This window comes from Canis lupus, chromosome 35 (assembly GCF_048164855.1).
Source record: "Canis lupus baileyi chromosome 35, mCanLup2.hap1, whole genome shotgun sequence".
In the NCBI taxonomy this organism is placed as follows: Eukaryota; Metazoa; Chordata; class Mammalia; order Carnivora; family Canidae; genus Canis; species Canis lupus.
In genome coordinates, this window is record NC_132872.1 from 14,236,909 (window position 1) to 14,373,488 (window position 136,580).

The 136,580-nt window shown below is 39.2% G+C and overlaps 3 protein-coding genes across 10 annotated transcripts; 2 read left to right on the plus strand and 1 right to left on the minus strand.

Annotated features, from left to right (window-relative positions):
• Positions 1 to 2,420: 2,420 nt before the first annotated feature.
• On the plus strand, positions 2,421 to 38,862 carry CCDC80 (coiled-coil domain containing 80). Its single transcript, XM_072811654.1, has 8 exons — positions 2,421 to 3,514; positions 3,933 to 5,752; positions 13,610 to 13,766; positions 26,034 to 26,170; positions 28,003 to 28,151; positions 34,625 to 34,728; positions 37,247 to 37,327; positions 38,359 to 38,862. The coding sequence occupies exons 2-8, from the start codon at positions 3,944 to 3,946 to the stop codon at positions 38,703 to 38,705; spliced, it is 2,784 nt and encodes a 927-aa protein (XP_072667755.1). The 5' UTR covers positions 2,421 to 3,514; positions 3,933 to 3,943; the 3' UTR covers positions 38,706 to 38,862.
• On the minus strand, positions 34,585 to 70,367 carry SLC35A5 (solute carrier family 35 member A5). Of its 8 annotated transcripts, none has more exons than XR_012024206.1 (9): positions 70,102 to 70,366; positions 68,930 to 69,078; positions 64,674 to 64,772; positions 63,260 to 63,393; positions 60,651 to 60,718; positions 52,509 to 53,289; positions 50,754 to 51,055; positions 43,386 to 43,492; positions 34,585 to 34,785 (listed from the first exon to the last, which is right to left on the minus strand). XR_012024206.1 is itself a non-coding variant. In XM_072811656.1 (7 exons), the coding sequence occupies exons 2-7, from the start codon at positions 69,057 to 69,059 to the stop codon at positions 50,987 to 50,989; spliced, it is 1,278 nt and encodes a 425-aa protein (XP_072667757.1). In that variant the 5' UTR covers positions 69,060 to 69,078; positions 70,102 to 70,367; the 3' UTR covers positions 49,593 to 50,986. The 8 variants fall into 8 exon arrangements, 4 of the variants coding, with proteins under 4 accessions (XP_072667757.1, XP_072667756.1, XP_072667758.1 ...); XR_012024205.1 differs by lacking the exon at positions 34,585 to 34,785 and adding an exon at positions 40,234 to 41,402; XR_012024207.1 differs by lacking the exon at positions 34,585 to 34,785 and adding an exon at positions 49,188 to 49,283 and having other exon boundaries at positions 43,149 to 43,492.
• Positions 70,368 to 70,781: 414 nt separating this feature from the next.
• ATG3 (autophagy related 3) lies at positions 70,782 to 97,022 on the plus strand. The gene is made up of 12 exons (XM_072811659.1): positions 70,782 to 70,902; positions 74,501 to 74,542; positions 78,449 to 78,498; positions 81,390 to 81,460; positions 82,762 to 82,869; positions 86,414 to 86,463; positions 88,696 to 88,777; positions 92,195 to 92,229; positions 92,478 to 92,633; positions 93,412 to 93,539; positions 95,066 to 95,134; positions 96,752 to 97,022. The coding sequence occupies exons 1-12, from the start codon at positions 70,831 to 70,833 to the stop codon at positions 96,831 to 96,833; spliced, it is 945 nt and encodes a 314-aa protein (XP_072667760.1). The 5' UTR covers positions 70,782 to 70,830; the 3' UTR covers positions 96,834 to 97,022.
• Positions 97,023 to 136,580: the final 39,558 nt, after the last annotated feature.

A 136,580-nucleotide genomic window follows, 5' to 3' on the forward strand; every position in this document is an offset into this window, starting at 1 on the left:
AATGTGCAATTCGATGTCTCTGCCACAAAGGTGTGATGAAATGGCTCTGTTATTTTCCAGAGTCTTCATCCCAGGGTGCCGAGCCTTAGGCCAGTGTGTGACTGACCAGTTAGCACACCTCCTTCTGGATGCCTCTTTACATTTATTCCAACCACCAAATAATTACTGCTACCTTCATGTCGCTAAAGCCATTCTGTTTCACACACTCATTTCCTTTCCTTCCTCTAAATTACTGTGCAACCGGTGTCAGGCAGTTTCAACACAGTGAAATTCCCAAACTAGCATTTCTAAAATCTACTTTCAAATTTGATTCCTTTTACCTTTGTCTGACTCAACAGTCATCTCTTTGAAATCTCTTTTCTCAGCTAATGGGTTAATGTTTCTTTTTTAGGTTGAAGAAAAAAATGGAAAGATCTAAGTGGGAGGGTTTTTTTTTTTTTTAATACAGAGCTCTTAAAAGTCTTGGACTAGAGCTTGAGAATCTTTAGAAACCACATATCATGATAGGATTCTCCAGAAAGGAATGGATGCTAACCTGCTTCCTAGTTACTTTTATTAAGTATGTGCTCCCTGGACTTCTGAGGTCTCAGGGAAGATTTTAGGTATTGAGGTGGAAAAATCCTGAACAGGTAGAGAAACCCCACATTGCCAGTCTGCCTGTGAGGGGGATGGGGACCTCTGGGGAGACGTGGAAGTGGTCTAGTCAGTCCCCTCCCACCTGTGTGTTTAGCGCGCCATCTAGTGAAGCTCGCAGAAGGGAGAAAGCCTGAGGGCCGCAGGAAGACACACTCAGCTCAAGGTTGGGCTGTCTTCCCCTCTGGGTCAAATCCTTTGGCAAAACTGTGTTTCAACTCTGCCAGTGCACAGGTGATGAATGTTGTATGCATCGTTAGAAGGTTGGTGAAAGTCATGGGATACTTAAGAAGAAGGATAAAAGATATTAAGGACTTATTAAGAAAGGCAAAAAGTACTGCTATACAGTCATCCCAGAAAGTAGCACTCGAAAATTATAAGTACTCTGGCTAAGCAAACAAATAATACTTCTGTATGAATATGAGAAACACAAAAAAGGAATTGAAGGAAGGGAAAAAAGAGAAGGCATGGGGAGAAAATGAGAGAGGCATGATGCTTTCTAGGTAGTTCTAAACCTGGGTTCAAATTTCAGAGCTACCATTTGCCATTTGTGTGATGGTAGGCAATTTACTTAAACTTACTAAGCTTCAATACATTCATCTGTAAGGTGGGCATCATCCCACCTATCTTGTAGGGATGCTGTGAGGGATAGATAAAGGAAGGTATGAAAGCACCAAGCCCAGAGACCCAGGTGAAAATGCTCAACAAATGGTAGTGCTACTAAAGGGGAAAAGACAAAAGGAAAAGAGAAGAAAAGAGGTCTCAGCAAAGGATAGTGTGGAACACAGTATGATCTGAGAAAGGAAATAACATCTGGGACTGTCCAACTTTGCAGAAGGCATTGATTTGGTCAACTTAACAGGTGAATCCCATGAAAGGGGATGTCGTCTCTGACTCCAGTGGACAGAAGGCCTCCGTCTGAGGTCCACCTTTGTTACTGCTCACAAGGGTCAGAAAGGGCTCCACAGGAGAGCCCTTCTTGTCACATCTCGTCTCGGTGAGGTGAGAAGACTACACTCAACACCCTACAGGTCTTTAGCTCAGTGCTGGGAGCTTATGTGAAGGAAAGGTGAATGTGACCAGTCAGAGATGGGGCCGATCAAGGGGTAGCAATTAGGAATCAGTATTTAGCCGGTAAGGGTAGCCACTTACATGGCCTAGCTTGAAGAAGCCTTCTGAGAATCCTGGGTTGCCACTGTCTGTGCCAGTTAATACCAACTGAATGATGCTCTTTGAGACTGGAAGAAGTATCTGTGTGCCCTGAGAATATTGAGATCATCACCAGATGAGAGATCAGATCTCTCATCACCAAAAGCTGAATGCCCTTGGCAGAGCCAGGAGGTGGATACACAGAGCTGCCTCAGTCTCTCTTTTGGAACCTGATCTGGTGACTTCAAAGGATGGCCTAAAATCCTCCAGACTCCTGAAACCTCTGGAGAGCACAATCAATCCTGTGCTACACTCCCACAGCAGCCTCCCTCCCCAGTCCCATCCTCCGAGGAAGCTCCTAGCCTAGCATCTCTAGCCAGAGCCCAGAACTGGAGATCATAATGCCCTTCCCTTGATGTAATGCCAACCACAAGCTCAGGGGAACAGCAGCCATTGCCTGCCATTTCTAACCTTTTCCCAGCTTCCTTCCATGCCAAGGAGAAAACGAGGAACAAGAACTCAGTAATATGATCCCCAATTAACATAAAATAAAAACAACCCAGTCATGTTTTCCATGGGCTTTTCCAATCTCAAACTAAACACATAAAAGGAGGAGAAAGAGATAAAAATACACACATGGAACTATAAATATATATGCTGTCCGCGGATGTACAGCCAAGCACCCTGACCCAAATGAGTATCTGTCTCTAGGAAAACTGAGCAGCCAGATGCAGAAATCTGAGAATTTTCCGTTTCCAAAGTGCAGTGTGATTCCAGACAGGAAGGGAAAGTATCCTGATTCCTTGGCATGGAAGGGGTTAAGTCCTCAGCCATCCTATCCTAAAGTGATTTATGATGATGTGTAGCGTTTCAAAACTTTCCCCCACCCCAAAGCACAGCCCTCTCCTTCCCCACGGAGTCCACTCTCAACGTGCTGAAGTGGGAAGGAGGTGGTGTTTTGCTGATCTGTTAAATTCTTAGCGAAGTTTCCTTGATTTCCAGCGGCTGCTGTTGTTGGGAGTTTGGTTTGGATCAAAACTGAGGTTGTCCTGGCATTTCTGGGACCGAGTCCAGGCAAGAGGAAGAAGAAAAAGAAGGAGAAGGAAAAGAAGAGGAAAGAAAGAAAGAAAAAAAAAAGGTGGAGAGACGTAAAGGAGGGGACAAGCGCAGGAAAAGAAAAAAAAGTCCTTTTTCAACATCACATTCCTGTGTTTTCCCTCAGCCTGGAAAACATATTAATCCCAGTGCTTTCACGCTCGGAAACAAAGGGACTCAGCCAGACTGTGGGGGAAAGGGTGATAAGAAGGATCCTGGAACTCTAAAGAGAGAGAGAGCAAGATTGAGGAGTAGCTGGGACTCCACTCTCAGGGGCCCCTGCGTCGCCGGCACAGGGGACTGGCACACACAGCCACTCGGACGAGCAGAAACTACAGACAAATGGAGATGCAAAGCCTCGCAAGGACAGCTCCTTTCCCCTCATCCTACTTGTCAAGAAGGTGAAAAGACAGCCAGGGGAAAGAGGAAAGCAGCTCGGCCGGGGTCAGGACAGGCGGTGGCCGGTGGCGCCTTTGGGAGCCGGAGCTGCCCGCACCCCCCTTTGTGCTGCTGAGCCTGAGCCGGGCTGCGGAGAAGGAGGCTTGGGAGGAAGAGGATCTCATGTAGGAGACCGTCCTGGGACCACGCTTGGGATTGCCTTTTAAACCCTCTGCATTCCATCTCCATGAGCCACAACGTAAGTGTGCAATCCCTTCTGTCCTTGGTGTGCTTGCTTGTGTCTTTGTCGCTCATTTGAAGGCACGAACTAGGAGTGTTGTAATTCGTGTGCCCAGTGTGCCTTTGCCCTGGAGCATCCGAGCGCCGGTCCTGCCCGGCTGGCCTTCCTGCTTCCTGCGACTGTCCCTGTGGAGCGCTAACAGATTACCTGGGTTTGAAAGCAACAGGCTGTCACCCTTCTTGCCAGCGCCTGACCTCCCTGCCTCGCCTCTCACCGCCCCTTCCCCCCACCCCCCACCCCTTGGCCAAGACAGAGAAAGAGAAAATGCCCAGTTCTGTTTGCAATTAAATGATTTTTCTTTTTCTTCTCTCTCTCTCTCTTTTTCTCTCCATTCTCCCTCTTCCTCCCCGCCTTCCGACCCTGCTGCCTTTCAAAGCGGATTGCACAATGACATGGACAACGGCACTCAGCTTTGCCATGCTGGTGGCAGTGTGGCTGGTGTGCGGCTCCGAACCCCACCTCCCTGCCGCGAAGAGGGGGAGCCACGGGGCGCGGGGAGCACCCCTGGTGTCCCCAGCCCCCAGAAGGCCGGCCCGGCTTCTGAGGCACGCGGGGAGGTCCCGGGGGATCGGGAGAGGCGCCCTGGAGGAGCCGAGCCTCCCGCCCCCCCTAAGGAGGAGGGGTGTGCCGGTGCCCAGGGCGGCGCCCCCCGCGCCCCCCGCGCCGCCGCGCATCAGCGGGGCCCCCGCGAGGCCTAAGCAGAGACCAGGGGCCCCCAGGTCTCCCCGGGACATGATCCGAGACGAGGGGACCTCGGCTCGCTCGAGGCCCTTGCGTTGGCCCGCGGGGTCCGGCTCGCCCAACGTCCTGGCCAGCTTTGCGGGCAAGAGCAGGGTGTGGGTCATCTCGGCCCCTCACGCCTCCGAGGGCTACTACCGGCTCATGATGAGCCTGCTGAAGGACGACGTGTACTGCGAGCTGGCGGAGAGGCACATCCAGCAGATCGTGCTGTTCCACCGCGCGGGCGACGAGGGGGGCAAGGTGCGCAGGATCGGCAGCGACGGCCGCGTGCGGGAGCAGCGCCTGGAGCCGGGCCTCGTGCCCAAGCTGATGAGCTTCCTGCAGCTGGAGCACGGCAAGTTCGGCATGGTGCTGCTGCGCAAGACGCTGCAGGTGGAGGAGCGCTACCCGTACCCCGTCCGGCTGGAGGCCCTGTACGAGCTCATCGACCAGGGCCCCGTCCGCAGGCTGGAGAAGATCCGGCAGAAGGGCTTCGTGCAGAAATGCAAGGCCTCCGGGGTCGAGGGCCAGGTGCTGCAGGAGGACGGCAGCGACGGCGGCGGCGGAGCGGGCAAGCAGGGCCGCGCGCCGGGGCCGCCCTCCAGGGCCGGCCGGCCCACCGCGCCCCCCGCCCCCGCCCCGACCCCGACCCCGACCCCGACCCCCAGGGCCGCCACCCCGCCTCCCGCCGCAGCCCCCGGCCGCCCGGCGAGCCCCACGGCCCCGCCCGCCACGCAGAGGCCCGGGAGCCCCAGGGCGCCCCCGTCCTCCGCCGCCCCGCACGGCCTCTCCCCGCAGCCGCGGAGGGAGAGGCCGCAGGGCGCCCGCAGGCCCGGCAAGGCGGGCGGCTCGGAGAGCCTGGCCGCGCCCCCCCCCACGGCGCCCGGGCAGGGGCAGGGGCAGGGGCAGGAGCACGGGCAGGGGCACGGGCAGGGGCACGGGCAGGGGCAGGGGCAGGCCGCGCGCGCCCGGGACAACCGCACCGACCGGCGGGAGCACGGCCCCCGGGGCCCCGAGGGCGGGCCCGCGCACCCCAAGCCCGCCAAGGGCAAGGCCGCCCCGAAGAAAGGCCAGGACAGAACCGGGAGCAACGAGTACGAGAGTAAGTATGACCCCGGCAGGCCCGGCGCCTCTCAGCGGGACCCCGAGCTGCGGGGGGGCGACGGCCGCGCTCCCAAGGCCAAGGCCAGGGAGGCCAAAAAGCACGAGAAGCTCGAGAAGCTCGAGAAGCTCGAGAAGCCCGAGAAGGAGAAGAGGAAGAAGCTGAAAAGCGAGAAGGCAGACAAGTTGCTCAAGGCGAAGAAGGAAAAGGCTGAGAAAAAGAGCCGGCAGGAGAAGGAGAAGAGCAAGAAGAAAAAGGCAGGTAAAACGGAGCAGGAGGGCTACCTGACGCCCACGGCGCAGCACGTGGCGCACAGTCCCGGGAAGTCGGTGACCCACCTGCTGGGGTCCTTTGAAGGCAAGCGGAGGCTGCTCGTAAGTAATCTTCTCCCCAGCTTTGTTCTGTGGGCTGACGCAGGGCAGGGGCGTATGGGTGCTTTATTTATTTATTTATTTAAAAAAAATTTTTTTTTTTTCTAAAATCATGTTGCTGGATGGCAGACTGTGGCTGAACCTGTGCCACGTCAGGGAGATCCGGAGGCTTGTCTTGAAAGGGCTGCCAGGCCAGAAGCACCTCTTGGTTTGGTGCTCTGTGGCCCCAAGGTTGCAGACTCAGTGGCCACGGGCCCTTAGACCTAAGCGTAAGGAAGCACCTCTGCTGGGGTCCTTCCAAACCCGTCCTTACCCATCCCCCATCCTGAGCTCTCTCTTCCAACGGAGAGTTCTTATTTTATTTTATTTTATTTTATTTTATTTTATTTTATTTATGCATGAGAGACATAGAGAGAGAGAGGGAGAGAAGCAGAGACCCAGGCAGAGGGAGAAGCAGGCTCCATGCAGGGAGCCCCACGTGGGACTTGATCCCAGGTCTCCAGGATCAGGCCCTGGGCTGAAGGCGGGGCTAAACCGCTGAGCCACCCGGGCTGCCCCCCAACGGGGAGTTCTGAGTATAGCCTCCCTTTTACCAAGTTCAAAGAATAAAAGAAGAACAAAGGAGTTCCTAAAAGGGCAAGCGTTGACTAAGGTCACAACTTGGGCAAAGGATTTATCTCTTCGTGAGCTTTGGAACTAGAAGCATGCGCATGGGGAACTGGTCAAGGTTTTTCCTTTTTCTCCTGGTTAGGTCTATATGAGAGTGGAAGCCTCAAAGAGGAAAGTAAGGCAGCTTGGGTGGAGAGTGGGCATGTATGACTGGGAGCCGGGAAGGGCCCTTGTCGGTGTGACCCTCCCAGATACTTTAAAACCAGCTGGTTGAAGTCTTCTCCCCTCCAAGACTGCCTCTCCCATCACTGTCCAAGTAAGAGGCCAAAAAGACAGAATGGGGAACTGGGTTACTTGTCCAATCTCCAGTACGCTAGAGACAGAGGTCAGTTTGTCCTGTGTCTCTGTCAAATGAGTGTGTATGTGTGTGTGCGTGCGTGTGCACGTGCGTGCTTGCATGCAGGTGAAAGGAGATAAGCAAGTCTTGCTTTCACTTTGCCTTTCAGTGTTCCTGAAGCCACTGATACTGAGCAAGCCATAGGTCCATCTCAAGAGCTCTCTCTCTTTGGGTCATTACTTGCCTCCATCCAAAGAATGATAAAAGAATCTAGTCAAGCCCTGGGAAGCCTTTGGAAAGAAATCAATCCCATCCTAAATGTAAGGGCAGTTCTCATCAGCCACGTGAGAGTGGCTCCTTCTCCTCTCCATGTCTCCTTGTCCCCTCTTTTAGTGCCCTTCCAAGATCTTTATCCCTTCTTAATGCTGTCATTTTACTTACTCCAGGCTGTCAAGGGGGAGAAGGTGCAGTACAATCATTGCAGAGAAAAGGATCAGTAAATTAATGTCACGCAGTGTGGGTCAGGAACGATTTTTTTCCGATACATGGGTGGGAAGGAGACATCTCATGCCACTGAGGACAGCATTTGTCCTACTAAAGGCACAAGGTGACCGCAGCCTGCATTATCCCCATCCAAAGAAATAGACACTCTTCTCTCAAGGCATCTCTCAAAGGGGCTTTTACTTTTTCCAGTCTGGTCTAAATTTGGATTAATGATCTGAGCAGAAAGGCGCTGGTGTCCATTGATCGTTAGTGGTCTCAAAAAATTTAAATTTGCATTTGAAATGTTACTCAGAGCAGAATCCCCGGTGGTGTTTATCATGGGTGGGGTATGTCCCAAAATTCTCTTATCAGGTCCACAATGATGTACCTGTGTATTAGAAAAAAACTCAAGTTTTCATTGATTCTACAGGTTTGTGTGTGTGTCTGCTGTTATGTATTTTTTTTTTGTATATTTTACCCATTTTTAAACAGAGCTTTAAAGTATATAACGTAACTAGCAGAGGATAGGCTGTATGCTAGAGCAGTTTGACAGCTACTTGGTTATTTTCAGAGTACATAAATTTAAATGAGAATATTTTAGTCAGAGCCAAAGGAATCATTCATTTCAGAGGAGCATTCTATCCGGTACTTAAATGTTTGTTACAGAACCCCAGGGAGCCAACTGCTCTCTTTGTGGTGTGGGCAAACCTTACTAGTGTGCTGCTCCTGAGGACCTAGGACTTTGTCCAGGAGGCTAAAGCACATCACCCAAGCCTGGCCATTCAGGCAACGGGGCAGGTGAAGTGTTCCTCTGGGCAGCTTTTAAGCAGGGGGAAAATAATCATGGGTAAAATATCAGGATTGTAATTGTGCACCCATCTGGCAAATACTTCCATTGCCCCTGGTTTGTGAGTCAAAAGAAAGAGGTTTTCATACTCTTTCCCCGATATTAGTCATGCCTTTCTTTTCTCCCCTTTTGCTCTACTCCCTTAGTCAGGGATTTGAAAGCCCAGCTGGGTATTTTCTGCTTTAAGCAGTAACCCTGATCATAAATTTCTAGCAAATGAAATTCAAGCGACAGCCTCTGCTGATGTCATGTGAGGCAAAACAGAACCCAGCTGGGATTGCTCATTGCCATGAGCAAAGAGTGTTGCTCTTTGGGGCTGGCAAGAGAACCGGGTTTGTTATTAGGAAGAAAGTACCAATAGGAGGCAGTTCAGTCTTACCATCCCACATGTGCCCAGCTCATGATCATATCAGAAATGTGTTTTCTGGAAAGCTTATATCTAAAATGCGAATGGATTAGAAAAGACAAGATGAAATAAAAAAATGATACGATCTCAAAAGACGGAGAGAAAAGAAATCTATTTCACCAGGCAGAGAAGAGACTTGGGTTTCTGGGTGAAAATGCTGGTTGGTGCCATGTATCTTTTTTCCACTCATTTTCCCCATGAAACATGCTGATGTTATTCAGGAAGTTTGGTGATTCAATTAATATTCACTAAGGCTTAACACTCTGCGAGCTGTAAAAAGACCCTGACAACATGTACCTCCAACTGGCCTCGGCCTACTCCGTGTGCTCAAACCGAAATGAGGTTAGATGCCAAGAAATCATGCAGGACTTTTAGCTCATCTTCCCAGTTTTTCAGTAACCTGATGCCCAAACTACAATATATCATACACTCCTAGGGCTTTACATTTATTTATATCATTCTTTGGATGTGAAAATATCGTGTAGCTGCTCCTTACCCCCTTTTTAGAGAAACAATGGCCACAGTGGTGAACAGCATCCGAGGGGCCTTTCAAGGAGCTGCAGGTAGAACCAGGTGTTCTATTCTGAGGCCAGAGGTCAGTCCTTCAAACCCTCTGCCTCTCAGTCTATAAATCAGAAAAGGGCACATCCCGCAAGGTGCTTTGCCGAAGCTGTGAGGTTTAACTGTCACAACAACCCTATGAGGAAGGACTTATTAACTCCACTGTACAATCAAGAAAAAAAGCTTAGAGAGTTTGAGAAGTTTCCCAAGGTGTGTAGCTAATACCTGGCAAAGTCAGAATTAGAACTCAGGTCTGTTTAATTTTAGTTCATACTCCAGCCACTCTCCTCATTCTGCCTTCCTATGGGTGTGAGCCTCCATGGTCATATGCCATAAAGTGGAGGGGAAACTGAGATACTATCCTGTTAGTTAATCAATGCAAATGTTTTAGAATTCACTTTTAACCTTAAATTACTCAGATAAATGGGAAGGTCTATCAATTGTCAACATTTTGTGCTAAGCAACAGTGTAGAGACTCTGTCCTTAATACCCAGCTGGTTCTCTTCACCTGAGCTCTCTGGCTTGTCTGGGGGTCAGTCGAGAACGACAGAATGAATCCCAGTTAACCCGACCCCTCAGACTGGTTGGTGCCAGTTCGGGGTTGACAACGGTACGGATATAGAAGAGGCATTTATCACTAAAACATTGGACTACGTGGAGTAGAGCTGAAAAGCCATCAGCTTATGCCCTGAGATGTACCCACTTGTCATGAGCAAGAGGCCTCATAATGCAGAATTACAGACTCAATTTCAACTTTAAGCACACTGGAGACTGAATCTCCTGTAATTCAGTTGGGTTCATACATTTAAACTTACCTCAGAAATTTGGGTACTGGGAGAATAATCAACTTATGTGGTTTAATTTTAGAAAGGGGTATTAAGCTCTGCTTTACTAAGGCGTACTACTAGCTTGAATGATACTTTCAGAGTCCTGTAAAGATCTAGTGCTTTGAGCCTAACACAGTGCTTAGAATAAGCTGAGACCTAAAATACCTTCCCTCTCGCATCTCCCCATTCTGGTTTGCTCCTTTCACTTATGCAGACTGGCTTCATTATATTCTGAGGCTCCTTGTGCCAACGCACCAGTTGGAACAGAAACGTAAAAAAGAACCACAACGCAGTTCTGAATTCATGATACGTGCCCTGATTTATCACCACCAAACTGGAAAGAGGCCAAGTGTCAGACAATAATGTTTAGTGAGAAGTGCGAGGATGCTCTTTTTACGAAGAGGGGACTGGACACGGTTACCATTTCAAACACCATTTGAAAGACTGCCAAACTCAACAATGAATGGGACGGAGGTGTCAGTACACAAGGAAAGAGTGGCTGAAATATGTTCCCTTGGTCAGCCTCTTCTACTGTCCCTGAGGCAAGCTAGAGAGTAGATTAAATGCAAAAGAGGGGTGGGTCCTTCAGCAGCTGGTTTGCAGGCGGCATCTGGCATCTAGACATTTCTAAGCAGGGGACCACCCCTCCTCTCCTCTGTCTGGAGTGATCTATGGAACCTGAGGAACAGAGGCCAGCATTTGAACAGCAATTGAAAGGAGCAAGTGGCCATTGTGGGCTAGGAAAGATGTTAAGGAGGATGCTGCATTTGAAGACTGCCTGTGTGCCATTAAGGTGGAGGGGAGGGGAGAGCGTCCTGGGTGGAAGAGGTAGGCGCCAAGGCAGAGGAAGGAATGAGAGTCAGCTCCTCAGAGGCAACACACACCTAGGGTGCTTGTGTGCACACAGCCTGTATATATTTCTCTTCTTTCTTTCTTTCTTTCTTCTCTCTCTCTCTCTCTCTCTTTCTTTCTTTCTTTCTTTCTTTCTTTCTTTCTTTCTTTCTTTCTTTCTTTCTTTCTTTCTTTCTTTCTTTCTTTCTTCTTGATTCTCACTACTATTATCAGGGAAGTTGTTTCATCGTAAAGATGCAAAGGCCAAGCTTCATAAGGCTAAGTGGCCTGGTGGAGGCTAAAGGTAGCCAGCGTTGAACAAGGAACAAGTGCAGACCCTGCCACTTTGACTACAGTCCCCCTTTCTCTGTGCCACTCTGCCCAGATTCCTTTCATTTCATAACTGAGACCAATCTGGCCATGGAGTGAAGAGGTCACGTAAGGGAGGAACAGGAGGAAAGGCTAGCAAGAGGGAGCCTGGGGCCAGGTTGTGGAGGGAGGAAATGAGTCATGCAAAATAAATGTCACCTCATGGGTAGGTTAAGGCATCCCTCAGCACAGGTCCTGAGGTGAAAATAAACATCAGGGCTCTTTATTTATTTATGTCGCTTCCCACTGGGTACCCAGTGGCCTCAGGCTACTGTGTTCAGAGGTTCTAAGAGAAGCTGCCAGGCGGGGTGGGGGGAAGGTCCTGTATTATTCTATGCTGTCTGAAATTCCCAGTTGTGCACAAGAGGGAGAAACAGACCAGAGGGAGCTTTGAGGAATCTTGTAATCCCGTCCTATCATGATCTGGCCACGGGCTGTAAAGGTCCATGGCAAAGTATGACAAGAATGAAATGGAATCTATGTATGGCTTTGAAGTTACAAAGGCAGGTGATTATCAGTCATCTAGCACGTGGGCAGCTGTGCCCTACAGACTCCTCTAAATATATTCTAAATACAGGTATATCCTTCGCTTAGAGAAGCGAGTCCAAAATCATTACTAGTAAATCTTACCTTTGTTTCTATTTTGTGTTTTCACTTAAACATTCATTTATTTCAAAATAGTGCATTTGTGAGCAAAGAAAGGCCAGAAGGAAAAACCTAAAACCAACCGAAAAGAAAGTTCCATCAAAACCTGGAAAAATATGTTCAAATGTCATAAAACCAATTAAACTGACAAAGAAAGCAAAAATACCATCACCATATCTTTTTATAGCCACTTCAAATCTCTCTTAAGGCTAAGTATGAATCCATGAATACATTTAGCGAAATATTATTTTTCCTCTTGGGAAATTGCATTTCTAAAATAAGCATGTTCTACCCACCTTGGTCCTCTGAACTGGCATGTAAACACAAACTCAAAAATAAACAAAATCATGGCTACTTAAATAAATAACAACCTGAGGGAAAAAAATAACTTCATCCCAGAAGAATCTTTGTTAATGTTCCATTCAAAAGTTATTGAACACATGATTTCCACGAGGGGTAGTATTTTGTCAAGCACACGGAATTTTTAAAAGAGAAAGCCTGCAGGCAACAATAAACACATCTCTGACAGAGAAGGATAAATAGCAGTATCAAGCTGGCAGCAGATTTACTAACCATTTTGATAAAGTCTTTGGAAGAGGTTAACAAAATGGCACCCCCCCCACCCCCCCGAAAAATGCCAAGCTAATAGCCACAAACTTCAGAAATATTTTGTAAGGTTTGATGGGTAAGTAGAAAAGTGGCTGATAAATTTGAATGTGGTCAGGTTTGAGAAAGTGTATAGAGAGGCTGGTCTCGAAGCCAAGTGATGAGTTAGCAGACAGTGAATCGACAGTGTTCATGCAGACAACAGCCTAGTGAACTATTTGGAGTCAGAGAGCTCAACAAAGACCTGGTGATCATCAGAATGAAATTTCACGTCCTTCCATCTCCAGGGTGAAGAGCACCATGCCCGCTCACTCGTGGCGTGTGGTACATAGTTATGGTTTCCGCCCATGAAAAACCTGGTAAAATTGGAGAAGGCTCATTAAAAGTCTACAAAAATAACCAAGGAAGTAGAAAAGCTTTTATATCCAGTTAGATGGAAACATTGAGACATTCTTAGGGCATTCAACAGGAGCCCTAAAAATGGAGGGTATCCTCCTTTTTATCCAAAATTACAAAATATGCTTTCCCAGATGGCTCTGGTAACTGCAGCATCTCTTTCTTTTGCTCTGTCTTTCCTCTTTTTCCCCCAGAAGTCAGGGATTCAAAGTGAGCATGAAAGACACACAGGGGCTAGTTGATAAATGCCAGGTCTGAGTTATATATAGAAGGCTGAACTGAAAGAGTAAAATCCATCCTGTTAGGGGTCTCTAGCATCAAAGAGGTCTGCCACAAGCTCTGTACAGGCCCAGTGTGACAAAACATAGGACATAAAGCCATCCCAAAAATTTTCTGCAAGGTTGCCTAGAAAACACTCTTAAGTCGTTGAATGTTCCATAGTGCCCGAGGCCTGGCTAGGAAGCTCTGTCAACCCCGTGAGACATGAAACAAAAGAGTAGTAACCATTGAATTCACAAATGTCTGAGCACCCAGTTAGGGTAATAAAGACCAAAGGAAGGTAGGGGGTTAGCACTTATGGAACAATGATTACATGTCAAGTACTCTGTAACGTTCACAACAGCCTTGCAAAATAAGTATTCCTGTGCCAAGTTCACAAATGAAAAAACTAGGATGGCTGAAGACTAGCAATAAAGATAACTAGTGGGAATAGATAACTCTAAGGTATCTGGAGCCATTTAAAAAAAAAAAAAAAAGAAGGGGACCTTTCCACATGGCCTGTCTTGGCCCTCATTATGCTAACTGCCCAGTAGAACACCTTGGTTTAGTTGACTTTAGTGTCAGTCACTACCCAGCCCCCTATTCCAAATCATCCCTTTGGATTTTGCCTCTGCGGGCAACTATCATTGTGAACTAATGTTTGCTTGCCTCCACCCACCTCTAGCTGATCACGGCTCCGAAGGCTGAGAACAACATGTATGTGCAGCAGCGAGATGAGTATCTGGAAAGTTTCTGCAAGATGGCCACCAGGAAGATCTCTGTGATCACCATCTTCGGCCCTTTCAACAACAGCACCATGAAAATCGACCACTTCCAGCTAGGTTCTCTTAAATATTTTAATTGCATTATTGTTTTTCTCCTATTTAAGGTAGGGCAAACTTTATGGGAGAGGTCAGCGGGGAATGAAGAGGAAAATTCAGATATTCAGAGGGTTCTTTCCTTGTGGTAACAAAGGTCAGTTTACCTCCTATTTATGTAACTATTCTGGATGGTTTTGGTGTAAGATTTTTGGCACTTTAAAATGAAAAAACATGCAAGCATTCTATGATTTGAAAGTCAATAATGTGGAGAAAAATCAGAGAAGCAATACAGTTGGTGGGAGAGCCGGTAGGGTACGTAGACAGTTTCTTCTGGATGCGGAATCTTCTTGCCTGTGAATAATACCATCTGATCTTCCTGCTGCCTTCATGCTGCAGGTGACTCACTCACAGATGGGGACCTGCCAGACCCTTGGAAGCACTTGACTCTGGCAAGCCTGGGGAGGGCTGAGAAAGGCTATTTAGCTAAATGAAAAGTCACTGAAAATATGGACTATCCTGCACCCAAGTCTTTTGGAGAGCCAAAGAATTTGGCTCAATGTAGAGTTTTCACAATTTTTCATATTAATGGTGCGTGTGAGGCTCATGAGGCGTACAGCTCAGCACTGGGCAGCTAACTCCTTGCAGTTCTCATGGGAATGTTGCAAGAATTAACTGTGAGTAGTTTGATCGCAGAGTCAGAAGCCGCAGATCTGACCCACCCAATTTCTTTTACAATCATTACATCTCTGGGGCTTTATGTTTAAAAAAAAAACCAAAAAAACAAAAAAACACAACTTTTTCCCTTCATGCATTCTCTACTTTTTAAACTTTTTATTTTAACTACAACGAAAGTCCTTCATACTTTACCAGTTGCATATCCTGCATATTTTTCATAAAGTACATCTCCTCTGAAAGAATATAAAACATATTTTCCCTATTAGTTAACATTTAACTTCAATATATATGACACATTATCTCACAGATTTTTCTGTCATGTGATCTTGATGTAATAGAATGCATAGCAGTCATAATTATGTCATGACAATGCCAATTTGATTTGAATATTGTCTGGCTTCTAAATAATATTTAAAAAAACCTTTTTTTTTATATTTTAAAAATTGTACCTAAGGGGCGTCTGGGTGGCTCAGATGGCTAAGCATCTGACTCTTGGTCTCAGCTCTGGTCTTATTCTCAGGGACATGAGTTCAGGCCTCATGTTGGGCTCCACATGGGGCATGGAGCCTACTTAAAAAAATTGTGGTTAAAACACATGATCCAACCTTTTCTTTCTTTCTTTCTTTCTTTCTTTCTTTCTTTCTTTCTTTCTTTCTTTCTTTCTTTCTTTCTTTCTTTCTCTTTCTTTCTTTCTTTCTTTCTTTCTTTCTTTCTTTCTTTCTTTCTTTTTTCTTTCTTTCTTTCTTTCTTTCTTTCTTTCTTTCTTTCTTTTTTCTTTCTTCTTTCTTTCTTTCTTTCTTTCTTTCTTTCTTTCTTTCTTTCTTTCTTCTTTCTTTCTTTCTTTCTTTCTTTCTTTCTTTCTTCTTTCTTTCTTTCTTTTTTTGAGGGAGAGAGACAGAGAGACAGGGAGAGATAGGGAGGGTCAGAGGGAGAAGGAGAGAGAGAGAGAGAGAGAAGCCTAAGTAGGCTCCATGCCCAGTACAGAGCCTGACACGGGGCTGGATCTCACAGCCTGGAGATCATGACCTGAGCTGAAATCAAGAGCTGGATGCCCAACCAACTGAGCCACCGAGGTGCCCTGAGCCTGACCTTCTTTTTTTTTTTTTTTTTTTTTTTTTTTATTTTTTTTGAGCCTGACCTTCTTAACTGATTTTTAAGTGTACGATACAGTATTGGTAACGATAGGCACAATATTGAACAGCAGGTCTCTAGGTACATTACGACTCTGGGTCAGATTCAGATATGAAGTTTCAGTTATGCATTCTCTATTTTTATTAGCTCACTTTCCCCTGAGTTAGCTCCAAAGGAAAATAAATACCATCCTTTCCAATGCCCCATCATAAAACACTGCAAATCAGTGATTGGTTTGTGGACATTAATCCCTGTGCTGCATGTATGTTTGGGAGGGAAAGCAACAACAACAATGAAGCCCTTAACCATGACAACAATAATCATACAAACAGAAGACACAAAAGAAGTTCTAAAGTCAAACAGACTTTAGAAACAAATAATTCAAATCCACAGTCTCCACTTACTTGTTGTGTGACTTTGGGCAAGTTGCTTCCTAAGCCTCAGCCTAGAAGATAATTACATATATTTCATGGGCTACGGTAAGGATTTCGTAAGATAACACCTATGAATATCTGTCATATAAAAAATACTATTGTGTGGTCATCATCATCATCACCATTTTTTCTGGCAGGCTTCTGGAGATCAATGAGCTGTCACAGGGACTAGAACACCTATAGTTAAAAAGTACTTGCAGTTGCTTTCTGCTAATTACAGAATGTTGACGGGGAACCCCCACAACTGCCCTTCCAGGTGACAAGGTACATTACTACTCCGGGTCATAAAACCAAAGCCCAAAAAAGACTAATACTACAAAGACACATATTTAGTGTTTAACTGAGACTCAACCATTTGCTTCTGGATTTTCAAATAACAGCAAGAGCCAGTGAGCTTAATTGCAATCCAGATGACTAGAGAGGAAGTAGGTTTCCAATCCAGTGCAGAAACTGGTGCTGGCTGGCGATGAAAGGCCTCCTCCGCCAGGCGTTCCCGGTGTCAAATGTGTTGCCCACCAACCCTTACGCAAAGAATCCTCATTCCTTATTTCAGAGAAGTTTGGAAAAATCATTATATGTTCTACTTCAGCCTCTATGTGGTCCCAACTGTTATAAGCATCTGGTGCTGCCTTGGCAAATTTTTAGCATTAAACCTGCTGTTTGTTAGACATCTGGATTGAATATGAGCTGTAGAGGCACTGAGGGGATTTTTCCTGCCCTATTGGAAGTCAGGTATTGTGCGTTGGGTGTTTGCCTCTCCCTGGATGGCAGCTCGGACATGATCTGAGGGGACTTCTATTTTGTTCCTCATTTAATTCCTGGAAGGCCTTTTTTTCCTTGTGTTATGTCCCAGCTTACCCTCCTTATGGGAAAGGCCATAGTACTTTTCAGCCAAGACTGGGAGCCAGCCATGGGAAAACAGGAATTGGCGTGCAGCGCGGACTCAGTGAACCAAACTCTAGCCTTGACCGATTTTCAGCTGGAAATCTATCAGATGGCCTTACTTTCCTTAAAAATAAATCAAGCACTCTCTACTCTTCCAGACTTTTACTGGGCCTTAAAAACAGAAACCCACATCCAACTACACTGTGGGCTGTACTCACCAGCTGGTCCGTCCTGCTAAATGTATTTGAACTATAGATGATGGGCTTACAAATACCAGGAAATTTACCTTAAGATTTCGGTCATTAGCTTAATGAAAGTCACTCATACCTGAGCAAATTGCAACCCAGAATAAGCCCATCTGGTTTTGCCATCCAAGATACCATTATATGTGAGAATTTAGAAAGACACAGCACATAACAGCATTCCCAATTGTTAGTGGTATTTAAAATATCAATTGGATAGAAAAAAAAATGGTGTGTAGGTAAAGAGGATGGATTATAGACAAAGTTTGCCAGGTAGGACAAAGTAGTTGGCTAAGGGCACTTTACTGGAAAATCTCAAAAGAGAAATGAGGGGAAAACATTGTGAGCATGTTTCTCTCTTAGCAAAACAGAGGGATAAAAAAATATTAGACACGGATATTCAATCATCAGCTTTTAAGGGCTAGAATATACAGGACATTTTTATGGGGCAAACGGAAGTCCTTTGATAGCTTCCTTTAAAGGAAGAAGAGTTTGAGAGTAATTGATGAAAAAAGGAGGTGGAAAGTTGATGGGGATGTGGCTAGACTGTAACAACAGGAGAGAAAGTGATTCCATAGTCATATGAATAAGGAATTCATGAGTAAATTTCTAAAATACCTTTTATAGGTGAGAACGATAGACTCCATTTCACCCTAATATTCTCTTTCTGTCTTTGATCTTGTTGAAGAGAATTGTTCTTTATGGACAAACCGCACTGGCTCCATACCAATGCAGAAATGTCACTTTCCCTCAGGAGCACTGGAAAATTTGACCCTTTGCCCCAGCTCCTCCTTTTATCAGTGGTGACAATGTCTGGCAGCTGCCTTCTCTGGACTCTGTGCCCTTGTGCTGGGAGGGGAGGCTGGGTGAGTGATCAGATTTCCAGACACTGGCTGGGTGTCCCTCTCTGTTTATTCAGTCTCTGATTATCAATCACTGTGGCCCTGGAGGCTGGGGAGCCTGCCCCCAGCTTGTTCAGTCATCCCATTTCACTGCCCTCCTGCCTATCAAGAGTATCAGTGTCAAGATCAACCTCTGATGATCAGAGAATGTGGAAAGCACCTAATAAGTCAACCATACAAAACAAGTGCTTGAAGAATGTGGTGGAGGGAGATAGGCTCTTCCAATTGATTGCAGTCATTAGAGAAGATGTAAGTATCAGAAAATGTTGAAAAGTGGGTTGATTTATTGGAGGGGCCTTGAAAATGGAGAATTTTTTTGATAGTGACGACTCTATCAAAGTACTTTTTGTTTTTATTTTATTTCTTAAAGAGATGATGCATTTTTTTGTATCCCAAAGTCAAAACTACATAGAGAGGTACAAATAGACAAGCATTATGCCCATTCCTGACCCCAGGCCCTATTAATTTCTGCCCCATAGGTAGTTTATGATTCCTTATTGATAAACTTAGTGCTCCTTTATGCAAATATAAATACATATAAGCAGCTATATCCCCCCTCTTAGTACAAAATATAGTATTTATAATACTATGAACTTTGCTTTTTTTTTTTTTTACCTAAAAAACATTTCCTGAAGACCTTTCCTTATGAACTATAGAAATTGTCAGATTCTACAACAGTTTATTTAAGCAGTCCTCTTGTTAATGGACACTCAGATTGTTTTCAATATTTTATTATAAACAATTTCACAGTTATTTACTGGGCCAAATGAAAAATGTATTTAGTTTTGTTAGATATCACCAGATTTCTCTCAACACAAGGTATATCATACTGCCATCCCACCAGCAGTGTGTAAGAGTGTCTATTTCCCCAAACCTCTCCAAAGGAGTGTATAACCAAACTTGTGAATGTTTTTAGCCAATGCGATATTTGAAAAATGATATCTTAGTGCAGTATGTTGTTGGGTTGTATTTTTCTTTTTATGAGTATGATTGAACATCTTTTCACATGTTTAGGAGGAATTTATATTTTATTTTTAGTGTCCTTTGCCTATTTTTCTACTGGCTTGCTCTTAAAAAAAAAAAAAAAAAGATTATTTACTTGAAAGAGCATGAGTGGGAGGGGCGGAGGGAGAGAAAGAATCTCAAGCCGACTCCATGTCTAGTGAGGAACTCGATGCAGATCTCGATCTCACAACCTGAGATCATGACCTGAGCCAAACCAAGAGTTGGATGCTTAACCAACTGTGCCACCCAGGCACCCCAGGATTGTTCTTTTTAATCCCAATTTATAGGTACTCTTTATAAATTAGAATGAAAGTTCAGATTCTGGCCCTCTTCCCCATTCCAAGATACTGAGCCACTTTGGGGATAAGGTCCAGGAATTTATATTTTTAAAACGTTGCTCAAGTGGTTCTGATTTGTAGCTAGGTTAAGTGTAGAACAGAGGGAAAAAGAGGTTGGTACCAGATTTTAGAGGATTTCAAATACCAGGCCAGAGAATTCAAACTTTATTTGGTAAATCATGTGAAGTCATTAAAGATTTCTAAATGTATTTTTCAAATACATTTTTAAAAAAATTTAAGTTTTGGTAGAGTGAGTCTGTGGGACAGACAAGAACCTGGCAGGAGACTTTGTTCATAGATGAGTCAAGTTGCTCTTTCTAAGATCAAGTGAAAGCAGCAACTTTGTGATCAGGAATGGCCAGGCTAGTCCCATCTATAGATTTAATCCAGACATTCCTCTCACAAAGGGCTGGTAGGCAGGCAACCAACCCACTCAAATAGTAAAAGAGGAGCAGGGGAATCAACTATGAAGTCATTTAAATTGATCTGTTTCCAATCAAAAGAAAGTAAATCCCATCATTGGAGGCCAGGGTTATCCTAACTGAGATTAGTCTACTACAGATGCCTCAGCAATCCCAGAAATATTCTTCAGATCAAAGCAATTCAGCTTCTTCTGGAGTCTTTGCTTTCAGATTTATCCACAGCTTTGGCCTGTGCTGAATTCTTGAATAGGATAGTTCTATTTTAAATACCATATAACCATATAAACACATTTTATCTATGTTGTATGTGACCCCAGACAGGGTTTATTAAGGTATGGTGGTAAATGGGCATCACAGTGAATGACACCCAAAATACCAGAATGCCACAGAAAAATAGAATATGTTGCTCATGGGCCTCAGACAGGAAATGGCAGCATACCTCCCGGGGCCACAAGAGGTCAAGGTTGGGTCAGAAAACAGAAGCAAGAGCAGAGGGGAGATCTTAGGTCACTGCCTTTCCTGGGGTTTCCAAGAAAAAGACAAGAGGGGACAGGATGAACAGTTTCTGATTGGCTAGTTTGAGTGATTTCAACAGGCTTTGGGTTATAGGGGTGGACTCTAGTTGCTTGGTACCTGAACTGAGGATAATTAAAGCAGAGGAATACTGTTTCCTGGGGTGCATGTGCCAGATTGAGGAGGTAGGGCATTCAGTTGAATGGCTTACATTTCAGAAAGCTACTATCGGCTGGACCTTTTGCTGTCTCTAAGAATTGAGTAGTCTTGGGAAGAGCAGTCTCTCTCCAGTCAGAAAGGGTTTTTAAGATCTCAAAGGATCATAATATATAGAAAATAAAAAAATATGATTGATACAATTATAAGACTTCATAAGTGAAAACCCAAATTGAGAAAATAAATCTATATGATGAGTTTTTTCAAATTACACTTAGACTGGCTGTGTTGTTGTAGGCTCATCAGATAAAGGAAGTGTAAGGGTTTGATGATGGTTCTTTATAGAAACCCAGAATTTCTCATCTTATTTATTCTATCCTTCACTACTATCTTTTTTTTTTTTTTTTGTACATGACATCTTTCTTAGGGGAGAGATTTATGATTACCAAATCTGTACCTACTGTTTATGTGTGCCAGGCTACAGGGATTTAGAAGATGATCAAACATCTGTCCCTATTGATGAATTGCTCATATCTGGTGGGAAGATAGATGTGTAAACAACTGGTGGAAATGTAGGTGATAAGCATTATTGCAGAAGTGTGTGTGTAAAAGTGTTGTGAGTGCCCAGATGAGATAAAGACAGGTTGACAGGTAGTTAGTTCCCATATGGACAAGGGTAGGGGTAGCATTCCAGAAAGAGAAAGCATATTTCTAGAAACTGAAAATAGAGGCTGGAGCACAATATCTGGAAGAGTTAAGGAATCAGCTAACTAAGATGGACTGAGTCCAGGACAGAAATGGCCTTGGTTGCTCTGCCCAGGATTTGGATTTTATGCTGTCCTTGTTCTCTGTTCTTAGACAGCATAACAGTCACCTAGAAAACCTGCTAAAACGCAGATTCCTGGGATGCCTGGGTGACACAGTTTGTTAAGCTTCCGACTCTCATTTTCAACTGGAGTTGTGTGCTCAGCGTCATGATCTCAGGTTTGTGAGACTGAGCCCTGAGTCAGGATCTTTGCTCAGTGTGGAATCTGCTTGACATTTTCCTTCTCCTGCTGCACCTCCTGCTCATTCTCTCTCTCTCTCTCCCTAAAATAAGTAAATAACTCTTTAAAAGAAATGTAGATTCCTGGGCCTCACCACTAGCAACTCTTTTTTTTTTTTTAATTTTTATTTATTTATGATAGTAACAGAGAGAGAGAGAGAGAGAGAGGCAGAGACACAGGCAGAGAGAGAAGCAGGCTCCATGCACCGGGAGCCCGACGTGGGATTCGATCTCGGGTCTCCAGGATCACGCCCTGGGCCAAAGGCAGGTGCCAAACCACTGCGCCACCCAGGGATCCCTAGCAACTCTTATCTAATCGGTCTGGATCCAAGGATTGTGATTTTAGCAAGTGTCCTAGGTGATTTTGATGAAGGTAGACCGTGGATTGTGCTTTGAAAAAATCGCTGGAGGAGGTAAGAAACTCCTGAAGCAGTGGGAGACATGGTTCAGGGACACTGATGGAATGCCTAAAAGTCAGGTAGGACAGGGTGGGAGGGGTAAATATACCATGGATATCACAGAGAAGAAGCCATCACTGATGGAAGCTTCCAACGTAATGCCTGGCACATGGTTGATGATTACTAAGTTGTGGCTGAAGCTGAATTTTTCTGCAGTGTCATTGCTGTCTGTAGTCAGACACGGAAGAACAGATACATGAACGAACCTACTTATTACCTGAAATTGGCCACTGACTTTTGTAATCGAGGTCCTTCAAGGTTGGAACCCCTGGCTAATGCCCCCACTTGCAGAACAGGTCCTTGCCAGTATGTAACAGAGTTCACACCCCCTTCTGTCCCTCCTCAGTCATTTTAGGTCAGGGACAAGCTGTGTGGAATAGCCAAATCCCACCAGATGGGTCTGGATCTGTGAATCTGTTTGCTGTATCAAGACCATGTGGACTGTTTATAGGATGTATCCAAAAGAATGTTTGCTTCTAAGCCTTACGAATGAGGAGTAGAGCTTTGGCAAAACTTGGATAAATGTAACAAGAACCTGCCAGATTTATGCTGCATTTCCAGACTGAGGAGCACCTCGTGTTCACCCGGTCCTATCTCAGCCCTGCTGAGACAGAATGCAGAGCATAACAGAAACCTGGGACAGGGGTAGGCAGCCGGAGGTGGGAGTTCATCTAGCACATACCTCGCTCGGAATTGGACCAGAGGGGAACTGCTGTCTTGCAGTAGAGTTGTGCCCATCCTAGAGCCACCGTTGATCAGTGCTTCCATTGTTTTTGTAGGGCAGATTCTCTTCCTCGACACAAATGTTCATTTGGGATGTAAATATCCTATAATCTGGGGGTGTAAAATGTTTTATTTTTAATGCCAGGGCAAAATGTTTCAGAAAATATTTTAGTTGAAAGGTGAAACCAGACCATGAAATTGGTTTCTTGACATATCCCGTTAGAACAAAGTTTGGCTTAAATCTTGGTCCTAGGTCCTCTCTGTCCTTGAATGGGTCTTATTTTGGTAAGCTAGAGAGAACAGTGGAGAAGAGCGAGGTCATATTAAATCTGAGGCTTAACCCTCACTCTGTTACCAGCTAGTAATGTGAACTTGAGCAAGTTGCTTCCTTCCTGGGCTCTATGATAGGTTTATCCTTTGGGAAAAAGACTCTAGACTCTGAGATTTGCATGTGTGACGTTAATTGGGAAGTATTCTCAGGAACAATCCTTGTGAGAGGTGAGGATACTAGAGAACAGAGAGGGAATCTTAATCATAATGCAAGCGACCCTTCAGCGTGGCTCTCTAGGAGACCGGGGCGGTGGGGGGGGGGGCATCTTTTAGATCTACGGCCTCCCTACCTCATCAACCATTGAATGTGGGCTGCCCCCTAGTTATAGTGTGACTTGGGGGAAAGGCAGCTCTTTTCTAGGGAGAATGATTTTCAGAGAGGGAGTCAGCTGCTAACCTGCACAGTGACCTTGCTTCTGAAAGTAGAATCTGGACGGCGCGCCACAGTGTCTGCTTCAGTTCCTGTTTCATATGTTTCCTATATTATTGTTTCTCAATAGCATGACTGGGTTGTGCCAGATAATGTCTGTATCACTTCTCTTGCCCCAATAAGGCTTTGTGATGAAGACTTGCACACTTCAGTGGCGTATAATTATTAAACGGTCAGTCATGGGTCTGTAGGGTTTGGCTCATCTGGACTAGGCTTGGTGAGTCTTGGTAAGGCTGGTCCATGTATTTGCTGTCAGCTACTGGTTGGCTGGGTGGTCCTGCTGATCTTAGTTGGGCTTGAACACTTTAGGGGTCAACTGGTGTTGGCTGATCTGGAGTAGCCCTGTCCAGGCTGAGGACAGGGTTACTTGGTGTAAGTTTTCCTTCAGAAGGCTGGTATGGATGTTTTTCTCATGGCCAAAGTAGAGGCAAGAGCAATCCCAAATGCACAGGTCCAATTCTAGCCTCTGTCTGTGTCACTCATGCCAACATCAGCTAGCATTGGCCAAAGCAAGTTGTGTAGATGGGCTCAGAATCAAGAGGCAGGACAGTTTGCCTCATTCACCTTGACAAGGAGCTGCAATTACTGAGCAAAGGGTGTAGGTATAGAGAGGGGTGATGAATTGGGGCCATCTTTGAAATCTACTACAATCTCCAGCTTCCTTCCATCTCAGCCATTCAGTGGTTTTTGTAACTTTCTCTGTTAGGTAGATATAATGGTCTCATTTTGATTCTAATTAGAAACTTTAACTCTATCCAAGTTGCTGATCTCTGAATCCAGGGCCCAGCATAGACTAAGCACTGACAACAAAATATTTGTTGAATGAACAAAAGTAAAAATGACTGTATGTTGGGAATTAAAAATAGTAATCCCTAGGGTCAAGATAAAATCTGGTTTGTAAAGTATTAGGGTATTTAGCTGCTATAAATATTTTAAATTAATTTTTAATGATTTACATCATTATTATTATTATTATTAATTGTAAAGTATGTTCCTTGTTAAATTTTAAATATGTGTGGAATAAACAGTGAAAATTTCCACCTCACTTTTTCCTTTCCCTAGAGGCAGCCATTGTTACCAGTTCTATGTCCTTCTGGACATTTTCCAATGTCTATTCCTAGGCAGATGTGTTTTCTTTTGTTTGATATCGTTTTAACCAAGAATAACGCCTACTATCCATTCTCTTCAGCAACTTGCTCTTTTTGCTCAATGAGACATATTAAACAAAAACCGACATGAATCTCGAAATTCTTTTAAATTACTTTGTAATTAATTAGGCAGCAAAAATGTAAAAAATGGCAGCAAAAATAGGTCATATTTTATATGAACTTCATATGGATGAAGCGTATCATTTTTCATTTTGCAGACAGTGCTTGGTCCTCACATAACTATCTATCAGCTCCCATGCCTTTGAATCGCCTCCACAAAGAGCTGTCACAGTTTGGGGGAGGAATACAGATTCTTTCTCCTCGAGTTCTGATCTGCTTTGGGGGAAATCAAGTTCCTTGTTTGTATACATTCAATGATCCTAATCACATAAACCAAAGGAATAGTTAAATTGTAATCATCCTTTTTTTAAGAATAAAAGGAAAATGGTCTATGATGCTCAAGCTCTGTAACCTCCGTATCTACAAAACTGTGAAACTGTGGTTGTTTCTGCTGTGGTATTACTCACTGAATAGCAATGTTGATAGTAAGTGATAGACTCTTTTCACTAATAAATCTACTATCAGTTATTTGCTGATATTAATTTTTCACATTTATTATACAGGGGATTATTTTGCAGGGGAAAATTTTAGTGCGGTTGAGGGAAACACTGTGACCTGTCAGGAAAGAAAGTAGCATTTTCATCTCAGAAATGTTAAAAGTATTTCCAGGGACATAGAGTTGCCATGTTCATACCTCCCATCAACCTGGGGACATCTTCAAGAACGTTTCAAATTGTAATAATTTATTCTTAGGGCATGGTTTTAAAAAATACATAATAGTTAAAAACTTCTGTCCATTTAGTAACATTTGGCTTGAAATTGTATTCACTTACAAAATTTGTATTATGAAGAGCCCTACATTTTTGGAGCTAAAGCGAACCTGTGGCCAGGTTTGAACATAGGTTTATTTTTCTCTATAGCAATGACATAGTTCACTCAGTCCCAAAGTGATTCTAAAATAAAAGTGAAGAAGAGATACAGATTTTAGACTCAACTAAATAAATAACTAGAACTAAGATAAATTTAAAAACTCCTTATTGAGGTGGGGTAATGACTCATCCCCAGGGTAAAATTGGCAGTCTTCTTCCAGGGATGACTCAGCTGCCTTCACTCTCACTTTGCTCCTTCTGATTCACTACTACCAGGGTAGGCAGAGATGGGGCTTGATCATCTGTAAAAGACGGACTTTCAAAATTAACTTATTCATTTATTTCTATATTTACTTATTCACTTGTAAAACTTTTGTTTAAACAAAATGTTGGCTAATGTGTGCAATTAATGAAAGCTGTTCTAATTCACTCAGGATGGAGACCCAGAGCCTTCACTCATTCACTTCCCACTTATTTCTGTCTTGTCACACTCATATTTATTCACATTTCATTTGCCTTAAGATAATGAAAAACCCATGCGAGTGGTGGATGATGAGGATTTGGTAGACCAGCATCTCATTGGTGAGCTGAGGAAAGAGTATGGAATGACCTACAATGACTTCTTCATGGTGCTCACAGATGTGGACCTGAGAGTCAAGGTACAAGTTTTCTGTTTGAGATGATACATTTCTACTCCTTAGAATAGCAACTCTGGGAATTTTTTTGTCAATGAACTGATTAAATATATGAATAAACACAAATTACTTTATACGTGGGAAGGCTTTAGAATGGGTCCGATATTCCATGCTGCCCCACAGAATGTGTACCTAGAAATGAAGTCTATGGAAAGAGCTGGGTTGGATGCTCTCCTGTGGCCCAACTGTTTGACTCAGACTAAATTCAGTGCCATGCAGTCATCAGACACCGGTTGAATAGCTATCATGTACCAGGCCCAAGGGATAAAAGGTGAAGAGTATTTGGCTTCTTCCTTCAGGAAAGCCAGATTTAACATAGACCTACTCTTTTGGAAGGCTCTGGAAGTTTATCTCCTGATCCAACATGGACAAGACAGTAGGGTTTTCTACCTACTTTCCTCCCATGCTTAGGGAAAGAAGTTCTGAACCATAAAAAACTGTGCCATGTAATAACACTAATAATAATTATCATAATAATAACAAAATATCTAACTTTATTAAGTGCTTTCCTCATGCTAGGCACTCACCTCAACCCTTTACAATCCATGACTCAAACCTTTGAGATAAATAACAAGTATTATCTATATTTCACAGAAGAACAAAGAGAGTCCCAAGTTCACCCAGTTAGCATTGCACTCCATACCCATACAGGTGGGCTCCAGATTGGATGTCTTAACTCTTCTGGTACACCACTAACATATCATGCTTACCCAGAAATCGTCAGGGAAAAGGTCACCTGGGCTAACAGAACAGCTGATCCAACCTGCAGTATTCTTCTGGATCTGAAGAGAGGTCCTTTTATTAACTCCTTCCTCACTTGTGTTGCCTCACCTCTAATGTGAGGGGCTGGATTAGATGGGCCTGAAGGTCTCTACCAGCTTTCACATTCTGGTTTACTGAACTCCCACTGGGTGCATAGCTCCAAGCCACGTCCAGACTTCTCTCTAGTTTACGCTGCCTGTGCTCAGCCGGCTGCCAAACCCATCTTAGGTTGCTGTTGTAAGTCCAGACGGCTATGACCCAGGAAACGGAATTGGATTATCTTTAAGTTAGATTCCAACTTTTTTCTGAGACTATGTATAGAAACAAGACCTAATTTTAAGTGACGCTCAATAAAACAGACTCCATGAATTACAAAGAGTTTACGTAGATTCCTGATGACCACAGGACAGTCCCCTTTCTGGTGGAAAAAAAAATTTTTTTTTAAGATTTTATTTATTCATGAGAGACACGAAGAGAGAGGCAGAGAGACATAGGTAAAGGGAGAAACAGGCTTCCTTTAGGGAACGCAATGAGGGACTCCATCCCAGGACCCTGGGATCGTGACCTGAGCCAAAGGCAGATGCTCAACCACTGAGCCACCCAGGCACCCCTTCTGGTGGGAAATTACCCTTATTGTTGAGGTCAGATACTTTCACAGCTTATTCCATTTCTGTGTTGGTTATAGCATTTCTTATCTTCTCCCCAGTTGTGTAGTGAAAAGAAACAGTTTAGTCCCAGAGAGAGGGAAGCGAACCTAAGATAGTGTGATGAGGAAGGCACAGACCCTTTCCAATAAAAAAAAAATGCAGTTAAGAAATGCTCATAAAAGGTAAGGGACAGTTGTCTCATGGATTCTAAACCTCAAAACCTCAGCAGAGGTACTTTTGCAGACAAGAATTTATAAATCAATGAACCCTCCAGGTTCTTATTTCCTCCCTGTTCTCCTGAATTCTCCTGGGCCCTCCTAGCCTCTGAACAGAGGGAAGAAATACCCTAATGCATTATATACATACTTTCTATTCTTTCTTAAACAGCAATACTATGAGGTACCTATCTCGATGAAGTCTGTGTTTGATTTGATCGATACATTCCAGTCCCGAATCAAAGACATGGAAAAGCAGAAGAAGGAAGGCATTGTTTGCAAGGAAGACAAGAAGCAGTCATTGGAGAACTTCTTATCCAGGTACCCCACCCTTGGCGTCCCCGAGGAGCCAGATGGGAATGTGTTGTGGGTAAGCTAAAGAAGAGGCCAAGGAAACACAAAGTAGATCTGTGTGTAGACCTTCCCTGGTGAAAGGTCTGTCTGCTTCATAGCCCTCTGGCCACTGGGCTTAGTCTTTTCCTGTTGAAAGGGTTTGGTCACAAGTTTGGGGTCATCTCCAAGCTTGAATGTTGATTTGGTGGCTTTGGATAGATCTTTTCTCTCTTTTCTGCTCCTTTTGGGCACAGAATAAAGAATTCTGACCTGTGAGGCTTCATTTATTCCATCAGTGAATTTAGAGGGCTTTGCATACAGCATTTTTATTTTACATATTTATTTATTAGGCCCCTCTGGTTCCAAGCAGGATTTGGAACATTCTGCGTGATTTTCTGCTTCCTCCTAACTCTGCAGAAGACAACAAAAAGCCCTCTGGGACTTCAAAAGGATAAATCCTCTTGACCCAGCTCCCTGATTCCCTGGGGAATAGGGTTTATCGAAAAGTGTTGTAGGAAAACTTCAGTAAATACACAGAGAAGACTGTTTTTTAAAAAAATTGCTCCACGTTCTCCCTTCTCTGTCCCTTCCCCCATGTTGGATGAAAATTGTACAGGGCCTTTGGGGCCCTGAGAGGTGCAAAGCTGCAGAAATTCCACCCACAACAAATAAATACGGAGAGATCTCAGCATAACATCTCCCCTTCTCACCCCCGACACTAGCAGTACTGTGTGGCCAAGAGGCTTCAGAAACAGAGCAAGCATTTACTTGGGGCTCATTAACTTGGAGGCTGTTAACTTCCTTACTTGTGTCTATAAAGCATCGTCTCCATATGTGAGTTGGAGAATCAAGAAATTCTATGCTTAGTAAGTAGATAGATCATTTGAATTCCTCTAGATTCAGGATGCTTGGGTCTCTTAAAAGAGAACCTCATGATGTGTATGTAACAGGTATAGGACTTGTTCATCCAAGTTTTGGGTCTGCAATTTACTAGCTATGTTGATTTCTCTATGTTTCTCAATTAACCTGCCTTAAAAATCTCACCCATAAGTGAGAATATTAGCAAGTAGCCCTGACCCCATCCCAGGGTTGCTGAGATCACTTTTTTTTTTTTTTTTTTTTTTTTGAGAGAGAGAGTGCACACGAGGGCAGGTCAGGGGGCTTGGAGGTGGGAGTGGGCAGAGGGAAAGGGAGAGAGAGAATCTTAAGCAGCTCCATGCCCAGCATGGAGCCAAATAGGGGGCTCCATCTCATGACCCTGAGATCATGATCTGAGCCAAAACCAAGAGTTAGACACCTAGCTGAGCCATCCTGGTACCCCAAGGGATCATTTTTTGTATGCTCACCTTTAAGCCAAGCACCTCATTTTCCTTCCAGAGTTTAATCTTTACAACAACCTAGGATCTGAATACTGTAACTACTGTTGTGTTGTAAATGGGACAGGTGAGGCTAATGGAGATCAAGTAACTAACTTTCTGTTATCACTGAACTAGTGTCAACTCTAAGACTCAGTGGCCCCAGGAAAATCTGGGTCCCAAAGTCTGCATTCTTATCTAATACTCCTTTTGAAAATATAATGTGAATTATTTTTAGTCTTGGACCCAGAAGGCCACAAAGTGAAGCAAAGGGAGATATCCCTAAAACCACAGGATTTCAGAGTTGAAAGGAACCTGAGGTTCTTCCTTCATTCAAATTTTCAGTGCAGCGGAAGCATCTGGAATGGAGATGGAAGGGACATGTCTTTATAAAGACTTGAGTCTCAACTCAGCCTTCAGGCCACTCTCTTGGCTGAGAAAGGGCTCTAACACACCACTGGGCCAATGGCTCTTTGTCTAATCTTGGGGGCACTGAAAAATCAACTTCTGATCTAAGCTCAATGACTTAGAAGATTGACGATAAAACTTGTTGCCCTTGAGGTGTTTTTCATCCTTTTCCTTCCTTCTCCTGCTCTCCCTCGCCCTCCTCCTTCCCTTTCTTCTCTCCCTTCCTCCCTCCCTTCCTTTCCTTCCTTGTTTCTTTTTTACTTACTTGCCTTCCCCACCTTCCTCCCTCTCTCCCTCTCTCCCTTCCTTTTGGCAGATAAGATTCTTTAGAAGTTCACTTTAAAAAAAAAAAAATTATTTATTTGAGAGAAAGAGAGTGTGAAATAGAAAGAGAAAGTGAGCATCAAGTAGGGGGAGGAGGGGATCCCCGGGTGGCTCAGCGGTTTAGTACCTGCCTTCGGCCCAGGGTGTGATCCTGGAGTCCCTGGATCGAGTCCCACATCAGGCTCCCTGCATAGAGCCTGCTTCTCCCTCTGCCTGTGTCTCTGCCTCTCTCTCTCTCTCTCTCTCTCTCATGAATAAATAAATAAAATCTTAAAAAAAAATAGGGGGGAGGAGAGCAGTGGGAGAGGGAGAAGCAGACTCCCTGCTGAGCAGGGAGCACCAGGTCGCGACCTGAGCCAAAGGTAGACACTTAAGGGACTGAGCCACTCCTAGCAGTTCACTTTTGATTTTCACAATTAGTGTTAAATATATCCAAGTTATAGATTTAAGACCATAGCTCTCTCTTAAACTTTTAAGGTTGGCTTTTAAATTTTATTATTCTATTTATAACCTAACACATTTAAGCTATCACTTTTAAGGGGCTTTGAATAAGGTTTGATCTTGCTTACAAACTCAATAATTGAACAATCTTATTATTTCAAACATCTATTTTACGTTTAATATATATTTTTGAATTGTTCAAAAAAAATGAACAAAACCTTGCTGAGTTATTAAATGATCCATTGATCTCATAAATACAGTGAATCTGAAGTTTTCTCAGATGTCGCAATAACTGCACTCGACTTAAAGCCATACATGTAAGCCAATTACTCAATTATACATTCTAATTTAAAGTTCCAAGGTTGCCATTTTATTAAGCTAAATTTTCTTAAGTTTCACAAGAACATAAATGATATATCTATCTATATCTATATCTATATCTATATCTATATCTATATCATGAAGACCAGGATCCTTCTTAGAAATACATATTATCATTATGATTCTTTGAAAACTTTTTCTTCTTAGTTCTAAATCTTCCAGGACTAAAGCATATCTGCAGAACCAATCTCATAAACTCAGGCTGCCCATCCTTGACAGCAGACAGTTAACCACCCAGTTCACTGTTATTTATAGCCAAGGATTTCAGCCCTGAGACCTGCAGCTACAGACATTCTAAGAGATTTTTCTTACCATCCCCAGGCAGGCTTCTTACAATTACCATGTCATGGGTTTCAAAACTTGACAGAGAAGGCTTGACATTATCTCAATGTTAATCACACACAAAGCTCGCAGCGCTCATTCTGGTTGATTATTGATCCTAATGGCATATCTTTGATTTTTAAGACTTGTATGCACATTTTTCATTTAAAGTCTTTTGTACTGGATAGGGCACTATGATAACGTAAGTGTGTTTTCCTTCTGACGTCAGAGCCTTATGGGCTTTAATATTCAGTACTATTTCAGGAACAGGTATTTGTTGTGGATACTCAGAATAGACATGATTATAATTTGGATGTCCTATAGCTCTGTATGATTTATCGTCACAACTCTTGGAATCACTTTGCTAGTAATTATCATTGACCTTAAAAGTTAAAGTGGAATCCCGTATTACCTAAAGGCATGAGTAAGACAACCCTGAGTTTGATTCCTGATTTCTCCACTTATTAGCTGTGTGACCTTGGGCTGATTATTTAACTTCTCCGGGTTTTAGTTTTCTCATTTGCAAAATGCAGATAATAAGTATATCTATTCCTAAGATTGGTGAAAGGTAAATTCAATACTAAAGGTAATGATGGTGCACAGCCTGGTACAAAGTAAGTAAGCAATGAATGCTGGCTATGAGTAGTACTGGGACCAGTCATTCAGCTCCTAGTTCGAGAACTTTGTCATGAAAGGAGAAGTAGGAGGAGATTTAGTAAACACATCAGGATTGAAACCCAGGCAAAGAGAACTGAAAAAAAAAATTTTTTTTAAATAGCAGTTCTATAAATAAATAAGTATCCAAATGGAAATTTTCCTTCAAATTTGCTGAGTTGTTGGTGAGTCTATACAGCCTGGTTTCAGCTGACCAGACTCTGAAGCCAGTCTGGTCTGTAGTGACACTCATCTGGTTCAGGCTATAATTACGTTCCTCTGAGACAGAAGCCCCAAAGAGTGGGCAAATGCACACTAATTTGGGAATGCCAGTTGAGAGAAGCAAACACACACACAGCTCATAGAATTTTTATTTACTGATAAGTTAAAGTAACAGGAGAACACGGTCTGAAATAAGGATCTGGGCCGCATTGACATCTCTTGTTACATCCTATGGAAGTGATTTCCTTCAGTGTCATGAGCTGGAGCCTTATACTTTAATGTGAAGGTCCATGGGAGAAAGAATCATTACTTAGGGGAAAGGACTTTCGCCTGGTTGTGTCTGCGACGGGGAGTCTCAGATCCTGTCCCTGTCCAATCAGGACAGCGTTCAGTCGTGCACACAGGTAAACAAGTCAAAATATACCTCACCCAAAATAGCTCCTTCGAGGATACCCTACGGCTCTGTGTGAGGCCAGGAAGGCTGGCCTGGTTTGGATGCTGGCTGGGGGGCCAGTGCTGGGCTGGCATGCCTCCTAAGGAAGCAGGGAGGGTACAGGAGACCGTGTTTGTGATCCAACAGCAGTTCCCTTTCCCAGGAGATCTCAGACGGTCTCAGACACTGCTCTCCCCTCCTCCATGCCAAATACATTCATCTCCCTATCTTCAGTGGAGATTTTAGTTTTTCTTTCCCTTTGAAGAGAGACAAGCAGAGGAAGCAAATGTAATGTCACAGCAAGCAGTGCTTGGCGAGCCTTGCTACAGGCATCCATTCAGGGGTTATATTTCATCAGACTATCATTTACTCTCATTCACCCAAACCACTGTTCCCTCAAGAGGCCATTTTCTTTGGGCTTGAAAACTCTCGTGTTCACTGTGAGGCTAGAATGGGCACAGGGAGAGAAGTCACGAATAGAATCAACTGGCTTCTAGCTTAGTGAGTGTAGTAACACTCCACAGTTGTCTGCAGAACTCAGAAAGCAAAACCCTGCCTCTATTGAAAGTGGAATTGGAGAAAACTCCATACTGTTACTCCTTGGATGCATACCCTCTCTCCTTCATATGTCCCGAGGGACCCTGACTGTGTCAGCCACGCCACAGGATCTCTGAGGGTGATAGACTAGGGAAACCATTGACCTGGGAATCAGGGAAACCTGTTGTTTTGGTACCACCTCTTAGATTTACTAGTTAGGCCAATTACCTCTCTTCTCTAAGCCCCACTTTGCCATCTGTAAAATGAAGACAAAAGGCTGCACCTTCATTGACCTCTAATGTTGTCAGTGTAGACAAACTCAGCTATGAAATGATACGAATGTAAGGACTGAGTCACTTACCATATGGCATTATGATAGACAAATGTCCAAGGTCTATTAATAGACAAAGTTCTATATCTAGAAGCCCACAGAACAAGCCACCATCTATATCCATGCTATTCCATGGATGACTTACACTGATGGGTGTATTTTAATTCTTAGTGTTATTATCTCTTTAAAGTAGATGCTCTTTTTGGTTCTAGAGATAAGGAAAAATTGAGAGTTGGATGAATTTAGTGACATGCTCAAGGAGCCCAAAAAGTTAGCAGTGACAAAACACGAACTCAGGTTACAAGACAAAAGCTCTTTCTACTCCCCAACAGTGCTGGAGCAGAAACAAGTTTACCATATATGCTAAATTCCTGGGCTCTGGGTGTAGTCCCATCCCACTTCACAGGAAGACTCTATAATGTTGGTTTTTCCTAATGACAGTAGGCTACATTTTAGAACTTCCATTTGCCTCTGGAAGAACCACTGGCTCTGGAGAAAAATACCCAGGGCTTTGCTTTTCCAGGAATCCTCCTTGACCCTTTGAACCACTTCCCCATTTTCCTTCTTCATGTCACTGTCACTCTGTCACTGTCACCTACTTAAAATTTCACCTGTTTTCTTTTTCTACTCTATTTCCTGTCCATACATTCAATTCTCAATCCTCTCCAAGCCCTAGCAAAGTCTACTAGCACTTGAGTTCTCTTCAGTTACCTTCCTCTTTCCTATTTCTATGGCTACAATAGACCTTGCTATTTTGGCCAGTCTTCATTGCATCTGAGAGCTTCGTGTCTCCCCAAGTGACTTCATCAGGCGTGGTGGCCAGATGCCTGATGTTTCATGCAAATGCCACAGTAGGCAGACCGTGAAGTTATAACAGAAAAGCTCAAGAAATGTGGAAATGCAATTTAATGGTTTTGAGGAGCTATGAGGTATTTCTAAGGGCCAGTGTTTTTTATTCTGGGCACAGGAACACCCGACAGCCAAAGTTACTGTGCCTTCTTACACTAAGCCTCTATTGTTTGAAGCAGTAATAACGGCCTCCTGCTCCTTCCAGGTTCCGATGGAGGAGGCGGTTGCTGGTGATCTCTGCCCCTAATGATGAAGACTGGGCCTATTCACAGCAGCTCTCAGCCCTCAGTGGCCAGGCCTGCAATTTTGGTGAGTGGGAAGCCTCGTCATCACTGTTTTCCCATACCGCTCTCTTCCTGGTCAACTCTAAAATGGAACATAGAAGCTTAGATCATCCAAATATTCCTCAGTCCAGACTGGAGATTCCCAGACACTTACTCAGTTGTATTGAGTATAAAGTTGCTTTCAGACTGGAGCCTTAGTGAACTGGAGGGTTTTTTTGTTTTCCTTTTTTTGTGTTTTTTTTTCTCAATATTCTCCCTTCTTGGGTTCTTCACCGAAATGTTTGAAAATACCTACTGCTTTACTTTCAGTGATCTGTATTATATGCCTTATTGTTTGTTTGCTTTTTTAAAAATTTGTCTCAACACCATAAAACTCGGGTATCATCATTTACTTAGGTAATACTTAGGTCCAAACACTAGGTACTTCTCAGTAGATTAAATGTCGTTGGTAAAACAGGAATGGCTTTGAGAATTAATATATTAATGGAAGCACGCTATACTATATTGCCACTCCCTTAAAAAGGATTTTGATCTATCATTGGGCTCCAAATACAGCAAGACCTGTTAAACAGAATCTTATTTTTAGGACAAATAGGTCAAAGAGAAACATAGTTTATTATTTATTTTCTTGTAGTGAACGGCTCAGTGTTTTGAAGACTAATATTTTCTTTACCTAAATTATTAGTGGCCTTAAGTATCACTTTAAAGATTATTTATTTATTTGGGAGAGAGAGCATGAGAGAGAGAGAGAGAGAGAGAGAACGAGCGCATGAGCAGAGCGAGAAGCAGACTCACCCCTGAGCAGGAAGCTGATCCCGGATTATGACCCCAGCTGAAGACAGACACTCAACCAACTGAGCTACCCAGGTTCCCCGTAAATAAATATGGACACGCAAAAAGGAAAATGCATAGTACATAGGACTTACTACTAAATTCAATGGTGAACCAAGGAGGTAAGGGCAATTTCAAAAGTGGAATTCCATTCCCAACTGGAATACAGATGAGTCAGCATTATTTTGATACTTCTGTTAGGAAGAAGAATCATTTATGAGATAAAACTGTGCTTGATTGATAAAAAGATGAGGTTATAAGTTTTGTAAAGTATTAACAGAGCCTGGGTCCTTACTCTGACCCCATATCTGTAAATTTTAAATACACTTCAGTTTGAAGATGTGAAATAGTAACTCCAAAGCAAGCAGAAAACAAGCTCATAAAAGTAAGAACAACTAGAAAATTCATGATTTTTTTATTAAAGTTAATAAAAGTTAATCATTTAAGACTTTATATCAACATATAAGATTTTTTGTATCTTTAAGTATATTTTAAATCATTTATAACCATCAGTGTTGCTAGGAAAGGCAGAAATTCTTAGAGCAGTTAATGGGCCTTCACAATAAGAATGTAAATAAAATCATGGCTTGTTAATTTTCCACAGACACCTTTGGAACAGTTATTAAGTGGGGTTTCATTTCGTCTCTGCACACAGAGCACAAATCACATTAGTGCAAGCAAATCCTTTTGTAATATACAGGAAATGTAAACAAGTCATATTTTCCAGGAATGATTAAATTCCTGATCTTTCCTCTTGAAAACATGACTCAACAACATGTAGAACAGAATGCTTCACTTCTCTGGGAGAAAAGCAAAGACCACAAACTTTTTTTTTTTTTTTTTGAATAGCCTTTTGCTTGGATTTTAGCTCTTCCGTAAGACAGCCCCTGCCATGGCAACTTTCAGTTCTCCTCCGAACAATAAGCACCATCAATATTCGTATTATTGGTCCCAAGTTATGACCCTGACTAGGTTGGCATTTTGTCTAACGCCATGAAGTCTTGATATGATGAACTGACAGCCCCTTCATCCTCCAATTTTTTTTCTCCGGAATCCCTTCATGTGCACTTCATCCTCAAAAGAATTCCAACAAGCTACCAAGGCATGACCTTCTCTCCTTTCCTGAAACTTTAGCTGAGGGTGGGAAGCACATGGTGCTTGCTTAAGTGCTTCTCCTTTGAATCCTCTGAATAAGTGGTAAGAAAGAACCTGCTCTTTAAGCTGACAAACTTTTGTGCAAGAAAGCCAGAACTATTCCTTTAGCCATCACAGTAGATGGGTTCTGCTGTCTTTTCTCTGAGAGACAGTTGAATTATCTGTGTAAGCTGTTATAACCTCAGGCATGACTCTTTTTCAGCACACTAATCAGCTCAGATCATTCCAGATATTTTAATGTTCCTATGGCTTCAATTTTGTTTTGTTTTCTTTAATAGAACCACAGTTTAAGAGCAAATTCTTGTATTTCCATCTTCAAACAAAAGAAAATTCACATCTGACCCTGTTGTTAATTCTAAATCTGCAAGTGGTCTTTTTCAAGGTTTTAAAAGTATTTAATTACTCTTTTTTTTTTTTTTATGGAAAGAAATGGATTATTTTACCTAACCAGGTTATGTTCTATAATCTTTTTAATGTAGTGATTTCTAATTGTCAGATGTCGGCCTCTGGAGGTAAAAGAGGACTTACTGATTCTGTGGCTTCCTTTTTTCTTTCAGGTCTGCGCCACATAACCATTCTGAAGCTTTTAGGGGTTGGAGAGGAAGTTGGGGGAGTGTTAGAACTATTCCCAATTAATGGTAAAGTGCTATTATTTTAAAATAGTATGAACTACTGGTTAAGTTCAATTAAATTATATTAAACTGCATGCAAGCAGTGGGTGTTACCTGTAAGATGAACACAGTTCACTCAGTCCACCCCACCTTGTGTGTGTGTGTGTGTGTATGTAAACAAGCAGGAAATAAAGTACAATCACTAATACTGTTTTTGATATAAAATCATTCATAAGTGACAGTAAAAATACCCATTTCCTTAAGTAGAATACTGCTTTTTGTCTGCATAGGACTTTATAATTTACATAGATAATTTTTATCTATACCATTTCATTTAATTCCCAGAATAATTTTATGAAGCACATGGGTCATATCTTACTGATTCCCTTTCAATACATGAGGATAAATGCTGAAAAGCTCAGAGAAGCTGAAAGAAAATGAGTAGTGACTCAAGTTTTCAGAAAGCAAACAGTCCTTCCTTCCAAGATCAAGATGTTCACAAGAGATAATGTGCATAAACTCGCTGGCACAGAAAGTGTCAGCACCTTCCCCCTTCCTCTTCTTCTTTTTGCTGACCATAATAGTTTAAATACATTTATCCACATCTTCATAATTGGTATTTCACTCCTTGACAGTGAAATAAGCTTTTTGTTATAATAAAAAGTATCAAAAGGAAAGCCATATTTGCAAAGAAGTAACTAAGCTAATTGGAACTAAACTTAGAAATATAAACAATATAATCTTTGTTTGTGACAAACTTGAAACAAGTTGATCTTGCCAGAACTGAATTAAAGGACTGGTTTTATATTTCATAACATTCCCTATAGAAGAAACATCCTGTCACCTAACATTTGACGCTAATAATGTTGCAGAACATGTGGGATGTTTAATTTGTAGTGGAAAAACTCAGCAACCTTCTTTAATTGGATTTTGAACCAAAGGGAACAGACTCATGGGTCCTCCTCTCTCTATTCTCAGAGTGACTTGTTCTCATTTTGATGTTTGCTTGAGGGCTGACTCTTCAATCCACTAACAACAGCTTTTCTAACCCTTTCTAGGGAGTTCTGTTGTGGAGCGAGAAGACATACCAGCCCATTTGGTGAAAGATATCCGGAACTATTTTCAAGTGAGCCCAGAGTACTTCTCCATGCTTCTAGTTGGAAAAGATGGAAATGTCAAATCCTGGTATCCTTCCCCAATGTGGTCCATGGTGATTGTGTATGACTTAATTGATTCAATGCAACTCCGGAGACAGGAAATGGCCATTCAGCAATCACTGGGGATGCGCTGCCCAGAAGACGAGTACGCAGGCTACGGTTACCATAGCTACCACCAAGGATACCAGGATGGTTACCAGGATGACTACCGTCATCATGAGAGTTACCACCATGGATACCCTTACTGAACAGAAATACGTAACCTTAGCCCCAGCCAGTTTCCCCTGCAGCTGTTAAAGCCACAAGTGGCCAGCTACGTAAAGAAGTTTTTCCACACTGCCTACATTCCTTGCCTTTTTCTTTCCGTGTTCTTCCAAAATTAAATAAATAGCAAACTTTTGCCTATTCGTGAGTTGTTATTGAAGCCTTAAGTCATAAAGATATTTAAAAGAATTGTTCATTTCTCTTATTGGAGGGGATCTGGTGCTGAATGGATATTTTCTTCTTCTTACATGATAGACATTATTTGGAATACAAAATTCTATGGAAAAATATTAATACCTCTCATTTAGTTTTTAAAAGTATTCATTGGTAAGTAAAACCATGATTGTTAAAGAAAATTAAAGATCACAGCACAGATGTTTTCAGGAAATGTCTGAACACATGTAACAGAGGAAACAGCTTCTTAACACTTTTGGAAATGTCAATCTAAAAATGAGTGAGATGCCTCTGCTTTATATTGTGAGTTTCTTTCATAAAGCCTGATACCATGGGAGTCTAATGATATTGGCCACCAAAGCCAGGAAAAGCACCAAACCCAGCTTTGCTATCATAGCCATTTCCTGCCCTGTTTTTCTTATCTTATTGTCTTTTCAGAGATAGATCAGAAGGCCAGGAAGAGGAAGACCTAAGTCTGGCACTGCAGCCAGAGGTGATACTTCCAAGAGTTTTAGCAGGTGCCATGGAATTCCTGCCAGGGAAAACCTTAAACCCCTCACACTTGACCCCTCTGTACTTACTTGTTAATGGACCTATTACCATATTGGCATCTTATATAAGACAATTACAAAGAAGGAGATTACATCCAAGGGTTCTTTTTGTTTTCTGAGGTAAGTGTTACTAAGTTATAAGGGACAGAAGTGTAGCTAGAGGGCAAAATACAATCTTTATCTTTGTAAAAGAGCATTTATTTTTTAGATATGGCAATTCAAACTAAATATGCTCCCTCCTTCCCTTTCTCTTTCCCTTCCTTCTTTCCTACTTTTCTTTTTTTCAACAAATAAATACCAAGTAATGTTACCAACTAATATCTGTGAACTTGCCCTGAGGTAGTCGGATTCCCAGGCATGTAGCATCCTAGGTGCTAGCCTCTATCTATAATGAGGATGTTTATTTTTTTGTCTCTCTTACTGATAACTAATTCTCCAAATCATCTTGGTATTGGTCATTAACTCTAAGGAGCATAGATATTAATAACTGCGTTTAAGCCACCTTTGAATATTAGCTATTAATTTATCTGTGCCTATTTGCACAATCCATCTTATATTATCTGGACTTTGTTATACATAATTATATGGTAAAAGTGGAATTTGTAGCTCAGTAAACTTGAGAAATCACTTGTTTTGCCCTTTATTCTCCATGAAGACCATTCATTCTTACCTGATTAGGGAGCTGAAGTCCATATAGTTCAAGTGACTTTAAAACTTAGTTCTCCTATGTAAATTATGCTTCCACTCCCCTCCCCTCCCATGGTGAATGAAGAGCTTTCTTCCTCTCTCTTTTTAAATTTTTATTTATTCATTTATGATAGTCACACAGAGAGAGAGAGAGGCAGAGACATAGGCAGAGGAAGAAGCAGGCTCCATGCACCGGGAGCCCGATGTGGGATTCGATCTCGGGTCTCCAGGATCGCGCCTTGGGCCAAAGGCAGGCGCTAAACCGCTGCGCCACCCAGGGATCCCCCTCTCTCTTTTTAGAACAGTCTACACCAGCTGCTCAAAGTGTGCAGGTAGGAGGACCAGGATGATGTACTTGCTCTTAAATATTTGCCAAGGTGATGCTTAGCTTAAAATTGCCAATAAAAAATGGATTTATTTACCATTGCTTCTGAAATTATATAGGGACAATTTTTAAGTACGAGGTCTAAATAGTCTCAATTTCAGGAAATACAATAATGAAGGAGTTTCATCTCCCAAGGAAACCAAATGGATAATCATAGACAATTTACTTACAGAATAATATTAGCAAAGTTCTAGTTTCGGCAACCAAAGAAAGACAATACTTTTTCATAATCTGAGATTACTTTTCACTGGCACTGAAATAGCAATGTGTCTGAACTCTCTTTCCTTTCATGGCCAAGAAGCCATGAATCATCATTTGGGTGCTGTAGAATAAGCCATAGCTCAGCAAAGGGACTGAGACACAGGCAGAGGAAAACACTGTTGGGAAGTGTCCTCGATTTCTCTAATCTGGAAAAGCACAAAGTACATTTCAGTAAATGGGAGGATAAGAGAGTTAGATCACCTGAATCTCTGTCTTCTGGGAGTACAGATCAGATCATTTGAAATCTGGGTATTGTTTTGTTTGTTTGTTTTTTAATGAAAGTGTTTCCTTCCAAACAGCAGCAACAAAGAAGATAAAGTTTTTGAGAATTATTATGGAATTACACTATTTAGATTAAAAAGTACCCAGTAGAGTGAGAGAAATCTGGAAGACTCTGAGGAGGACAAAGTTGCTGATTGTCACAATTCACTATCGTGAATTTCCAGGAATTGTTTGTTGCTGGAGAAATCGCAGGGCTCTGAGGTGAACATTCGGCAGAGAGATCCTTCCCCAGATACAGAGGCAGGCAGTCCACACACAGTGGAATCAGTAGAATCCAGCTGGTCTCATTTTCTGGAGTATAGTTAACATTGAAGTTCACATACCTTCTCAACTTGTAGATCCTTGGTGATAAAAAAACAACTCAAGACCAGGGTGAATGATGGCTTTACGGCCCCTAATTGATGATCTCAGTATTCAATAACATAAGGAAATTCCAGAAAAAGAAAAACCTCTTGAAAAGAATCTCTGTTTTTCTGCCACTACTAACTCCCCTTTCCCTGTAGGATTGCTTTCCTTTCCTCCATTCTCCTTGGCTGCTCTGTACTCAATGGTTTGGGGTGTGCAGATAGTGGGGTGTGGTTGATGAGTACTCTTAACTTCATGACAAAATGAAGCACAGTTAAATGCTAACTATTTCTCTTCAGTTCTCTCATAGTTGGTGCAAATCTCCCAATGCCAAACTTTTCTTAGTTTTGGACATGTTATTAAGAACCAAGTTTAGGGCAGTGAGAGGCACAGGGCCAGCTGTCACAGAAGTCAGGAATGTCATAAAATGGCCACCAGACTTGGGAAAATGGTTGGTCCTCACTCTGCCACAGACTGATCTGTGTGACCTGAGGCAAGTCACTTTACTTTTGGGACTCAGTTCCTGATGTACAAAATGAGAGAGTAGTAATAAATATCTAAGTTATCATCTAACTCCATGGTGTTTATGAATCTTTCTTGGCCTTTAGGAGCAGGATCCTAAACTCAGAGGTTTCCTATGGCAGAGCTAATGTTAAATTCTTAGAGAACCCAAACTTCATAGTTCAGATTCTACTTTTAGATGTTTATGGGAATAGGGCAATATATTGAATAACTTCTTTCCAGCATGGTGCATTGGGGCAGCTGGACCCAACAGGTTCATCACCTCTAAACACAGGAAACCTCATCATCTCCATACAGCCAGAATGGAACTTCCAAGGACATTCAAGCTGTCAAGGACTGAGCATCCTGAACATTGATGGAGTCCCTCCAACAAGGCATATGCTTGTTCTCTGACACAATTTCCTAATGTGGCAACCACATGCATCACCTCTCTGATATCCCGAAGTTGAACAAACTGGGCTATCCTTGAACAGACTGCAGAGACCTTAAATATTAGGACTTTCCTTCTAGAAAGCAAAAGAGTGATCTTCATTCCTCCAATCTATCGGTTAATACATGTGGCAAAGATGTTGGGTGAAGGGATGGGATGATTTTAAGTAGCTAAAACTGACCCTGGGCAAAATTTTCTTTGGCTTTCCACCTCCTCCATAAGAATCTTTTTCCTCTCGCTTGGCCCTTTTCCAGGCCACTTTCCCATGATCCATTCCAGCTCAGGCTACAACCGGTAGGCTATAGGTGCCACCCTTTCTAAGAAATCTAAAAGTGCAAAAGGAAATCCTTGAAGCAGAGAGGTAGGGAACAAACCACTTCTGGAAGACTGCCAATCTTTGGAAGCAAGGCTTGCTTCCCTTCCCAAAATGTTAGAGAAAGAATAAATTCCTCCTGTAGACTTCACCATCATTCCATTTGTCTCCTTCAGTCCTCTTTTCTATCTTTAGCTTATTTCCTTGTGATAAACACTCCTTAGAGAGACAAAGTAGGGCAGGGTAGGCAGAGGCCCTCAAATTTGGCAAGTCCTGATCCATAATAGCTGTATGCAAAGAACCATCTGGTCATTCTGGTTCTTAATCCAAGACACTAGCTTGTAGATTAGACTCAAATTATATGATCATTCAAACATTAATTGTATTTATACTATTTCCTGGGTAGTCTGCTAGAAAACACAAGTATAAAACAGAAAAAAAAAAATTCCCTGCACAGAAGCTCGCAGACCAGTAGAGAACAGTCATACACTCAGTTATTTATAAAATGCTGCGTATGGATAATCAATATTGGGTCCTCATGGTGGGTGGGAAGGTTAAGGGCACAGAGGGGAACAAGAAAGATGAGTGGTGATAATCCTTCAGTCTTTTGGAATCTAGAATTATAAACTGTTCTTCCTGCCAAGCTCCACATGATGTGAGCAAGTGCCTCATATTGTCTCCATTGTCACCATGATCCTGTCTTTGGATACTCACAATGCAAGCACCATTTCTTCTGGGAACTTCCCTCTCCCAGATTTAAGAAGTTGTCTACATATCCACGGGAATATGGTGGCATTGATTCATTTGTAAACACCCTTTCCCTGAAATAAACCAAAATGAACAAAAATTAGTGAGTATATAGAAGAAAACTTCATCAACATTGAAACTAGGGGTGATCCCTGGGTGGCTCAGCGGTTTGGCACCTGCCTTCAGCCCAGGGTGTGATCCTGGAGTCCCGGGATTGAGTCCCACATCAGGTTCCCTGAATGGAGTCTGCTTCTTGCTCTGCCTATCCCTCTGTATGTTTCTCATGAATAAATAAAAGTCTTAAAAAAAAAAAAAAAAGATTGAAACTAGGGAATGGCTTTAATCCTACAGCATAAACTTTGAGTAAACTATCTCCAACTTGGGGACACTTGGCAGGAGGAAAGATAAGTAATACATTTGTAGTCCATTGCCCATATAAGGGTCAGCTTAGAGGTCAAAGATAGTGACATGGCTGTGTCCTTATGTTCCCCCTTCTGACTCACCTAGCTTTCTAATTGGAGGAAGGAGGTTTGGAGGTGGGGGTGTCTATATGGAGGACAGAATTGGTTTACAGCTAGGCTTGGAAATGCTTTATCTTTATCTCTGGGGAGATAAAGATGTCTTATTTTTGACTCTTGGCCAAGATTACAGCAGTGGGATTTATGAAGTGCTGTTTAAAGTCTGGAATTACTCTGGTGATCCCTAGGGTCAGTTTCTTCAATGATGGTTTCCAAATGGCCTAGAGATTAAATAAACCCAGTTGATTACATAGCCAGCAAGGCATAAAAATCCTGGAAAATTCTGCTTTGAGCTCTCCCAGAGTCAAGATTCCCCACACAGATCTTTCAGGCAAGAGACAATGGAGACGGTGTGGTCTGTATGAACAGAGGAGAACCCTGTAGAGCTTAGTCATGAGCTCTCTCTCTCTCGGACCTCCAATGTCTATGTTCCCCCTTTCTTGCTGCACTGTATCCATTGCCTCTAAATAAAAGTGAGTGTACTCTGTGGAGTCTGATGAGTTCTTTCAAATATAAGAACTTGGGATATCTTTGCAGGGTGGTGTGTGTATGTATATATATATATGTATGTGTGTGTTCATATATGTATTTATGTATTTGTATACATATATGTGTGTATATATATAATTTGCAAAGTATAAAATACATTTTATATAGCATATTAGATGTATATAATGTATTAAATATAATATATAAAATATTATGATATAGAAATATTCAATATAAAAAATCTAGCAGTAAATTTTACATCAGTAGAGAAAGTTCACGTGCTACTTTCAAAGCACTTTCCTTAACCTGACTTCTTACCAAAGCAGGGCGCTCCATCTAAAACAGAGGAATAAACTAAAACTCAAGTGACACCCCCTCCTCACAGATGGGAGACAGTATTCCCCATCTTTATGGGGCTGGCCCTCAAAGCAGAAGTTTCAATCAGTATAGAAAAAAGCATCATCTGCAAAGTTTCCTCATTGCAACTTCTATGGTCCCTGCTTCCCAGTATCCAGGTAAAGAGCCACTAGGTTAAGGAGATTCTACTTATACCATTTTGTGGTGCATATTTGGCCCCCTTGGAGTATTAAACTTTGTTTAAAGATGAGTACACAGAAACCTTAAAGAAAAGACCCATATAATAGCCAATCACTGTTCTTCTAGGCTTAAAAGACAGCTCCCCCCCCCCCAAACAAAACAGCTCATATATAAAAGGAAAAAAGATACACATACACACATCAATACACAACAAAATAGCAGGGAAACATTTAACGTCTTGTAAAACTAAATGGTAAAAAAGAGATTTCTGATAGTAAAAAAGGGTGACCAAGAAATATTTTCCAGACAAGCCGTTATTTATGTTCAGTGACTACAGACAGTAATAAAAAGAAATGTAAAACCTGCTTGAGCAATGCGACTAGAAAAAGTGCTGTTAGTAAATAATTGCTAGATGCTTAAAAAAAAAAAAAAGAAAAAACAAACCCAAATCTCAGGGAGTGTATTAGCCAAAAGCCCTTGCAGAAGAGAAAAAATCTATTTCACGGCAGCTTCCAGTTGAGAGATAAATTAGCATTAAGAAGTTATGAATGAGGAAATTATGTTATGAACAAATTAAGTTTAATTAGCTGTGATAATTAGAATTAGTATTAATTCTTGAAAGAAAAGGTATATAACAAGGAACAAAAACTGAATGAACTTCCAAATTTCACCATGTCTATGGCAGCATTAATTCCGAAAGGTATCAATCACTATTTTATGTCCTCACTAAGAAAGGACACTCTCAATTAAACATATTTTTTGTGACTTAGAATTTTTACTTTATATTTCTTTAAAGAACTCTTAAAGACATACCTACCATTTTCTGGTTACACAAAAAGGGAAACTGGAAGTTAAATAAATTAATTAAGCTATTTCTAAAACACCTTTCCATTTTGAGCCAAAAATCTTTTGAATAACATTCTGGCGCAGAGCTGCAGATGTCTGAGGTTTCCAGAGTTCTCTGTGCCCTTGAGAGAACTGATCATGATGTAGCATTTCTTAAGTTTCTCTGTCTCCAGGGTTTTTAAAAACTTTCAAGCTATTGACACTCAATTTGTAAAATGTAATGCTGGTATGTTCCTGATCTTACTGGGAGGTCTCATTGCAAGATTTTCAGGCAACAACAGGACTCTTATGCTCTCCTCAAATGGTTTGGGTTTTTTGAGGGGGGCAGGGAGGAGGGTGCAGAGGAAGAGAGAGAATCTTAAATGGGCTCCACACCCAGCACAGACCCTACATGGGGCTCGCTCTCACAACCCTGAGAGTATGATCTGAGCTGAAATCAAGAGTTGATGCTTAACCAACTGAGGCACCCTGGCACCCCTCTCCTCAAATGGTTTTTAAGTGGTTTGTTGACTGAAACGTTGTCCAGTCACACCAAATGCCTGTATGTGCAAGCAAAGACAACTTCATTATTACACCACAAAGCAGCAGTCATTTTAACCTGCCATTGCTAAAGGTATTCCAGTTTCAGAAATGGTAATGTGAAAACATAGGAGTCTTAGAGAAGACAAGATGCAGTATAGCAAACCTGGATAAAATCCTCAAGCTTATTAGAAGAAAACTGAGAGTTGGGAGGAAATATCCTAAGTTCCTCATCTCAGTGAAAGGAGTTGATGACTATATTTTAATTTTTCAAATTGCTAAGTTTATAAATAAGGTTCTAAATTTGCTTTTTTAAATGTAAAAGTAATTACTAGTGATGAAATGGATTAGAAAGAGAAGTAGAATAAATGTCAAATACTACAAGAAACTCTCAGACTGGCTCAAAATAACAAACCAATACCAACTTTCTCAAAAAAAGTTATTGTGTACTGAAGGACCAGCCAAACTACACTTAGTAATTCAATAAAAACATGCAAACAACCATAGAAAGAATACAGATCTCATTTTCTAACTAAATGTATGAAACCAGAAATTAACGAAAGTATGAATAGAAACCTCAACCCCACAATTCTTGACTCAAAACAGACTAGTTTGAAAATAATAATACCATATTTTAAGGTCTGTGGGGGTTGGCCTAATATGCATTTATGCCAGGAAATGTTTCTACTAGTTATAAAAATGCTCATTAACAAACAAGAAAGGAAATAAATGTATTTCAAGTACATAAGATGGAAAAAGAACATAAAACAAATCTTAGAAAAATGGAACACAAACTTCAATAAAATAAAGATTATAAACTGCTTGTTAACTTATTTTAAGAAAATACAGAAGCCATTCACACACAAAATTAAGAATATAGAACTATAGTTACAGAAAATTAAAAGAATTATGAGACTGATTCAAAAATTCCTATGCAAATAAATTTGAAAATCTGGATGATCTTTTAGCAAAATATAAGTGACAAAGTAGACCCAGAAGAGGACAAAGGATAAATAGAAAATGTTGGGGGGGTGGGGGGTGAGTACTCAAAAAATGCCAAGCTGAGGCAATTCTATTGGTGAGTTCTTTCAAAACTTTAGGGAACACATAAAGCTGACGTTTTAAAAATCTTTCCAGGGCACCGAGGCCAATGGGAGTTGGCAGCTTGACCCACACCACATCCGTATGGGATTGTCAGGGACATGGGTTGATAAATCCCGGCAGGATTAAATGCATTACTGGCAATGTCAGCAGGTTTTTATCTTGGCAGAGACAGGATGGTGCTTGAAGCAAGTAAAATAGCAAAAGAGGGCAAATGTTCTGCAGGTTAAAGGGCTTTATTGTGATTTTATTCGAGCAAAACAACCCCTTCTCATTAAACTCATATTTGAATTGGAAGTTTATTGCTTTATAGCTACGTTCCTATTTTAATTTGCAAATTTGTTTTGGTTTTCATATAAACTATGAGCAAAAAAGTTTATACTTCATATTATGTTTGTATGAATTTATATAACAGCAAAGGAGAAAAAGGTCAAAGTTGAGATCTGTGAGAAAAAAAATTTTCTCTTAAAAGAGGAATATACATTACTCAATTTCAGAAAGTCAGCTCTAAGTGTCAGAGAAGGAGAACCACTGTCTTTCCTTTGAGTTTGGCTTTCTCTGCCTCTTCACATTGGAGTGGCAAGAGTTGGTGGGGAAAATCAAGATTTACATATAAGGGAGAAGAGCCAAGGAGGAACCTGGGCTGTCTTGGGTCAAGCCTGTTAGGTCTGTTCAGAAAATTGAAGGGATTCCCTGCAGCTCCAGTCTAATCCAACTCATATGCAATGGGATTTCCACATGGGGATTGAGGCAAGCCTTAAGAGTTGTAAACAAAATAATCTGGCCCTGAGTCTCCTCTGCATGTGGACTCTATGCAGCAGGACACAGCTGGCCAAGGATCTGGGATCCTGGGTCTAGGCCGTCTTTCCCTCTACAAGCAGCATCCACATCCTGCTTCCCCTCAGGATTAGGCACATTGCTGGACCTAAGTTTGGTCCTGGGGCCAGTGAAAGAGCTGGAAGCAGGTCACTGCAGGCCATACCCGTGGCCCAATCAAAGGCTATTTGGAAGCTGTGAAGCAAACAGATTTAGCACATCAGTTATAGAAGTTTTAGATGCTTAACAGAGCATCTAAAAATAAGAAGGGCCTTCAGAAATCACTTAGGCCAACTTCTATACCAATGAAGGAATCTCTTCTAAAACATCCTGATGGTACAGTCTCTCCCTGAAAACTTTAGTAATTGAGAATTCACTACTACTCTCTACCACTCTGCAGGAGGACCTTTTCTACTGTTGAAAAGAATCATTTGTCAGGAGGGTCTCACTTGTAAGGAAAGAGTAACCATCACCCTAAAATTTTCACTACACTTTGGTTCTTTGGAGTAGAAAAAACTACTTTTTCCACATGACAATTGTTCTTCTCCCCAGGTTATACACTGTCTCCAAGAGCACCTGAGGTGATAAACTATGGTTTCAGGACCTCTGACCTTCCAGTTAGTTATTCTCCTTTTTAAAGCACCAGTGCCCGCAAAGTATTGCAGCACACCCACATCAGAACTTTACATTTTACTTCTTTTTATCCTATTAAGTGGTCAATTAACACAAGTAAACCTGTAATTACAGATAAAGTCATTGTAAATAAGAAAATCAAGCTCCACGAAGTAGTAAAATCCATTTTATGTAATGTATTTAGTGTAGGCAATACCTTTGCCAATAATACTGTAATTTTTTCTGTTCCATAAGATAGATTATTTTAGGGATCCCTGGGTGGCGCAGCGGTTTGGTGCCTGCCTTTGGCCCAGGGCGCGATCTTGGATACCTGGGATCGAATCCCACGTCGGGCTCCCGGTTCATGGAGCCTGCTTCTCCCTCTGCCTATGTCTCTGCCTCTCTCTCTCTCTCTCTCTCTGTGTGACTATCATAAATAAATAAAAATTAAAAAAAAAAGATAGATTATTTTACATTTTTCCTAAAAGTGAGGTCTTTCTATACCTGATTTTCTTTCCTTTAATGTGAATTGCCATATTAATGTAATCTCCCTCTTTCACAACATGGAGGGCTATACGTATGATAAGGTGAACAGTTTCTCTATTCTCAGAAGTCAAGATCTACTGAAAAATAAAATTTCAAAAGTTGCTTGGATTTCTTGCTTTGCTCCATTTTTTTTAAATGAAAATGAAAAAGAACTCTGCGTCCCATCTCACATGACAGTGATAACTCAAGATAAAGGTTTAATAATTATTTTATTTATATATTTCCACCAACTTTTGCCTGTCATATTATTCCAGGTATCACAGATGGATTATTTACAGTATTATCACATGCTCATCTGCATGAAAATCAGGGAAAAGAAAAGATATACAGAGTACATGAAGATGACATCTTATAGTTCACATTTACAGTGTAGTGCTTTGTAAACATACAGGTTATAAACTAGGCCTGTCCTATCATAATCCAGCTGCATGACCTTGGGTAAGTCACTTCTGTTTTCTCACTTTTAAATTATCTATCACCTGACTTCTCTACCTCATACTTAATTGGCAGCATGCAAAAATACCTAAAAAAATATCATGCATTGAAGCGTCAATATAATTACTGTACTTTGTTATGTTTCCTCATTTTAGAGTAAGAGTACCCATATTTCAATGAAAGGCATTTGTTTGCAAAGGGATCCTTTTAAGAGAACTCTTAGGCATTAATCTTACTGACAGTCTTAAGCCAATGCCTCAATTCTTAGTAACAGGGTATGATAGTGAGATACACAACAATCTTAAGTTCTAGTTAATAACTAATACAATGAAATGACTCAATAGATCCCTAAAATACTCCAAAAGTAATGAGGTAAAACCCAGGAGAAAAAAAGTCCATCGTGGCTTACTTAAATGATTTAAATCCAAGTGAGAATCGTGGTAATTGGGAACCAACTTTTACCTAAATTGAAGCTTATTTGTGCAGAAAAACATCAAAAGATAATCAGTGAAAATCATATTCTCTATGAATTTCTGAAAATTAAAATTCTAACACTTTTGTTTCTGAAAAATTGCTTCTTTGTCAAAACATCTGGCACAGACTACACTGCCCTCAAATCAATGTTGTAGCCAGATGGTAAAGTCCTTCGGTCAAATTTTTTAGAAAGAGTCACATTGCTTTTTAACTGTAAAGTGAGTATCTCCAGGGTTTCAAAATTCAAGGTACAACCTGGAGGATATTTATAATGATATGTAAGGGAAGACTTTAGCATGCAGAATGGAACTACATAATTATGAATATCTGGCAAACCGATCGCTATTTGTGTATTTATAGGGTAGAGTCAACATGATTATTATGAGTTTTTGGAACCCTGGAGGAGAAGGGAAATAATGTGGGAAGTGTCTTGTCGACTTACCAAGTACCATTAATGCAGTCTCCAGACTATTACTCCCATCAGTTCCTTAGAACATTTTAGCCTTTGCGGACTCTAAGCCTTGGATGGAACTATTCAGGGAGTGGTTAGATATATGCAAACAGTTATTATGCTTGAGAAATGTTCTTGTTTATCAAAGTGAAAAGATAAACATCACACATGCTGAAAATGTGAAAATAAGGGTTTCTGAGAGTTGTCAATCATTTCGGTACCAATTAAAAAGTATCTTCATCTGATTCAATGTCACTTTTCGGTTTGGTAAGTCTCTCCAGTTCTTCTCCATCCTAAAAGAAAGATGAAATCAGTAATTACAACAAACCTAGAAATGTGTAATTTTTAATGATTACTAAGGAGAAACACTGACAAATTTATTTCACTAAACTACAACTATAATCTAGTCAAATGAAATTAAATAACTACTCATGTTCTTAGAAAGTGAATTTTAGACACATAATGAGATTACAAAAAAATCGATATACATCTCAGTACTTGAATTCCAAAGTTAACAGGAATGCAGTAAGGAGCACCCTCTGCTGTTCTTGAAGGGAAATAACTAGTGGTTTGAGAAAGTATAAACTAGGTCATTACCTAAATCTGTATATATATTTTTTTACCTGAAAAGTAGGGCAAGCAGTGTTATCAGACCACTGGAAAAGAATACAGGACTTTTGAAATTATACTCTGGCCAAGATCAGGGTATTTGGGACTCACCCTTTTAATAATTTTTTCATCTTAAGAATCTGCTGTATCACCACTTCAGAGACATCACTGATGGAAAGCTCTACTACGAATAGGCAAGAGATTTTCCCAAAGAGAAATGTTCATTTTGCTAAGTACTTAATATTTTGTGTGTTCATGAAAATTGTAAATTTAAAGCTAGTTAGAGGGACACCTGGGTGGCTCAGCAGTTGAGTGCCTGCCTTCGGCCCAGGTCGTGATCCTGGAGTCCCAGGATCTAGTCCCGCAATCGGGCTCCCTGCAAGGAGCCTGCTTCTCCCTCTGCCTGTGTCTCTGCCTTTCTCTGTGTCTCTCATGAATAAATAAATAAAATCTTTAAGAAAAAGAAAAGAATTATAAGGAACTTGCAAAATAATACTTATCCAGGGTCACTGCATAAGTATTTTTCTAGGAAATATTTTTCTCTTACTCATGAAGACCCTTTTCAAAAATCACCTTCTTAATGAGGTAAGACCTAGCCTTCTGGCACACTGGGGTTTTAACTCAGGGAAAATCAAGGAGCCAGGCCTTCCATTTATATTTAACAAGACTTACTAATATCAAAGATCAACTTTTCTTATGAATGAGGTATATTTTCCTGATGATGGTGGAGTGGAAAGAGTAATGCACTAGGGATCAGACCTCATGGGTTTAGTATCTTTTTACATCCTTTCTATAACCCATGTAGTCTGAGTCTGTTTATTTATTTACCAAACCAGAAAGACTGGCCAGGGTAACCTGTGGGACATCTCCCAGCTCTGTGGCTTTATAATATTCTAAGATACAACTAACACAGAAGGTCCTTGAGACTGTGATTTATATTTTTTCTCCACCCCTAACAGCATTATCACAAGCCCTTGAACATGTAAAGCCCAGTGAATGTTAGTTGAATAATTTTTAAAAGTCACAGAAATCCAATGCATCCTTTGATAAAATAAGCACTGACTGATTTCTCTCCTTGTGTAACCATGTGTTGAATTTAGGAAGAATAGGCAAAAGGCAGCATCCTCCCAAACTTACCCCAGAGGAGCGCTCCCAAAGACTGCCACCTAGATCTCGGACTCTTTCTTGCCTAGGTGCATATTCCAGACCTTGAGGCTTGCTGGCTTTGTAAATAAATATGGAGAGAAGAACTGAGGGAGCTTCTAAGAAAAATTCTAGGGAGGGCCTGAAGTCAAAGACCAGCACAGACACTGTTGTGATGATGACAGTGGTGACCTGGGCCATCAAGACATGGAACATGTTATCCAGGAACTTCAGGATAAAAGCCACGGAGAGGCCCTGGAATGCAGTCACAAAAATAAGAGCAACTGAAAACACATTGTGGCCATAGAAAACCCCGCAGTTCTTAATCTGATTACGGTTACTGCCCTGAAGGCCCAGCGTCAGTCCATTAAAAAGGATGCCAAAGAAATAGAGTTTGCTGTTCTGTATGAAGATGCTTTCGGTGAGCTGGTTCCCTTCCTTCAGTATCTTTTCATTATAGATATTGGCCATTGAAGAAATAAAACACTGGACGATGATCAGCACATGGCCCAAGCCGAGACGGATGTGGCTAAAAACCATGGCTGTGGCGTTCCACTTAGCTTCAGGAAAAGTCCATGCCTTTTCCGTGCAGTTGTCTTTTCTGGGACACTCACTTCTGAAAAGAAGGCAGGAATTGGATGGGCTGAAGAAGGCATCGTGATGAAATCCATGCCCTGCCAGGTTATGCTGGGACGTTTCGGTCCCAGCAGTGAGAGCCACAATGGACAGGAACAGAATCAGGAGGGAAGCCCATTGTATCCAACTTAGATGCCTCCTGTTCAAAGAGGAAGAACAAGATTTTACTACTGGTTCCCTCCCTCCCTTCGCCCTGTCGACTTTCTACTGAAAACTCAGACACTTGAAGTACTTGGTTGAATAAACTAGACTGTTTTTGCTCCCCTTCCTGATTCAAGTTCAAAGGAAACCTGTTGGTGTCTCTGCTTCTTAAGCTTGGTATTTTTTTATTTACCCCTGTAATAATTGCCCTTTAATGTCATTCAGTCATTTCACCTCATTGTTAAGTTTCCTTTTAACTTTAGATTTAACTAAGTCTCCTTTTTGCCTCCAGAGCTGATCTTAGATCTTTGTGACAGTAACTTTTTGTCTTGCTATGAGGTAAGTTATGGCAGAGATTCTCAATCCGATTTCCACGAACATGAATTTGGAGCTTTAGAAATTGGCGAATCCTTGCAGTGAGTGCCAATTCTTCTATACAGGTGATTTCCCAGCCCCACCCCCATCAATCCCATAGACTCTTCAAAGCTCTGTCAAATTTCAAAGGTGTTTGTGACCCAAAAACTATTTAAGGAGGGAGGCTGCTCTTAGATCCATGGCCTAATCATAAAGCATTTTATAGCAAACTACTGGTTGGGATAGCACGGAAAAGAATATTTTTAGTGTTTCAGTTTACAAAGTCTTAACAATGCTTTATCTCTTTACTTATTTTGCCTAAACACAAACCACAAACTTGTGTGATATAGAAGACAAACATATTGTCAATCTGTTCTGTGGATTCATTCAGTTCAAAAGACATTTAAATAAGCAACTACTATGTGCCAGGTTACTATGTGCCCGGGGAGATAAGACTTGATCTCCATCCTCAAGGAATTTACACTTTAATAGGGGAAAAGCCATGAAACTAAATAATGCAAACATAATATGTGACAAGTGATACATAGAACCATTAGGTCACAATAAGGAAGGAACCCTTGAGTCCATAAATGGAGTCGGGTATTGTTTCAAAGAAAAAAAAATGACCCTTGAAGTGAAACATAAAAAATAAACTGGAATCTGCCATGTGAAAAGGTAGTTGGTGATATATCCAGCCAGAGGGAAGTCTATACAAAGACAACAAATGTACAATGTTGACTAAGGATAGTGGAGTAGCTGACACAGGTTGGGGTAGATAGGGGGAACAAATCTTCAAGTTTAAAGATGAATTAGTCAGATGAAGAGGGAACACACACAGAGAGAACATAAGTAAAGGAAGAAGTGTAAAGCACCAGGTAAGAAATGGAAGTTTTAAGACTTTTGGAGCATCTACTGGATACCTTCTATGGGTCGGGCAATTTCTGTTCTAAGGAAGAAAACAGTGCTCTGAGAGGTTAACAGACTTCCCTTTCTTAAGGTCATGTATTTATGAAAAAGCAAGGAGGGAATCTGAACCATGGTGTGCATGTCTTCTTTTTGGACCAATGCACCTCTAAGGCATAATGTTTAAGGAGAATGAGTTCCCAAGGAGCATATATACAGGAAGAGGTATCTGATATCACTAATGCTTTCACAGAGCGTCATGGATTGAAATTGATAAATGCACACAAACCTAGACAGCAGCACGCACGTGCACCCTATCATGCCTTCTCATGTATGCACTTTCAAACAACCAGACCTAGCATTTAGTTATGAGGCTACTATGACAGGAGGTCAGAAACTATGTACTAATTACATAAATTTCTACAGGTGTAGCTGGTATGCGGTAAGTGGTAGAAAGCAAATTGACTGGAAATAGAAAAGAGACATGAAAAGTATATGCTGGGCAGCCCGGGTGGCTCAGCGGTTTAGCGCCACCTTCAGCCCAGGGCGTGATCCTGGACACCGAGGATTGAGTCCTACATCAGGCTCCCTGCATGGAGCCTGCCTCTCCCTCTGCCTGTGTCTCTGCCACTCTCTCTCTGTCTCATAAATCAATCAATCAATCAATCAAATAATTTTTTAAAAAGTATATGCCCAATTTATAAAAACCATTATATAACCAATTATTGGATATTAAGACAAATAAGGTAATAATATAACTATAATTCCTTTAGAAGTTTTCCATTCTGAGAGCTATAGATTTTCCACTAATGCTGACATTGAGAAAAAAAGAATAAAATTAAAGTCTTAAACAAGTTAATCAGTACTACTGTAAACATTGTTCATTCAACATAATGATCCAGAAGAAGGTAAAAATTATTAAGGGTTAGGCTGAAAATGGTAGATTTTCAGCAAAGAAAATAAAGCTTAATAAATTATCCCATAAAGTCAGCTGATAGGTGCTCTTATAAATGACAATTCATGAAAGAATTTGCTTCTCACAGTTTAGTGGATACAACTGGTAGAAACTCACCTAACTGATTTCTCCACTGCCCCAGTAAATAATTTGTAAACCATTTGGATTTTTTTTTAGTATAAATGTTCATTTAATTTCAGTATAATAAAGACAAAAAAAAAAGCAACTAACTTGTCACACTGCACAGTAACTTTAACATAAAAGGTTTAAACTTATTTTGTCAACATTTTCTTCATTGTATATAGCTTTAAAAAAATATCAGAAATTTGTGATATAGATTTACAAACAAGGCAAGAACATACACTCTCACATTCCTGGTGAGTTAATTCTGCATTAAAAGGGCTCAAGTTATTAGTAATAAGATAGAAATTACAAGAAATCCTTTGACAGAGGTAAGAAACGATTTGAGCTGGAAATCATGATGGTCTCATTTCTTCTCCTAGATAGGCAAATCATATGTCTAAATACTTACTAGAGCCAAATCTATCTCAAAAGTTTGGGATATTAATTTTTCTTTGTTAATATTAAATGAGAAATGAACACTTAGAATAAAACTTTTTCGGGACGCCTGAGTGGCTCAGTGGTTGAACGTCTGCCTCTGGCTCAGGACATGATCCCGGGATGTGGGATCCAGTCCCACATCGGGCTCCTTGCAGGGAACCTGCTTCTCCCTCTGCCTGTGTCTCTGCCTCTTTGTGTGTCTCTCATGAATAAATACGTAAAATCTTAAAAAAAAAAAAAAAAAAAACTTTTTCGATGAATAAAGGATAGTAATATCCACCTTTGAAACTGAGTGCTTACAGCTAGAAGGCTATTCTATCTGAGGGCTTCTGCTCCCAAATGAACTGCTTGCTCACAAAGAGTCTCTGTTCCTAACTGTGTTTTTGCCAGGTGACCTCATTATTGTAATTAGATATTTTAATGATTACATAAATGATAAATTATGAGCAAAAGAAAAGGACTGCTGTTTTTATGAAAAGTTGCTTTGGGAAGACTATTTAAAGGCAAAAATTACTTCCAAGATAATCTGCCATCAAACTGGGTACAGATGAGCTAATTTTAAGATTAGAAAATAAATAATAAAAATCTACAATAATCTACTTTAAAAATATTTTTTTAAGAACTTGCTCTACTTTAAAGAAACTGAAACCAGAAAGCATGGATGATGTATAATGAATGTAGCTTCAAGAAAGACGCCAAAAAACTCCCAATTAGTAAATCTCACAAATTCTCAAAGGCCTGAGTCCTTCAAAAGAATGAACGGACATTTACATTTTAAGCTGTTTAAAGTATCTTGTTGTTTTAGTGATTGATCACTTTGAATTTTCCTAATAACTGACAATTAATTTCAAATTCTGTCAGATAAGAGCATCTCTACCATTTTGGTGATAGTAAAACAGGACAGAACATGAAAATAATGAAGTGGAAAGACTCACAGGACTTTAAAAAAAAAAACAAAAACTGTAATTTCTTAGTAGCACAGTGACCAGAATTATCAAGTGAATGATTTTGGAGCAATGCTCGTGCCAGTGAGTGGCACTTTTATTTTTCTGCTGATTTGGAGAGTAACTAAATGTTATTATAACTTCTAAGACACCCATCATGTATCAAAATGTTTTTCATTTTTTCCCAAACAGCTTCCTTTTGAAGATATCAGAGAAATTTATACATATTTTTTAGATGAAGGTGCTTGTTGTCTTTTGCCCCCAGATCTCAATGTTCAGGTTGATACTACTATTTCCTAAAGTCTAATTAAACAAGATAATACAACTTTGCCATGCCTTAAGAGCAAACCAGTAAGACTCCAAGGCAAAATGCCTGTCACCAGTTTCCACTGTGGACCAGTAGCTACACTTAAAAAACAAAATCTACACATTCATATGGGGTTTCTCTAGAGCATCCATTAAGACATTTGATTGATGTATTTTTTTGTACCACACTTCCATATTTTTCCAAATTATTCTTGCATTAGTCACTGGACATTTTTCCTAGACTGTGTAGACTTACACTCTTTATCTATAGGAGAAAGGTATTTGATGGCTCTGCTAAAGTCAAGTGTAAGACAAAAGCTTTAATATTCTAAATGTAGGTGGGAGGAGTGGGTAACAGGGTGATGGGCATTAAGGAGGGCACATAATGTAATGAGTACTGGGTGTTATATACAATTAAGGAATCACTGAATCTACCTCTGAAACTAATAATATACCATGTCAAATGAATTAAATTAAAAAAATGTAAAATGAGTTATTTATGGCAAAAAACATTAAGAATATGCGGTAAGACTCAATCTGCTACTCCTGAGTCAAAATTTTATTGCTAAGGGTAAAAGACCATTAAGTGGTTCACAAAGGGCAAGACTGAATAAGGAAAGCCAAACAAACAACATTTAAAATGTCTTAATAGATAATACAGTACTTGGAAGACATTCTCATAAAAAGACAGTATTGGATTTATTATATTCTGTTAGCACTACTAAAAGTAGCTTTCGTGATGATTTGTGAATCAGTCAAATTAAAATTCCCTGTAGGAGCTAAGTTAGTGCCTGTAAAAATAATAAAAATGGAGTGATTTTATTGTCTGTTTAATTAACTTCAAAGGATTCAAAACAGACATTTACAACAAAGCAAACACAGGTCTAGAATTTACTGCTCTGAATATTAAAAGTAAAAATATGTAAAAAAGCTTTTTGGAACTTTAGTTCCTAACAAGGTTATTATTAAAACCAGCAACAATACAATTAATTTTATTACAATTAACAGTATTAAAAGCAAACATTTTCAGTTTACAGTAAAACCAGATTTGGATTTGGTTACACTACAAATTAACTTTCTTAATACAAACAGTTAAATGCTTAATGCTTTAGCAGGGCCATCTCTGCCATGTGCTAGTTCTCTGCCCTGAAAGGGGCAGTTGACTTTGAACTTGTCCCTCTGCCTCAAATCCTGCCACCCCACATGCTCCCTCCCCTGTGGTCAAAGCCACCTAAATGCTGCAAAATGCCCGGTGGTTCTGTGCACAGACTCAGATTGGGATGAATCTACTGATGAACAGGGACAAGAACTTCTGCCTCCTAGGGTTATTGTGGGGTAAGTCTAGATAGAAGAAAGGTCCTTGGTTCAGCCGTTGGCCCTGAGGAGTCCTTACTGTGTTATCTTTTTTTTTTTTAATATTTTTTATAATTTTTATTTATTTATGATAGTCACACAGAGAGAGAGAGAGAGAGGCAGAGACACAGGCAGAGGGAGAAGCAGGCTCCATGCACCGGGAGCCCGACGTGGGATTCGATCCCGGGTCTCCAGGATCACACCCTGGGCCAAAGGCAGGCGCCAAACCGCTGCGCCATCCAGGAATCCCCTTACTGTGTTATCTATCTTCTCACTGTTCAGCTGAAAGCCTGCCTCCCTGGTGCCTACAAACGAACGGGCCAGCCCTGGATAAAGCCTTTCTGGGAGGCCCCCTACCTGACCTTTGAGCCTCAGCTCATGCTCTGCAGTGTATTAAAGAAATAAATAAAAATATTATATACAATTAAGGGCACAGCTAGAACTATAGGCCAATTCTAAACCTGGAAATACATACTTTGCATATTTTTGCTTTGGTAAATTCAATTTTAAATAGCTGTAACTTTGACATAATAATAATGTATTATATAAATACCATGTGTACCCATAAGCTGTCATTTCACTGGGAAAAAAATTTTTATTTAGAAAAGCCCAACATGTGTTTGAGACCTCTTTATGAGACTCTCTTATTAAATAATGAACTTTTTATTATGTGGCAGAGCCAATTTTTTTCTCCATGGACATGTCTCTCTAATTTTATGAGAGGAATCAATATAAAGATATTACTGTTTAATTTCTCAGAAGTCAATTTTTTATCCTGTAAGATGACTTTTATGTTGATTTTAAAGACTTCCAAACATTTTTGGAATAGCATTTTGGAATAGTTGAATTATTGTCACAATTCATAAATAAAATGAAGAACCTGATGCAAAGCAAACTTCAGTGCACTCTAACATTTAACCTGGATGAAATATGACTTTCATTTTTCCCCCCCTCTCTCATGTCAACAGTTAAATTGAAGACTTCCTCAGGGTAAAAAAAAGTCTTTCAAGAACTCCATATAATTAAGGTACTGAATTCATCATGGATTCAACAAATATTTACTGAGTATCTATGTACTAAGCCATTCACCCTTTTGTACACATAAATTATGAAAGCACATATTACGACATGGCATATTGAGAAATAAGAAATTAAAAGGGAAAGTGAACACAAAATTAAAAAAAAAACAATCACAACAAATATAACAAGAAGTTAATTTTATTTTTATCATCAGCATCAAGTAACAAAATAAATTGGAGTCAAGTACCCAGATCCCATTCTACCTTAGAACATTTTGGCCTTTGTGTGGCAGCAGAGCCTATTTACCTAAAAATGTTTATTTTATTCAAAGGTCTTCTTGGAGAAAGGAAACACTGGTGACAATATTTTTAAAAGTTAAAAAAAATCTATCATTCTTATTAATTGTAATTTTGACTAGATTCCTCATGAAAATCCTCTGCCTATCAGAGCTCAAATTATGCACTTTGAGCATAATTATTAACTATTTGAGATGAGTATAGTTAATAGCTAATAGTTAATAGAGAATAGTTAATAGTTAATAGAGAATGTACCACTCTTTATCATCTCCAAACTACAAATGACAAATGTATTAACAATATTTAGGACCTTCTTGGTTCCCTACCAAAGTATAGAGATTCTGGGAGGAAAAAAGGCTCACAAATTCTTTGTTGAAAATTTGGCACTAAAAATTAAAATAAGCCAATTACCTTTTGTCTTGTTTTTTTTTTTTTTTTTTAAATGGTAAGAAAAAAACTTTTCATACATCTAGTTGCAAAGATTTAGACGGGCCAGCACTGGAGTTGCTTTCTAGACGGGTTAAACAATTTTGTCCAAAACACAAAGCCAGTTAGGAATAAAATCCAGGCCCTGGGACTTGGAGGGTTCAGTGCTCTGGGTATATCATCTGAAATAAGGCTGCACTGTTTTAAAGTATGATATATGCTTTCAGAGCAAGTTACTTACTTCAGCACTATCCTGAATAGAAGAGCTGTTGTTATAATGCTAAAATTTGAGAAGATAACAGCCATGGCCTAGAAAGAAGAAGAAGATAGAGTTACAATCCAAACAAAGTAGTGACCTCAGAAATCTCCCAGTTTGCTGGTTTACCTGACAAAAAAAGCTTTTTGGTCAAGAACCTGAGAGGTTACCAGGGCAGCTATTTCACTAGAGGATTAAATTCCATTTTTATTGGGTGTTAAATTTATGCAGATATGACCAAATTATTGTACAGGCTTCAAAAACATTTTTAAATTCAGTTTAATAATCTGTATGTACAGATCTGGAAATGCTTAGAAATTCGAAATGTCCAGGTCTAGAAATAACAGCTACCTTGTTTATGAAGCATCTTTTTCAAGCTCCTCAAGTGCTACTTTTCACACTGTTTCCAAAGGTATAGGGAAGGCAAGTACTATTAGACCCATTTATACATTAAGAAAATTGAGGTACAGATTTTTAAACATCTTTACTATTGCAGGAATTTAATCAGTTCTCCTGGCTGAACTGCAGTGACTTTGTACCAGTGATTCAATACCAGACTCCTATTGGATAGTCCTTTTATTTATATTGTTCTAAACACTTAGAAATGTGTTAGCCAGATTTTATAAAGGACTCTTTTTGTGCATTCAGTCATATTTCACATATGAGAATATTAGCCTGAACATGTATATATTTTGGCTGGTAAGTATGAAATTTCATCATTGCTCCCCATGATTGGATCTGACAACCTTAACAATTTTTAAAAACAAATCCTACGTATTGACTTCACTTTGCTTTTTTCCTTGCTGTCAGTTTAAATTGACTAAACTCCAAAGAGTATTTTTCAATAGTATTATATAAGCAGCAAACATGGCTAATGTGCTGGTGAATTAAAGAAATAAGAATAAACCCAATAAAAGCCAGCAAAAATTCCAAGAACACAACATTGTTGTTTTCCCACTGAATTTTTTATGGGAAGCACTATTTTAAAGATTTCTCAATGTCCTCCGGAGATGAACGTTTATAAACCCCTGGGTAAGGGGAAGATGAAGAGCTGATTGGGAAAGTAAGTGGCTGGAAGAGGGAGTAGGCAGTGGCTCTGATCAGTCACAATAATGGTGCACACATATCTAACACCAAGCAGCCTGGCTGACCCATGAATTCTAAAACTGCTTTCCAAGCAACAGCACAGAATAAACAAAGCACCAGAGCTCTTTGCCCCAAAACTTCCATGCGTTATCTATTTAATTCTTTCCAACTAGACTTGGGCATGGCAATACACAGAATATACCATGTGATTGATTTTGTAATATCTGTGGTTGTGCATAATGGGGAAGGAAGAGAAAGGAAATAAGCTGGAAGAAGAGGGAAGCTGCAATTTGCTTTCATATTGGTGATGTGGGAAAGGGACATAAATATAGAGGTAATTTAAATAAAATACAACAGACATGTACTCAATGATGTGAATAATCATGTTGCTGGGTACAGGAATTCTCAGATCTGAAAAACAAAGTGGAAGTAAGAACTTACGAGAGAACACATTCTTATGTTCAAAGTACTTACTAATAATAACATGGATCACAGAGCTGAAAGGAACTTCAGGTGATCACAGGGCCCAGGTTCCTGCCTTGGGTTGGTATGGTAACGTTATCCTATTTTACAGACAGACTATTGACACTTACACTAGCTGGGGGTTGCCTGGTTACACACCTTCCTAATTGTGCAAAAGAATCAAATTCCTGTTTTCTACTTAGTGCTCTACTGGTTCCTCTTTCTTGTCCCACTCCCAAGCGGATCTGGCTATATCTAAGAGGCTTCACATAGAGAACTAGTGCCAAAGAAAATCCTATTTATCATCAAAACGCCTAAATCTATTCTTTAAAGAAATTTAAAACACATTTTGGCAACAATGGCAACAAGAATTTTCATTTTATAAAACATTAGGGGGAAAACACACGGTAGTACTGAAAAAAGGAAGACCAAATTTTAATTCTGATTATTAATGATTTCTCAATTGGCATGGAGGATGCCAAGAGAGATAAGAAACATCCCTAGTATTATCAGTTATAGACAGCATTTAAAGCTGGGAGAATGTATTTTCTACCCCTAAAGACCTTGCTGCTTAAATGACAGGACTAACAGGAAAAAAGTCATGCAAACAGAATGCATATATCGCATGAAAGTAGATATAGGAAATAGTAGTACACGGAGTATACGATTTTCTGAGTTCATTGTGGACACCTGTTTGGAAGTCCTGAATGCTGAAGTTAACAGAGGTTGGTGACCACAGGACGGCTAGGAAACAGGCAGACTGACTAAGGTTAAACAACGAGAGATGACTTCACACTCATTGCCAGGGGGCAAGTCCTGCAAAACAGTCAGCACAGCTTTCTTCAGCAACATTTAACAGCGAGAAAATGCGACAAGCAGAGTGGTAATTCAGTATTCCAATGATTCCGATGATTCTAGTCAAACCTCAGGAAGACCACTGAGGGCAAAGAGAAACTAACGCTGACAATGAAAATGATAAAAAAGATTAGTTCTGGGATTCATTTCTCTACGTTTTCCCAAAGCTGTTTTCTATCATAATTACTTACAGGCTGAAGGTAGGAAATGACATAGAAGACAATCAAATTATCCAGGAAATAAAGAAAGGCGGGAATGGACCACTTCATGAAATTACAGAATTCCTTCCAGGAAGCACATCTCAAGTTTCTACTTTGATGATCTTCTAAAGAAAGACAGACAACAATAAACAAAGGATCTTGATGAGAATGCCCATATTTTTAGACGAAGTAAGTTGTATTTGATTACTGATATAATTCTTTGAAAGAGGCTTAATGAATTTGCTTTTATCAGTGACTATTAGCCTCAAGAAATCAAAGGCAATATAAGATTTCATTATTGTCTCTCTTCAACCTACCACCATGCTCAACTGATAATCAGCAACACCCTCAGGAATACCTAATTCCCGTTAACTTGAAACATCACTTAAAACATCTCAGGATACTTACGGTTTCCCTTACTACTATGAGAGCCTAAAGCCAAGGGAGAGAGAGCAAGAAGCTAGAATATAGAGAAAAAAAAATTCCCAGCATAAATCTAGAGGGGACCGGGAAAAGACGCTACCAGGTAAAAATTTACATATATGGGAGTAAAGAAAATTAAATTTTACTAATCCCAGTATGAGTTATGATCCCATCTCTAGATTTCCAAAAACTTAGGAAAAGGTATTGTAACAAGAAAATGTAAAAGAACATGCAAAAATAGAAAACAATTTAAGTATAAGCTCTGCCAATAATGCATAAATTTCATGAGATTAAGAAATGTATTCCACCAAATAGAAACTTTTAAGAATAAAAAGAAATCTTCCTGGAAAATACCTTTAATACTCTAAATTCTACTTTACCATACATGTGAAGGCAGATCAAAGAATGGAGAGCTAAGGCTTAATGATTGGGGAATCAAGGTGGAGAATATATAGTACATGTGAGGAGCCACAAACGGCCAGATGCTTTAGATGTGAGGAAAGGATGGGTATCTTTGCTTGATAACTGATGAAACTGGAACTCAGAGAAGTTAATATAATCTCCCCCAGAACATTGTGTCTCTGCCTCTAACCCACTATACTACCTCCCCTGTAGGAAATGAGGACTGTTTTTACAATATGCTACGTATTAAATCAGACAGCAGTGATTTAGAAAATCCTAAATTTGAATAAAAACTAACTATCTATGTGACCCAACACAGGAAGTAGAGCAATGGCCAAGACAGTAGGAAAACAGGAGTTGGAGTCCTGGCCCTGCCCCCTCCTACCCACCACTGCATAACATTTTCTCTTTGATCCTGCTTCTCCACTTGCAAAACATGGGTAATCATACCTACGTTTGTATCTTAGTGTCCTCATATATAAAATTAGTGGGCTAGACTAACATCGAACGTTTCTTTTAGTTCTAAAATGTTTTGACTCTCTCATTTTTAACAAGTATAGAGTACCACTTCAAGACTCACCTTTCTTTACAACCCAGAATGACACAAGCACACAGAAAACTAGTTTCACCAATTCTGAGCACACATTCACGGTAGTTGGAAGATAATCATACTTGTTTTCTGAAAAGTAACAGAAATTTTTTTAACTATAAATTTTGTTCTATATAATGCTTATATGCAGTTGATATTTTATAACTGTTTTAAAACTTTATCCAGCTGGCTTGTTTTCTCTTGGATTTTCTAATCAATTCACCTAATATTGATTTTTTAATCAATTCACTATCCCCACCGCATTGTTTTATTATTCTTGAGTTTGATAAATAGGCTTCTAATGTTTTCATCCAAGTTGCTGATAAATATGGGGAAGAGGCCTCTTTGGGGTATGGCATTAGAGATGGACTTTTAAACTGACCATTAATTAGCACTCAGGGACTGACTCATCAAAAGCTATGAATTTATCTGGCTGAATTAGGACCCAGGCCTGGTTCCTCCTGTGTCATTTGCTAGAATCAAGGTACACTGTCTGTTTCGCATCCTGGCATGTACAGAAAACAGCATTTGTTTGGCACTCTGGGATAAACAGCACATTGGCGTAAAAGAAGGAAGTTATTAGAGGCAAGAGGCAACTGCCCAGGGCTCTGGCTACCTCTAGGGCTGAGAGGAAATATTTGACATATCCAAACCCACTGACAAGTTGGGAAGATAGTTCTTAACTTACAAGTCAATTTAATTAGGAAATGAGGTGAGGTCAGTATGCCTTGGTCTTAGTTATCACCTCTGTCTATTCCAAATGCTGACAAACAACTTGCTGTATAATTTTGCTACGGACAAACATAAACTTTATTAGGTCCTATTTTAAGGAATGCATTTCCCCCGCTTTTGAAACATTTGCTTGTTTCCCTTGGTCATGATATGAAAAACTAAAACTGGCCAAGTACAGGGGAAAAATGCCAGTTCAACATTCTTTCTATCCAGAACATTTTTTTTCTTTTTTTCTGTGGTTTCCCTTGACCTTCTCAACCTAAGCATAGTCAATTCTTTGTTCATCTTGGATCTTGTTGCACTTCCTATAAACCTTCATAACAGTACTCATCATGCTGTATTATAGTTACTTCTTCTGTGTATATCATACCCTTAGAACGTAAGCTCCTTATGAGAACAGGCCCATGTTAGTCATCTTCATATAACTGGCAGGTAACAGTATTCTACATCTAATAAATGTTCACTTGAATTTAATACTTGCCTGTTATATTTTCTCCATCATTCGAAGCCTAGATAAAGTATCTCCTGTTCCCTTCTCTGAGCTTAAAGCTAGGCTGAAATCATACTCTGCTATCTGCCAATAATACTTTGCACTGAGCTCTATGAAATACACAAGAGCAAACATCCATACAAGAATGAGGGGGGCTTCAGGTTACAACTCTCAAACTCTAGCCACTGCTCGAGAACTCACTTTGGCTTTTATTCATTTATTTTTAAATTCTATTTCTGTCATGGTAGATCCCAAACTATGACTCAGCATCACGTCAGACTTCCTTCCACATACCTTCTGCCCTCACTCGTATACCTTATTTACATCGCATCCATCCTTATCCATCTGTTTAGTCCAAAGAGGGGCCATGATCCCCCTATGACCCATTCTTCCCTTTAAAACTTTCCTTTCTCTTCAGGAACTTTGCTCCAATAAATACTTCCTCTGGATTCTATTAATTGGTTTCCTCCCCTTGGCCCATAAGTATGCTCAAACTGTCCCATCCAAAAATAAAATTTAAGGTCCTACCCCTGCCCTAGTGACCATACTTTCTTTTTCTTCCTAAAATAGAATCAACATTCATTATCTCCATTTTACCCACTTTCCATTCAGGGCTAATTCCCAAGCAATCTGGTTTCTGATCCCAACACTTTATACAAACTTCCTAGTCTCTGAGATTATCAAACATCTTCTAATTACTAATTCCAAAGGGCATGTTTTAATCCCTATCTTATTTGATGGTGCAATTTCCTTTGCCTCCAAACTCATTTCCTTCCCTTCTACAAGTCATGAGCATTTAGTTTTCTTATTTCTCTAATGATTCTTAACATCTAAGTGTCGGTATGGCTCTTAAATGTTGGCATTCCTTGGAGTTCTATCCTTGGCTCTTATTTTCTTATTCTGTGTGTTCTGCTCCTATGGTTTAAATGTCAATTTAATATTAATGTCTCCAAATCTGTATCCTGGAACATTTAATGCTCACTAAACATATCCACACAAATAACTACCTCCTATTTATAAATTTAATTGGTATTTCCTTCACATATGTGATTTGCTAGACAGCGTAGAATATTGCAATGAACAAGGACATAGCTCCCGGCCCCGTGGAAGGTACCTAACTAAAATTCTGTAATCTTTCTGAATTCTGTCCAACCTGCTTTTTCCTACTAGTAGCTTCCATCTTAGCTAAGAACACCATCAATCAATCTACTTAGGATCCTAAATCAGAAACTTTTGAACTATCCAATATATCACATCCTTTAATCTCCACATTCAATACATTCTCTGAGTCCTGTCTTTTCTATGTTTAGAGTATTTCTTGAATCTATCCTCTCATCTCTATCCCTACCTCCAAAGCCTTGGTTAGTCTTCATCTGTGGCTTGAATTTGCAATAATCCCGACTGGCTAATTTGCCTCCAGTCTCTTCTGAGTCCACACTCTAACCAGCTACCGTAACAGTCTCTCTCACTTTGTTTACAATCCTTCAAGCATGCCCTATCCCCTAGACTCTAAGGCCTAGAGAATAAAGTCAAAGTCCCAGCTCCTTAGCACATGAAGTCCTTAGGTATCTGATCATGACTTTCCCCTCTGGTCAAAGACCTCTTGCCCTTTTCCTCCAAGTCCTTAAACTTTCTGCTCAGTAATTCTAAAGTAGACATTCTTACAATTCATCCTTTTTTCTTTACGTATCCATTCATTTCTATGGATTGTTGCTTCTGTTTTGAATACCCCTGCCTACCTGTCCTCTTGTGGATCAACATCGCCCTATCAGGGAAGTGTTCCCGGATCCCTTTGCACTCCACGTCATCGTCTCCCAGACGGAATATATCACTTCCTCATCTAACCTATCTGCATCTTTGGTATAGAACTGCGTTTATTCTACTGTATTTTTAGGATGTTTCACACGTATGGCTTTCCTAATTAACTGAGTTCTTGAGAACAATGTCTAAGTCTTACACACTTTGAACACTGCTACTAATACTTGGCCTTGTGCCCAAGAGATAAATGTTAACTGAAGTAAAGACTTATATACACATCTGTCTCCCGAAGCAGACCATTAAGGGTCATAGTGTGATGACTTTATGTGTCCTCAATAACTAGTAAGAGGTTCTCAATACAGCTTTGTAGAATTAAACTTTAAATACTAAATTCTTACATAAAACAAACAAACAAACACAACACCAGAAGGGGTACCCGGGTGGCTCAGCTGGTTAAGTGTCTGACTCTTGATTTCAGTTCAGGTCATGATCTCAGGATCATGAGATCAAGCGCTGCATTAGGCTCTGCACCAAACATGGAGCCTGGTTAAGATTCTCTCACTCCCCACCCCCCGCCCCAAAAAAAAAAAAAGGCAGCCTGGGTGGCTCAGCGGTTTAGTGCCGCCTTCATCCCAGGGCGTGATCCTAGAGACCCAGGATCAAGTCCCATGTCAGGTTCCCTGCATGGAGCCTGCTTCTCCCTCTGCCTGTGTTTCTGCCTCTCTCCCTGTGTCTCTTGTGAATAAATAAAATCTTTAAAAAAAAAAAAAAAAGATTCTCTCTCTCTCTCCCTCTGTCTGCCCCTCCCCCACACTGTGCACAAGTAAGCTCTCTCTTAAAAAAAAAAATACCTCTTTGGCTAATCATTTCAAAGCTAATAACCTCTACTACCACACCGATGTAGTAATTAAGACAACACCTCACAAATGCCAAGTGACCACGTATCTATTTCAAAGTAATTTATAATTACACATACTGCTACAGACCCAAAGATACCTGTTGATTAATGCAATAGTCAGATGTTGAGACCTGTTCTCTAAAGGGTTTGATGCTGTACTTGACTAACCCAAATTTCACTCAGTTTCAAAAATTTTTCTTGCGGAGGAATGAAGCGTTACAGAATCAAATTTACACATGCCTTATTGTTTACATGAAGCAGCGTACCTGAAAGGGTATTCTCTCTATTTTACAGGCAAGGAGACCAAAGACAGGAGGCAGGATGTGTGATTGCATGGAAGTGCTTCATGTATTCCAAGTCTTAACTTACCTTCATTGGCCGAATATTTTACCAGTAGGATTCGACTTGAACTTAAGGCAATGAATACGGTGCCTAGCAGGAATGTATACATTGTTGACCAGGAGCAGAACACAGGGCGGCCACAGCACTTGCTTTCCATTGCAGTGTTTGTTAATTGCCTTAAAAAGAACATCTTGGTGAGCAATGCTCCAGGCAGATAAAGCATAGCACAAATATCACGGACAAGTGAAGAATGGAAAAGGTATTTTGTAGATGTCTGGCTACAGTTCTATCAAAACCAAGAAAATTGGGCAGCCCGGGTGGCTCAGTGGTTTAGCGCCGCCTTTGGCCCAGGGCCTGATCCTGGGGACCCGGGATCGAGTCCCAAGTCGGGGTCCCTGCGTGAAGCCTGCTTCTCCCTCTGCCTGGGTCTCTGCCTCTCTCTCTCTCTCATGATTAAATAAATAAAATCTTAAAAAAAAAAAAAAAAGAAAATTGAGAACAAGACAAACTATGGGGAAGGGGGGTGGGGAGGGAATGAAAAAGAGTCCCAACTGGATAGGAGGGGCAACCTGAGAGACAGAAAGAAACGGCAGTGCCAGATCTTAAGTGCTGCCCAAAGTAGCAGGTGAGCAAGCGACACTCGGGGACCGCGCAATTCTGCAGGGAGCGGCTTCAACTTCCATCCCTATTAGCAACTTTGCTACAGAGGAAGAGATTTTCAGATTTCTGTCGCTCTCCCCGGCGGCAGCTCTTCCCTAGAAAGATGGGGGGCGGGGGGGGGAAGAGCTGGCTGGGAAAGATTTCGTTACAATAATAAGCAGCCAAATGCAAGTATTTGAAACAAATCAGAGCTGAGAATCTGTACTCGTGCTGAAAGCAAAAAGAGAACTCAGAAATCAAGGGGCTGGAAGATCGTCTTTTGATATGTTGAGGAAACTAAGCTCTGGGCTGGGTCACTTGCCCAGGGCCTCCCAGAGCAGGGATGATGCCCCGGGCCTGGGAGGCCGGGGAGAGACGGACAGCCCACCTGCGCTCCAGCGTGGAGCCCTAAGAGGCGCCTCCCTAAGCAGGGAGGCAGGATTCCCTCGGGGGGGGGGGGGGGGGGGGGGGCGCTGGTCGCACATGCGCAGTGGCGATCTCGAGCGGCGCGCGCTCCCCTCCTACGCACGCGCACTTCTCTGCCAGCCGCCTGAGGTTACCTCCGTCCGTCCGTAGGGCTTCTGGTAGAGGAGCGCACGTCCTAGAGCCGGGGTAGTGGCCATGCAGCTCCGCAGAGGCGGCAGCGGCTGTTAAGGTCCATAGCTGCGGAAGCCATGGGGAGGAAGGAAAGGCGAAAAAGCCTCGGCCCCCGACCCTCCTATTCCGGAACGAAAAGCATAATAACGTCCGGACTGGGAGAGAGCGGCCCCGGCACACAGTGCGCACGCGCGCCCGGCGTTCCGCTTCCGGGAGGAGGGGCAGGAGCGTCCTGAGCCCGCCCCAGCGCGCCCTTTCTCGCGTCACGTGTCGGGGAGTCCTGGGTCACGTGAGGCCCAGGTGGCGGCGGAGCTACGGCGAGAGAGAGAGAGAGAGACGGGGAAGCCGGAAGGGGCGCGAGTGCCGCCGAGGGGAGCCGACAGCGCCTGAGAGGCGAGGGGTGTGCGTGCGCCCGCCGCCCGCCGCCCGCCGCCCTCCCCCCTCCCTCGCCGCCCGCCGCCCGCCGCCCTCCCTCGCGGCCCGCGCCGCCGCGCCTGCCTGGGTGGCCGGCAGCGCGCGCCCTGCCCTCGCGGTCGGCGCCGGCCGCCCCTCCCCCTCCCCCTCGTCCCGTCCGCGCCGTCGCGTCCAGTCCCGTCCCCTCCCGTCCCCTCGGGCGCCGCGGGCCGGGGGCCGATGCGCGGCGGCGGCGGCGGCGGCGGCGGCGGGGAGTTCCCGTGAGTCCCGGCCCCAGGATGCAGAATGTGATTAACACGGTGAAGGGAAAGGCGCTGGAAGTGGCTGAGTACCTGACCCCCGTCCTCAAGGTAAGCCGGGCCGGGCTCGCCGGGGGCGGCCAGGTACCCGCTGCCGTCCGCGGGGACGGGGGACGCCGCGGTCCCCGGCGGGGAAACGTGCCGGCGGGCGGTAAGGGGGGACGCGGCAGGGGGTGCGGCCCGCCGGGGGCTCAGCTGCTCTCCGGGGCTCTCGGGCCCTGGGGGTCAGCGTGGGGCGCCGCGGGGTGCGCACTGCTGCCCCCCCCACCCCCCCCTCCGGGACCCGGCGCGTCCGGTGCGTCCAGCCCGAGGGGGGAGGGGGTCGGCAGCGGGGTACATCCCACCCGGGAAGCCCCGACCGTGACATCCGAAGTCTGTGCGACTCTTTAACGAGGGCTCTGCCGATCTTTCAAAAAACGGAATCCGTATTGGGTACCAAAATGACACATGTCACTGTTTTCTTTCATACTTCCTAGGAAAGCCCTCTTAGCATAAGGAGTTTGAAACACGAAGTGGTGACTGAGGTCCTGAGGTCCTCCCTCTGTTGTTAGGATTTCAGAGGAACGAGGTGAATTGCAGCATTATCGCTGTGGGTATCCTTGATCCCAAATAACAGGGGGGAAGCGGTTTTTAAAAATAGCCGAGAAACTGCAAAGCCTGGACTTCATTGATGATAAGGAGCAAGCAGCCCGGCCCTCCGAGATATATTTACCTTTTTTTTTTTTTTTTTTTTGTCTTGTCAGTAATACGGCGTCTTTAAAGTGGAAGTTGTTACAGATTAGCTGTGTGACAGCAGTGACTTTATGTTTGAGAGAGAAATTTCCAGAAGTGCATTCAAGTTTTTAGAAGTGTTTAAAGTTTGTGTCATTGTGTTTTGTTTTTTTTTTTTTTTTTCCTTTCTGGTAAGTGTGCAATGAGAGGAAATGAGTAGGGAGTTCTTGCTCAAGTGCTTTTATTTTATTTATTTATTTTTTTAAGCATTCAGTCAAAATTTTGCAGATTTTCTTTTTAAAGATTTTATTTATTCGTCAGAGACACACGCAGAGAGAGGCAGAGACACAGGCAGAGGGAGAAGCAGGCTCCCTGCAGGGAGCCCGACGTGGGACTCGATCCCGGGTCTCCAGGATCAAGCCCTGGGCCGAAGGCAGGCGCTAAACCGCTGAGCAGGGGGGCCCCCCCCCCTCCCCCCCACGGGTGTCCCAAAATTTTACAAATTTTACTGTGAAGATGAAATATCCTTGGATATGGTTGGTTCCCTCTTCAAATCTTTGTTCCGGTATGCTAAGAACAGTGGAGAGTTGTACTTTGCTCTCTTTCCATGAAGAAGGGAAGTGTTGGTCCTGTATTTATATATATATATATATATATATATATATTTATATATATATATATATTTTTTTTAAGATTTATTTATTTATTTATTCAATTTATGAGAGAGATTGAGAGAGACCCAGGCAGAGGGAGGAGCAGGCTCCATGCCGGGAGCCCGACGCAGGACTCGATCCCGGAACTCCAGGATCACGCCCTGGGCCAAAGGCAGGCACCAAACCGCTGAGCCACCCAGGGATCCCCTTTCTTATATTACTAAGACTGATTTTAAAATGATAACTTTTGGGCCAAGTTAAAAAAAAGAAAACTATGAGAATTCAAATTCTTGCTATGCTTATATATTTTTTTTTACTGTGAAATGTCTCGTAATTAAAATTAGTCAACTTAGAAGATGAATTTGACGTTTGAATCAGATGATTCTTTTGCATATCATGGCATCTTTCAGAAACCTGTCTACCTATATCTGACATTTAAATAATGCACAATTACTAAACTTTTTAGAGAGGAAAATGAAAGAAAAAAATTCCCAAATTAAATATTAAACTGCTTGCCACATTGTTAGCCAATCGTGTTTTATTGAACTTAAAATAGAATTGTGTTTTGAGGAATCATTTTATTCTCTAAACTAAAAAGTCAAGTGTTAGCTTGTCAGTATGTACTTGTCAGTGTGTATTTTTAGTAATAAGGAGAATTATTGACCTTCTCCTTGCCTGTCTCTGTTTAAGAGAGAATCCTTATAGAGGCAAGGAGGAAAAACTAAATCCCTTGGAAAGAAACAATGACTTAACCTAGCAGGTAGAAATTAAGAAAAGTCATGGTGCAGTAAAAGCCAAAGTCTACAGTGATCTTCAGGCCTCTGCTTGATTGGTAGAGAGGCGCTTATTTCCACTACTACTTTTTCCTTGCTCACTTTTGCTGCAGCCAGTCTGAGCTCTTTGTTACTACATTAATGCTCTCTTACCTTGTTTTTTTTTGTATTCCTGCTTCATCTGCCTAAAATACTCTTTTACAGCATTCTGGCTTGTTCATTTTTTTAAGGTATCTGCTCAGTAGTCACCTATCAGTGAAGCCTTTGTTTTCTTACCATTCTATTATGTTTATTTATTTAAAGTGTTTTGTTTTGTTTTTTAATTTTAGAGAGAGCAAGGGAGGGGGGGGGGGCAGTAGAGGAAGAGGGAGAGAGAAACTCAAGCAAACTCCACACCCAGCATGGAGCGCAACGTGGTGCCTGATTTCATGATCCTGAGATCAGACCTTAGCTGAAACCAAGAGTTGGATGGTGAACCAACTATTGCCACCCAGGCATCCCGTTTTTTTTTTTTTAAAGATACTTATTTTAGAGAGAGAGTGTGTGTGTATGCAAGTGTGGGTAGGGTCAGAAGGAGAGGGAGAGAGAGACTCCTCACGCTGACTCCCCTCTGAGCTTGGAGCCTGTTGTGATGTGGGGACTCCATCCCAGGACCCTGAGCTCATGACCTGAACAGAAAGCAAGAGCTGGCCACCTAACCAACTGAGCCACCTAAGCACCCTACCATCTTATTTTAAATCTCTCTCCCCACCCCTGACCAGTTTCCTAGCTGCCTCATTTTTCCTGGTGGTTTTCATTACCATTTGGCTTTTCTCCCTCCGCTAGACTTTAAATGCCTTGTGAGGACAAGGATGAGTTTGGTCTATTTTATGCACTCCTATATCCCCATTACTTGAAATAGTGCCTGGCACATAGTGGTTATTCAGTAGATACTCATTGAATGAATAATGTTCATAAATGAATCCTTTCATTTTTGTAATCTGTACTACAGAATCTTACATTTAACTTAAAATTTAGCAACATTTGGAAAATAGCATCTTTGCTTTAGAGAGGAGAATATTATATCAATATCTTGAAGATAATGGAAAGGATTAAATGATTTATTACTTCTAGGCTTGGTTTCTAATATTATTCAATTGAAATGAGATGTTGGAGATGTTGGCTTAATAGTAAGCTAGCTAAACATTTTTAAGACATTTTTACTGTTCCGTAAAATAAAGATATTTGGTCATTTCACAAAATCATTGTAAGGCTTAATGTTGTATAAACCTTTGGATGTTTTTCCAAAGAGCTTTGCTCTGTTACAGCACTGATCTAATTGTATTGTAATTATTTTCATGTCAGTTTCTTCATTAGACTTTTGTATATTCCTTGGGGTCAGGTATCAGTGATGGGTTCTTTTTTGTATGTGCTCTGTTGCTTGGAAGGGTGCTAAGTGAATACTTGCCCACAAACATTTTTAGTTTGAAAGTGAAAGAGTATATAATATGTTATTCTTTTTGCTCTTTTTAGGAATCAAAATTTAAGGAAACAGGTGTTATCACCCCAGAAGAGGTGAGTGTTAAAAATATTCTGAAACTATTATATTTTATAATTATATTTAACTGGGTGGGGTTTTTTGCTTTAAGAAATCTTTAAGAGATGTTTAAGAAAACAAATTTCAATCTTGATTTGAATAAAATTAGATTCTTTTGACTTTATTAGCAATTTTATAGGGATTTCTACTTCCTCTTAAGACCATGTAACTTCCCTCTCAGTTTGCCACTTCTCATATTTCTCTGTAGTTCCTCTTTATTTAGAAATGGAGGTGGGAGAGGGAATGGAAAAGATTCCTATGGTCATTTACCCTTCACTCATATTTGTATTATATTGAAGTTGTATGATGGGCTTTGTGGTGTTGGCTGTTGTCTTGCCTCTGTCTACATCAAACATGAGTTTTCATGGCTTTTCATTTGGAAACTGGCTCACTGCTTGGATATTAAGTTTCTTTCAGTATTTAGCTTAAATATTTTATTGCTAGATACTGTATGCTGATTTTTTTTTCACAATTCTTTCACGTTTTCTACTAACCAAGTAATGTTGAATCTACTTACTGCTGAAACTGAGGTCTATTTTATAGGTTAGTTGTGTTTTATTCAACTTTTAACCTAGAATTATGTTTTGAGGAATCATTTTACTTGTTCACCAAATGTATAGAATAAAAGCGTTCTCTTAGGTAGTTTGTTATCCTTACAGAAATGCTGTTGTAGAAATTCTTTCACATTCTAGTTGTATGAATAGTTATGGTTGCATCAGACTTATTATTTTAGTCTTAATAAATAGCAAAGAATTATTTAAGCTTCACCTTTAACTTTCATTAAAAATACCACTTATTAGGGCAGCCCCAGTGGCCAAGCGGTCTAGTGCCGCCTTCAGCCCATGGTGTGATCCTGGAGATCCAGGATCGAGTCCCATGTCAGGCTCCCTGCATGGAGCCTGCTCCTCTCTCTGCCTCTCTCTCTCTCTGTGTCTGTCATGAATAAATAAATAAAATCTTTAAAAAAAAAAACAACAATACCACTCATTGGTGATAGAACTTTACTTACTCTTTTGAAAGAAACATTTTGAGTTGGGCATATTTTATGATCTGGCTTTTGCTGTAAATTTTAAGACCTCAAGCCTGAGAATTAACTGATCTTTCAGTTTTCAATTGTGATGGAATATCTTAAGTCCCAAATCTTTGTGAGTTCTGAGAATGGTGTGCTGAATTGATCTTTTATCTAAAATTATCTCTATTTTTAGTGAAAACACATGGTAGTATAAAAAGAACCTAGGAGATCTCCCTTTTAGACCCATTTCTCTTAGTCTTCTGACTTGGGCAAATTGATTAAGCTATGACATAGGCCTCATGTTTCCTTGTCTGTAAAATGAGGGATTTTGGCTAGACATTATCTGAAAGACCTATTCTACCTTAGGCACCATGAGTTTAATACCTTGAATGCCACATAAAACTAAGTTTTGATATTGTTAACTTTCTTGCCAAAGGTATAATTTAGACTTGGCTCTTAAAACTCTGAAATCAGGAGCAGGGATAAAAGTATGCTTTTCTTCTTGTGCTCTTTGGTTTTATCTATAGGAGGATGACTAATTGGTAAATAGATAGTTGGAGTTAGAGATACAAGTCTGTGGTCATTGGATAGACTTAAGCTAATTTTTAAAACAGCTACTAACCGTAGAATGAATAACACTTAGCTGTATCATTAAGCGGTTTTTGAGTTTCTTCCTTTTTAAAAAAATGCAAGGCTAAACTAACTCAGCCGGGTACCAACCACATAATGCTGGATTGAGGTAAAGTACAGTTGCAGGACTGAGTTAGATTAGAATGAGTCTAGAGGAGGAAAACGACATAATTGCTTTAGGATAAATGATATACTGAGTTTATTTGTTTTCTCTTACTGTTTTTGGGCTTCTGGCTGTTACCCTCCAGCTCTCTCCTCGTTTTCATTGAGAGGTGTTGGAAGTACTGTGTTTAAAAAGAGGGGTAGGCATTATCTAAGAGAGTATTGCCTAACTAAAAATTATATATATATAAAATATATATATATGACTTGATTAAGTGTAGAGTATTAGTAGAATAGCTTGAAGGATAAAGTTGCTGACCAAAATCTTAATAACTGCTTCCATCTTGGAGTTATTCTGCATTGTCACCAGGAGAAAGCTACTGCAAGCAATACTGAGAATTGAGAAAATTGAGTCTGCCTTACATTTTGTTTCATTTGAGCATATGAAGCCTGCAGTAATGGTCATTACTAGTGAGGGCAAATGTACACGTGTGCTAATTATCTGTGCAATTCTATGTTCTTTTGTAGGTTTTCTTACCTTCTAGTGTTTTGTTATTTTTAAAAATTTTTTATTTATTTGAGTAATGTCTACACCTAATGTAGAGCTGAAACTCAAAACCCCCAAAAAAGATTTAGATATCCTACTGACTAAGCTACCTAGGTGCCCTTGTTATTTTTTTTTTTTTTAATAAATGCTACTGGAGGCGCCAGGGAATAAAGTGTTAGTCTTGTGACAAAGCAATATCATTAAAGAATTTTTAAATTTTTAACTCTTTGTTTTGCTTGCATTTTGTTGAATTAATACCTTTTTTGGTGATGATAAATTAATTCTGGTAACCACAGAGTTAAAGGTAGCATTTGGTAGCAGTGACCTAAAATGATTAAAATGTGGGGAGACAGTATTGTTTTCATTTGTTTTTGTTTTTTCCTAACTAGTTTAAATAATAAAATTCTTTGAAATAAAAGAACAGAAACATTTGAAAAGTTGCTGTTGGGAATATGCTCCTAAATTTTATCTTGTTAATGTACATTCTTGAAAGAACTTGCTCTTAGAAAACTTATTTTATAAAATTTTGCTATCTTAAATGAAAGTAGAGTATTATATGTAGACATTCTTTTCTCAAACATTGGAGATTATTTTATTTTATTTTATTTTATTTTATTTTATTTTATTTTATTTTATTTTTTGCTGTGTAGTAAACCATGAATGATACGTGAATTTAAGTTAGAGCTATTGTGAAATAGAATTGGGAAAGTATGTGTATATATTGCCTGAGTTGGGACACTGCAGTTATGCTTAATGAGACCTTAAAGAAAGGTCTCATTTTCTTTAATTTTTTACTCTCAAGAATAAACAAGGATTTTTGTTATACTTACAGTAAGATCAGTTCATGCTCATATATAATAGACATTCTCAAAAGTTTGAACTTTCTTCCTGAGTCTGTTTTTGATTTCTGAAGAAAAACAAAAACTTGTGAAATGTTCAACCCGCCCAGAAAGTCTAAGGTGTTAAAGGATTCGATTTCTTAACTGTGTTGGTACTTTCTGAGTCAATCCAAAAGCTTCTAAATATTTCCCCACTGTTTCGCATTGCCTTTCTCACTCTTGTTAATGTGAAAAAGCTTTCAAAATGGGCCTTTACCTAAATTTAAAAAGAAACGTACACTGTGATGTCAAACTATTGTTACATCATAGGCTTGTATCTATTTAGTAATTTTTCTCAAAGAACTTCATTGAGTTTTCAACCAGTACCAGGAATATCTCTTCATCTTAATTATCCACAAAATGGATTCAGCATTTTAAATCCTTCAGCATTTTAAATCCTGCATTAAATTATTCATTTAATGATACTGTATCCTTTTGGCATTATTTAATCCAATGAAAAAATTTTAATTTAAAATAAATAGCACTCAGTGTTTTTTTCTTCAGAATTTAAATTTTATGGATATAAAAATTTTTGCAGTTTTAATAATAATCAAAAATCATTGGAGTGGTAGAGATTTGATGCTGTTTGCATTTATATGATTATTGGCTGTCAAGATTACACAGGATGATCACTTTGGCATTTTACCATCTTAAATTCAGTGATGTTCAATTTTTCTTTTCCCTTTTCTTTATATTCCTTTTAAATCCTAAATAGTTTGTGGCAGCTGGAGATCACTTAGTCCACCACTGTCCAACATGGCAATGGTAAGTAATCTTGAGTAAGAAATAGAAATTAGTACAAGGTATAACTTTATAATCCTGGCAGTTTGCAAAATGGATTAGGGTATGAATTTTAGAATGACCAGCTTAACTCTCTTCTAGTAGCTTTCTCTGTTCAGCAGTGTGCCGATGATATTTAAAGTAAAATAAAGGCTGACAAATTGGTGTTATACCTATTTTATTTTGCTTTGTTAGAAAAAAGATAGACTTTTTTGAGATCTATGCCTTTACTTCCTTTATAGTGTCTAGACAGATCTGATCTTGTGGTGGATCTTTAAAAAACAGTGTTCAAGAGTTTAATAAATTTGACTAGTTCATTTTTTTTCAAATTAAAATGTTTACTGAATATTTTTATACCAATACAGACATTTTGCAGTCTTAGGTTTTTTAATCGTAAGACCTTTTTTTTTAAAAAAAAAAAAAAAGGATTTTATTTATTTATTAAAGCACAAGCAGCAGGGAGGAGGGGCAAAGAGAGAGGGAGAAGTGGACTTTTTGCTGTGCAGGGAGCCCAGTGCAGTACAGGACCCAATCCCAGGATGTTGGGATCATGACCTGAGTTGGAGGCAGATACTTAACCGACTGAGGCCCCTAGGTGCCCCTAATCATAAGACCTTCTATTAAGGTTCAAAAGTATGCTCCCATTTTAGGAATTAGCTGAAAAGTTAAGAGGAACATTCATGATATTCATTAAGGTCTTAACTGAAAATCTGATAGTAATAGACTTTTTACATTTTTTTTCATTAACTTTTTTTCATTATGAAATTAATTTAAGCAACTTAGCAGATCTCATAACCTATTTTAAATATTCTGAATAATAACAAAATGTTTTAAAACATAGGCTGTTTCATTACATTCAAGTACTTATGTAGGGCAAAACCCCTTGACTGTAGCTGAAAAAGTGTGGCTCTCCCAGTACTGGCAGAGCTATTTTAATTAGGCTAGAATTGTTTGGGAATTATCATCTTGTTTGGATATAGGTGGTACAACTTGTTACATTCTTTTTTCTTTAAATTCTCTTAATGACACTTTTTCAGTTGTGGTTGACAGGTACAGTTTTGATTTGGGAGCAGGGGCTCTAAAATTAATAGAACTGATAATGTTTTCCTTTGTTTCTAAAGAGCTTAGATACTTAAAACTATTTTAAGCCAAAATTGGAACTCTCTTTTATCTGTGGCCTGTTCTCTTCTTTTTATATTTGAGTCATACCCAGAATAGTTTTACTGCTTTTTATCAATTGCTTTTTATCTTTCAGAACACTGTTCCTTAATGTACCAAAAAAGGCCAAAATGTCAGGTTTATTTAATTTCATCCTTTGTCTTCCTTATGTGTATTTCTGTTTCATATTTAAAATTGAGTTAATATCATAGCAGCTCTCTGATTTAGTAAGAATGATTAATTTTTTTGGATTATAAATTGTTAAAATTCTACTTAACTTGGTTCTAGTCTATAATCTTTGTGTATTTCAAGTCAGCTATATACAATTTAAAATAATATCCATTTTATAAAAGGAACAAATTTAGGATTTTCTTCAATATAATGTACATTTTCTTCGGGTTTCTTTGTCATAGTCCTTATTTGTCTAATTCAGACATACGGTTTATAGTATGGTTATAGGGATATGCATATATGGACAGGATCTTTTTTTTAGCAGGTAGTTTATAGTTTCACTTTATGAATTGTGACAGTTGAAATAATTTTATTGTAACAGAGCTCAGCTATACCCTACTCCAGTGTCCACACTTCTGGCTGAACACTGGGGCCAAAGGAACAATTCATTTTAAACCAGTGCTAGAAACAGATTATTTCCCCATTATAGTTTCATGTCTACAAGTGCCATCATGACCTTATTGTATATTCATCATTCAGAACTTCAGGCATTGCCATGTCATTGTTGAATTTGACAATTGAGAATGGTCTAAAGAAGCCCAGAAGGCTATTAAAAGGTCATTTCCTGGCTTTATTTTATGCTCGTATCTAAGGTTTAAAATTTAGACTGAAGCTTTGATAAAGCAGTAGACTCAAAACTTTTGTTCACATGTTTGTGACTGACAACACATGCCATTCTAGCTCTGCCAGTTCCATTAGGTGACCCACAAAAGAATCCATGAGCAAATTCTTAGTAAGGTAGTCCATACTAGCAATGAAAAATCAGAAAGGGTATAGCTGGCTCTGATCCACAGAGGAAGTAATGTTTAAGCAGGAGCCCTGGATTCCTTTGCTCTTTTGTGTTCTGGTTTTCTGACCAGAATATGAGCAATCTGACTTCTTTAAGCTAAAACGGGGAGATTAATATTACTTACCTCTTAGGGTTCTGAGGAGTAAATAAAAATAATGCATGTTAGAGTTCTAAGTCTATTTTCAGTCATTATTTTTAATATTATTATCTTGTGATTCAGAGCATCTTTTTTCTCTTAGTTCCAATTTTACTCAAGTGGCAGGAACGGGGATCTTGCCAACCACCTACTTTGTTATATAATGTCCTACAGTTATTTTTCTGCCTCCTCTTCTTGAAGATGAGCAGTACTTTAGAATTAAAAGTCTGAGATTATACTCCCTAAGGAACAACATTTTCTTTTTGTTTAGAGGCAAGCATAATAGTTGCTTAATAGTTCTATATTATTCTTTTTTGGTCTGCTATTTAATCTAAATTCTCTTAGGTCTGTCTGTGTCTCTTAGTACATTTCACTTATAATGCTATGCTCTTCCATGCCCTAGCATACAGCACTTAATGGTATCCTTCCGAAACTAGTCCTTAAAACAGTTTCTTAGGAGTGTGGATTGTGTAGTTTTGATATTTGCATGTGATATCTTCTGTTCTGTCTTTGCCTTTTAAAATAGTTGTTGTATTTTGGTGCTTTTTGCTCTTTTTAAAGGGCTACAGGGGAAGAATTGAAAGTGAAGGCATATCTACCAACAGGCAAACAATTTTTGGTCACCAAAAATGGTAAGAATTAATGTTGCATATGTTAATAAATTTTACACAAAGAGTTATGTTAAAAAACACAAAAATCCTTAGCATTTACTGATCTTAATTTATGTTTGAAGCCATACGTAAACAGCTTCTCTCAGAAATTTGGAAATTTGATGGAACTCTGGGTTTTCCATTGCTAGAGCATTTTTTTCCTTATTTCATTTTTACCTCCTTCCTTTTTGTTGCTTCTTTTTGCCAAAAAGATCTAGTTTTAAGATGTAGAGGGAAAGGGCCCAAGCAAATTTGGAATTTTAAATGCCTTTTTTTAAAGTTGACTTCATAATCAAAAACGTTTTAGCTATTTGATTTTGATCTTCTTTAGACTTAAACATTTGTCATGAAAAATGAAATTGAACTACCTTTGACATCTAAAAGCTCCAAGCTGAAGATTTATTATCCATTGTGTCTTGAAAGATTGCCTTTAGAAACAAAAAATGTTTTTGAAACTGGTGGTGTCTCATTTATGAAGTTAATTTGAAAACAGCATCAGAAGGTTGTTATAGTCCCCATCTAATCACATAATAGTACAATGGTTTTTATTTTGATTTATCTATAACAGGGAAAATATGTATAACATACCAGTTTTTTTCTTTCCTACAGCATATGTTTTATTATAATTGATCAGTTATATCCTTGTTTTTTAAAAAAAATCAAGAGATAACAGCTATTTCTTGACTCTACATCATCATGTTTTTACCTTATAATTGTTCAGTTATAGGCTTATGTGAATAATACCTGTTAATTGACACATACACTATGAAAAGCTTAATTCCAATATTGTATAAGATAATGAAATGTAATAGTTTAGTGAATTTTACACTGGCTTATCCATTATGAATAGCTGGAACTTAAGAATTATGAAGTACATATTAAAAGTTAATAAAGCAAACTGAAGGTCACCTCTACCACCCCTGAGAATGACAGGTGGTGCCTTCCTGTTTTGAGAGTAAGGCTATTAATATAAAGGATTATTATTCATTAGCCTGAAGTTGAGCAATTTCATCTTTGGCTCTAGCCTGCTGTTCTTCACAGACCATCAGGGTAAAAAGTACATAGAAAATTTCCAGTAGAGCCTTTCTACTTGTGTTTTGACAAGGCTATTTAGGGAGAGAGAAATGTGGTCATGAATGTGTCTGTAGGCTGAAGGTAACTCTTTAATCATTTTTATTAGAAGTGAAATACAATATTTCCTTAAAATGGAATAAACTCTTTTTCCTGATTTATAGGAAGCAGATTATGTACTAGTAACTGTATTTGCCATTTTTTTTTAATAGTGCCATGCTACAAGCGGTGCAAACAGATGGAATATTCAGATGAATTAGAAGCTATCATTGAAGAAGATGATGGTGATGGGGGATGGGTAGATACTTACCATAATGCAGGTAAGAGAAGAATGGAATACCATATATTAGTTTAAATTGTTTTAAATTCTTACAGTCTTTTATTACAGTGTTGATTTAAAAACACCAACAAGAGCAAATATAAGGCACAGTTGTCCCAATAGACTTTTACCTGAAAAGAAGCAGTGAGACAAAATTGGAAAAAAAGAAAAAATGCCCTTAGAGTATACCAGATTTCTATAGTACTGCTACTTCAGCAGCCATTTGAAAATATCCATATCATATTATTTTAAAGAAACAAAGATGATTAGAATTACTGAGTGTGCATACTGCTTTGCTTTAGAATTCCTTATTTATCTGTCATTCCATTACTGAATGATGAGCTTTGGGACAGGAACTATAGTTACATTTATTTTACTCAGAGACCTGGCATTTGAAAGTACTTAATAATTATTTGTTGAATGACTAAGAGTATTATAAGGACCACACTACATGAAAGTAGAGATTCATTGTTGAATCCTCAATATCTATCATAGTATCTGATACAGCAATTGTTCAGTAAATCTAAAGGAATTCTAAAGGAATTGACTAAATTCAAGCCTTTCATAAGTGTATGTTTGCAGAAGTTGTTTCTAAGTCTGAATATGATTTTTTATTTCTAGTTGTAAAAACATTTTGCCACTACATTTATATGTCAATGCAGATTAGTATATACTGCTATAGCTATACTAACTTAACAAGAGCAGCCTACTCTAATCTACATTGACGTGATTATATATAGTTATATGATATACAGTTGTATAAATTATTAGTTAATAGTTAACTATTAGTTCATTAATAGTTAATTTACATAGTTATATACTATTTATGGCTTAGCTTTAATGAAGAAAATGTGTTCTGAGTTTAACTCTAGGATACTAAAAAATAAATTTTCTCCCTCTAATTCTAGAAAGTAGCAGGTGTGTCAAAAGTAGTATTAGAGCAAGGTTTCTCAGCCTTAGCACTACTGACATTTTGGGCTGCATGATTCCTTGCTATAGCATTTCCTGTACGTTGCAGAATGTTTACAGCATCTCTGCCCACTAGATGCCAGTAGTATGAACTTAATTGTGATAACTCAAAATGCCTCCAGGCAGTGCCAAATATTCCATGAAAAGCAAAATTGCTGCCACCATTTGAGACCCACTGCAGTAGTTGGAAGGCTAAGTAATCTGCACAGGAAAAAGTATCTTGTTAGGTCAGTTTCCCCCTCTAGTTTTAGAAAGGGACACTGCTATGCGTTTATGATGATAAAGGCATAGATTCAGGACTTGGGTTTCTTGATTTGAAACTCATTTGTTTCTTGATGAGGTTGAGTGTTAACATTAAGGCCTTGAGAAAATAGTGGATTGAACAACTTTTTAAAATAATTTTAAAAATCATGCTATTTCTCCACTGAGAGTGCTGGATTTCTTTATTTTTGATCTTTCCAAAATTGTTCAGGTACTCTGCCTTAGTTTTCCTGTGGTGGAAGATGTGGGCAGCACATCTATAAGAAATTGTTGACTAACTAGAGCCATTAGTTATAACACTGTATTTTTGATGTCAAGTAAATGACTTATTCTGTTTTCTGGTTGTATTCTCTTTCATAATCACTAGGTCAAAATCTAGATGCATATTTACAGAGCCTTTCATTGCAGAAATAATAATAAGTAGGTGTCAGTATGATTGGATTAATAAAAATCTATTACAAAAATTCAACAACTGAAAAAATGTTTGCGCTGCTGGAGAGAATTTTAGTTTAAACTGTATCGTGATTTGCTTAAAACAGCATGCAACTGATGCAGAAGGTCATGTGCCTGGTTTCTTATTCACCTCAGTTCTCTTTGCTTCATCTTTGCTCCTCATAGGTTTCCTTTATTTCTCTTAGCCCTTGTATTACTCATGGTTCTCCAGAGAAACAGAAACAATAAAATCTAGTTTATAGATATAGATATAAGTATAGATAGATTTATTTTAAGGAATTGGCTTACATGATTGTGGGAGCTAGTCATTACTGCATTTTATAGCGCAAACTGGCCGGCAAGCTAAAGACCTAGGTAAAGGTGTCAGCTCGAGTCTGAAGACAGTCTGAAAGCAGAATTCTTTCTTTTTCCTGAGCACCTCAGTTTTTTCTCATAAGGCCTTGGATGAGGTCCACCCACATTATAGAGAGTAATCTACTCAGCCTGTGGATTTAAATGTTAAAATCTAAAAAAAACCCACAACAACAACAACAACTAAGAAATACCCTCATAGCTACATCTAGACTGATATTTGACTAAGAACCTGGGTATGATAACCTAGCCAAACTGACATAAAAATAACCATCGCAGGTCTTGAGAATGTTACCCTTATTAGAGTCATTTGAGTTTTGGGGGTTTTTGTTTTTGTTTTTTGGCCTGTATATCCTATTTTTAGAAACGTCTAGTTTGGTGGGATACTATTATTATTATATTTGGACAGATTGAAGGTGTTTATTTTATTTGTATCTGTGTACTGGATTCAGTGAATCGTTTTTGTAATACCAATTCAATGTGTTAAGATTTTTTTATTATGAAATAATTTTATAATATGAAATTTTGTGAAATAATATCTGTTATGTAGTAATTTGAAAACCTATGAAGTAAAAGCTTTATGCTAGAGCTGTGGATTGTGACATTTTCTATTAGTAAAAGTGAGTTATTCTTTGGTTTGAAGATGTCGAACAGATCAAGGTTTTAGAAGATTAACAGAGGGGCAGAGCTTATTTTGTATATATAGGGTTTTTTTTTTTCTTTAGTGTATTTCTTCTTTGTTGAACTATGGAATTAAAAACACTGGCATGTATTTTGAATTAGAAATACTGTTTAACTGACTTGTGCTACCATCAGCTTACTGCCATCTTCATCGAGACAAGTAGATTCAAGGTAGTTGCTTAATGGGTGCAGTGGATAAAACATTGAACTAAAAGCACATGTGGATTTGAATCCCAATTTCTTCACTGTGAGACTCAAGCAAGTTATTTCATCTCTGGAGACTTCATTTCTTCTTCTGGAGAAATGATTACCTAACTCAAAAGATAGTGTTTGTAAGGATGAAATAAGCTATGGAAACAGTAAGATAGAAAACCCCATATAAATGTGGTATGGTATTTACTACTTCTCCATGTCCTAGATTTCTGAAACAAATAACATTAATACCTTCTTGAGAAAATTCTAATGCAGTTTTGAATAAAATCAATGTGTGTCCTATAGTCTCTTAATGTGTTTATTCTGAGAATAAATATGTATTGGATAAAAATCCACACCAGGAAAGGTAAATGAAGAATAGTAGATGAATGATAGAGTAGAATAATTCATGGTAAAATATCACATTGGTATTTTTAAAATTTTTTTTTTTAATTTGAGAAGTGCTTTTAGTGTAATTTTTCCTATTAGAGTTCATTTGTAAAAATGCTGCTAACATTGCCTCCTCATTTCAAAGAAGTGAGAACTTAGGTAATTTGAAGTGTTTATATATTGTTTGAATCTGGTAAATAGAAGATGTTTACAATTTAATTTTAGTTATTTTTTTGAATTTTAAACAGGTGTTACAGGAATAACTGAAGCAGTTAAGGAGATTACATTGGAAAGCAAGGTACTGGTTAATTAGTTCATTTGTAAATTCAATGACATAGTTATTTGTATATATATATATTCTTACTTAAACTGATTAGTTTTCAAGCTTTTTGAAATTCCAGTTATTTTTTTCTCCTCTCAGTTTTCCATGTCAACATATCAAAACTACTACTTCCCAATGCTTATTTTCCTTAGTCTGTTGTATGGTTACAAAAATTTTGAGATTAAAGCTGGAAAAAACTAATTTTCACCAATTGGGAAGGCTATAGGCTACTTTAAAATAAATAACTTTTTATCTTTTGGTGTAAGTACCAAATATTCTGTAAATGGAGGTTTTGGGGGAGGTTTATGTACTTGCTGGTTAGTAGATACTAATGATACATTATTTAAATTTTATAGTTCCTTAATTTACTGCTATTTTGAGTAGAAATTTTGGTTTTTGAAAATTTAGAGATAAACTTCAGTTTAACATCATCCAAAATGTGATATATTTTGACTGAGTGGAAGCTGAATCAGTTAGGTTTTATTGTATGGTTTATTGTGGGGAGTTGGGTAAAAATCTATAACTGGAATTTTTCTGCTTGAAAATTTCAATTCAAACTATCATATCAGCTTTTCATTTCTAAAAATGATTGCAGTTATTTTCATATTATTATGTTTGCTTGAAATGACATGAAAAAATACAAAATACCTTTTCCCATATCTTTTCTTAATTATTTTGTTAACAGATCTCTTAGAGGATAGACTCTTTGGACAGAATAATTGAGTTTCTTTTGTCCTTATGAAATATTTTCTACAAGAGTTACTAGTTTAAGATACACTTTTTTGTATGGTTTTGTCATTTGGATCTTTTGGGATTTGTAACTGGCTTTTAACAGGAAGTGTTAGAAACTGAAGCAAGTTTTTGCATTGTTTCCCCCCCCCCCCCCCCCCATGTATAATTTTTTGCTTGCTAGGAATTAAGATTCATTTGCTTGGCCCGAAAATTCATCCATTTGAAATTACACTTTTTGGAGAATTTGACAACTGAAGAAAAATTACCAAAATGGCTTTGCTACTTTAGGAAATCTTACTTATTACTCTGGCCATAATTGTATATGCTTCAGACTTTGAAAATGAAAAATGGCAGAGTACTGTGGATAGCATTTTTTGATAGGTTTATAGTAATTCTTTCAATAATTTTTTTTTAAATGCAGTACTGGTTAATATGGTCCTTGGTATCCCACTTAACATCCTTATACTAAGGGATGAATACTCAGAATAATGTACAACTTGAATGTCTTTCTTGTTATTTCCTATTTAATGTAGAATTTACACTATTTTTTATAATTTAATGCTTCCAGTACTTGTCCAGACCCAAGTATTAATCTTTCTTGTTGATTTCTGCTGTATTCTGTTTCAAGTACGATCACCATAACAACAAAATGATTAAAATTTCCCTTAATGATCAGTTTGTTACATATTGGCTCATCTAATAATTATCGACATACTATCTTTTTCTATGGTTTCACATTTTGGGTGTGGTAATGATACATAGAATTTTTAAGTTTCTAGTGGTAAATAAAATCTTCTCTAAGTAAAATTATAAATTAGGTGAAACTAGATGTCCAGTTTTTTTTTTTTTTTAACTTTTCATTGACTTCAGATTTTTAGAATATTGATTTTGTGAAATGATAATTATATATTAGACTTGTCTTTGGTTAGTATTATTATTTCATTTCAGTGCAAATAGAGTTTAAAAACTGAACTAAAATCTTACATTTTATAATAACTGTAAAGTCCGATAATTTTGCTTAATTCAGTCTAAGGTATTATTAACAAATTAGAATATAATAGTGTTTGGTTTGTAATAATAAGCTTAACTTACAAATGTACTATGATTTATAAATACATATCTTTTTTCTCCTTTATGTGTGCAAATTATAGCTCTAAACTCTAAGCTCTAATATTAACGATTAGTTAAATAAAAATACTATTTTTTTGGAAGTGCAAAAAACATTAATTGTTAGCTTTGATGGTACTTGGTTCTTCTCAGATACTTTTTATATTTTTCAGTCATAGCACTTGTACATCACTTTTTACCATTTGGTTATGGGTTTGTTATCTCCATTGGAGTAGGAAGGAGTTTCTTGAGGATAAGAACTATCTTTAGCACTCTTATTTTCACAATGGTTTGCACTGTGCTGACACATGAGTACTCAGCGTTTGAACTAATGGACATATTTAAGTGACTTTAAATATAATTTCAAAGGACAGTATAAAACTTCAAGATTGCTCAGCAGTATGTGAGGAGGAGGAAGAAGAAGATGAAGGAGAAGCTGCAGATATGGAAGGTATTTTGTGTTCTAGATTTTCTTTAATCATACTAGAATGTTGATTTTGGAATATTCGTATTTGAAGTAGATAAGAATTGTACTGCATTGAGTTCTAGATTTTAACATTTAACAGCCTAAAGAGGATTTTGTTTAGTTTAAATTTAGTTAGCGCAGAGCTTACCTTGGTCTTGAACTATTGTTGTATTTTACCTAGAGCATAGCCTTGATTTCTAGTGGGATACATTTTAGTCATAAATCTTTAATGGTAGGTACAGTTCTAAGACACAGATTCTTAAGCTAATTCTTTTTTTTTTAAAGATTTTATTTATTTTTTCATGAGAGATACACACACACACACACACACACACACAGAGATAGGCAGAGACACAGGCAGAGGGAGAAGCAGGTTCCATGCAGGGATCCTGACATGGGACTCGATCCCTGGTCTCCAGGATCAGGCCCTGGGCTGAAGGCAGCACTAAACCTTAGCTGAGCCACCTGGGCTGTCCTCATAAGCTAATTCTTAAAAACTATTTCAGAGCAGAACAGAGCTTGCCCAAGTACTGTATATTTTCTTTTTTTTTTTTTTCTGACGAAATATATAGAATTTATGGTGAGACTGAAATGCTCTATAGCATGCAGAAGTGGAAGATGGTGCCAAGTGGAGTTGAAGCATTATAAGAGCAAGTGGTTTGCTAATGAGGAGGTGACAGCCAAATTGCCAGAGTAGCCTTGACTCAAAGTACCTTTTTTTTTTCCTTTTTCTTTTTGAGAGAGAGAGAGTCAAGTGATGGAAGAGGAGCAGAGGGAAAGGGAGAAGCAAGACTCTCTGCTGAGCAGAGAGCCCACCCAGCTTGGGGCTCAATCCCAGGACCCTGGCTGGGTTCATCACCAGAGTCGAAGGCAGATGCTTAACCAACTGAGTCACCTAGGGCTCCCCTCAAAGTACTTTTCAGTTTTGTTTCCTAAATTACTTTTGAGTTCTCCTGAAACCTAGCTGTATATCTGTTCCTGAATTCTAGTAAGAGTTTATTTTTATAGTAAACTCCCATCCTTTGAAGAAACCAGAATGAGTTACTGGTAACCAAAATTGCTCACAGCAACCTTATATACCGTCGCTGTAATTGATTTCATGTTTAAATCTCCAATCCAGATCTCCTGAACTTCAAATGTACTTGTTTAGTTTCATTTGCACCTGAATGTGTCATAATTGTCAGCACCACCTCCTTGCACAAATACTTTCTACATTCCATCTGTCTGAATGGTGTACAGTTACCCGAGCTGGGGCGGAGGGTAGGAAGAGTACTGTGAGTAAGGCACTGCTTTTAGAGTACAAGCTGTGGGACTGCCTTAAATATCTGACAGCTTTTTAGTGTGTTTGTTACATTTCCCTTGGCTAGAGCTAAAGAAAAAAAATGCTTTATTTGGAATTTTGCTTAAAAAACTGTTGATGATATAGCAGGTAATATAACAGCAATTAATATTACAGGCAATTTTCACTCCTTATTCAACAAGTATTGGGCAGTATAGTATCTGTGTGTCAAGTACTGTCCTTGGTGCTAGAGATGAAACAGTAGACATGTTCTAGTTATAGGAGAGGAAAAAAGAACAATAGGTAAGCAATATATATGCTGTTTTAGATGGAGATCAGTATCAAGGAGAAAAATGAAGGGATGGGGATGGGACAGGGAGTCTTGGGGAGCAATGAGTATTATTTTAAGTACGTTTGTCGAGAAAAACCCAGTTGAGAACATGAGTTTTCAGTAAAGCCTGGCAGGAAGTGAGTGAGCAAGCTATTTGGATATCTAAGGAAGAGTGCAAAGGCCCCTGAGGTAGGAGCTTGTGTAGCTTGTATAAAATACTGAGCAGGGGTGCCTGCCTGGCTCAGTCAGTAGAGCATGTGACTCTTGATTTCAAGGTCATGAGTTCAGGCCCCACATTGGGTGTAGATCTTACTTAAAAAAAAAAAAAAAAAAAATACCTGTGTTCAGAGAGGCGTAAGGGCAGAGTCAGAGAAGTAAGGCTTGGAGTCAGTGAGATAACCTTGGGACCAGATCATGTAAGGACCTGGCTTGCCTCAGTGAAATGAGAAGCCATTGGAGGGTCTTTCTAAGTAGAAAAGCAACCTAGAGTAAGATTTAACATTTTAACAGAATCACTGTGTGATTGCTATATTGAGAACAGAATGAAGAGGTTTAGGGACAACAGTTGGGAGGCTCTTTTGATGATCTGATTAGGCAAGATAGCAGCTTGGTCTCGATAAGCAACATTAAAAAGTCATGAGAAACAGAATTGTGGACATATTTTGAGGGTAGGGTCAAAACAATTTGCTGCTGAGGTGGAGTGGCATGGGAGAGACAGAGTAGTCAGGTGTGATTCCAAAGATTTTTGACCTAAGTATCTGGAAAGATGTCTTCAACTGAGATGAGGAAAATGATAGGAACGAATAGCTTTGGAGGAGGAGTTTGGGAGGTCAGTTTTGGATGTGTGCTGTTTTTGATGTACATTAGCTATTCCTTTGGACCCATAAATAGACAAATACCCAGGTTTGTAGCCAGGGATAAATTTGGGAATCATTATCATTTAAAGCCATTGAGACTAGATGAAATCATTAAAGGAGTAGTGTGGATAGAAAAAAGACAAAAAAAAAAAAACCCCACAAGGTCCAAAAACTGAGCCCTTGGTTACTGTTGAGTTTTAAAAAAGAGAGATGAAGAACCAAGCATAGAAAATAGTAAAGGAGAAGCCAGTGAGGTGAGAGACAAAGCCAGGAAAATAATAGTATTTCAACAGCCAAGAAAAGTGTTCCAAGAAGGTGGGACTAAATCATCCAGAGGGCTCTGTGAGAGATCAGTGAAGATGGAAACTGGGAATTTACCCTTGGATTCAGCAGAGTGGAAGCCACTGATGATTTCAATGAGCACATTTTATGCAGTTCTATAAATAGCCTTGTGTATGTGATGGAGTCACTGAGGTTCTACAGTATCATTATGCTGTTTGGAATTGCTAAAAGCCTGTAGCTTGGACCAGGCCCTGGCATCCTAACTTTCTCTGGCTCTGTCAGGTAGAAAATCTGCTGTTCCTTTGGAAGTATAAAATTAGCTCCTTCGGGATCCCTGGGTGGCGCAGCAGTTTAGCGCCTGCCTTTGGCCCAGGGCACGATCCTGGAGACTCGCGTCGGGCTCCCTGCATGGAGCCTGCTTCTCTCTCTGCCTATGTCTCTGCCTCTCTCTCTCTCTCTCTCTGTGACTATCATAAATAAATTAATTAATTAAAAAATTTTAAAAAAAATTAGCTCCTTCATACCTATTCAGTATCTTCAGTTAAAAAACAAAAGCAAAAACCCAGGTTTTGAATGATACTCTGAAGTAATATATAGTTTGGTTTAGGAAATTTTCTTGAACTTGATTAATCTTTTGTTGCTTTTTATAACAGAATATGAAGAAAGTGGATTGTTGGAAACAGATGAGGTTTGTAAATTGAGTTTTTAGTTAACTTTTACTGAATAAACTTGGAGATTAATATTTCTAATAGTATTTGATCTTTCCATAAACTTTTTAGTTATATGTTTGCATTGGTTATATAGCATATAATGTTTTAGCTTTGGCTTTTAAGTTCTTTTTGTTTTTGAAAAAAAAATACAGGATGGGAAAAATACTTTCTAAGTTGTCACATTCATTCTGATTTTAATGAGTGTAAATTTCTCTCCATATTCCAGGCTACCTTAGACACACGGAAAATAGTAGAAGCTTGTAAAGCTAAAACTGATGCTGGAGGTGAAGATGCTATTTTGCAAACGAGAACTTATGACCTTTATATCACTTATGATAAATATTACCAGACACCACGACTATGGTTGTTTGGCTATGATGAGGTAAAAACAAAATATATTTTAATGTAAATATCTTGAGTTGTTGGATTTAATTCCTTTGTGGGTATATATTATGGGCATATATTATGGCCTTTTATTTAAATTTTAGAAATCATTTGTTTTACAATTTCATGATTAATATTGAACTACTTATTTTGAAGAAATTATTAATTATTCAGTGTGACAATAACACTACTAAGAATCAAACAAATAATCTGTTACATATTTATTACTTGGTCCCTGAGGTTATTCCTTCAAAATATAAGGGAAATTGAACTCTGTTATATTAAATTTATTGGGCATTAACATTTGTTGAATGTATAACAGAATGATCATGTTGGCATGTGTGTTTTTTTAAGACAAAACCTTTTTTTTTACTCATTTACTTAGTAGAATTAAAGGATAACTGAAATAAAACTGTTTTAACCTGTCAATCTTATGACTAAAAGTGGGAAGTAAAAAGATATAAAACAAAATAGACCCAAAAGATGAGTTATAAAATGTTTTGATAGCCATGAACTTGCTTTTTTGTGGGATCTTTACTACATTAGGTGGTGGCTGAAGTCACATAGCCTTGGTGTTCAGATTCTTCCCTCCCTCCTCCTTTTCTTAGTTATAAGTGTATTGTAAACTCTCCCCCAAATAGTCTAGTAATTCTAAATAGTCTGGAATTCTATATTGCAAGTGACACGGAAGATGGGGATAAATATATTTTAAACAGAAGTTTAGGCCTAAAAGGTTTCAGACAGTGATTTTAAAACATTTTTTGTTGTTGTTTCAGCAAAGGCAGCCTTTAACAGTTGAACACATGTATGAAGACATTAGTCAAGATCATGTGAAGAAAACAGTGACCATTGAAAATCACCCTCATCTCCCACCGCCTCCTATGTGTTCAGTTCACCCATGCAGGTGTGTGTGTGTGTGTGTGTGTGTTGTGTACTTCATGGATTTATTACTTGAGAATCTGTAAACAAAGTGCAGATTTGTGACAGAAACATTATAATAAGCAAGTACGTACTGTTCTCTTTTGTCTTTCTTAGAAATGTTCTTGTGCTTAAATATAAAAGAAACAGGAAAAAGTCAATTTATTTTAAGTTTAATTCATTAAGAATATATTTTGCTCTTTGTGTGTTCAGTTATAGCATAGATCTTTGTGATTTTACTATTTTTAGCTCCAAGAATCGTTTAGAAAATGCTTCTTAAATAAAAAAAAAGTACCCATCATTTAGACATGGTTTGCCCTACTGTGATGTATCTATTAATGTGGAGTATAAAGTGATCCTTGTGTTTTTCTAGGTGACTTATTTATCTCCTTTTATTGGTTAGTGAAGGGAGACGTATGCAGAGTTCTCTTTTCCTTTACTCTTAAGAGATGTTCAGCCCAACTAAATCAAGTGCATTTTATGATTTGGGGTTTTCTTCATACCATTGTGTGTTTTTCAAGGCCAAATGAGTGAAGCTGAGTCCATATGCATGATTTGTCAGTTATTTCTAATGAGTAGCTTTCACAAACCATTGAGGAATTCTGGTAACAATATTTTTGAGATGAAAACTTTGGTATTCCGCTAATTAGATGCAACATTCCAGTTTTAAAAAGTTGTTTAATATTTTCTCATTTTTGCAGGATCTTGATTCTCAGATTTTATTATATAGAAAGCCTAGTTCATTTTTCCAGTTTATCGAGAGTTGTTAATGTTGCTAAGTGAAAAGTAATTCAAGAGTCATTAGTTTTAGTTTTAAATTATCTAAAAGGTTTTCATTTTATTCTCTTCGCTTCTGTGATGGTTGGAGGGTTTAGGACAGTGCTTGTCAAACTGAGGCATGTCTCAATTCTAAATAGAATAAATAAACTCTAAATAGAATCAGATGGATTTTATAGTATGCATTAGGACAAAGAAAAAAATATATATAAACTTCTTGACTCTAACCAGATTAGCTTTTTTAAAATTCAGTTTTAGCTTATTCTCTGCCAAGTATTTGAACAGTCAGAATCACAGCATTAGAAATATCTGTTTTTTGGATTAGCTGTTATCATGTAGCTTTTTTGAATTTGCTTGGTCTGGTTCTTGTTTGTTTGTTAGAGCCTACAACCCTTGCTCTGCAATTATACTTTGGCATGATTTGCCTTTCTCTGGCTTTCTACTGTACTACTCCACCCCCAAGTCCTTCTACCCCTGTTATAGGAACACTAACAAGTGGTATTGTGTTTGTGACTACCATAGCTTTTAAAATTTAACCTGTGCTCCAGTAAAATAGTGTATATGATTCTCAGCAATCTGACTTGTTGGGGAGTAGGGAGGAGAATATTTTATATTACAACTATTATGTTAAAATTAATTCATTGACCCTAATAAGATTTCTTCAGAGACAAAAACTTGGCTCTTCCTATTTTGATCTAATATGTTAATAAGATTTATTTGTTCTTTTGCTTTTAGGCATGCTGAGGTGATGAAGAAAATCATTGAGACTGTTGCAGAAGGAGGGGGAGAACTTGGTGTTCATATGTATCCTTACCTGTATATGTCGTTAGGGGCATATTTGCTCTTAGGATTTTTTTTTTTCCCTCTTTGGGAAATGTTGGTACAATGTTAATGCCCCAGTACCTGTAACTTGTTTTAGCCCCTCCCTTATGTGGAAGTCTTAGTAGGAGTCTTTATTTGGAAAATGTTATATTGTGATAGTTCTGCTTTGTTCAGTTGGTTAGCACATGTCCTTGTTTGCACCAGTCAGCTCTGCCTTGTTACAGAGCCTCAGATAAATATGTCTTTTCTGGCAACAGCTTGCCAGTTGATTTCGTTTGTCTAAAAGGCAATGGCTAAGAGTATGTGAATATAAAACCATTGCTCTTGATGGAAAAGAAACTCAATGGGCTTAATTTATTGATGAAAGAAGGGTAACCTACTAATTTAGAAGATATCACATGAGTATCTTTTCCCTAAGTATATTTCCAGTTTAACTGTTATAAAAACTGTGCTTCCCATCAAGTAAAAGTAAAATTACCTCCTATCATTCTAAAGTCTCTGAAGCAAAGAATTCAGACTAACAAATCGGTTAATTAAAAAGTAAAGCACACAATGCATTTTTTATTAAAATGTAATATTTTTATATTTCTCCAGATGAAAGCAGGAGATTTTATATCTTCCTGTGGTTTTCCTACTTAGTTCTCTGTGATTGACAAGAGAAGTAAACTAAGTAAACTGCTAGATCCTGAAATACATGTACTCATAGCATGGATTCATCCGAAGCAACCAAAGTCAATGATTTAGACGCAAATAGTTTGAATTTATTTGGTGATAGATTGATGTTACACTTGGTGCTTCATGCCAATCAGCATTCATTGTAGACTGTGAAGGGTCACCCCTTCTTGCAGTTACAAATAACCTAAGAATTGCTAATAAAGTGTATCCCTCAGAGGAACACTGGTCTTATTTGACATTGAAAGAAACCAATAACTTTTGGTCCAAACTAGATTTACTTCTGAAACCTTATTACACATAATTTGAGCATTCATTGCTATTGTAGGCTATGTAGTAACTTAGAAGATTCTGTGTTTAATAATTGATTCATCAATTCCTTCAATTAAAATTGAGTTCTTAATATTTCCAAGTACAGTGGAACATAGAAAAAAAATCATGATCTTATTAGTCCAATATAATAGATTCTATGGCAAGTACATATACTAACTTAGAATCAGTTCATGGAAGGTTTCCACTTTATTTTTTTCTCTTTTCTCGAGTGCGTTTATATTCTTTATAACATAAAGTGCGTTTATATTTTCTAACATACCCTAGCAAACTAATAGACAATAAAGGAACCATTTCCTACTCATTTAAACATGAACAACCTTGTCCTTATTTTTATATCAAAATAATTGGGCTCCTGTGAACTCTTACTTCCAGGAAGTTTCCATCCAAATATTAAATGGGACTAGACCGAGCAGTCCTGAACCTCATGTTGAGGAGACACAAATTTGCATGGGTGAAATTTTTAATATATTTGATTTAAGATTTTGTCTTACATGTTTTTTTCTGAGAAATCATTGCTTAATAAGGATAATTACAATGTTAGCTGAAATCATAGTACCATTTACCAATCTGTTTTCCTTAGCTAAAGTCCTTTAGGTATCTTCTAATTTTCTTGAAGTTTGTACAAGCTGTCATTCCAACAATAGAATATGACTACACAAGACACTTCACAATGTAACGAAGAGAGCATAGAATCTATCCTAATTATTGTTTCTGATTTTTAAAGAATTAACCCATAGATGTGACCATTGACCATATTCACCGATATGTACAATTTCTCTAATAAAGGGACTTATATGTTTATGCATCAAATAAAAAAAGTTCCACTACCAGCCTTATTTGTTTAATAAAAATGAGTGTAAAGAGACTGTTTTTCTTGCTTCTTATCAAAAGATGATAGTATTTTCTTTGAGGATTCTGGAAATGAAGAATTATCTCCTACAATATGATAAGAGTATTTTTGGTTCATCCTAATGAGGAAGGCATTAAATGTGTTGTAATAGTGTGAACTAGGACTAAAAAATACTGCAGGCTAGACATACCTTCCCTTTCTCTTCTGTTCTTTTTGTTTTCCTTCTCCTCCCCTCTTCCCAAGTTTCTTATCTGCTAATGGCTAATATTTATGAAGCACTTACTGTGTGGCAGGAAACATGCTAATACTTTGTTTCCTGATTGTTTTAATAAACTGATACCAAAATTATTTCATACTAAGGATTCAAGAATAGATTGCATGGTACAATATTAGCCTTTAAAGGGATCTCTTTGTTGTATGACATGAATGTGTAGATCTGGGTGTAGGAGCTCAGAAAGATCAAATTTATTCTACTGTGGGACAGTCAAGGAGTAGGACCAGAATGCCCATTAGGACATTCTCTTTGTATTTTGCATCTTGTCACTGTTCTTTCCATTCTGCGCATAATGCAGTGGCTAACCCTGCCTCTAAGGAGTCTGTTTTTTTTTCCTCTCCTCATCATTCAAGAATACTCTACTTACTTTGTTTGGTTTTGTTTTAAGATTTTATTTATTGGGATCCCTGGGTGGCTCAGCGGTTTGCCGCCTGCCTTCAGCCCAGGCGTGATCCCGGAGACCCGGGATCGAGTCCCATGTCGGGCTCCCTGCATGGAGCCTGCTTCTCCCTCTTAAGATTTTATTTATTGATTCATGAGAGACGGAGAGAGAAAGGCAGAGACACGGGCAGAGGGAGAAGCAGGCTCCATGCAGGAGCCCAACGTGGGACTCCAGGATCACGCCCTGAGCCGAAGGCAGACGCTCAACTGCTGAGCCACCCAGGCATCCCACTCTCCTTCCTTTGAGTGCTTGTTTACTTTTTTCCTTTGTCCAACTGTGGTTCAATTTTTGTATTGCAAGGAAATCTCCAAAATAAAGATAGTGACTTGGTAAAGGTAAGGTGCGATCTCTGATATGGTGTAATATGGAGATAAAACATTTGCATCATCCTCTAAAATACTTCAGGTATCCTACTTGCTCATAAAGCCAGCAAGCTCTTTTTCTTTCTTAACTTAATCTTCCAAACTGGTTTTACTGAAATACTCTGTTTTTGAATACTTTTAGTCTTAACTGATATCCATTATTAGATATTATCACATTATTCACTTTTTTGCCCAATTAAGTCTTATCAAAGTACATATAACCTCAAATCTTTTTAAGTCAACAGTCCTATTTATCTCGGTCATCATTGGGTGGCATAAATAATTTCGTTGGTCAAACCTTTTTAGTTTCAGACCTTTTTTTCAATTGAAATCTTTATAAGGATCCTTAATAAAACAAATGGATCTGTTAATTATTGTAAAACAATAATATGTTTTTGTAAGTTCATAGGAGTTTTATGATAATGGGTTGTTTTGATGTATTGAAAATCGTTATGAAAGTCTTACAAGCGTTTGCAGTGTACTTTTTATATTATGCTTCATGGTATTTTTAAATAACTGATTTGCATAAATAGCCTATGTAAATAGTTTTTTTTTTTTAATTTTTTATTTTGAAATAATTTTGTATTTACAGGAGTATCACAAATCCTGTAAAACCTTCACCTGGCTTCCTCCAGTGTTAATATCTTACATAACTATGATACGTTTATCAAAACTAAGAAACTAATATTGATACACTTAACTGCAGATTTTTTATTATTATTTTTTTATTTTTTTTAATTTATTTTTTATTGGTGTTCAATTTACTAACATACAGAATAACCCCCAGTGCCCGTCACCCATTCACTCCCACCCCCCGCCCTCCTCCCCTTCTACCACCCCTAGTTCGTTTCCCAGAGTTAGCAGTCTTTACGTTCTGTCTTCCTTTCTGATATTTCCCACACATTTCTTCTCCCTTCCCTTATATTCCCTTTCACTATTATTTATATTCCCCAAATGAATGAGAACATATAATGTTTGTCCTTCGACTGACTTACTTCACACAGCATAATACCCCCCAGTTCCATCCACGTTGAAGCAAATGGTGGGTATTTGTCATTTCTAATAGCTGAGTAATATTCCATTGTATACATAAACCACATCTTCTTTATCCATTCATCTTTCGTTGGACACCGAGGCTCCTTCCACAGTTTGGCTATCATGGCCATTGCTGCTATAAACATCGGGGTGCAGCTGTCCCGGCATTTCACTGCATCTGTATCTTTGGGGTAAATCCCCAACAGTGCAATTGCTGGGTCCTAGGGCAGGTCTATTTTTAACTCTTTGAGGAACCTCCACACAGTTTTCCAGAGTGGCTGCACCAGTTCACATTCCCACCAACAGTGTAAGAGGGTTCCCTTTTCTCCGCATCCCCTCCAACATTTGTTGTTTCCTGCCTTGTTAATTTGCCCCATTCTCACCGGTGTGAGGTGGTATCTCATTGTGGTTTTGATTTGTATTTCCCTGATGGCAAGTGATGCAGAGCATTTTCTCATATGCATGTTGGCCATGTCTATGTCTTCCTCTGTGAGATTTCTCTTCGTGTCTTTTGCCCATTTCATGATTGGATTGTTTCTTTGGTGTTGAGTTTAATAAGTTCTTTATAGATCTTGGAAACTAGCCCTTTATCTGATAGGTCATTTGCAAATATCTTCTCCCATTCTGTAGGTTGTCTTTTAGTTTTGTTGACTGTATCCTTTGCTGTGCAAAAGCTTCTTATCTTGATGAAGTCCCAATAGTTCATTTTTGCTTTTGTTTCTTTTGCCTTCGTGGATGTATCTTGCAAGAAGTTACTGTGGCCGAGTTCAAAAAGGGTGTTGCCTGTGTTCTTCTCTAGGATTTTGATGGAATCTTGTCTCACATTTAGATCTTTCATCCATTTTGAGTTTATCTTTGTGTATGGTGAAAGAGAGTGGTCTAGTTTCATTCTTCTGCATGTGGATGTCCAATTTTCCCAGCACCATTTATTGAAGAGACTGTCTTTCTTCCAATGGATAGTCTTTCCTCCTTTATCGAATATTAGTTGACCATAAAGTTCAGGGTCCACTTCTGGGTTCTCTATTCTGTTCCACTGATCTACGTGTCTGTTTTTGTGCCAGTACCACACTGTCTTGATGACCACAGCTTTGTAGTACAACCTGAAATCTGGCATTGTGATGCCCCCAGATATGGTTTTCTTTTTTAAAATTCCCCTGGCTATTCGGGGTCTTTTCTGATTCCACACAAATCTTAAAATAATTTGTTCTAACTCTCTGAAGAAAGTCCATGGTATTTTGATAGGGATTGCATTAAACGTGTATATTGCCCTGGGTAACATTGACATTTTCACAATATTAATTCTGCCAATCCATGAGCATGGAAGATTTTTCCATCTCTTTGTGTCTTCCTCAATTTCTTTCAGAAGTGTTCTATAGTTTTGAGGGTATAGATCCTTTACATCTTTGGTTAGGTTTATTCCTAGGTATCTTATGCTTTTGGGTGCAATTGTAAATGGGATTGACTCCTTAATTTCTCTTTCTTCAGTCTCATTGTTAGTGTATAGAAATGCCACTGATTTCTGGGCATTGATTTTGTATCCTGCCACGCTACCGAATTGCTGTATGAGTTCTAGCAATCTTGGGGTGGAGACTTTTGGGTTTTCTATGTAGAGTATCATGTCATCAGCGAAGAGGGAGAGTTTGACTTCTTCTTTGCCAATTTGAATGCCTTTAATGTCTTTTTGTTGTCTGATTGCTGAGGCTAGGACTTCCAGTACTATGTTGAATAGCAGTGGTGAGAGTGGACATCCCTGTCTTTTTCCTGATCTTAGGGGAAAGGCTCCCAGTGCTTCCCCATTGAGAATGATATTTGCTGTGGGCTTTTCGTAGATGGCTTTTAAGATGTCGAGGAATGTTCCCTCTATCCCTACACTCTGAAGAGTTTTGATCAGAAATGGATGCTGTATTTTGTCAAATGCTTTCTCTGCATCTAATGAGAGGATCATATGGTTCTTGGTTTTTGTCTTGCTGATATGATGAATCACATTGATTGTTTTACGAGTGTTGAACCAGCCTTGTGTCCCAGGGATAAATCCTACTTGGTCATGGTGAATAATTTTCTTAATGTACTGTTGGATCCTATTGGCCAGTATCTTGTTGAGAATTTTTGCATCCATGTTCATCAGGGATATTGGTCTGTAATTCTCCTTTTTGGTGGGGTCTTTGGTTTTGGAATTAAGGTGATGCTGGCCTCATAGAACGAATTTGGAAGTACTCCATCTCTTTCTATCTTTCCAAACAGCTTTAGGAGAATAGGTATGGTTTCTTCTTTAAACGTTTGATAAAATTCCCCTGGGAAGCCATCTGGCCCTGGACTCTTGTGTCTTGGGAGGTTTTTGATGACTGCTTCAATTTCCTCCCTGGTTATTGGCCTGTTAAGGTTTTCTATTTCTTCCTGTTCCAGTTTTGGTAGTTTGTGGCTTTCCAGGAATGCATCCATTTCTTCTAGATTGCCTAATTTATTGGCGTATAGCTGTTCATAATATGTTTTTAAAATCGTTTGTATTTCCTTGGTGTTGGTAGTGATCTCTCCTTTCTCATTCATGATTTTATTAATTTGAGTCTTCTCTCTCTTCTTTTTAATAAGGCTGGCTAATGGTTTATCTATCTTATTCTTTCAAAGAACCAACTCCTGGTTCTGTTGATCTGTTCCACAGTTCTTCTGGTCTCGATTTCGTTGAGTTCTGCTCGAATCTTTATTAACTCCCTTCTTCTCTTGGGTGTAGGATCTATTTGCTGTTTTTTCTCTAGCTCCTTTATGTGTAAGGTTAGCTTTTGTATTTGAGTTCTTTCCAGTTTTTGAATGGATGCTTGTATTGCGATGTATTTCCCCCTTAGGACTGCTTTTGCTGCATCCCAAAGATTTTGGAAGGTTGTATCTTCATTCTCATTAGTTTCCATGAATCTTTTTAATTCTTCCTTAATTTCCTGGTTGACCCTTTCATCTTTTAGCAGGATGGTCCTTAACCTCCACGTGTTTGAGGTCCTTCCAAACTTCTTGTTGTGATTTAGTTCTAATTTCAAGGCATGGTCTGAGAATATGCAGGGGACAATCCCAATCTTTTGGTATCGGTTCAGACCCCACCCAATATGTGGTCTATTCTGGAGAAAGTTCCATGTGCACTGGAGAAGAATGTGTATTCAGTTGAGTTTGGATGTAAAGTTCTGTAGATATCTGTGAAATCCATCTGGTCCAGTGTATCATTTAAAGCTCTCGTTTCTTTGGAGATGTTGTGCTTAGAAGACCTATCGAGTATAGAAAGGGCTAGATTGAAGTCACCAAGTATAAGTGTATTATTATCTAAGTATTTCTTCACTTTGGTTAATAATTGATTTATATATTTGGCAGCTCCCACATTCGGGGCATATATATTGAGGATTGTTAAGTCCTCTTGTTGAATGGATCCTTTAAGTATGATATAGTGTCCCTCTTCATCTCTCACTACAGTCTTTGGGGTAAATTTTAGTTTATCTGATATAAGGATGGCTACCCCTGCTTTCTTTTGAGGACCATTTGAATGGTAAATGGTTCTCCAACCTTTTGTTTTCAGGCCGTAGGTGTCCTTCTGTCTAAAATGAGTCTCTTGTAGACAGCAAATAGATGGGTCCTGCTTTTTTATCCAGTCTGACACCCTGCGCCTTTTGATGGGGTCATTAAGCCCGTTCACGTTCAGAGTTACTATTGAGAGATATGAGTTTAGTGTCACCATGATATCTATTCAGTTCTTGTTTTTGTGGATTGTTCCACTGAACTTCTTCTTAAAGGGGAATTTTAAGAGTCCCCCTTAAAATTTCTTGCAGAGCTGGTTTGGAGGTCACATATTCTTTTAGTTGCTGCCTGTCTTGGAAGCTCTTTATCTCTCCTTCCATTTTGAATGAGAGCCTTGCTGGATAAAGTATTCTTGGTTGCATGGTCTTCTCATTTAGGACCCTGAATATATCCTGCCAGCCCTTTCTGGCCTGCCAGGTCTCTGTGGAGAGGTCTGCTGTTACCCTAATACTCCTCCCCATAAAAGTCAGGGATTTCTTGTCTCTTGCTGCTTTAAGGATCTTCTCTTTATCTTTGGAATTTGCAAGCTTCACTATTAAATGTCGAGGTGTTGAACGGTTTTTATTGATTTTAGGGGGGGGATCTCTCTATTTCCTGGATCTGAATGCCTGTTTCCCTTCCCAGATTAGGAAAGTTTTCAGCTAGAATTTGTTCAAATACATATTCTGGCCCTCTGTCCCTTTCGGCACCCTCGGGAACACCAATTAAACGTAGGTTTTTCTTCCTCAGGCTGTCGTTTATTTCCCTTAATCTATCTTCATGGTCTTTTGTTTGTCTGTTTTTTCCTCAGTTTCCCTCTTTGCCATCAACTTGTCTTCCATGTCACTCACTCGTTCTTCCACCTCGTTAGCCCTCGTCGTTAGGACTTCTAGTTTGGATTGCATCTCATTCAATTGATTTTTAATTTCTGCCTGATTAGCTCTAAATTCTGCAGTCATGAAGTCTCTTGAGTCCTTTATGCTTTTTTCTAGAGCCACCAGTAGCTGTATAATAGTGCTTCTGAATTGGCTTTCTGACATTGAATTGTAATCCAGATTTTGTAACTCTGTGGGAGAGAGGACTGTTTCTGATTCTTTCTTTTGAGGTGAGGTTTTCCTTCTAGTCATTTTGCTCAGTGCAGAGTGGCCAAAAGCAAGTTGTATTGGGAAAAGGAGAAAAAGAGAGGAGAGAAAGAAGGAAAGAAAAGAGAAAGAGAAAAAAAAGGAAGAAAAAAAAAACGAAAAAAAAAAAAGAAAAAGAAAAAAAGGGGGTGGGGGAAGGAAACAAAAAGCAAAACAAAACAAATCAAAAAGCAAAACAAAACAAAACAACAACAAAAAAGAACCACGGGGGAGTATCTTCTGATTCTGTGTACTTTAAGGCCCTTGGCTTCCCCTGGAAGTTGTCAGTCAGTCTAGCTGGTCTTCTGGGGGAGGGGCCTGTTGTGCTGATTCTCAGGTGTTAGCAGTTGGGGGAGCTGCTCAGCGAAAGATATTTAAGCTGTTTATCTGGTGAGGCCACTCTGAGGCTCAGTGGGGGTTGTTTACCCCTTGAGGCCGCAGGAGGAACAACCGCAGTGGCAGGGCCAGCTCTGCAGCCCTGGAGTCAGCTCCCGCAGTAGCTCCGGAGCTCTCCGTCTGCAGGGCCTGGAGGCTCCGGGGCGGGGCCGCTGATCTGCTCAGCTCGGGGCAGGAGCGTCCTCGCTGTCCTGGGCCCTCCCGGCCTCTGTCTGTCCCGGGGGGGGAGGCCGATCCGGGCTGTGTCCCGTGCCCTGTGCTCCGGAGCCTGCGCTGTTGGATTCGCGCTCCCGGGCCGCGCAACCCCCTCCGCGGAGCCGCCGCCAGAGCACCTCCGAGCTGCTCCTGGAACCGCGCAGCCCCCTCCGCACGGAGCCTCTTCCTCTGCCCGAGCCCGTCCGAGCTGCTCCGGGTCCCGCCGGTCCCCCGTGAGCGCTGCAGCCCTTAGGGAGCTCGGCGCACTCTCCTGGGCGCGCAGTTGCTCTGTTACTGTCCCCGGGAGCCCGCGGGCCTCCCCGCCCTCCTGGGTCCTGCTCCACCCCCTGGAGCCCCTTTCCCCCGGGAAGGTCGGTGCAGCTCCTGCTCCTCCGGGACGGGGCTCTCCTGTCCTGGGGACCCTCGCCCCGGCCTCAGCCCGGCTCCTCGCGGGGCCCCTCCCCCCCGCGGGGCCTTTTGTGTCTTTATTTCTTTGTCCCCGTCTTCCTACCTTGATAGAAGCGCGAACTCTTCTCACTGTAGCGTTCCAGCTGGTCTCTCTTTAAATCTTTAAATCTCAGGCCGAATTCATAGATTTTCAGGATAATTGGAAGGTTTTCTAGGTAGTTTGGTGGAGACAGGTGATTTGGAGACCCTGCTCTTCCGCCATCTTGCCCCTCCCCCAACTGCAGATTTTATTCAGATTTGCCAGATTTTCCACTTAGTGTCTTTTTTCTGTTCTGGAATCTAATCCAGGATTTGAAATTAGTTGTCATGTCTTGGTCTCTTCCAGTCTGTAACAGTTTCTGTCTTTGTCTTTCATGACCTTGATACTTTTGAAGAGTAAGGGTCAGAAATTTTATACAGTGTCCTTCAATTTGGATTTATCTGATGTTTTCTCATGCTTAGACTGAGGTTAAAAATTTTGGGAAAGAATACCACAGAGCTGGTGTTCCCTTCTCTTTGCTAAGGTGATGTCTGCTAGGTTTCTTAGTTTCAAATTCCAATTGTTTACTATTGATATTAGGACTACAACTGGCTTTCTTATAATGATGTTTCAGCATCTTTACCAAATTCAGTTTTAATTCCTGTTGTTTATTGCCAAGTCCTAGATTTTCTACATAGATAATTATATCATCTGCAAGCATAGTTTTACTTCTTTCAATCTATGTATCTTTTATTTTTCTTACTTCATTGAACTGGAGAGGACTTCCAATATAATATTGATTACCTGTTCCTGATCTTTGGGAGAAAGCACTCAGTTTCTCACCATTAAGTAAGATATTAGCTGTAGCTTTTGTATATGCCCTTTATTAAGTTAAAGAATCTCCCTTCTGGGATCCCTGGGTCGCGCAGCGGTTTGGCGCCTGCCTTTGGCCCAGGGCGCGATGCTGGAGACCCGGGATCGAATCCCACATCGGGCTCCCGGTGCATGGAGCCTGCTTCTCCCTCTGCCTATATCTCTGCCTCTCTCTCTCTCTCTCTGTGTGTGTGACTATCATAAATAAATAAAAATTAAAAAAAAAAATCTCCCTTCTACCTCTGGTTTGCTGAGTTTTTATTATAAATGTTCGATTTAGTCAAATTTATCTTCTGTATCTATGAAACAATCATAATGTTTTGTATTATGTCTCTAATACAGATTACATTGATTATTAAGACAACCTTGAATTCCTCAGATGAACTACATATTATTTTTATAGACTACTTGATTCAATTTGCTGAAATTTTATTGAATTTTACATCTGTGTTCATGAGGGATATTGCCAGTGGCTTTTTTCTCATGTCTTTGATTTTGGTTTTACAGTAATGTTAGCCTCATACTATGAGTTGAGAAGTGTTCCTTGTCTGTTTTCTTGAAGATATTGTATAGAATTAGAATTTTCCTGTGAAGCCAACTGGGCCTTGAGAGTTTTTGGAAAGTTTCAAATGCAAATTCAATTTCTTTGTGATATATTTATTCTTGAGTTTGGTAATTCGCATCCTTAAAGGAATTTTGTTGTATAGTAGAGACAGAGGGAAAAGATCTTTGTGAAGTTTCTGCCCCTCATGGATAGCCGCTGTTCCCCTACCCTACGTCTGTACCACAGTGGATACTTCTTAGGGCTCTTTCTGATCTTTTCTGTGAGTGCCAGGTAGAGTTCACGGACTCCCCAGTGTGGATTTCCCCAGTATTTCTGACCCCAAGGATTCATAGTACTCTGCCATTCTGGAGCCTGCCTTCACCTGTTTGCAGCTCTACCAACTGTACATATCTCAGGTGGGCTTGTGTTACCTCTCCTTTTTCCTGTAGGAAAGATTTTGGATCAGTTGTTTCTTTGCAACCTTGGGTCTCCTGTGGATTCACGTAAAGTCTTAAATTTGAAGCTAGTTTTGTTCTTTTTTTGCTCCAAGGTTGGAAGAAATACATTCTCCAGGTCTCTATATCTTGAGGCAAAAGTGGTTTTTTGGGTTTTTTTTCCAAGTGTTTTTTAAAACACCAGTTTCAGGATATACTCCGTTAAACCAAATGGTGGAAGAATGTTTATTCTGTCCCCTGCACATGAATGATTTAACCTGGAAATACAGGATAGTGTGATGATGACTTGAGAGCTCCTGAAGCACTTGGCAAAACTCAGTTGTCTACAGAATGCATAATTTATTTTGTAGGATTTGGACTTCTATTTGAAGTAAGGAGAGACAACCAAGCTACTGAAGCCTGGATTTTCCCAAAATATTAGGTAAATAAGAATTAGAGGCTTGTTAGAAGGAATTCTTTAAAAGCACATGAGCTCTAGTAAGTTGATTCATAGGTAAAGGATATTACTTGTTAAGCTACAGGATGGAAAATGCTTTGTCTTTATAATTTCAACTCTTTGTACTTCCAAACAAAAATGTGAAGGAACATATTCTTGCAGTGAAAAATTATATATGCCTGAATTGTGGTAAACCTGCTCTGATGAAAATATAGAAGTAGGCCAAAAAACACCGTAAAGGATAAAATTAAAAACTTTCTAGAAGAAAATGTAGGAAATATCTTGCAGCCTAGGATGTAGAAGTTTTAAATCCCAGTCCTTCCCCCTACCCAGCATGAACCATAATGCAGAATATAGATTAATTTTGCTATGTCAAAATTAACGGATTTATTTTCAAAAGACAATATAGACAAATTTAATAGACAAATGGTAGTTTGGAAGAGGATATTTATAAAACCTAAAGCTGACAGGGGACTCATCTTTTTAGACTATTCAGGGAAGTCCTGCAAATCAACAACAGAACAATCATGGTGTCAATCTTTTGTATAACAAATTACCCCAAAATATAGTGGCTTAAGACAATAATATGCACTCACTGTCTCGCACAGTCTATAGGTTAGGAATTTGGGAGTGACTTGTTTCTGGGTCAGCATCTCATGATGTTGCAGCCAGCATGATGGCAATTGTTGCAGATCCTTGAATGCTTGACTGGTTCTGGAAGATGCATTTGTAAGATGACACTGTCTTGCCAGTTGACCAGCAAGTTGGTGCTGGCTAGTGGCTATTTCTCATCTTGTGGACCTTTCCATGAGGTTCCTTGAGTGTCCTCAGGATATGACAGATGGTTTCTCCCAGAGCATGTCATCTAAGAAAAAGAAACCACAGTATCTTTTATGACCTAGTCTGAGAATTTACACACTATAATTACCTGAGTGTCCAATTGATTAAACAGGTCAGTTCTATCCAGTATGGAAGGAAACTACACAAAGATGTGAATGCCATGAGGCAAGGATCGTAGTGGGCTATCTTATGACTCAGTCTACAGCCAGGAATTAAATTTTTTTTTAAAAAAAGATAAAATATATATAAATAGGCAATTATAGGAGAAAAACCACAAAGCTAAGAAGTGTGTTAAGATACGCAAACTTAACCAGAAAGACGTTAAGACGCTTTATACCTATTCAGTTGGCAAACATTTGGTTGGATAATGGCAGGCATTCAAAGACATGCAAAGGTAGTGGAACCAGCCCTGTGCCCTGCTGGAGTGTAGATTGGTATAGCCATTTTAGGGAAGAATCTGGTAGTACATAATAAAATTAAGAATGTCTCACTTCGGAGTGTATAGTCAAAGGAATGGATGCAGAAGACACTATAAGGATGTATTAGACAAACTCAGTTTTCCACCTGTGTTTCTCACGTAGAACACTTCTAGTCACCAAATGTGTAGTTTTTCTCCCACACCAAGCAATTTTCTATAACACCAGTTGGATGTCCTGCAATTTAACTCCATTCTTACTGCCTGGAGATAGACCAGACTCAAGGGCTCAGTCTCACAAAACTGCACACCCAATAGCACATCCCAATAGCAAGCAATAGGTCCCATAATAGGTTACAAATTATGTCTGACTTAGTTACAAATTAAGGGTTCCCACAATGTCTCCTCAGATTTGATCAATCTGCTAGAGTGGCTCATAGAACTCAGAGAAATATTTTTTGTCAACTGGTTTATTAAAGGATATGATAAAAGACACAAGTGAACAGCCAGATGAAGAGATTAATAGGACAAGGTCTGGGAGGGTCCTGAGTACAGGAGCTTTTGTCCTTGTGGAGTTGGGGTGCCTCACTCTCCCAGTGTGAAGATGTTTGGCCAACTGGAACGTGTCTGAACCCTATACTATTGAGATTTTATGAAGACCTGCTCGCATAGGCATGATCAATCATTAACTCAATTTCTAGTCCCTCTCCCCTCTCTGGAAGATGAGTGAGAATGAAAATTTCATACTTTGAATCATGCTTGGTCTTTCTGGTGACCAGCAGCCAACCAAGAACCCATCCAGAGTCACCTCAATAGAACAAAAGATACTCTTAGTGTTCTTATCACTTAGGAATTTCTAAGAGTTTTAGGAGCCCTGTGTCAAAAACTGAGAGCAAGGACCAATCTATATAATGTATTTTTTTACAGGGGACAGTTAGGAGGTTGCCATTGCTATATTGAGGAGTTGGAAGCAGTCTGGCCATTTTCATTGGTAGGGTCACAAGGTCCTATGCAGCACTTAGAAATGCTGGATAAATATGACACAACATGGTTAGATTTTAAATGCAGTTCTGAATAAAAAAGGTCTCAATTATTTCTTTTGTAATCTCTGCTGTTGTCCATTTTTATTTAGCTATCTGTTAGACCTTACAAACTTACTATGTCAAAACCTGAACTCCCAGTTTTATAAAATCCACTGCCAAACACCCAACTACCACAACTGAGCTGCTGACAATAAAAATCCATTATCTTCTTCCAATGTTCCAGCTCAGTTAATGTCATTATGACCAATCTGGTTGCTGAGCCGAAAATCCTAGGAATATCTTTGCTTCCTCTTTATGTCCACCCCTATGCTACTAACGCATACCATGTCTCAGTAACAAGTCTTGTCCTGATTCCACAGTACATCCTGGTGTCTGGGATTCTGTACATTATTCTAATGCAGGAGATTCATGGATCACACTTTGAGAAGCCCTCAGAAATACTGTCTTGCTCTTGAGTAAACTTTTTCCTTTTGGACTAATTCTGAGGCGTAAGAGGGAAAAATTAGAAGATATTTGGGCTTTTTAGAATAAAAGTCATTTTCTTGATTTTATTGTTAATCAGTGGATCACCAGGTCTCAAATGATAATACCTTTCCAGGTTTATCTCCAATACACCTGATAGCATGAAAATTTTTATTTAATGAACAGGAGATAGCTAAGAACTGGGCTCTAGAGTTAGTATTTAATTCCCAGTTCCCTTACTTTAGTTGTATAAACTTGGTCGGTTTGCTTGCCTTTGAACCTCTGGTCTCCTTACCTACAAAATGAGATTAGCATTTTCTAGCCATAGAGTTATTCAGAAGATTGAACCCGATAAAGCACTTAACACAGAGCTTGACCTAGAGTGCTGCTCGCTACTAGTATGATGGTAATGATCACTATTTCTGCCACTAGAAGTTTTGAGGTTACAGGTATTACATACATCCAGCAGAGGGCAGTAGAATAGCACAAGATTTAGGTAATTAAGCCTACTGGCAATGTCAGTTATTAAAACTCCCTTCTCCCTCTTTCTCCTGATACTTTTTTATTGTAATGGAGGAAAGAAATGAATGATTTTGGTGAACCTCCTCTATTTTCTCATGCCTCTATTTATTAAAGAACAGCAAGGCATCCAGTTTATTTTGGTGACAACCGCTTATCAGCCATGTGGTTTGCAAATATTTTTGGTTTTGGTTTTGTAGTTATTTTTGCCGTTTCAATTTCCTAACACTTTTCCTGTCCTTCATATCTACTTTCTAAAATGAGGGAAATGGACTAAATTATTTTTGTCATATCAAGGTATATAATTGATCAAATAATGATGTATTTAAAGTGAACAGGGGCAGCCCGGGTGGCTCAGCGGTTTAGCGCCACCTTCGGCCTAGGGCCTGATCCTGGAGACCCGGTATCAAGTCCCACGTCTGGCTCCCTGCATGGAGCCTGCTTCTCCCTATGCCTGTGCCTCTGCCTCTGTGTGTGTGTGTGTGTCATAAATAGATAAAAAAAATTTAAAAAGTGAACAAAGTGGGGGTGCCTGGGTGTCTTAGTCAGTTGAGCATCTATCTGACTCTTGATTTTAGCTCAGATCATGATATCTGGAGGTGGTGGGGTTAGGTTGCATTGTGCTCTGCACTTGCAGGAATCTCTTGGGATTCTCTTTCCTCTCCCCCTGCTCATGTGCTGGCTCATGCGTGCTCTCTCTCAATAAAAAAATAGGGGGACCTAGTTGGCTTAGTTGGTTAGGCGTCTCCCTTGGGCTCAGGTCATGATCTCAGGGTCCCAGGATGGAGCCCCACATCAGACTCCCTACTCAGCGGGGAGCCTGCTTCTCCCTCTCCCTGCCACTCCCTCTGCTTGTCCTCTGTCAAAAAAATCTTTTTTTGAGAGTGCACAAAGTGATGATTTGATACGTGAATAAACTGTAAAAGGATTCTCACAATTAACACATCTATCACCTCACGTATTTCCCTTTGTGGGAGGTGGTGAAAACATTTAAAAATCTACTCTCTTACTTAAATTTCAATTATACAATAAAGTATCAGCTACTATAGTCACCATACAATACATTAGATTTTGATACCTTATTCATCTTATAATTGAAAGTTAATACATCTTTTCACTAACCTCTTCCTATTTCTCCCGGTCACTGGCAACCACCATTCTACTCTCTGGTTCTATGAGTTTCTTTCTTTCCTTTTTTTTTTTTTTTTTTTTAATATTCCACATATAAGTGATAATGCATGGTATTTGTCTTCTATCTGGCTTATTTTGTTTGGTAAAATGCCCTCCAGAGTTATCAATGTTGTTTCAAATGACAAGATTTCCTTCTTTTTAAAGGCTGAATAATATTCCAGTGTGTGTGTGTGTTTGTGTAAAACACATATTTTTCTTTATCCATTCATCCTTCAAAGGACAAGTTGTTTCAATATCTTGGCTATCATAAATAATGCTGCAGTGACCATGAGAGTAGTTATCTCCTCAAGATAAGGATTTCATTTCCTTTAGAATGTGGGTAAAGATCTTTTACCCCCTTAGTTAAATTTATTCCTAAATATGTTACTGCTCTTGATGCTATTATAAGTGGGATTGTTTTATTAATTTATTTTTTAGGTAGTACACTATTAGTGTATAGAAGCACAACTAGTTTTTGTGTATTAATTTTGTATCTAGAAACTTTACTAAATTTTTTTATTCGTCTAGTAGTTTTTTGGCAGTCTCGGGTTTTCTATATATAATATCCTATCATCTGCAGACAGAAGTAATTTACTTCTTCCTTTGCTATTTCCATGCTTTTTTTTTCTTTTTCTTGCCTAATTACTTAGTAGGCCAGGACTTCCACTACTATGTTGAATAGAAGTGGCAAGAGTGGGGATTCTTGACTTGTTCCTGCTCTTAGAGGAAACACTTTCAGCTGTTTACCATAAAGTGTGCTGTTAGCTGTGGGTTTGTCATAGATGACCTTTATTATGTTGAAATGCAGTCCATCTACACCCAATTTGTTGAGAATTTTTATCACGAAAGAATGTTGAATCTTCTCCAATACTTTTCTTCACGCTTTGGGATGTTCATATTATTTTTATCCTTAATTTTGTTAATGGGTTGTAACATATGTGTTAATTTGCATATGCTAAAGCTTTCAGGAATAAATCTCACTTGATCATGGTGTATGATTCCTTTAATATACTATTAAATTTGTTTTGTTAACATTTTATTGAGGTTTTTGCATTTATGTTAATCAGAGATGTTGGTTTGTAATTTTCTTCTAGTGTCTTTGGCTTTGATACCAGGATATTGTTGGTCTTAGAAAATGAATTTGGAAGTATTCTCTCTTTATTTTTTGGAAGAATGTGAGAAATATTGGTATTGTTTTTTCTTTGAATGTTTGGTAGAATTTATCAGTGAACCCAGATACTCCTGGGCTTTTTTTTTTGTTGGGTGATGTTTGGTTAGTGATCAATTTCCTTATTCATTATTGGTCTGTTCACATTTTCTATGTCTTCATGATTCAGTCTTAGTAAATTGTATATTTCCAGTAGATTATTCATTTCTTCTAGTTTAATTTGTTGACACATAATTGTTCATAATAGTCTCTAGTATTTCTGTGTTATCAGTTGTATTATCTCCTTTCATTTGTTGATTGAGTCATCCTTGTTTTTTCTTAGTGTAGCTAAAGATTTTTCTTTATTGTTTATCCTCTTAGTTTCATTGATCTTTATAAAAATTGTATTTCTAGTCTCAGTTTCATTTTTTTCTGCTGTGACCATTGTTTTGCCTTCCTTCTACCAACACTGAACCTAATTTGTTCTTTTTCTAGTTGTTTGAGGTGTAAAGTTATTGTCTATTTATTATCTTCCTTCATTTTTAATGCAGCCATTTATCACTATCAACATCCTTCTTATTACTGCTTTTCTTCCATTTTGCTATGTCTTTTTTTCATTTTTGTCTTGAGATGTTTTTAAATTTTCTTCTGATTTCCTCTTTGACTTAATAGTTGTTCAAGAGTTGTTTAATTTTCATGTGTTTGTGAATATTCCAGCTTTCTTGCTGCTATTGACCCAGTCTCATTCCATCATCTGATGCATACATGAGAGAGATCAGGGAAAGGCATTAAATTAGTCTGTTTGGACTGCCATAACAAAACACCACAGACAGCGTGGCTTAAGCAACAAAATTAAGTTTCTCACAGTTCATGATCAAGATATTGGAAAATTCAGTTTCTGATGAGGAGTTTTTTCTTGGTTTGCAGATAGCTGTCTTCTCTCTGTTTCTTCATATAGCCTTTCCTTTGTGGTGTGCAGAGAAAGTGAGAGAGATTGAGAAATGCCTTCCTCTTCTTTAAGGATATCAGCCCTATCAGATTAAGGCCTCATTGTTGCTTTTCTTAACCTTTATTACCTCCATATAGGTCCTGTCTCCAAATACAGTCTATTGGGAGTTAAGACTTTAACTTAAGAATTTGGGGAGGGGGACACAGTTCAGTCCAAAGAGGCATTTTTTTTAGAGATATGAATCACAATTCCTTTAGGAAATGACAGGAAACAGCTAATTTCTTCACGGAATAAGTGCTAGGGGGACACTGAAAAAGAAGTGTCAACCTGGGGTGTGGAAAGCATTTGAAGGATAGAAGATATTCACATTCATTCATTTATATATTTGGGAGAGAGTTTTGGGGCATCTACTGTATGCCTAGCACTATGTTTGGCATTACCACAAAAGAACAGGATATGATAAATGCCACCGACCATTGCAAGTTGGCTGGGGCATGTGGAAATGCGCACACTGTAGCCTAGAATCCTGAACTGGTTAATCATGGATCCTGTTTTGTAACATGGGGCCTGTGGTTCAGTTAAGGTTTTTGTTTTAGATTTCCTGTGGTTTTGATGTGCTGTGATTAGAAAAAAATAGAGATTAGCTCAGAGTAGTTTTGCAGAAAATCTGGCTCCCTGGAGTCCTTCTTCCTGACCAGCCTTCCAGCCTCAAAACACAGCAATCTACTTCAAAACATAAGGAGGAGGAAAGGCTCCCAGGAGAAGAAAATAGCTCTTTCCCACTTAGGTGTGGAAGTGAATATGGGCAGAATGATAATGTAGGCCATCTCAGTGTCAACTAACACTCAAAACACCCTACAATCTAGACTTTGTAGGGATAATTTAGTCATCTTACTTTACAAACAAGGGAATGTAAGACCAGAGGTTAAGAGGCTTGCCTATAGTCACAGTGCTAACAACAGAACTGGAAATAGCATCCTGTTCTTGGTGTCAGTTCCTCTTAGCACTACTCGGAGATGTTGGTATTTATATTTACCATGATGTAAGGACAGAAATTGAAAGTAAGCTTTCAGAAAATTTCACAGGTTGACCTTGCCAAAACATCTAAGCTCTTGATCTTGTTTTTTTGGTGATTAATTCATATTGATTTTACAAAATTATTGATTCTGAAACATTGGAAAGAAAAACTGGTCTTTCAACATGGGTTGTGAAGTACTGCTGTGCAGTGTGCCATCCCTCAAGTAGTGGCTGGTAGGAAGGGCGGATTGATACTGTCACACTGTGGGGCAGCCTGAGCCCTGGGAGACTGGCATACGCCAGAGAATTTGCACCAGGTCTCTGCCCTACTCTCCATTGATTTCTCCTGCCCTCACCAAATGTCAGTCTCTCCCAAAGGCCTGTCACTGATTCCATTTTTTTCTTCCTCTGCACTCCCCTTGAGTTCTCATTTACTCCCCCCAAATTGCATTATGGGCCTGTCTCACAAGACTGCTTCCTGCCCAACCCCTCGATTCCAGTTTCTCATTTCAAATGTCCTGCTCCTCCTAGTCAATATACTTTAAGTTTAGGAAGCACAAAAGTCTCTCCTCTCCAATCATATCTCTCTCCAATCATGTAGATTCAGTTATCCTTACCTGCTTTGGGTTTCTCAGTTCTTTATCTAATCATTCATCAAAAATCTACTTTGAGTTTTCATTCAAAATATTTCCGGCACCTACTTCTTCCTTTCCATCCCCACTGTCACCATGGCAGCTCAGTTCTTTAATGACTGCAATGGCCTCTTCACTGGTCTCTCTGCTTCTGCATGCCTTTTCTTTGAACATATCCTTCATGTACCATAAAATGCTTTTTCGTTGGTAGGACTTTATCCCATTTAAAAACTTTCAGTGACTCTCTTTTATAAGATAAATTCCAAGCCTTCACACTGATGACAAAGGCCCATCCAGTTGCCTGGTTGCAATCCATCTGCAGCCTGTCTCTCACTCCTCCAGCACATACCTTCCTCTCCAGACAACTGAAATTTCCTATTGTGATATAAGACAGTGCCCCTACTTTCCTACGCTGCGTTTCCATTCCAGCTGTTTCCCCAGGCTAGCACAATCTTCCTCTCATCTCTGCCCACCAGCGCAACTCATCCTCTAAAGACCAGCTCAGAACCTACTCTTCTCTCTCATCATTGTCAGAAGTGATATTTCTGCATACTGAACTAACAAAATTTTTTTTTATAAGAATATGGACTTCTTTTTTTTAAAATTTTTTATTTATTTATGATAGGCACACAGTGAGAGAGAGAGAGAGAGGCAGAGACACAGGCAGATGGAGAAGCAGGCTCCATGCACCGGGAGCCTGATGTGGGATTCGATCCTGGGTCTCCAGGATCGCGCCCTGGGCCAAAGGCAGGCGCTAAACCGCTGCGCCACCCAGGGATCCCTGAACTAACAAAATTTTGATTGTGTCTCCATCGTAGCACTTATTTCCTGCTATTTTATTTTACATCATACTTATTTGTATACATGTAAAATGTTTCCCAGATTATCTGCTTCAGGGGGACAGAGTTCTCCTATTTTATGCATGTAACTGGTATGTTGAATAAACAGTCACATAGATTATAACCAACACATCACTTTATTTTTATCCTTCGCCATTCCTTTAAACTTTATTTAGTGGCAATCAGCCTGCCTTGGCTCTGGATAAAGGTTTTGGCAGGCGCATGGCTGTTCTGATCTTTCTTGAAAAATAGACTATCCTAGAATCATGTTTGTAAACACAGTCATCATCAGTATCACTGTGCTCAATCCGCTGTAGAAGACAAAACTCTCGAACTAGCATGAAGTTTTCTCTCCTGGTCTTACTAGAATGGGCACCCCACTTTCTATTCTCTCCCTGCTCCCTTTTTTCTTCACACTTGAGATATTTTAATAAATTGTAGTTATCTGTTTAGATGCTCAATTGTTGGGGCACCTGGGCTCAGTCTCTTTAACTATCTGCCTTTGGCTCAGGCATGATGTCCAGGTCCTGGGATTGAGCCCTGCATCCAGCTCTCTGCTCAGCAGGGAGTCTGCTTCTCTCTCTCTCTCTCCATCTCCCCCTCCCTCCCTCTGCCTCTCTCCACCATTCATTCTTTCTCTCAAATAAAATCTTAAAAAAAAAAAATTGCTCAATTGTCCCATCTTTGACCATTAGGAACCTCTTCAAGTTTGCTCCAAATCCTTCTGATATAACCTAGTAATCTTTCATAGCTTTTTTTGCTCTCTTTCTGACAATACGTTCTACGTTTTTGTGTTTATTAACACGTTTACGTTTCCTGTCCCAGGCCCTGAATTGACTGTTTCTCCTACAGGCCCTAGTTTTTGATTGTTGTTTTTGTTTGCTTTGTTTTAATTGGGAAATGGTATGTCAAGACCACAATTCTGGTATTAGAAATGCTCATTGCTACAGGATTTGTCAGTTTTTAGACCCCTTAGGTGGATAAAACTTGGAAAAATCTCCTTCTTTCGTTCTCTCCCTTCTGTTGTTTCTTCTTCTCCTCATCTCTTCCCTCCTTTCTTTCCTTTTTTTGTTTTTGTATCCAACTATCTCCTAGCTCTATGCTTATATATTTACATATTTTAGGATAAAATTATTTAATACTTCCATCCAAAATTTAGGAATACTACAGAGTCTTTGACCTCCACATTACATTTGTATCTCCCTTCTTTCACAGAGACTCATGGTTCTCAGAGACATAGGAATTGGTAGGATTAGGTTATCCTATAAATACATACTTACTTTATCCCACATTACACAAATCATAGTCTTTGATGACAATGTTTTGTTTATTTCAGGAAAACTGTTTATATTTTTAAGTATTTTTCTCTTGTTTTGTTTTTTTCTTCACCAAGGATTTATATTAATCCTATATTAGATCTTTTTCTGTTTGGGTTTTTTTTTAATTTTAATTTTAATTTTTAATTTTATTTTAATTCCGGTGTAGTTAACATACAATGTTGTATTAGTTTCAGATGTACAATACAGTGATTCAACAATTTTATACATTACTCAGTGCTCACCATGATAAATGTACTCTAAATGTCCTTTACCTATTGCACCCATCCCCCATCCACCCCTCTGATAACCATCAGTTTGTTCTTCTTTATAATTAAGAGTCTGTTTTTTTGTTTGTCTCTTTTTTTCCTTTGGTTTCTTTTGTTTCTTAAATTCTACATATGAAGGAAACCATATGGTATTTGTCTTTCTCTGGCTGAGTTATTTTGCTTTGCATTATACTCTCTAGATCCATCCAGGTTGTTGCAAATGGCAAGATTTCATTCATGGTTGAATAATATATATATATATCACAGCTTCCTTATCCATTCATCTACCAATAGACACAGGCTGCTTCCATAATTTGGCTATTGTAAATAATGTTACAATAAAAATAGAGGTGCATGTATCATTTTGATTAGTGTTCCCATCTTCTTTGGGTAAATACCCAGTTAGTGTGATTACTAGATCATATGGTAGTTCTATTTTTAAATTTTTGAGGAACCTCCATACTGTCTTCCTCAGTTGCCACACCGGTTTGCGTTTCTACCAGCAGTGCACAAGGGTTCCTTTATCTCCACATCCTTGCCAACACTTATGATTTCTTGTGGTTTTGACTTTAGCTATTCTGACAGATGTGAGATGGTATCCCATCATGGTTTTGATTTATATTTCCTTAATGATTAGTGATGTTGAGCATCTTTTCATGTGTCTGTTGGCCATCTGTATGTCCTCTTCAGAGAAATGTTTATTCGTGTCTTCTGCCCATTTTTACACTTGATCTTAGCCAAAAGGCCAAGAAGTGATTACCCATTTTTAATTGGTTATTTATTTATTTATTTATTTATGTGTTAGGTTGTATCAGTTCTTTTTTTTTTTTTTTTTTTTTTTTGGTATCAGTTCTTTATATGTTTTGGATACTAACCCTTTATCAGATATGTCATTTACAAATATCTTCTCCCATTCAGTAGGTTGTCTTTTAGTTTTGATTGGTTTCTTTGCTGTGCAGAAGCTTTTTATTTTGATGTAGTCCCAAAGTTTATTTTTGCCTTTGTTTCCATTGCCTCTGGAGACATATCTAGAAAAAAATTGATGGCAGATGTCAGAGAAATTACTGCCTGTGCTCTCCTCTAGGATTTTTATTGTTTCAGGTCTCATCTTTAAGTATTTTATCCATTTTGAGTTTATTTTTGTGTATGGTCCAGTTTTGTGTAAAGTCCAGTTTCATTCTTTTGCATATTGTTGGCCAGTTTTCCCAACACCATTTGCTGAGGAGAGTCTTTCTTCCATTGCATAGTCTTGCCTCCTTAGTCAAAGATTAATTGACCATATAATTGCGGATTTGTCTCTGGATTTTCTATTCTGTTCTTTTGATTTATATGTCTATTTTTCTGCTAGTACCACACTGCTTTGATTACCACAGCTTTAAAAATGTGAAATCTGTAATCATAATACCACAGCTTTTTGTTTTTCGACATTGCTTTGGCTATTCAGGGTCTTTTACGGTTCCATATAAATTTTAGGATTGTTTGTTCTAGTTCTGTGAAAAATGCTGTTGGTATTTTAATAGGGATTATATTAAATCTGTAGATTATTTTGGGGAGTATGGACACTTTTAACAATATGTGTTCTTCCAAGCCATGAACATGGAACATCTTAACTTATCTCATCAATGTTTTTATAGTTTTCAGAGTACAGATATTTCACCTCCTTGCTGAAGTTTATTCCTAGGTATTTCATTATTTTTGGTGCAATTAGAAATGGAATTGCTTTCTTAATTTCTTTCTGCTGCTTCATTATTAGTGTATAGAAACGTAATGTATTTCTGTACATTGATTTTGTATCCTGAAAAATTACTGAATTCATTTATCAGTTCTAGTAGTCTTTTTGGTGGAGTCTTTAGGGTTTTCTATATATACTATCATGCCAAAGAGTGAAAGTTTTGCTTCTTCCTTACCAATTTGGATGAGTTTTATTTCTTTTTTTCTTGTCTGATTGGTGTGTGTAAGACTTGCAGTACTATGTTGCATAAAAGTGGTGAAAGTGGACATCCTTGTCTGCTCCTGACCTTAGGGGAACAGATCTGTTTTTCAGTATTGAGTATGATGTTAACTATGGGTCTTTCATATATGGCCTTTATTATATTGAGGTATGCTCCCTCTAAATCTACTTTGTTGAGAGTTTTTATCATGAATGGATGTTGTACTTTGTCAAATGCTTTTAAACTGCATCTATCGAAGTGATCATATGGTTCTAATCCTTTCTTTTATTGATGTGGTGTGTCACAGTGATTGATTAGCAAATACTGAACCATCCTTGTATCCCGGGAATAAACTCAATCTATCAAGGTGAATGATATTTCTTAATGTATTGTTGGATTCAGTCTGCTAATATTTTATTGAGAATTTTTGCATGTTTGCTCATCAGACATATTGGCCTATAGTTCTCTTTTTTGTAGTGTCTTTATCTGGTTGTGGTATCAGGGTAATGCTGGCCTCATAAGATGAATTTAGGAGCTTTCCATCCTCTTCCAGTTTTTGGAATACTTTGAGAAGAATAGGTATTAACTTGTCTTTAAATATTTGATTGACTTCACCTGTGAAGCTGTCTAGTCATGGAGTTTTGTTGGGTGTTTTTATAATTGCTGGTTCAATTTCATTGCTGGTAATCAGTCTGTTCAAATTTTCCTTTTCTTTTCTTTTTTCTTTTCTTTTCTTTTCTTTTCTTTTTTTTTTTTTCTTTTCTTTTCCTCTTTTCAGATTAGTTATTTGGGATGCCTGGGTGGCTCAGTGGTTGAGCATCAGCCTTTAGCTGAGGGCATGATCCCGGAGTCCTGGGATCAAGTCCCAATTGGGCTCCCTACATGGAGCCTGCTTCTCTCTCCATCTATGTCTCTGCCTCTCTCTGTGTGTGTCTCTTGTGAATAAACAAATAAAATATTTTTTTAAAAAGATTATTTATTTGAGAGAGAGAAAGAGAGGGAGCACAAGCAGGAAGAGCAGAGGGAGAGAGAATCTCAAGCAGGCTCTGCAACAAGCATAGAGCTGATGCAGGACTCAATCTCACAACCCTAAGATCACAATCTAAGCTGAAACCAAGTGAGACACTTAACCAACTGTGCCACCCAGGCAGCCCATGTTCTGTTTAAATTTTCTATTTCTTCATGATTCAGTTTTTGGAAGTTATATGTTTCTAGGAATTTATCCATCTCTGTTAGGTTGTCCACTTTGTTGACATGTAATTTTTCATAATATTTTCTTACAATCTTTTGTATTTCTGTGGTGTCAGTTGTTAGTTCTCCTCTCTCATTTCTGATTTTATTTAAATCCACCCCCCTCTCTCTCTCTTTATGAGTCTGGCTAATGTTTTATCAATTTTGTGGATCATTTCAAAGAACCAGCTCCTGGTTTCATTGATCTGTTGTTCTATTGTTCTTTTAGTTTCTCTTTTGTTTATTTCTGCTCTAATCCTTATTATTTTCTTCCTTCTACTGATTTGAAGTTTGGTTTATTCTTTTTCTAGCTCCTTTAGATGTAAGATTAGGTTGTTTATTTGAGATTTTTCTTGCTTCTTGAAGTAGACCATATTGCTACAAACTTCCCTCTTACAATCACTTGCTGCATCCCAGAGATGCACCATTGTGTTTTCATTTTCATTTGTCTCCCTGTATTTTTATTTCCTTTTTTATTTCTTGATTGATCCATTCATTGTTTGGTAGCTGTTATTTAACCTCTGTGTATTTGTGTTCTTTATAGATTTTTTTCTTGTGGTTGATTTCTAGTTTCTTAGTATATGGTCAGAAAAGATATGTGTATGACTTCCATCTTATTGAATTTGTTAAGATTTCTTTTATGGCTTAATATGTGATCTATTCTGGAGGATGTTTCATGTGTACCTGGAAAGAACGTGCATTCTGCTATTTTAGGATGGAATGTTCTGAATATATCTATTAAATTCTTCTGACCAATGTGTCATTCAAAGCCATTGTTTCCTTGTTGATTTTCTAATTGGATCACCTGTCCATTGATATAAGTGGGGTGTTAAAGTCCCCTATATTATTGTATTACTATCAATTACCTCTATTATATTTGTTATTAACGGTTTTGTGTATTTCGGTGCTCCCATATTGGTTACATAAATATTTATGATTATTATATCTTTTTAATGGATTCTCTCCCTTATTATTATATAGTGTCCTTCTTTGTCTCTTGCTATAGTCTTTGTTTAGTCTGTTTTTTTTTGTTTTTTTTATTTTTTTATTTTTTTTTATTTTTATTTATTTTTTTTAATTTATTTTTTATTGGTGTTCAATTTACTAACATACAGAATAACCCCCAGTGCCCGTCACCCATTCACTCCCACCCCCCGCCCTCCTCCCCTTCTACCACCCCTAGTTAGTTTCCCAGAGTCTGTTTTGGGGCACCTGGGTGGCTCAGTTGACTAAGTATCCAACTCTTGATCTCAGCTCAGGTCTTGATCTCAGAGTTGTGAATTCCAGCCAAGCATTAGAATCTAACTTAAAATAAATGAATGAATACTGAATGAATGAATGAATGAATGAATAAGATAAATAAAATTTATTTTGTGTGATATAAGTTTTGCTACCTCGGCTTTCTTTTTTTTTTTTTTAATTTTTTTATTCATTTATGATAGTCACAGAGAGAGAGAGAGAGAGAGAGAGAGAGAGAGAGAGAGAGGCAGAGAGAGAAGCAGGCTCCATGCACCGGGAGCCTGATGTGGGATTCGATCCCGGATCTCCAGGATCGCGCCCTGGGCCAAAGGCAGGCGCCAAACCGCTGCGCCACCCAGGGATCCCCCTTGGCTTTCTTTTCACATTTATTTGCATGAGAAATATTTCTTTATCCCTTCACTTTCCTTTTTAATTTTTTTTTTATTTTTTTTTTTATTTTTTTTTTAAATTTTTATTTATTTATGATAGTCACAGAGAGAGAGAGAGAGAGAGAGAGAGAGGCAGAGACACAGGCAGAGGGAGAAGCAGGCTCCATGCACCGGGAACCCGACGTGGGATTCGATCCCGGGTCTCCAGGATCACGCCCTGGGCCAAAGGCAGGCGCCAAACCGCTGCGCCACCCAGGGATCCCTCCTTTTTATTTTTAAAAAAGATTTTATTTATTTATTCATGAGAGACACAGGGGGAGAGAGAGAGAGAGAGAGAGAGAGAGAAATAGGCAGAGGGAGTGGCAGGCTCCCTGCAGGGAGCCTGATGCAAGACTTGATTACAGGATCCTGAGATCAGGACCTGAGCCAAAGGCAGACGCTCAACCAGGAGCCACCCAGGTGTCCCATCACTTCACTTTCAATCCGCAAGTCTTTAGGCCTGAAATGAGTCTTTTATATGCAGCCTATGGACAGATCTTGTTTTTTTTATCCATTCCATCATCTTTTATCTTTCGATTGGAACACTTGGTCCTTTCACATTCAAAGTAATTATTGGTAGATGTGTATTTATTGCCATTTTGTTACTTGTTTTATGGTTGTATTTGTAGTTTTTCTCTGTTGCATGTTGGATCTTTTTTGCCTACTTGGCTACTTGCAATGTTGTTACTTTCTAACAAATCCTTTTTACCTATTGATTTCTTTTGAATTTAAAACTTGTCTCAGATTCCCCTTCTATGTCTTTAAAACATTCTGTTGTGCTAATTTATTCTTGTGTTCTTTCTTGTTCAGTCTTTGTTTTTGAAATAAGTTTTGTTATTTTATTTCTAATTCTATTTTGAATCATCGCTTCGAGTTTTTCAGATCTAAATTATGTTGTTCTTTCATGTCTTGTGTTATTTAATTTTTTTAAGCTCTTTTTGAATCTCTCCTGTAAACATGTCTTTGTTATGCAATGCTTTCATTGTTTGTGAGGAAGTTACTCCTTTTTATTCTCTTTTCTTATAATAACTTTGTATGGAATTTGACCTCAATACTTTCCTGTTTCTTAATTAGTTTTTCCAAATTTTTAAAAGGAAGAATGATTCATTATAGCTTTTCTAACTTCAGAATGCTCTGTTTTCTTTCTCTTTTTTTTTATAGAATTCAAAAATATTGTGGTTTGCTTTTGAATTCTATTTCCCTTCCCACCTTCATAGAAACATTTTTTTTCTCTTCATCTTTATCATCTCTGTCCTATTCTGCTCTGATGTCATTCCTAATAGCTACTAATCAGCATAGGACTCCGTTGTGGGAGGGATATGGGACTTTTGTTTTGAAAGTTCATGGGGACTTGACTTCCCCAGCTCTCTATTAATGGGTTTCTAGGGTTTATCTGCTGATGGAGTGGGTACAGCCATCCCAGTTTCCACTGCTGTTTTCCATTTGGCCTGCTATGTGCTCTAATGATTTAGTTCTGTTAGCTATTTGGGGGCTCTCTTATTCTCATATCTGAGAGATACGAATCCGTCTTATTCCTCTAGCACAGAGCTGATACCATGTAGATTTATGCCGGTTGGTAGTTTCTCTTCTCTGTGACCTGTAGGAAAGTGTTATCTGGGTTGTTTTTTTTTTTCAAAGGTGGCTTACTTTTGAATTTTGTGTCTTTCCTCCACCTTTATGTGAATATTTTTTTACATATAAACATTACATAGGTGTCCTATGGTTTTTATCCTGTTATCCTGTTTTCCTCCATCCCTCCCTTACTTTCTTTCCTTCTTAAACCAAAACAAAAACTAATAAAAGGGTCATGCTTTCTGATTACTGACTTATATCGAAGAAGAATTGCAGCAGATGGTGTCTGAGCCTGCCTATATCCCTCACTCTCACCGCTTTGGTGAATACTGCTGAATTTCCAAGTGCTGACACCTATACTTTGCTTACAGGCTCTCCCTGGCCATCAGAGCCTTCTTGGTTTCCTGAGCAGCAGGCTAGAAATGCCAACGCCCCTCTTAGGAACAGTCTTCAACTAATGACTGATGAGAGCAGATGTATATAGTAGAAAAATGGCCCACTCAAAGATGTCCACATTCTAATCCCCTAAATCTACAAATATGTTACTTTACCTGGCACAAGTTACTCTTCAGGTGTGACTAAACTCATGTCTTTAGAAAGATTATCCTGGATTAACCATGTGGTCCCAGTCTTATGACATGAGTCCTTAAAACTGAAAGAAGGAGGTCGCAGTCAGAGGGCAATTGAAGATGCTATGCTGCTGGCTTTAAAGATGAAGGAAAGGGATACCAGCCAAGGGATGCAGTAGGTGTCCAGAAGCTGAAAAGTTTCTCCTCTACAGCCTCCAGATGTAGCTACAACCCATTTTAGACTTCTGATCTTCAGAACTGTAAAATAATAAGTTTATGTTATTTTAAGCCACCATGTTTGTTATAGGAGCAATAGGAAACTAATAAAATGGTTAAATGCCCCAGTTCCCTCAGTTCTTGAGTGGGATGACTAGGAGGCATCTGTTCAATATTGACTCTCAGGGTTCCCAGAGTGAGGATTAAGTCTCTTATTAACAGCAGCAACTTGCTAGAAAACAAACTACATATAAGCTTACTTTTCTTTCCTGTCTTCTTCACTCCCCTACTGTGTTGAACACACCCCCCAAATCAACTGTTTGTGCTTAAGTCCTCAAATTGGGATTTGCTTCAGGGGGAGCCCAATCTAAAACAACTTGAAATGGCTTTGATGAGAGACTGAAATAGGTACTTCGGGTTTGAATCAAAGGAGAGGAGAGTTTTACATTTACTATAAATTTTCATTAGTTCCAAGATGCAGTAATACAGGAGATTTGGGAAGTGGGGTAGAAGCCTGAAACTCAGGTAGTCACAAAACATAGACACTGCCTTTGTGACAAAATCTTTTTTTTTGGACATGATCATTGCGTGGTTCTTTAGCACTTAGTATAAGACTCTGCATTTTGAGTCTCCGGAAATTACTTCTAGGGCCTCCACTGCCCCCCAGGGAATATGAATCTAAGGAGGAAGTTTGAGGCAGGTACTGCAGATTGGTTCATTCTGCACCAGAGTTTCTCAACCTTGGCACCATTGACATTTGGGGCTGGATAATTCTTTGTTGTGAGTTCTGTCCTGTGTATTGTAGGATGTTGAGAAGCATCTCTAGCCTCTACCCACTAGATGCTACTATTACCCCCACCCCAGTTGTGACAACCAAAAATGTATCCAAACATTGTCAGATATCCCTAAGAGACAAAATTACTTCTTGGTGAGAAACATTTCTCTATATAAATCCAACTCCTTTGTTTCCTGCCTTCCACTATTCTGGAGGCAGACAAGCTGAAGACCACATTCCCCAGACCCTCTTACAGTTAGGATTCTGGAACATGGAAGTGAATATCATGAGGCAGTGGCCACGTGACTTTTCTGAGAAACACCAGCATGGGGGTATTTGTTTTTTGTTTTGTTTCTAGAAGAGTAATGGAGAAGATCTACTTTCTGGCTTCACAGACACTGACTACAGTGATAACAGTGTGATTTTGTCGTAACAACTCTATTTGATAACTAGATATGTTTTTGGTATTTCTTCTCACTATGTAGCACTTAAGTTAGTTTTCTGGTGCTTCAAGAAATTTCGAATGAATCCTTTCTTTATCAAACTAGCTAGAAACAATTCTAATATGTCAACTACAGTCATTTCTATCAGAATAGTGCACAGAGAGTGTCACAACCTAAACTGTAGCTTTGGCTACAAAAAGGAAGTAGTGTAAAAGATTCTAAGGATTTAGATTTTATAGCTGGAAAACTTGTGAACCAAGTTATATGTGGAACAATCCTTGAATGGTAGAGCCCATGTTAGCTATACCTGTAACATTAACCAAAATGTTAGGAAAAAATCAAAATATTAGTATAAGTGTGCTAATTCCTGCTGCTTTCAGCAAAATCCTGGAGAGACACAGATCAACTCAGGGTAGGGGGTGGAAGGAAATGGCACTTGGCTAAGAAAGGCCATGAGTTTGTGGCCTGCAATCTAAATAGATAAACCTTAAATAATTTGGAATTTTCAGAATTAAACAAAAATTCACCTGTGGCATTTACCCAAGGGAATTGAAAACTTATGTTCACCCAAAAATCTGCACATAGATGTTTATAGCAGCTTAATTCATACTTGTGAAAACTTGGAAGTAGCCAAGATGCCTTTCAGTAGGTGAATGGATAAACAAATGGGTACATCCAGGCAATGGAATATTATTTGGCATTAAAAAGAAATAAGCTATCAAGTCATGGAAAAACATAGAAGAATCTTGAATGCAGATTATATTAAGTGAAAGAAGCCAATCCAGAAAGGCTACACACTGTATGATTCCAACTACATGACATTATGGAAAAAGCAAAACTATGATGACAGTCGTTACAAGAGGGTAGAGAGGAGAGAGGCAGAGATAAATAGTCAGATCACAGTGATTTTTAGGGCAATGAAATTAGTCTCTACAATACTATAATATCATTATACACGAGTCAAAACCCATCGAAAGTACAACATTGAATGAATCTTAGTGTTAATTATGGGCTTTGGTGATAATGATGTGTCAGAGTTGGTTCATCTATTATAACAAATGTACTGCTCTGGTACAGGATGTTAATGGTGGGGAAGGCTGTACTTGTGTGGGGGAAGGGAGTATGTGGGAACTTTCTATACTTTCTACTCAAATGGAAAAAGGACCAGAGGCTATGATGCACTTCCAGATTCCCTTCAGAATTGAAGGGCTTACTTCTCCAGGCACTGAGAGTGTTCCTAGCTGAGAGTCCTCAACTGTCAGTCTTGTCTTAGAACTTGCTAAAGAGAAGTATTTCACCAAAGAACCTTTTCTAGAGACAGCTTAAATCCAGTGATTGGTCAATATGGGGGTGAATTGACCGTATTCAGGGGCTGAATCAGTGTCAGACCTCCCTTGAGTGGCTGAAGACTTTGCTGAGACTACATCACAGCCTGGGGGCTCCTTTCTCTTCTCTGTTTCTGCACTCACTGATCCCTAGAGCACTCTGTAATAAATTTCCTGTATCCTAAACTCTGCCTCAAAATCTGCCTCCCAGGGAACTTAATCTTCAGAGACCAGGAAGAAATTGCAGAGGGCAGAGGCTGGGGCACCAGATGCACTAAACAAGGAACCTGCCACAGTTGTAACAGGGCACCTTCGCTCTTGGCCTTCATTTTCCTTATAAATTTTTCTGTGTGTGTGTCTTTTTTCTAAAAACTGAAAAGAAATCACATTGACACTTTTGCCCTTGGCTTAAAGTAGTCTCCTACATAACATGGAGCACTGATGCACCATGGCCTAGAAAAAAAGGTGCAGAAACATTATTTTTGTCAAAATGGACCAAATATTATCCAATTAGAATTAATTACCATCATATAGTAATTTAAGCTATGAATACTATATTCTTTCTTATTTTGGAACACTAGTTCTAAAAGTGGGACTCCTTTATGTTATGTTTTATTATTACAAGAAACCACTCAACAATCAAAAATTGCATATGAAAATTTTTAAAAACACTTTCATAGGAATCTTGGAAACATATAACTTGCCTTTCAGGTCATAAGTCATGGAACCATGAGAAGCTACATACAAATCTGATGGGGAGAATATGTGTCTTCCACATTTTGGCTCGGACAAGGTAGCAAGGTGAAATATTGGTCCTGTCCCTTTGGGAGAGAGGAGTGTGTTTTTCATGATTATTTAGGTGGCCAAAGTGGTGGATGTGGTACAGACAACTTCAGCCTGTCTTTCTCAGTAATGGAACTTAGAAATTTAGTTGGGCATTTTTTCCTTCCCAGATAGGTTTTATTTATAAGTCTTCCTTGCAGGAAGATGCGGTCATATGCTTAAGTCAGGGTTAGTGTGTTGTAGGTCAAAGTCTGGCATCAGATTTCCAGAAAGGGTCTCACTCATCCCCACAGGTTGCCTCTTTTGACGTTCTGCCTCCCACTTTAAGCCTACAAGTCAAATATGATGACTGGAGTTGAGACCATCCATCTTGGACAATGGACCCAGAAGACAGATGTCAGAGTTAAGAAATGAAGCAAAAAGACAGATGGAGATATAGTCACTAATGAGTAAGATGCCAACATGTTAGCCCCATCCTGCTTACCTCCAAACCTCTTTTGCATGTGAACCAAACAATCTTGTATTTTATTTAAGCTATCACAATTTTGGATTCCCCACTATACATGCTGAACTTAATTCAAACTGATACAGAATTCAAGTGATATAATCCTAAAATAGCCTCTTGATCTGTTATTGCTCTTCCAAGGGAAAAAGAGGGATGTGCTGCCTGGGGGCCTCCATAGTTACTGGATATACTGAGATTCATAGGAGATAATTAGGCCCGAAAACATCATAGTTTCTTACAATTCAGCCACATAACACAATTTCTAAAAGAAATTCCATGAAGGTTCTATAGTGATGCAAATTTCTTCTTGTATTCACGTAGAATATTTTCTAGACAGTAAACATTTTGATATTTCCTGGGAATTTGCATGATGGAGAGCAAAATGACATCACTCATTACTTACCTATTGCCACTGTAACAAATAACCACAAACTCGGTGGCTTAATAAAAGAACACAGATTTATTCTCTTACAGTTCCAGAGATCAGAAGTCCAAAATAAGTCTCCCAAGGTTAAAATCAAAATGTCCAGTAAGTGGGTTTCCATAGTGTAGTGGTTATCACAAAATGTCCAGTAAAGCTGATTCTGATGGCTCCAGGGGGAGAATCTCTTCCTGGTCTCTTCCAGCTTCTAGAGGCTGACATTTCTTGGCTTGTGGTCCCATCTTCTCAATCTCTGCTCCTGTCATCACATTGCCTTCTCTTCCATTTCTGACTCATATATCTTATAAGGATCGTTCTGATTACATCAGGCTCATGGGGATAACCCAGGATAATCTCTCCACCTAGAGATACTTAATCAAATCTGCAAAGTAACTTTCATCATCATATAAGGTAGCAGAGGGTCCAGGCTTCCAGGTTTTAGAATGTGAACACAGTTGGGAGGCTGTTATTCAACCTACCACATTCAACTAGACATCTTGATTTAGAAATCATCCAAGAAATATTTTTTCTAATTTAAAGGGAACAGAAATTATTAGATACAGTTACTTTTTAAATGCACATTCTATAAATCAAAAGCCACTATTAAAATGTTAAAAGGCAGAAACAGACTATTTGCTGAAAATATAACAGGCAAGGTGACAAGTGTTTAACATTATCAATATATACATTTTTTTTAAAGATTTTATCTATTCATGAGAGACAGAGAGAGAGAGACAGAGACACAGGCAGAAGGAGAAGCATGCTCCACGCTGTAAGTCTGATGTGAGACTTGATCCTGGGTCTCCAGGATCAGGCCCTGGGCTGAAGTCACCAGTCACTGAGTCACCTGGGCTGCCCAATATATACATTATTAAATTAAAAAAAAATAGTAAGAAAGCCACTGACTCCAGTATCTTGGTAAGCAGTTAATTGCGCATGAGTGGCAACTCACAAATGATAAAACATACCAACATCTGTTCATCCTCATTAAACATAAAAACACAGAATAAAGCAAATGTCGTACTTTTAAAACTATGATGATCATAACAAGACATTTCTAATGGTAAGGGTGCAGTTAAACAGATCTGGATAATCTCATAACTTGTCTCTAGGAATGTACATTGGTCTTTGAAGTTGTGTTGCGCTAAATATAAAAAGTACTAAAAATGTTTGTATCTTCATTCCAGTAATTACTCTTTAGGGATATCATCCAAGATGCAGCAGAGCAAATGTGTTCATCTTTATGAGAAAAATTGGAAAAACCTAAATGTCCTATCATAGGAATATGGGTAAATAGTCCTATAATTATAAGTCCTATAATTATAAGAGTATATAAGAGTCCTATAAGTCCTATAATTGTAAGATGGCATATTATGCAGCCATTTAAATATATGTTCCTGGAATGTATTTTCTTCTAAATCACTTGGACATGCCTATGGCAAGGTCAGGAGAGCAATCCTGCCAGGCAGCCGAGAAGACAGCTAATAATGCACATAAGGATCAAGAGAACATGCCTCCCTGGGCTTTCTGAGTTTCCATTCAAATGATTATGTTGGACAATTTAGAATTACATTTGACCCTTGAACAGCATGGGCTTGAGCTGAGCAAGTCCACTTACATGTGGAGGTTTGTTTGTTTTTTTTTCAATAAATATATTGGAAAATGCTTTGGAGATTTGTGACAATTTGAAAAAATTCTCAGATGAACCCCGTAGCCTAGAACTATAAAACACACACACACACACACACACACACACACACACACACACACACAAGAGAAAAGCATTAGCTACTAGTCTAGTTTATTATTTACTACTATTAAATATGCATACATGTATAAACAAAGTTAAAATATATCAATACTCACAAATACTTAACAGGCTGGACGTGGCACCATGCACAGCTGAGAGAAATGTAAACAAACGTAAAGACCTAGTATCAAATCATAACTGAATAAAATATACTATAGTGCTGGTAATAATTTCCTAACCACCTCCTATTGCTATTGCAGTGAGTGGAAGTGTTGAGAGTATCCACTTAAAATTCCCTGTGAGGCTAATCATCTCTGTGTGAGCAGTTCCTCTCTCTCTCTTTCTCTCTAGCATTGTATATTGCAATAAAAAGTGGTCTAGGCCACCTGGGTGGCTCAGTGGTTGGGCATCTGCCTTTGGCTCAGGTCGTGATCCTGGGGTCCTGGGATCGAGTCCTGCATCAGGTTCCCTGTGGGGAGGCTGCTACTCCCTCTGCCTAGGTCTCTACCTCTCTCTGTGTATCTCTCATGAATAAATAAATAAAATCTTTAAAAAAAAGTGAAAAAAAAACAAAAATAAAAAGAAAAGTGGTCTCTCCTGATTCTTGCTATTAATAGTTAAGTTTTGGGAGAGTCAAAAGTTACATTCAGATTTTGGACTGTGTGGGGGGTCAAAGCCCCTAAGTCCCATGTTGTTCAAGGGTCACCTATACAGTTATTTGGGCTTATCAACATGTACTAATCAATATTAAAGGGATAAACAACCAAAAGGTAGTCCGTTACCATTGGCACAGCACTACCAGATGTTAAAATATGAATACTGCACTTCTGGACCAGTTGGTAAATAGCAACTAGTTGCTGCCCTGAGCCCTCAAGTACTCCCTGCTTCTTCCTTGACTTTCTGAGACCCTTTCTTGAGACCTCTCATTTTGGATCTTCTAATTATTGAGCAACTAAAATGACTGACACAGTGGGGCTTCCAGAAAGCTGTTCCAGCTCTGTAGCCCCCATGTGGTCTGACTGGTACCATACTGAATATTATGTGTGTGTGTGTGTGTGCATGTGTGTGTGTGTATTTCATTTCAGGGCAAACTTCTCCTGAATTTATTTCTTAGAACTTACTTCAAAATAAAGCTAACTCCATTGTGTTTTGCTTCAAATTACTGTTTACTTCATTTGCATGGCTTTTTCCCCTCCAAAAGCCATATAAATAAAGAGAAGACAAATGTGAGTATGTGCAGTGCAAAAGCTTTTCACTGTTTTTGGTCCAATTCCCACAATGCTCTTACTTTCACTGTTAGAGTTAAATAAGGTGAATTTTCCACATTTCTTTCTCTTTTCTATGGCTGTGTTTTTGCTATTTTCTCCATCGATTTAGCTGATCTTTACAGTTTCTCCCAAATTGACTACCTTAATCCTGCTACTTTTACTAACTAGATTTCATGCCTTCCCACCTTTTATAGAATAGATCCCCTCACCTATGAAGAACACTACCCGCTGAACAAGGGATAAAGGGAAGCAAAATAGGAAGCTGTATATTCCATATTGTCATAACCTATGCAAAATTAATGTATTAGACCAAGTTCTCCAAATGCAGGCTTCAAAACAGGATAGAAAATATAAGGATTAGGAGAGATGCCTGTGAGAAAAATGGGGAGTTATGAGAGAAAAATGGGGTGGGGAGAAGACCACAAAGTAAGTTTGATCCTAGTGATCGGTGGAAGCTTCCTACTGTGCACCCTAAGGAAGGTTTGCCAAGGCTATAAGGAAGTCCTTAAGCCAAAGTCTGTGATTAGAGGAGTCCTGCTTCTCAGCAGTGGACCTGCCCTGGAATATCCATTGTCTTCAGTCACTGGCTGAAAAGGATGGCTCCATGACACAAATGGGGTAATGGATTTTGGCATGCAGAACCTGGGGCTCCTGGCCCATGACACTACTTATAGTTGGAAATCTATAAGGTGTGCCACCCTTCTTTTCCAGATAGTACCCCAAATTCCTCCTGGAAGAACTAGTTAATGGTTTCAGACTCTAGTATTTTGTTGAGATCTGAAGCTGCAGGCACATCAAAGCATATACACATCCACAAAAGTAAAAGATAAAACAATTTGCAAAGCCATGATGCATCCACAAGTTGGTTTCATGAGGAAGCGATGAGATAAGCATACACAATAGCACAAAAATATAGTACAAATAAGCACTATAAGCACATACAAATGTATTACACACAGGTGCATAGGATATAAGAGAAGTCAACTTTCTCTCTCTGTCCAGTCTACAAAGATACCAATAAACAAGACATAGGGACACCATATTTTTCTGTCTGAGTGAGATAAAGAAAGGAAAATGCATTTGTCAGGATCCTAGTTCTGTGCCAGGCACTGTGGTAGGTGGTTTCATGCATGCTAACTTAAAATATATAATACTATTTAAATCCCTTATTGAATACTCATAACAACCTTTCAGGTACTTGTTATTCAAAGAGGTAATAGATTCAGAGTTAAATAGCTTGCCTGAAGTCACACATCTAGTAAATGATAGGACCAGAATACATCCACGTCTGCCAGGAGGGAAGAAAAAGGAGAAGGGCATTCTTGGACCTTCTCAGTACATACATTTTAATTTCTTTTTTCCCCCAAAACATCTTCGGTCTTTTAAGTTCTGCAGCTAAGGGTATTTTATATCATGTTTTGTGTCAACCCTATCCACCTCACAGTGCAGGACCAATCCTCTCATCAAAGGGATACTCTTAAGGAGCAAAGGGGAAAGGCTCAATATCATGTTGGCCTTTTTGCCTATCTTGGGGTGTGAGGAATGACTGAACCTTTCTGTATTCTAGTTTCAATGAGTGGTCCTTGCCTTGGTTACCTGCCCAACCCTCCTCTAGTCCTGCTGTGACAGTACCATTGCTTTGGCCCCTTCCAGTCTTTTGGATGCTTAGAGCGTTTTCCCAATATGGGCCTGTCTTTACATCCCCTGCCCTCAGACTTCTAATTCTTTCTGCCCTTTACTTCTGAGGCTTTCCTGAATGGTTGATCCATCCTTGTAAATTCGGGGGGGAATTCAGACCATCTTTAATCTGCTACATTTCTTTGCTAATCAAAGCTTTGTTACGACATTTATTCAGAGTCTCAATCTCCATGCAGCAATAACTCACATTAGCAAATGAACATATTCAAATGGCTCCACCATTATTTTTTGGCTTATTAACATAGGGCATCCTGGTATCCATCTTGTCCAAATTAAAGCCCATCTTTGGTTCAGGAATAATTATAGATACAATTTACTGATCACTTTGCATACATTATCTCATTTCACCAGCATAACAAGTAGATGTTAATATCATCAGTGTTCTACAGAACAGGAAATTGAGATGTGGAACAGATTTGGTTCTCTGGAAGCAGACATTAAGATAGATTAGCAATCAGCACCTGTGAAAGTAAGAGGGGCAGAAGCAAGATTGAGCAAGAGGAAGAAGTCAAACTGTGATATAGGCCTGACATAACCTTGGCTGACAACTAGGAGCTTTGGGTCAACTATTGCCCATCAGCTTCCCAAGGGAGACCCAAAAGGCCAGCATTTTATACATTTTCCTTGCTCCATCACTGGATGCAGGCTGTCAATGAAAAGTATGACCTTGGACAAGGTGAGTCTCAACTGGACAGTCACTAAAGAGGTTTACACCTAGAAGCTATCTGCCGACTACATTCTCCATAGCCAAGAGCAAATCTATCCTTGAAGGGGTATCCAAGTGGTACGTCTCTGTGTCTACTACAGGCTCTAAGAACCCAGGAATTTATTAAAGATTCCACAGCTATTAAACGGTAAAGATTTGGTACCAAGTCTTTGGTGGCTCAAAATCCATGTCTCCCATCAATTCATGCTTGGTTTCCAGACATCCATTCAAATCAGCTATCAGAATCACTTTGGGAGATTTCTTTAAAATAGAGATATGTGCTCTCAATCCTGTGAGATTCTAATTCAATGGACGTAGTTGGGATCCGGCAATCCCATCCAGTGTAAAAGGTGTCCAGACTGATTCTAAAGTATGAGCATATTTGGAAATCATTGCTATTGCGATTGTGAGGAAAGGACACCAAAGAGATGACTGGAAAGGGTTTTAAATGCTGGACTACATTTGTGGCAGAAGCTTTGCAATGTTTTTGGGGGTGCTAAAAATATTAAAGCCAAGATTCATCCCTCTGGGTTGATGTTGTCTAATGTCAGTGGTAAGCCCTCTTTAGGGTCCTGCATCTGTTTTGTGTTTATATTTCTCTGACCCCCTTGAAGTAAAAATATTGGAGAAAGTATAGTTGCTTCGTGATTCATGAAAGCACCTGAAACTGTAAGTTAACTGAAGAATTTGCTCTGTATGTAGCTCCTAAGATGTTTAGAAATGAATGTTAAAAATCCAAATTCTTCTTTGCTTTTTGTCTTTCACAATAAAATTAGAGACATATTCATGTTTTTAAAATTATTCTTAAGTGGGTGCCTGTGTGGCTCAGTCGCTTAGGCATCTGCCTTCCACTCAGGTCATGATCCCAGGGTCCTGGGATAGAGCACTGTGTTGGGCTCCCTGCCCAATGGCAAGTCTGGTTCTCCCTCTCTCTGCCCCTCTCCTTGCTTGGGTTTGTGTGTCTCTCACTCTCTTCCTCAAATAAATTTAAAAAAATCTTTTTTTTTTTAAGGAAAAGTCATTTATTAAAAAATAAGAATAAAAGATAATAAAATAATTTCAATCACTTTTGAAAATGTAGTAAATCCTTTAAATTTGCACATTTACATAAAATACTTTTTTAATTTTTTAATCGAACAGTACATGATTATAATGGGACAAGGGTCAGGATAGAAATGTAATTACTAGATGAGGTAGAAATTTAAAGCCACAATTAACTTGTAGTTAAGCTAACAAACTTTGGAGCCAGACTTCTTTCAAATTTTTTTTTTTTTTATTAGAATGAAGACAGGAGTCAGATTCTGAGGGAGGGTTCTATCTACAGTAGGCCTCTCAGGACTCCATTTATGGAGGGATAAAGAGCCAGTCATGCTGAAAAAAGGAACAAAACAGATATCTTAAAAAATACACTAGATGTGACATAAGGTTTTTTCCAAATTTTATTTCATTAGCAGTGAATTTTTTATATGAAAAAATATCTTTAGAATAGTACATCAAAAAGATTTTATGCTGAGATAAATAAAGTATATATGACTTGTCTCTGGTTTGGGACAATATCCTGAGATCCTTGCCTATGGTATGATTGTTGACTTCTGGGACCATTTTAAAGGGATAATGAGTCTTGCTTCAGCTGCCACAGGAAGTTTGCATTCCACCTTGAGCACGGGAAAGAAAGTTATGTAAATCCTGGATAAATATTTCACAGGATGTTTATTCAGTAAGTAACGGATGTTCTAGGATGGGTACAGTAGCTGTATGTTAAACTGTAGTGGTTGAAATACACACATATTTCATTTCCAACACTAATGACAGATATGAGGAGATTACAGTACTGGTTCACTGAGCTTTTTAAAATCATTCATCTGGGTGCCCCTAACCACCACACAATGTCTGTTTGAATCAATAAATACAATGATAACTTTTTTAAACTTATGTACTTAAAAGCCATTGAAGTTTGGCCTTGGAAGAAAATCACCAGCCTCTGGGAGAAAGACTTACAAAATCAGCT

What these genes read in the sequence shown, in the direction of transcription:
- CCDC80 (XM_072811654.1), top strand. Translation starts at nt 3,944, where the DNA reads ATGACATGGACAACGGCACTCAGCTTTGCCATGCTGGTGGCAGTGTGG. An exon ending in TTGGAGAACTTCTTATCCAG is followed by an intron (nt 28,152 to 34,624) that starts GTACCCCACCCT and finishes TGCTCCTTCCAG; the next exon opens with GTTCCGATGGAGGAGGCGGT. An exon ending in TGGCCAGGCCTGCAATTTTG is followed by an intron (nt 34,729 to 37,246) that starts GTGAGTGGGAAG and finishes TTTTTCTTTCAG; the next exon opens with GTCTGCGCCACATAACCATT.
- SLC35A5 (XM_072811655.1), bottom strand. Translation starts at nt 69,059, where the DNA reads ATGGAAAGCAAGTGCTGTGGCCGCCCTGTGTTCTGCTCCTGGTCAACA. An exon ending in TCATTTCCTACCTTCAGCCT is followed by an intron (nt 60,719 to 63,259) that starts GTAAGTAATTAT and finishes TCTTCTTTCTAG; the next exon opens with GCCATGGCTGTTATCTTCTC. An exon ending in CTATTCAGGATAGTGCTGAA is followed by an intron (nt 53,290 to 60,650) that starts GTAAGTAACTTG and finishes CTCTTTGAACAG; the next exon opens with GAGGCATCTAAGTTGGATAC.
- ATG3 (XM_072811659.1), top strand. Translation starts at nt 70,831, where the DNA reads ATGCAGAATGTGATTAACACGGTGAAGGGAAAGGCGCTGGAAGTGGCT. An exon ending in AGATTACATTGGAAAGCAAG is followed by an intron (nt 86,464 to 88,695) that starts GTACTGGTTAAT and finishes ATAATTTCAAAG; the next exon opens with GACAGTATAAAACTTCAAGA. An exon ending in AGAAGCTGCAGATATGGAAG is followed by an intron (nt 88,778 to 92,194) that starts GTATTTTGTGTT and finishes TTTTTATAACAG; the next exon opens with AATATGAAGAAAGTGGATTG.